General features: G+C 39.8%; 5 protein-coding genes, 1 long non-coding RNA gene and 1 other non-coding gene across 17 annotated transcripts; 6 read left to right on the top strand and 1 right to left on the bottom strand.

The window, feature by feature from the left end:
- The first annotated feature begins 6445 nt into the window (after positions 1-6445).
- On the top strand, positions 6446-32310 carry unc79 (UNC-79 domain-containing protein). Its single transcript, XM_086971071.1, has 39 exons — positions 6446-6467; positions 7754-7874; positions 8275-8435; positions 8733-8907; positions 9220-9610; positions 9948-10115; positions 10403-10611; positions 10730-10881; positions 11199-11545; positions 11861-12073; positions 12515-13075; positions 13257-13553; positions 13905-14209; positions 14371-14528; positions 15057-15226; positions 15649-15862; positions 16165-16347; positions 16911-17057; positions 17272-17360; positions 17700-18107; positions 18602-18743; positions 18946-19721; positions 20329-21173; positions 21729-22119; positions 22454-22718; positions 23134-23211; positions 23493-23670; positions 25106-25345; positions 25674-25786; positions 25931-26218; positions 26675-26745; positions 26971-27105; positions 27530-27724; positions 27997-28186; positions 28437-28512; positions 28991-29076; positions 29276-29439; positions 29701-29916; positions 30171-32310. The coding sequence occupies exons 1-39, from the start codon at positions 6446-6448 to the stop codon at positions 30393-30395; spliced, it is 9165 nt and encodes a 3054-aa protein (XP_086827197.1). The 3' UTR covers positions 30396-32310.
- A 10086-nt stretch (positions 32311-42396) lies between these two features.
- On the top strand, positions 42397-76888 carry LOC111266805 (uncharacterized). 5 transcript variants are annotated; one of them, XM_022844593.2, is made up of 12 exons: positions 42397-42682; positions 52442-52561; positions 53033-53072; positions 62619-62897; positions 63477-63551; positions 64837-65050; positions 65358-65636; positions 67552-67624; positions 67887-68110; positions 71605-71797; positions 72388-72611; positions 73666-76888. In XM_022844593.2, exons 2-12 carry the CDS (start codon positions 52501-52503, stop codon positions 73807-73809), a joined length of 1806 nt encoding a protein of 601 aa, XP_022700328.1. In that variant the 5' UTR covers positions 42397-42682; positions 52442-52500; the 3' UTR covers positions 73810-76888. The 5 variants fall into 5 exon arrangements, with proteins under 5 accessions (XP_022700328.1, XP_022700332.1, XP_086827195.1 ...); XM_086971069.1 differs by lacking the exons at positions 42397-42682; positions 52442-52561 and adding exons at positions 43203-44007; positions 44148-44679; XM_022844597.2 differs by lacking the exon at positions 52442-52561.
- Positions 76889-78956: 2068 nt separating this feature from the next.
- IntS8 (integrator complex subunit 8) lies at positions 78957-85446 on the bottom strand. Of its 2 annotated transcripts, none has more exons than XM_022844589.2 (9): positions 85076-85446; positions 84629-84737; positions 83956-84136; positions 83100-83396; positions 82415-82658; positions 81535-82114; positions 80859-81079; positions 80370-80583; positions 78957-79777 (listed from the first exon to the last, which is right to left on the bottom strand). In XM_022844589.2, the coding sequence occupies exons 1-9, from the start codon at positions 85188-85190 to the stop codon at positions 79576-79578; spliced, it is 2163 nt and encodes a 720-aa protein (XP_022700324.1). In that variant the 5' UTR covers positions 85191-85446; the 3' UTR covers positions 78957-79575. The 2 variants fall into 2 exon arrangements, with proteins under 2 accessions (XP_022700324.1, XP_022700323.1); XM_022844588.2 differs by having other exon boundaries at positions 82352-82658; positions 85076-85445.
- An 8048-nt stretch (positions 85447-93494) lies between these two features.
- LOC111266812 (uncharacterized) lies at positions 93495-98574 on the top strand. The gene is made up of 3 exons (XM_022844611.2): positions 93495-93623; positions 96519-96614; positions 97040-98574. The coding sequence occupies exons 2-3, from the start codon at positions 96519-96521 to the stop codon at positions 97217-97219; spliced, it is 276 nt and encodes a 91-aa protein (XP_022700346.1). The 5' UTR covers positions 93495-93623; the 3' UTR covers positions 97220-98574.
- Positions 98575-104743: 6169 nt separating this feature from the next.
- Positions 104744-106993, top strand: LOC111266808 (uncharacterized). Of its 6 annotated transcripts, none has more exons than XM_022844601.2 (5): positions 104809-104825; positions 105632-105771; positions 105914-106166; positions 106305-106516; positions 106642-106993. In XM_022844601.2, exons 3-5 carry the CDS (start codon positions 105953-105955, stop codon positions 106852-106854), a joined length of 639 nt encoding a protein of 212 aa, XP_022700336.1. In that variant the 5' UTR covers positions 104809-104825; positions 105632-105771; positions 105914-105952; the 3' UTR covers positions 106855-106993. The 6 variants fall into 6 exon arrangements, with proteins under 6 accessions (XP_022700337.1, XP_022700336.1, XP_022700341.1 ...); XM_022844606.2 differs by lacking the exon at positions 104809-104825 and adding an exon at positions 105429-105493 and having other exon boundaries at positions 106308-106516; XM_022844604.2 differs by lacking the exon at positions 104809-104825 and adding an exon at positions 105430-105493 and having other exon boundaries at positions 105929-106166.
- Positions 106994-110586: 3593 nt separating this feature from the next.
- On the top strand, positions 110587-110751 carry LOC147752631 (U1 spliceosomal RNA). Its single transcript, XR_015313563.1, has one exon. It is a non-coding gene; the product is annotated as a U1 spliceosomal RNA (small nuclear RNA).
- Positions 110752-115567: 4816 nt separating this feature from the next.
- Positions 115568-117648, top strand: LOC147752630 (uncharacterized). The gene is made up of 2 exons (XR_015313562.1): positions 115568-115692; positions 116956-117648. It is a non-coding gene; the product is annotated as an uncharacterized LOC147752630 (long non-coding RNA).
- Positions 117649-121764: the final 4116 nt, after the last annotated feature.

Raw genomic sequence — 121764 nt, 5'->3', positions numbered from 1 at the left:
TTTGGAGTTACATAAGCTATTTCAACGTGATACGTGGGTAAGCCCGTTAAACAATTGGAGTACAAATGTAACGTGTGAACACTAGCAAAAGTGTCCTTATTGGATTTTACATTAGCATTTTGCCTGTTACATAATTGATGCTTGATAAATTACTGCGACAGGGTTAAATTTCTATGAAAATAATAAAAGGGCTCGTGATAACTTCTTTTTATTGTCAGCGTTTTCGTGATCACACATGTGAATATGATGTTGTGCATACGAAAATATTAATTCTTCTGTAATTTCGATAATTTACATTTTTCCGGCACAAAATTTTGGTTGACAGAGGCATATTGATGCTGTTTCAATAAGTAAGCAACATCGAGGAATTGCTTTGATCGTTTCAAATGCTAGAAATAGCGAAACATGTTTTTTTGCCACTACGTTACTGAAGCGTTTCAACAAACAAGATTTAACAAGAAATCCTGTTGCCTTCAACACCTTTTTAATATAGTGCTGCTCCGAATTCTTTCGAAATTTGACTTGTCGTTAGTCGGTAAAATTAATTCAGAAGTGGAACTTCCTATTGTTTTGAAGAACGAAAAGCGAAATTGCATGCTAGCCAAGTAGTCTTTTACTGAGATACATAGTAGGCGCCGAATGTTCCTGACGCAACGTTATGGTATTCGATTAATATAGATATTTCGATAACCTTAAGATCTACTTCCTAGTTACAACTTAATTTGAAAATAAGTTGAGCCTCTAGCCCGCAAATGGAAATCTCTCACATGATGTACACATCTATATATACTCGCCGGCTATCGTTTACTCCTTTCTACCTGAGGGGGCATCATTCGAAGCAGGCTTCAGTAACTTGAGTCAAACTGTAGTGTCTCTGAAAAGGTACAGTGCTGCATGCGTCTTAACAAACAATAACGCGTTTTTAAAACGCTTGTATTGTTGTAAATTTTTAGACATTACTTAGTATTTTTTTGTAATGCATGGAATTTTCACGAGAGTTGACTGTGATAAATATGAATTCTACATACTCAAATTCTATATGTAACCTATACGTAAGCTGTTTTGTAGATGTGTTACGCAGTTATACTTTATATACGTTACTGTAAATAGGTTAAAAAGGCAACGAAACTATGAACGTTAACTCAGTAACTCGACGTAAATGATCTCGATGGCTTTCCTTATCTATTACCGCCCAGAGAACAAAATTGCTTGTTTTATCAAACGGCATTTCCTCTTCAAATACTCCTATTGCAAGAGCTTCTGAGTTTTGGTCTAGCCAGGAAACTCCGATTTAACCCTAACTTGACACTTTATTATTTCTCTATAGACTTGGTTCGTACCGGCCCCTCTCCTGGGTCACGCCAGACGACATCGAATGATGAAAAATATCGCTTAGAAAAACACAATATGGCAAATGGCTGTTCAACACCCGGATCTTACACCGAAGTGACTAATGACATTGGGGCTGTATTAGAGATCACTCTTGGTAGCCACAAATCGGTGCAACAAAGAACTCTGTCAACGGCAAATTTTTGGCGCCCGTAATGGACACTCTTTCATGAGTCCAAATTATACAAGAGCAAATCTAGTCTATATACAAATAATCGCATCTCCTCGAACAAGCGATCGAAGGCGAGCATCTCGCGTAGCTAATTCAACTCTAGGTAACTATTATTATATAGAGAAACAAGAACCACATCTATATGGAGAGTTTGTATCCTGTGTGGCCGTTTTACTGCTGAAACTATCGTTTTCTAGCGAAGAACCCTCTTATGAGATATGTGTCTCCGTTAACAATAATACTACGCAGACAAGGGAATGGAGGCAACGCTTTCCCGTATGCAAGGAGCCGTGTGCCACGACCTGATTTTCGATATGGGCCCCATTTAATTTGATGTGTTTCAGCTTAGTCGGCAGACACGTTACCACTGTGCAACTATGAAAACAACACACGACGCAAACACGATTTGTCGGCCCACAATTTTACTATGGTCTTGTGAAGTTTTTCTGTTACCGTGAAAAGCAGACGCAAGTAGCTTTACTAATTAGAAGTTGAATGCTATTTGTTTCCTTCCTCTGAGTATTCGCAGAATCAAAATTATAACACTTTATTTTTGAAGAACTTGAAAACTGTTGTTGTTGTTGAAAAACTACTGTTTTTTTTTTACATAATTTTAGTGTATAAAAATGGCTATAAAACTACCATAATTGGTACTCACTCCACCCATGAGAAACTTCTATTTTTCAAAGAAACACTTCGTTTGATAGCGATTTTCATTATTGCGGTATGTCGTTACAGTCGCAACTCAAAAGGAAATAGTACTTCTTTTGAGAATTAATTATAATAAAAATATAAATATAGCCGCAATCAAAGGGAATTGCAGGCTTTTAATTTTAATCAAAATGTCGTAATTCTTATAATTTTACAAAACGAATAGTTTTAAAATATGTGCAAAAAATAAGCAAGCAATAAATACTGAAATGTGTTTCAGATACGGTCAAAATATTTTAGAATTTCCATTTAATAATAATGCGTTTACTTTAATAATGTCAATCGCTCGTTCTTAACTATAGTTTTAAGTTAGCCTTTTTTTGAATATACGTTTTGTTCGACGACTGGTCAGTGTTTATAATTTTCCACCAGAAGCGTTGTATTTTGCTAAAGAGGGACACGCCACCTAATATATCGCAACGTAATAAGCGAGGAATAAATCAACGGCACGCTGGAACTGCCACGGCACAGACATCTAGATCTGCTGGTTGTCTTTCTCCAGTGGCCGCCTCGCTCAGAATTACCGTTCGAGATTCGTGGTCGATCTACCTTCAACGGATACGTTTGCTCTCGACTTGATGTTCCTTAAATATATATACGACGATAATGGCACCACAAAACTAATCTTCTATCACAGTCTAAGTCTTGATAAACGTCCAGAGAAAATTCAGGAGGGTCCAGGGAGAATTACGTCATGAAAAATGTAAGAGTTGATGTGTTGAGTGCTTTTCCTGTGATTTCCTATGATTGTTTGTTTATGATGTTTAAGTACGACTAGGTCACCTTTTGAAAATAAATGCTACGTCCTAAAAGTTGTGAACTCAGAGTACATAATATTGTTTGGGAGCCAGGTGTTCTCTCTTGTTGGTATCTCAATGCTGGATGATCCACGTGTGCAGCTGTATATTGCAATGGCTGAAAGTCCCAACTGCCATTCCTGTACATGAAACATGAAATAGATCAAGCATGCGGATTGCAATTCAAACCAGTGACAACAACGATACCCTTTCATCCTGCGTCGTGCTGGCAATAACACGCGCTCCTGTTCTCTGTTGCCAAAACAAAAATTATAAATAATCTGTTACAAATGTTGTTTTTCAATTAGAAGCTTAAAGCACCATGACGTCAATAGCTTAAAGAGAGATTCGATATACTCGCATGAAACTCAAAGCTCCTTTGTATATATACATACATATAACGCCGTCACTATTTGAATAAAGTGTCGCTTGACTTGCACCGCTCTTTATAATCATTTTCTACGAAATTCATTATTGGAAAAAGACAAGGGTTGCGACTAAGTTTCCCATCATGCACGTAGCCGCAGTCCAGCTTGTCTGTTAGTTTATGATAGCTCCAGCCATCAACAGATTACTGCATATAATTGGAATTTCGTCTCGACTTCAGAGACATATTTTATACCGAATGAAATCGTGATGATCAAGCAAATCCACCATCCTTCTTTTCCCACATCCGCCTTCTGGCTTTGTTTCCCTTAATGTTCTCAGATATTTCCGCACTTCTCGGGCTTGTTATCCCTGGGTGCCGTTCTCGCACGCCTAATGCGTCACATCCTCCCGTTGCCGTATTTTTACGGACGAACCAATACCCTTTCCCAGATTGGCTTCCGTTTCGCTCCTCTGCCTCTCTTGTAGACTCGTGCTGGGCCACTGCAGTTGGGGCCTGGTGCACTCAGCCGAGATCTTAGGCGGCTTGCGCCTATTTCGGCCTAAACCATTCGAGAGTCTCACGACTGTCCTAGGCTTTTCCCTCTCTGGCGCAGGCCTTCTCGGGCCTTCGAGTTTCGTCTGCACCATCCCGACCCTTTCCCTCGATGTGAACGTTTTTCTCGACCTCCTCCTGTGTTTGTTCGTTATTCCCCATCGTCGGGACTCAACAAGAAAATGGCTCCCTTCGGATCTCTTGACCCGACGCTGATCACGCCAGTTCTACTATTATCATGATGTTACAAGTCAACGTGTTGAAGCCGCCGAAAATCTGATAGTCCGTTAGTCGAGCCTGTCTCAGAAGTAGCACACTAGGAGAACTCGAAGAGAAGCAAGTTTGGTATAGATAGTTATTGTACCAACGCGTTCATTTATGAATGTTAATCGGTAACTAGAGTCAAGCAACCTTAGTGTTGCCACCACTCGCAGTGTATCTAGGACTTCGATAGAAAGTGCCCACAGAATCCGACCTTAGGACCAAGCTTAGAAGGTCGTTTGAGCGCATCACTCGTTTTATTGCGGTCACAGCATAACACGCACCAATCGAACCCTTGACGACTTATTGCCAAGTTATTCTTTTCACTAAACCCACGTGACGACTTTCCTCGTATTCGCTGTAAAATATGGAACGATCAAGAATGCCGGAAGGAACATGATAAGGATACAAAGCGAGGATACCTGTAACAGCTTTATGCAGGAGGTCAAAATAGCACCAGCAGAAGAAATCCAAAGTGAAAAATCATTGCTCAAGTAACGTCAATCAACACCATGGGGTAGGGATCCGAGGGCCAAAGAGTGATATCAAACGCGATGGATAAGTGATTCCGAAACGGCCCGTAGATTCTAGCATTAGGACCTTAGCACACATTAGAACGAAAGCGAGACAAAAGTAATGAAACTAGCAAGCAAAGGCAGGTGAATACGCAGCGTTTGCCTGTTTTTTCTTGCTTGTCAACCACAGCTAGACCTGAAGCAACGGAAGAGAAAAAAAAAACTTGACTTACAAACAACTGGATGACCTCAACGATAACAGCCTGCATAGTATAGTACGATAACCGCATTTCGTAACATATTGTAACGCTGAACAAGAAACTTCACACAGTTATACCAGTATGATGAAAACTATGCTATAAATGCGTATGCCCACTATGCTATATTGTGCCTACTTAACGGATCTTCGAATGGTAGAATCAAATCCCAATTCTCGTTCTATCACTAATACGAGCACCAGAACTCACAAATAATAATTAAGTTCACAAACTTGCTAGTTGTCCATGTTCATCTACTCGCGTTGATTCTTGATACAGGCTTTGTTCAAACGTGTAGGAGAAGGAAGGTTAGTCGGAAGTAAACGCGCGGGAGGTCGCTCGCGCCAACGATTCCTGTCGTGTTCCTGTCGTACCGTGTGTGTTTGTATAGAGTCGACGAGAGGATTAACCTTACGCAAATAGGCACGAATAACGTACTTGCCAAGCTCTTGCCTGCAGAGACGAGATCCTACCAGTACATTTACGAAGAGTACCATGCAGTGAGGTTCATCGCACAGATAAGCTGATTTACTGTAGAGACGGACAAAAAAAGGGAACGAAGGTTCGCGAACCCGGCGGTGTGTCCCTCCAACCCTGCCGGAAATTATAATTAATTTTAGAGTGGCTTCTTTTACTCTTACCATTTCTACGGCCTGTTATGCAGATATAACATGAAAACATCGTAGTTTAAGCTTCAACGTCGCATTGTATTCGATCACCTCGTCTAGAGCGTTGTTGCTTGTTAATTGTAGGTCTATTCCCACTATCTGTCTTTAACACTCTCGCTTTCGACCAGTAGGAGCCTAAGTCGGGAAACAACGGGAAACGCAAACGGAAGCGACTTCTTACGAGATGTCATCGAGCGACCAAAAAGCCGAAAAGAAACCGGTGATACAAAAATCAGTTAAGATAAACAATAGTCCTTTTTTCATCAGAGTGAAGGCCCCTATTCAGTCTAAAAATCAGTAACAGAAAGCATACATTCTTCAGTAATCTAACGTACTTACAGCTTTGTGGAGGATAGAGAATCGACTTGTTTTGAAAAACAGCGTATGAAGCATTGCCTCTAATCGGGCAGTCCGAAAAGATCTCAACCACACATGACATTTAATACGGCTCGAGCAGAAGTAACCCTGCAATCTATCATCCTCAACGAGTGATTAACAAAAAAATCTATATATGTTAATCCATTGTACGGGACATCGAACAAATAACGACGACGAGGAAAAAGAAGAAACGACTGACCCATTAAACGAAAGATCTTACCGAAGTCAGGTGTATGTAGCAGCGTCAAGCTAAGATTGTGAGCGTTTCGTGGATATAAAACCGAGTCATTCGGAGAAACCTCTACAAAGACCAACGCGTATTGTATGATACTTCGACGGCAATAATACCATTAGCAACACTGTGTAGTAATAAAAATGGGAACCCGTGCGGCGGCTTGTGAGTATCATATATAGTAATAATACTAATAGTAATAGTGTCCAACGGAAAGTATTTATCTAGTCCTAGATCTGGCTCAAAAGTAATAGCACAGATAAAGGAAAAACCGTCTTAAACCGGTATATGTGGGGTTTGTACAATATCTCTACTATACGCCAGCCAATGACCGGCATATTATTTTGATTCAATAGTAGAGCACGAACAATTTTAAAAGATTAATGATTATCCTTTAGTGGTTACTTGCGTTATATTTGACGTCAGGAAAAGCTTGCGTGTACGCTTGAAACAAAGGCCAGAGTCTCGCTTCCTTTGCCAGTCACCTACTGGAAACTATAACGGAGAAGCCGAATGCGATCTTATAACGACTAACGGCACAACAAGCAGCTTTAGAAACGAGAATAAACAACGGCCAAAAATGGCACGGAACTTAGCTACTCGTGGGGGTTATTCTATTGAAATTTACCTATTCATATTTTGGTCGGAAAATGCATAATAGCAGGCCCATAAATATGCGTCATGCATAGAGATAAACAGGACTGACAAAGATCCTAGGGGACGTCCCTGTATTTAGATATTTCCATGTCTTGTTAGGTTATTTTTTTCACGGCTAGATACGATGCGATGACACCCTGTGCAGCATCTACTTATAATTGATTCTGGGAAATGCCGATACCAAACGAGGTCATTATGTGGACGGTTCAAGCATTGCACGTTAAGGGCGGATAAAGTATGTGGAGAAAGACATAAATGAATACAGAACATTATCTAACTGGTTATTATAGTGGAAAAAATGTGGACAACACAGCAAACACTGTGTTTTTGGGTATTGCTGAGTGCAGACACTGTTATTCTAAACATTCATGGAAACCGATGAAAGCAATCACAAACATGATAAAGGCATTTACTTGTGTATACGCTACCTAATTTACGTATAGGTCTATTCAAATACTTTATTGTTAGTTGCAAATAGATGTCATGTTTATGTCAGATGAACAAAGAAGATAGCTTAGATCCATTTTTTTGTACGGGACCAAGTCGTACATATATAATCAAGGTCTTGTCATTGAACCTAACAAGTCGTGCCGTACCAATATGCCTAATAATGTATATAATAGACACGTATTTACGACAACACATTGTCGAAGTGCCTTGGTAAGAAATTAGTCGAAGATCTTGCTAAGACGAAAAGAACCATTGAATTACTAAACACGACAATCAGGCTTCGTCGTCAGTTAACAGGCATAGAACTTTTCCCGTCTTTTTTCCTGTTACACTTTGACATACAGTTACAGCGAAGGTCAAAAACTTAACGGAGTTCCATTCGCGTATCATGTACGGGCCGCCACCCTTACCATCCGGAGTTGACGTCTCCAACACACTCAAATACTTTTCGCTCACACTTCTTAGGTTAGTATACGGTCGAACAGTATCGAAGGCGACATACATCGTGTTAATTCATTTAAGAGCGTTACCTCTGGAACTGGTTTGGCATTGCATGAGAACGCATCCTTGCATTTAGTAATGATTAGGATGAAAATGGTCATCATGGAATTTCTCTCTAAAGTATACTATTTAATTATATCTGTAAATTTTTTAGAGGTATTTGTCTGGATCTCGTTTCTCTCGCTCACATCCAGGTGTTTGCCGCTATACCATGAGACTTGAGCTAGCATTCTTGTTTAGCTACATGGAACCCACTGAAGACACATCCCGCTCTTGCTGGTCCTAAGTCCATACTTGTTTCGATAAACTACTTCGGCACAATTACATTTATATTACCTACCGATCTACTGTCTTTTGCCTGCAGCGTGCTCAAGGATGTACCTACGATTCCCCTGGAGATGCTGCGTTCAACCGAGAAGGATCACGCACGTATCAGCCTCTTCCCCAGCCTCGACTATAAGGCCCTGTATCAGGTGCTCGTTCACCTACTCGACTGTGTGCCTATGACTACATGTGGAGCACACTGTGAGTCGTCAAATCGATAAGCGTTATATAGGATATCTGCCATTAATAACAAACAGGCAAATACCGATCGATTTGGCACAATTATCTTGGAACGACAGTTATTATACGTTTTGAAAAAAAGACATATAGAGTTCCCATTAATTCTACCTTCTTTATTTAACGACGCATGTTGTGTAGTATATGTCGATCGCGAAACTTCTACCAGCGACTCCCGGCTTTTTCAACCACGGGCACATTAACTATTATCATGAATTTTACGATGTTCACTCTGGTACCTTTGTCTTTTTCCTGTTGCAGTATTGGGACAGACGATCCTCAATACGATGGCATGCCTAGTACCATTTCTCGAGCACGAATATATGGATACATTGGGCTATATCGTTGCGTCTGCTTTGGCCCACTTTCCGACCAGTCTTCACAAAGATATTGTCGATCTGCTCTGCAATCACCTGCTGCCTGTTACGATCAGTAAGCGATTATCTATCGACCACTCATATGAAATACATTTTGCAGACGTGAATCGTACCCTGCCTTCTTAGTACATAATGCGTATTTCTTCTGAAGTGATTACGCAACTATTGTAATTTATCTCCTGTAATTTTAGCTAAATATACTGACTACAATCTTATAAACGAACTAGAACAAGTATAGGAAATTCGTCTCACATACAATAACAGGGAATGCGAGCCGACGTCCTAAATTTGCTCTGCTATATTTTTCCCTATCTTACTTAATTTTTCTGCTCGATTTTCGTTCTTTTTCTAGCAAATAACTCAGTGGGTAGTGGGAGCGAGCCGGAGGTGCCCGACTATGCCAATTTGTCGGTGGCCAGCATCATCATGTTGGTATTTCAGTACACCGATCAGATGGCTCATCAGGCCCAGCTGCTCGAATGTCTTCTTTCGTTGAAACGGGACATAGTCAAGGACCTGCTGTGCGTGATCGCGCACGGTACAGCTAAGGCGCGCCATCCAGCCGTCGAAATGCTCTTCCACTACTGGCCAACGCTGAATCCTACGCTAAGGGACAAGAAATTCGCTCCGCCACCCGGCCTAGCAGGTGGAACGGCGAGCGGCTCAGGCGGAGCCGCGGGGAGCGGAATCCAATGGAAGGCACAACAGTGTCAGATGGAAAATTGCATAGGGGCGGCCACCGGGAATAATCAAGCTATAAAGGTACGGCAATGAAAGAGATGACGACGATGATGACCCTTTAGTTAAAGGTTAAAAGGCAACACATATAATAATAAACCTGATTATTGAAAAATGTTTACTATTTCCAACATTTGTGAGGAACTCGATGGGTAAGAACGAAATAATAACGGTAGATGCTAAATATCGGGTAGTTAACTGATGATAGCATAGTCTTTTGAAATATGCACTATAATCTAGTTTGGACCATGATGACAGTTTCTTACAAGGAGTTTTTACAAACTCCAAATGCATTTACATGCATTTGTGCAGATTCATACTTCTTCTTACATCGAATGTCCTTTTTACATTTTGTTTGCAGATCTGTCTTGATCATTCGGTATCAATTTCGTCCGGTGAGCGACCTCCTCCACTGCATGTATGCCAAGCGTGCTCCGACCAGATCCGTGGAGAGCACGCCAATGCCAACTCGTTTCTCCAGCCGTGCTTGCTTCCGCTTAACGAGATCTCGCTTCAATGCGAAAACAAGGTCAGCCAGAAACAGAACTTCATAAACACACGTCTAGAGGATAACAGCTACTTGCTTTTTTGTTTCAAATCAAAGTCCACTTTAAAAACAGCTTCATTCATCAGTGAAATTACAATTAAGAGAAACGAGTTGTCTATTCAGATTATCGCTTCTGAACAACTGTTTTATAAAAAATTCAAGTCGGTTGCTGCCTACAAGGCTTGTGATTATCGGCGATAAAATACAAATTGTTAATCCGCACAAAGAAATCTGGTAATCATTGTAACCCTTTTTATCGCGCGCTACAGAACTGCGTTTCCAAAGACAAGACAGCGACAAGTACGTGCTTCTCAACGGAGTGCGCCTCGCAAAATGGCAACCGGCCACAACGTCTCTGTGGGCCATGCACCCACATTCGACATCCGGTCGGCCATGGCCATATCGTGCATCGTAACTTGCCCAGTCCCTGGGCCATGGATACCGAAACACAAATGTTCTTCGTTGAGGCTGTTGTCAGGTTTGTCAAGTGTTCCAATCAAAGGTGAAACATACTTATTGCATAGTACTATTTGCCACTCGTCATTACATATATACATTCTGCTGATCGATTTGGCGTTTTCATCTCTTTTCATCAGTTTGTTGAAAGAAGCACAGCCAAGCACTGAAAAAGGCTCAAAGGATTCGACAACGGTCGACAGACGAGCGGGTGTTACTCTACAGAGTAACGAAGGTGAAGAAAGTTCTGAGCGTTTAGCCCAGGAGGAAAGACAGCTGCTTAGTAGATATGGTACGTATATATATATATATATACGTGAGACAGCTTTTTAAGAATGCTTTCCTTAAAAAATTTCTCTCAAATACATGACCGTGTTTTCAAATATTAGCCGTTAGTATTGCATTACCTGATGCACTCTAGTGACGTACCATATCATATACAACGTACCATATTAATAGTGTTTTGGGAAGCCAATATTCCATACAACAATTTTCACAAATCGAATAAAATTGATGTCGTTACCATATAAGACCTTGGATAATCAGGTTCTGAATATCACTAACATTTCTATAAACCTACAATCTGTTCTGTACCGTTTTTCTGAATAGGCATCTGGTTACTCGTCGGCCTGTGTACCCCAGACGAGAAAACACCTCCCGACACGCTAGGGCGTTTATTGGGAATGCTCTTCCAGTGGTTCCATTACACAGCTTGTTTGCCTGACGATCAGACAGGCAACTCACTCGAACGTCTAAAAACCGAGTACATCAATGGCTGGTTGATGGACATTGTGCGCACACATTTCGATGTATTTGTCTCATGTTTGCTACCGCATCCTGCTGAATATGCGCAAGTTGGTGGCCATTGGGATGTGTGGCCCTCGCAGACGGAGCACATTAAAGAAGGCTTCCGTACACTCCTATGCCTTGTGCCTTATGATATCATTAACAGACAGGTAGACGCACGTATATAAATAAAGGCAGAGAAAGCCATAATGGAATAGGTTTGGTCGCTTGGTCGGCTTAAGTGCTAGGTGATTTGATAAAAATGCAGATTTTAGGACTGGCGGAAATCTATTATAAATGATGTAGTTAGAATAGAAATAATTTTACTTCTAATGAACAAAGCGTTACTGTTTTAAACAAAGTATAATTCAGTGTGTGTAATCTTCCAAAAAAATCTAATTTAAAAGTTTCTTTCGCTCTAATATGATTTATATACAGCTTTAGTTGTCCTAAAAGCTGATTACTCGATTTGGGATGGATAACAGGTGTGGGAATTTATCATGCCGTACTGGATGGAGGCATTTCGTTTCGAAATTCCCGAAGCGGAGCTCGCAGAGCTGAAAATCTTGCTCAGTAAAGTTCTCGATCCGGATCTCAGCCCGCTCGGTTTTGAGATCAAACAAATGTACAGCTTTCTTACGCAGCGTTTTGATTGTACCTCTGCCCGGGTGCAAGAGCAAGCCTTATTCTGGCTGCAGGTTCGTCTTTTATTATTTCTAATTCAATACATTAAAATGGTTCCGTGTTAGATTTCGATGACAAAGTAAATACTTCTTCAACTGTGTGGTAAGCTATAACGAGAATAATCTGGTTAAAGGTTTTCAATTTGTTACTACCCCCAGCTTGCTTCAGATAGCTGACCCTAAAGTACGAAACAAAGCGTGTCTACGCTTGGTTTTGAACCTAGGCCACCTCACGTCTTCTTTATTTTGGTAGACAAACGCGTCACAATTGCAACGACACAAAAGCAGATATCTGTTTTCACCACAGTCTGACAATCTTCCTACAATACAAAAAGCCCTACCATTATTTTATATTATACTTTGGGCAGCTGTGTGTTGAAATCAGTACATTTCACATATGAATGGCATTCATTACTCACAGATCATATACATTTTCTTATTGTGCTTCAATTTTAGATTATCACCCAGCTAGAAGTGCCTGTCCCCTTAAGCCTCCTATTCTCGATGTTCAAACAAGGGGTGGAATCATCAAAGAAGAACCACGAGGAAGTCGTGTCAGGTTCCCACGCGGACGCTGCAAACCAACGGACACCAAAGTTCCATCCGGTACGCCAGGACACAACGGGAACGATGCTATCCTCCCTGGGCCTCGACGGTTTACCGTCGTCCTGTTTCCCACAGGAACTCGCCCAGGAAGAAAAGCCCGATGGCGAAGTTGAGATCAGTTGTCATATTCTTATGTTAGATATACTCATTAAGCAACTTGAGCTGCAGGAGATCAACAACCATAAAGGGTTAAACACGAAAGAGAGTAAAGAAATGCAGAAGCTCATCCGAGAAATGCTCACTTGTGAATGGGTCCGCGCGCACAACTGTACTCCGCACACTACCGAAGAAACAGGCTCTCAGGTGTTGGACCTTGGCTGTGTCAACTGCGAGCTAAACTCTATTTGGTTCCAACTTGCGTTGTCCATCTGCGAGTTCATTTGCCCCGTTATGGAGGTCGCGATGGCCGATGTAAGTCAAACGACTAATAGACCGCATACGACAAAATACCCGTTCACTGATATTCAGTATCTTTTTTCGCGTCTTCCGTTACATTTTAGTAAACTCTTGTTAGATGATAATGTCACACATATTAAGTCTATCGATATCTTGAACGAATAGATATCTCTACAATATTGTACAATCATTTCAGATACCTGGGGATCACACCTCAATACCTCGAACCCCTAAAGAGCACCACGCGTCATCGGGTTTTGGTTCGGAAAGGCACCGATCGATGACGAAAAAGGAAAAAGATAGTGATTTTGTGGCGATCAATATTGAAGACCAACAGATCACCAGTGGCCTTTCAGTAGCCGGTGCCAAAGTGCACACTGCCCAAGTAACAGATGTCTCTGGCGAAACCGTTGCGGCCTTGCCACAGGAACAAGTAATGCAGGCTATCGCAACAGCTGTCACTCTTACAGAAGACGACGTTCCCGAAGCCAAGGTATAAGGATCTAGCCTTTATTGCGATTTCATGCCAATAAGATACCCTTTCTTCGTGAAGTTGGCCGTTGTGAAAAACCTCGGCTTTACTAAGCATGAGTGCCATACACGAAATGCGTGTGTTTTGTAGTGTAATTTATGGACATCCGTGTTAAATGCATATTTTATAATACTCACTTTGTAATATGGCTGAGTTCTATACGGGGTTTGTTCTGCCAACGACCTGTACGTCGCTACAACACACGTGTGACTAAGCAAACAAACAATATTTCATAATTCATCATGATCGTTTGATAAAATAGCGCCACATCCATGAACAAATTTGTTTTCTTTCGACTGGTCCATGTATTAGGTTACCGTGGCTGCGGCCATGTTGTTAGACGAAAACGACAAACAGGTTCCCGTGCAGGAGGACAGCGAAGGCTTCTGGGTGACCAGTCAAGGAAAGTTTAAGATCAATCTCGAAGAACTGCCACCTCATCTTTCGCTTGTGTACCACCTTCTTCTAGAGATGACACGCCAGTCAAACACCGATGTGCTCTATCATTTACTGCACTGCCTGAAATTGTTATGCCTGCATGCCGAAGTACTCAATAAGGCTGCCCACGACCATCGGGGTTTCCTATTATGGTGTCAAGAAAATCTCTTAGTTGTCAAGTAAGTGTCCAGTAACGTCACATGGTACCCAGTCGCGGCTTTCCTCGGGCCATACTCTAGACGGGAAGATGCGACGAGATGGGCATTTTGAGTCGTATACTTAGTAGCAATCCGTGTTCTAGTAGATACTAAACTTTCTTACCGTTATATCGGTGTTACAGTTTATGGAAGCTGCTACAGGCGGAATGCTCACAGATCGCACGCTTATGCGTTCCTCTGCTATTACATTGTGTCACCCTGCCATCGGGGATAGATCAGTTTTGGCGCTGTGTTGAAAAGGACTTTCATTCGGAATCCTGGTTAGATAGGTTCTCTGCTGGTAAGTAACCCCACTTGTAGCCACTCTAATCATCATAGCTTACATCGTACCACTTTTTCCATTTGCCACTAACTCACTAACTCTTTTTGTTCACTTATCCAGATCGATTTTTTCTATAATTAAATGTACCTTTCCAAGTGCATAAAGTTCGACGGCAATATAGTGATTAAGTATGTAAACTTGTAAAAAAAAATACATTGAGATTTGTCAGTGACAATTCCACGACGTAAATGACTTTTCCACGACCTCCGTTCGTTCTAATTTCTTATCTGTATTTGTATGTACCTCATGTTTCTATTCGAAGTTTTTTAGCCATTACTGGCAAGTGCTGGCAGAGATACTTTCCAGAGAACAATAGTTGAAGGGAATAATACAAGAAAGCTATGTAACTTAACTTGTTAGGCACAGAAATAATAATAATCCTTTATTTTCGCTTTGCCATAAGCCGTCAAATAATAATTGTAGCTATAGATACCATTGTATAAAGAAACAGAGAATTATTATCGTACCCGTTCTGCGTCATTTCAGTGGAAAAAGTGACAATGATCGGACATTTCATGGAGCCGGCTACGGTGCGCAACAGTCCTCTATTGCAATCCTCGCTGGCAAATGCTTTTTGCTATCTGTGTCATTGCATGGATGATATCAATTCGGCCGTCGCCCAACGGGCGCTGCTTTGCCTGGACACAATAAAAACGGTAGAACTTACGAAAATATACCTATCTATCTATCTATCTATGTATGAATAATAGAAATTCGAAAACGCATATACAGGCCATGTTGGTAGATCTTAGAAACAATTCCTTATTCGTGGGGGTACTACACTCACTCCCGTACGAGTAATGATATCCCCCAAATCTCGTGGACAATTCAGAACTTAAGAAAAGTAAGCTCGAAGGAAACGTTAACCACCCTCGTAGCTCTTTTGTTTTTTCTATACATGACTACAGTATTGATGAGACGCGGCTATCCGTCTCGAAGCAAACTCAACATATGACTGTTACCATCTGTAACATAAGATATAAGTTCCCCCTGGATTGACTCTCCAACGAACCGACGGATAAATATGTTTGGTTTTGTATCGATATTCGTTATAAATAGGTTGTACCTGTCGTTTTAGGTGTCGTTAAAGTTATTTATCTGGTGCTTAGAAGCCCAGTTCGATACTGTGGTCGTAGACCGACCGATGATCCTGCAGACAATTTTCCAGTTGTCAAGCCATTTTTCGGAGCGACGATTCCTCTCTTGGGATTTCTTTTTGAACCGTTTTGACGCATTATTCATGGAAGCCCAGATACTAATGGAACGAAATGGAGAGATCGCATACACCCGAGGTAAGTATTGGCTGACTAATAAGCATACACGAAATCGTATATGCTTGAAGGCGTAGTTGAGGTGGCAGCTCAGCCCGACTTTTTTTTACTGAACGATAACAATAGAATAATGGTTGGCCGAACTAACTTTAACGGTACTGCTTAGCTGCAGACGATAACGTACATGAATTTCGCTCGCACTGATATCTAAATGATATGACCCTTTTTTCCATTAATTCTATTGTTCCTCCACATGCTGCGCAACCATCCCTATTTCGTGACAATCCCGCGGGTCTGCTATCTTCTTGGTCCTCTTATCCCAGATTTGAAGAACAGCAACAAGAACAGCGAAGTGTTTCAACGGAAGCTAACCCGAGCCCAGGAAGCTCTGTCGTTGAGTAGAACCAATAGAAGCTTAACGTCCAGCCTAGCGACCAAGTATCCCTATAAGCGGACTATGTCGGCGCCCGGTCTCCTGCGGGCATCGGATCCAAAGGGACAACATGGTAAAATAATATCACAATGTCCCTATTTCGCGGATGCACACGTAGATACAGAAACAACAATAAGCAAAGGAAGTACAACGCCAACGATCAATGCTTGCACCGCTTTTCTTTTACATTATATTTAAGAATTAAATCGAGACCATGCAGTGCACGGGCGCGTTTTTCACTAACACAAATCTTCCGTATGTTTAGCTCGCGGTTTTGATCTCTCAAATGCTGCACGACTTAGTTTCAATAAGTGAACCAGCGTTGCCAACCGTCTCAACTCAGGCGGTGTTCCGTACTACAAATATTTATTTTAATTAATTTATGGATCCCCTATAGTTGGAATATGCTTGTAACAAGTATTGTGTCGCACATGATTACCAACGAAGGGTTCACTCAGATTTCAAATAACAAACTGCTCATTTTAAAGGCAGGTACCGTTATAAGGTAGACTTCACTATCTTAGATATAGTATTTACAACACATACATAGCCCCCTGGGTCTTTTCCTATACTGTTTGCTCATCATTTTGCTTACATTATCGCTCTTAATAATGCTTCGTGGTTCTCGACCTTCAGATAAAGAGAAGATTCATAGCAGACAATGCTCGGCGCCAGTTTTGAAAAGAAAGAGCTCGCGCCTGTCAACAGGCCCAGCTGCGGGAATGGCGCTTGTAATGGCAGCTACCATCCCTACTCAACACTTTCCAAACAGCTTCTTCCAAGGTATGATATTACGCTATCGCAGCAAAGTAGGCTCCGACCGACATCGCGTATTGAGATGCCGCGAACTCAGCCAATGCAATGGAAGTTAAGGACAGCGCGCAACTTTCTCTGGGGGTCATCGTATTTAGCATCCACAAATGTTAACAAATTTGGCTTAATTTCACGGATAGAATATAAATCTATTCTTATGTTTTCGTGTCTTCGGTGGGTGCAGGAGATCCCGGTCAGAAGGAGGCGGCTGAGGAGAAACATTTGCTTCAGGTGATGCAACGCACCCTGGAAAGCGATGATCTCAATGATCAGGTCGGTAGACGACAATATCCCCCTAGTGCTCATTAAAAATACCGTTTTTAAACTTTAATTCTCGACTAAGAGCAATAGAGTCTCACGCTGTATAAGTTGATTTGGACAGTAAAACAGATCTTGTGTAAATAACGTTGCCATACTTATGACATCATGAATAGCGAGAGAAGACCGCATGTTTAGAAAGGCTCTGTTAATTATAGGCTCCCTAACATTATTGAGTACGTATCGAGTGTTGAATTAGGTTCGATTCCTTCTACTGCATGCTGCTGATGCGTATGCGGTTTCATCCAGCAGATGCTTTCCTGCATCATATTATTTGCACTGGCTTCTTTTCAGGATACCCTTCATATGCTGGTATTTGTATTCCTAGAGTTTCTGTCCCGCCCAGACCCCTCACACCCAACGGAGGAGAAAAGTATGGCGCGCTCACATTCGATAGTTCTGGCCCACCTGAACATCCTCATGGGTTACAGCTTTCAGGAGCGTCATTTTATCATAGGACCACAAAGGCTCAGGGTTTCCCCCGTATTTAATGCATTCCTTTCACAGCTGGCCAAAGTGCTAGACCTGAATCATAAGATGGCCGGCGTTCTTATGCCAACCGTAATGCCCGTTTTACTCTATTGTCCAGCGCCGCAGAGGTCGTCTTTTAACACGGGCGCACATCCGCGTCATTCTCTCTGGCCGCTAGATTTTACTCAGAGACGCGCTTGGCTCACAACTGTACTCGTTATACTATACAAGGTAAGCGAGGGAACCGGTAGAAATTAGAAGACAGGGATGTAAATATAAGGCGCATAATCTGTTTGCTCTAGTTTATAGTTAAATGATAAGGATTCAAGTTACTCGCCAAATAATATCTCAGTAGATAATCTCAATTACGGGCCTCTGTCTTTAAATGAGATAAGCACCAAAAACGCTAGCCTTATTTTTGTCTAATTCCTTTTTTCAAAAGATTAAATTATGTGTGTGGTCTCGTGAATTTTGTTATTTTAGTTGAAAGTATTTGCCGCTTATAAAAAAAAAACTTCCTAAAACATGCGAATAGATCAACAGTTTTATGACGCTCTGTATGTCACTTGCTTTATATATTGAATTTCGGCTTGCGTGGTGTACGGAACGTCAGTTTCTTTTTCTTTTTTTTTTTTTAATAAACGGGCAGCGTAACGTAACTAAAATAGCAATTTTCACGTAGATCTACCTAAATGTATATGCGAATTGGCTTTTCACTATTTCAGTTCGACTACACAACGCAACCGTTGTCTCGTCAAGTGAAACATGTGATACACATTATTCTTAATACACTTCAGGCTCACAACCATCTCTGTAAAAACATTACAGACCCGTCTGTGTTCGAACCTGTCTCTTCGAGATCTAAAGGTATGTACATTCATGCAAAAACCACTTTGCCCACGCCATGATAAGCTCCAACGGTAAAGTACGATGGGAACCACTTAGTAACGAAAGAATCGTTCATGTTCCCATACACTGCTTACCTAGTTCTGCCTTAGATGCTGTAACTAGATTTACTGGGTTTATTACTTGCTTTTCTCTCTCTCTTGTGTTCCATACGGCTCGGCAGACATAATGACGAATGAACTCAACGCAGCGCCGTCAGGGGGCGATTTAAGCGGCGTTTTACAGAGCGAAGACGCTAACGGAGGACCAACAACCCAAAACGGGCAGGATCGCGAATCTGCGGGAACGCCCTCCGATCGACCTGATCGTATATTAACGATATTCGGTTCAGCCGGAATAGTCGGTGGTGCTAGCCTTACAGCAGGATCATCTGACAGCCAAGCATCAACAACCGCCGCCTACGCCCATAAGCCACTCGCTAGACTAGACGCTCACGACCCTTCCAAACCTCACCCGCTACGCCTGGCCGGATCCCCCCTACTGATCACTAAAAGCGAACGGGATATAGACGAGCAGGTCGAGTTGGTCGAACAGGAACTCGAGGCTATACCTGAGTCACCGAACGGGCAGTCCAATGAGGGGTCAAATGAGGTAACGGACCTTGAGCTGCCGTTACCCGCTTCAGATCTGCTTGAACAGGCGGTCCTACGGGTTGTTAAGGACGCACCGCCTGGTAGTCTACAACTAACAATTACTGAGCCGGCCTCGCACGTCCATGAGAATGCCAACGTAAACGTCGCCAATGTCAAAGAGCTTCGGCTAAAGGAAACGGAAGATACGTCACTACAGTCCACAAGCACTGTGGGAATTAGTTGCCTTAGTATTACGGTCGATAGCACACGCCGATTAACAGCGACCGTTGAATCGAGGGATCAGCGAGGTGAGAGGGAGGGCCGAGATACGATAGCAGAAAAAAGTTTCTCGGAACCAATGGAAAAGGTATGTATACATCCTTTTCATACATTTCAATTGCGCTTGAGGAATGACTCGCGAGTTACGAATCTACCCAATGTGTCGTTGTTAACTAGAAATGAATTTAACTAGCTCCATTAGCACGGTCTAAAAAGTCGAAGTCCCCCGAGCCCATTTGACATGTTTACCCGTATAATGTATGTATGACATTATTGTCTGGGTAATGGAGGCGTTTGTTGATCGTTTATATTTGGTTATTGTTTGATTGATGGTTTTATAAAGCATTAAACGCTATAAAAAGGATCTTCTTTTTTATAAGGCTGTTGACGAGAGTGTGGAGTCTAGATTTCTTATTTGTTTTTCACCGAGATCAAAGAGCTGCCAAAAACCTCAGAGATATGGGAAATCTGTTGAGAACTAACATTAGAAGATAATTCGCTATATTTAAAAATATAAAATGATCTCTGCTATTGATATCTCTTCGCTGTGTGTAAACTCTGCTAGAGATTTTTGTAATCGCTTAAAATAGTGATAACAGTAAACAAAAACGGGCATCACTTTGCATACAACCTACTGATATATTAGGTAGCTAGTCCTCACTCTCACGTTTGCTTCTGCCCTGTGCTTCAAACAGGTATTAGATGAACGAGATACAGCAAACCTTCTAAGCGGTCTAAGTTCCGCTGCAGTCACTATAGCCAGTCACCTGGCTGGTTCCGGCGTCGTCGCGGGTAAGAAACCTGTAACGGGAACCAGCCTAGAAATCGGCAGTAGCGACGAGAAATCTCTGCAGCAGATGCAAACCGATACGCAACAGCACAGCGTATCGCGGCTATCGCCGCCACAAGCGCGACAACAAATGCAAGAAGCCTTGCCGAAAACTTCTACTAATAGTAGTACTAGCTTCGTTACTTCACAGCCACTTGAAGCCCCGAAAGAACAGAGGGAGTTGAGGGACCGGGAGCCGTTTTGTGCCAAACGTTCGTTGGATGCTTTCCAAGCAGGCCATGGGACCGCTCTAGCCGAGAGCCTAAGTTTAGCTCATGGGCCAGCAGGGACAGCTACAGCAGCCGCGGCCATCGCAGTTGTAGCAAGGGTTAGTTCTGTCGCTGGCGCAGGCCCTGGTTATGGACCGGGTGCTGCTGGCGCTACGATCGCCGGAACATCAGCGATCAGCTATCGGGAAAAGGAGGTTGTATATAGGACACGGTCAGAGCAGGCCCCTGCCCCGCCGGGCAAGCCGATGCCGTCTTTGCCATGCGTAGAGCGACTTCTGCCAATAGGCGGCCCTCAACCTAGCGTAGGCAGTAAGGATAGATTCGATAGGTTTGATAGGGACACAAATAGTAGACAGGACCGAAGATTTCCCTTCGACCCTAGCATGCGGCTAACACAGATGCTCGCGTCAAGGGGGGCTGGCTCCAGTATAGAAATTCCTTCGCTAGAACGACTTCTGCCCGTCGGTCCTATGCCTACGAGGTGAGTTTACCGGCGTATTTAGTTGCAAGTGTGAAAGAGACAACTGATTACTGCTCGCAGAGTGGGGCAAAGAAGGAAGCGCTGACTGTTTGTTCCCTAATTTAATCACACTTGCCGAGTAATACATTTTTTCAGCTAGAAGTCTACTGACCCAAGCCACCGCACCGTATTAGTTGTGTAGCATATGATAGAGTTACACAATACGAAGAACATGATCAATAATTACTTTACTTTATAGATTCTTACACAATACCCACATTCATACATACCCGTAGGATGCAACGACAAGCCGATATTGCGGAATAACTGTACTGATGATGAACGGATATTTGAGTCTAGGAAGAGCAGCGGAAAAAAGATCTAATATTTTCTTAATTCTATTTATACTCTTTACGCGAGAAGACTTCTCTATGTGGGTTGTCCTTTGTTATAACTAGAAATTATTAGCAACGATATCCGTTGTATTGCTAGCGCAGTTACCGGATCTGCATTGCTAAACCTATATATGTGTACATATATACAATGAATTATTTTGTAACATCTCGTCCGGGACAGACGAGAGGGAGACTTCTCCCACGGCCGTAGCGTCCCGGGCTCGCCGGCTCGGCAGAGGCTGGGCAGCCAGGCAGCCCCGACCGGCTCGACAATAAGCCTAGGACCATCAGGATCAGCGACAGCAGCCTCTTCATCCCTCAGGAGAGATGTGGGAGAACATACGATGTTATCCGCTGTTCATGCGGCAAGCAACACACAGTCAAATAATGTGACCGCTACAACTATTGCCACAACTACAAATTCTACTGTAATGATAGATATAGCCCACTCGCTTAGCACCGTCATTTCTACAAGTTCTACCGTAACCACAACTACGTCAGCTACTCCATCCGTAAGTACGGCCGCTGACGGCTACGCAATCAAAACTATAGCTATCAACTTCGACGTAAAGGTGAGAGCGACATTTAGAATGCAATACAAACATTTAGAATTTCTTTCTCGAAAAGGGTTTGACTTAGCGAATCGAACTTATTGACTTGAAGATCCTTTGCTGGCTCTTGGCCTATTTTAGTTATACGGAATTGGGTGATCGGGCGCACGCTGGAGAAAAGGGGAAGGATATCCGAATCGATAAAAATGATGGAAGAAATTGAGGGTTTCATTGATCTGTGCCATATTATTCAGCAATACTGATCTCCTTTGGAACTTTATAAGGCAATCACACCACGATCACCACCTGCTCTATTTATCTCTAGGTGCCAACGCCTGACTGATCTCCTTTGCAGGACACGTCATTCACTCGAGAGCCAGTAAGCTCGACTAGCAAGGCACAAATCGAAGACGACAAAATGATTATCGAACCACTCGAACGAAAAATGGATATAGGCGAATGTAAAGACGAAGCCGATTCTAACAAGAAGCAGGACAATCGTAAGGATGAGAAAAAGAAAGACAAGGATAAATTCGAAAAAGATGAAGAGATCTGCCAAAAATTCGAGAAGGAGAGCAGGAAAGAATATAAACGTGACGTTGATAAAAAGGACAAGAAAGGTATAATCTGATCGAGGCCCATTAATCGATGAGACTAGTCGAGAAACTCGTTAATTACTGAACGAACCAATAGAGGATGAAAACGATAGTCCCTTGTAGACAGATCGACCTAGCATTTATTTACGATATGTGTTGTATATCAGATCGTGACTAGTTAATTTTAGTTTCGATTTGAATTGCCTTTCATAAGGAGTATGAAAATAATTTGAAGTTTTATAAATTTTATTAATAATCATAGTTGATTCGGGTTGTATGTGTCACTGTTTGCGGCTATCGGCCCATTTCGTGTAACGCAAGTCGAACATCCTTTCATATATGCCAGTATATATTCGTATATGACTGACAAACTAACTAGAGCAAGACGCATATTTTAGACGCGTATAATAACATTCCCATCCCAAAATCTACGTTCTAGAAAAATCCGTTACGTTATCACAGGACGAACAGAGGTGCGCAGTTTTGGCAATTCCTGAAGAAGACGATTATAGTAAAGGTCAGTGAAAATTTATTCTATGGCTGCAAACAGCATTGAGCTTGGTGAATAATCACACACTATTGATATTTAGGTTTCTATAATTGCTTTACGTTCTTACCGTACGTCTCTTTTCTTCTTCTAGGCGAAATTCTAGGTTTACAGCATCTAGGGCCATTCGCAGATGCGATTCCACTTGATCTATGAACGCCTTTACCTAAGTGTTTTCTGCACAATTTCAGATAAATGTATCATATACTTTATGGGAAAACTAACTCCACGGTTTCACCTAAATAACACAGGGGCTCATATCGAAGAAAGCAGATCGAAACTACACTACAAACAACGAAAGCAGCGCAGGGCAGCTGAGGATGCTCAACGAAAATACGATGCGAAATCGGCGGCACAGCTGAGACGCTCGCGCAAGATTAACGAGGTCAACTTTCAATCGCAGCTAAATGCTTCAGGAACCTCGAAAAGGTACGTTTCCTTCGTGAAGAACATACGATCTTCAACTGTATTTGAATATTATTTCTAGGTCGGCTATAAATCATTTACCCATTTTTTTCTTACTCTTCCCCAATGAACTTGCCCCATAATGCATGAAACAGAGTACCTTTTACTTATATATATGTATATGTGCGTTATATATTAATAGATATTAGCATTGGAAGTGATTTTTTTAAATGTTCCATGTTTCTAAGTCGCCAATTTCTGGTACAACCTAATCTGTATGTTTCGGCACTCACTCGTGGAGTGTTTCAACTAAGGGTGCATATAGATGATGGCACACTCTACAGACATCAGTAGGTCGTACGACAGTGTGAAACGACGAGTTCCGCTTCCCAATTTACAAAAATGCGGAACCTATGGTAAAATGTAGAGTAATGCAAAGTGACTGAGATATAACATATCTCTTTACCTAGGTCAAAAGTAATGCTCATTATTTAAATCGCTTAATAATGAAGTACTTATTAGAAAAAGTGTTTTCTGGTATCAGATGGTACAGACACGATTGTCACTTTTTCATTTTTGAAACGATTATACATACCTAACCTACAACACCCTAGCACGCTTGTATAGCCAATATTTTGTAAACCAGGTCTAGGTTTTTACTCAGCTCAGAAGCAGTCAGACCAATTGGACAAGGACTCGATTGAATGTTATATAACCACGATCCGTGCGTTGAAATCGATCGTTTTCTATCTGCAATGAAAAAAGTCATAAGAGCACAGCCCTATCTCAAGATAAAAAGAATAAATTCTTTACGCTAATTTCCTGGTCTATGTAGTGCTATGGAAAGCCATGATAACCTCAGCCTACTTAAATCCTATTGCGCCACGACAAATATACCTACGCACTAAACTCCAATATAGTGTCAAAATTACGTATCCATTTCCCTTTGTCTACCTAGAAAATTTAGGCCGTCATACACTGGCGCGCCATTGATGCTTGTGTGAATATATACATCGATATACCTCACTGCCAAGGATTATTAAAATAATCAAGTAATAAGTAACTTAAACAGATTGTTTGTCTCTTCATTTCTTCTCTATATACGTGATTCGTACGTGCCTAATACACCACTTCATATACCCACATCTTCCTCTATCGTAGTCGATCATTTTCTACCGCGAATCACGAGGTTATGTTATCCTGTACCTCATGCACTTGACCTTTGTCGACACATTGCACTACTTTTGTGCGGTTGTTTAACATCTATGAATACACACAATATGCTCGGCGTCCCTGTTATGTGAGCTTATTGTTATTCGATTTTACCGGTTTTCATCAAACCAAACGCTTGACTTCATCCGCTTTGTGTTCGTGGCATAATTTGGTGGCGTGTGTGTGTGCGGGCACCGGGGGTGGGGAATCTGGGGCAACTGTGTCGTTGTGGATCATATACGTATAGATCTAGCTCGGTGTCCTCGTCCAGCGCGCCGCGTCCGCCAGACGATTTGGTGATGGATCGCTGTCCCGATTGTGGAGCTCTTATCGAGCATTATGCCCACGATGAGATTGGGCTATGCATTGTCGCCCTGGCGACGTACGTCCATCGCGAGCCATCTCTTGCTGCCCCTATTCTGCCCAACATCTTGAGGGCGGTCGCGAAGATCGCACAGCAGTTTTTCTACCCCTGGCAGTCCGAACGGTTAGTTGAAAAGAAGAAACTCACAATATGTCCTGCACTTCATATTTCTAGCGTCAGTCCTAGATATAAGGAAACCTGGTTATGTTACTATATGCAGTAGAGCGAACCTACACTCTAACTTCGAAACTTTGAAAAGTCACAGGACAACTGGGTAGTCTTTTGTTTTATTTCGATCCAAGTAGCAGGAGAAACAGCATAACGATGAGAAGCAAATTTTTTTAAATTAAAACTATCCTACTGTGAAATTACCTGTATCCGTATAAGATCTATATGACAAAGATCCCAAAGAATAAGGCGGTAACAAAAGTAATACTTTTGCTTTTCGTAGCAATACCCACCTGCCAGGTGGCTGTAACAGCGTTGCTGGTCAGTTCATACGCTGCATACTACATCGCCTTTCAGCTAATGGAATCTTCATCCAGATATTTCAAGGACATTTTGGTAAGAAAATGAATGTTTCTCAATGTTTTCGTTGTTTAAAGCGCCGTGATATGAACTACGTTGCCTAAACAATTAGCGCCGTCCTTTCATGTTTACGATACCGTCAGATATATTCCCCTGTCTTTGCTATAACTTATTGTGTAGATCGAGAGTTCTTCAAAGTGATGGCTTCAGCACTCGCGGACTTCAATGAACTCAACCAATTGCAACCACTAACGATCCTCTTCGAAGATTTAAACGAACGCAAGCAGCTCTGCCGTGACCAGACGCTGCATACCCTATCGAATGTAGCCACCTATTTGGAAGCGTTACTGCTACCTTCGGCCGATGGCACTCTCTTGCAACAGTGGTCCGGATTTCTTGTACAACTTGACACGCTACTTAGGCGAGTCATTCTCATCCTCGCAACCAGCCAGCCACAGGCTGCATCAGGTTCGTCTCCGTAATGATAACACTAAAACGCATCCACTTGATGAAGGTGATCGTTTCTTTATTTTGTCACGCGGCGGGGCTTAAACCGCTGGCGTTCTTCAACCAGAAATATAGCCCTCCTGACCAACGTGGAAAAATAAACAACAGCGATGAAGCGCACGTGACCACCAGCCAAGATCGTACAACACCTCAGGACTGGCATGATTTCCCCATTAGACGTATGAAATGATGGCTCCATTTGTTAATCACTTTTTACGCGCATTTCAAACACATCTACATGTATTAGCGGTATGCTGCAACAGATAATATTGAGAGATCTGATTGTAGAGGAAGTAACACGGTTAGTTCTATGTTGTCGTGAGCAAGATGATGTATAACTTTTTGGCAAGACCACAAGAAGGTCAGCTGGTGGGTAGACTTTGAATGTAAATGTTAACAACGATGTGGATATTTTAGGCGGTAACACGTCTGGATCTTCAATGACATCCCTGAGTTGTCTGCTACGAATCATGACTTCGGTATTTAAGGTGAACTTCAATGAACATTGTGAAGCACATAACCTTTTCGACCTTTCTTTAGGTAAATTAAGATCTAAATTAGGTAAATTCCATACAAACGGACTGAGGCGGCCACCGTACAAGAACATCACGTCAATTGAAATTGATTCCAGTTGGTTAGTGAGCGTATTCATATGGTTGAATGTTATTTTGGCGATTCGAGCCACTGTTTAACGTATACATTTATTTTGACAGGTTCCCGTAATTAACGCGTGTAAAACCATTTTGGAGCCGTTTTCAAAGATACTCGGCCATGCGATCGAACATTCTTTGGTCAGCTACCAACAAGTGCTCGAGCTCTGCCATCTTTGCTACAAGAACATGTCTAGGGTAAGAATGATTATTCAAACGAAGCAAAATAATACCATTCCTTTAAGGTTCAAATGCATCCTTTTACAGATATCGTGCAGATTCCATAAATCACATACAACCATTGAATAGGACCCGTTTATGCTAGCGTCTGCCTGTTATTTATGTTAGTTGAAAACAAATTAGGTCCTGAGTTCTCCAGTATCTGCTTCACTATTGGAACAGCTCTACGATATCGTGATACGACTTTAGTTCCACTTATGCGTTTAGTTATAATTAACCTAATCTAAATTAAATAGACATGAGAATGTTCGTGTTGGCTTTTGCCTGTTCATTTAGCTAACCCAGAGCTCTAAACCGATAAGTTGAATGTACAGTTTTGCTATTTTATGGTGAAATTCGTTCACTTTAATATTAAGACCTGAATTGACTTTTGAATATACAGGAACGGGACAAATGTGTACTAAGTCGCACCGTCGTATTCGAGTTGGTGCAAGCGCTGAAATTTAAAACGTCCATTCCCGACGAAAACCTGCTCATGCTGGTGCAATTTGTACTGCAGGACGCGGGGGGGACCTTGTGCCCCAACGTCATACTTGAAGACGTTCCACTGGCACCACACGAATTGCAATCAATCCAGGTATGTGAGCTAAACTCGGCATGGCGGCTTGATATGCATCGTGTTTTTCGCATAGAATGGTTAGTTACTAATTTTAACTTAAGTTTCGGAGTAAAGGCGGGTTAATAACTAAAGAGCTCCTCTAGACACTGAGATTGTAGTGCAAGTATTTCTCGTACTTGCTGACTAGGACTTGCAACAGGAGGAGAGCATAAAGGAAGAGCCCCTCTAGCCTCTGCCGAATGGTTTCAGAATAGAATAACGGCTTAACATTCAACATGATTGTCTTACAGTATAATACCAATGCAGCGGAGTGCCTTCGGCAAAACCTGGCCGACGCAATTGAGTTTTTGGCTGACGTCCATACGCTCAGCCGTATTCGAAGCAACTTTCATGGCATAGCTTCGCGACTCAACGAGGAAACTTTGGGAGGCCAACTTAAAGCCGGTGTTGCCCAGTACCTCGCGTTGGAAATCACTAAAGGTAAGGTTGCTCGAATCTCCATTTGGGCTCGTACAACTTTATCAAAGGCCTTTTACAATTGCATTCAAAATATGTTTTTTTTTAGAGTGAACACTTGCTAGTAGCTGACCAGGGCATTTATCGTGGGCTTTGTTAGAGATACAAAATATGTATATTTAAGGAGCTTTTAATGTCAATTAAAACTATGTGTACCAGTGAAGTCGACGAGAGTTAAGGACGAATCAGTTACGTTGCTTTGCCCTTAATGCAGGTAACGGTAGGGAAAACAGAGCAATCAGCAAGTATCTCCCCTGGCTCTACAATCCCCCTTCATCGACGCAGCAGGGGTGAGTCAAATAGAATAGACAAATAATAATGCTTGCTCATATGACATCATGGCGTTGCAGACTACTACTATCAATTTATATTTCTGGAAAAAAAAATAATTAGCAGTAGGCTTTGCAACGCATTTGACTCGTTGATTGTTACCTTGTCACAGTAGCTTCGTTGCCTCGGTGTGGCCTGCTCATTAATTGATTTCAATATTTCAGATTCTGTTCCGGCGAAGCTCAGTGCAATTGCCGTCGTTGTAGTGATTCGGTTGTTTAGATTTTCGGTGGGAATTTTCTACCGATTCTTTATCTATTTGTAATTAGTACGTTCTGATATACAATTGGTTCGCTCTCATATTCAAACTCATCAGACTTCAACTTCAAAATTGATAGGCCTAAATCAACTTCGTCCTTGTCCATTTAACTCTAGCTCGGTTAGCGATCAGTCCCTAAAATAAACTAACATATACAATTGTATACTATTTGATTTTAGCCCAAAAGAGTTTACCGAATGTGTTGCTCATATCCGTCTCCTTTCCTGGATTCTCGTCGGAGCTCTCACCCACTCTGCGCTACTGGGTAACATAATAAAAACAATTAGGCATTTTTCTAATAGTACTCGAACACGTTTTTTTCTCTGCCTTGTCCACAGACAGCAAATCTTATGAAAACTATTTTTTCCTATTTGCTAATGTAAAAAAAAAGTTAAGCTTTGTTTGAACAAAGTACAAAACGGGTCCGGTCCACTCATTGGGTTTAATGGTAACCTGTCATATAGGTGGCCAGCACAGTCATTCCGCAATCACGTGCCAACCCATTCCGCTCGAAGCGAACGGACACATCGCCGAACATATTCAGGTGATTTTGGCCGGGTTTGCCGAACAATCTAAAGTCTCCGTCCTCCATATGTCATCACTGTTCCACGCCTTTATTCTTTGTCAGGTCAGTTGTATTTCTTAAAGCAAATAATAAACGTTTCTGTTTTTCCTAAATAGGATCATTCTAATGAAGACTCGTAACGTATACACTAATATACTCAAATTTAATGCAGTAGGCAATGTACATGTGTTCCACTAGACGGCGTAATGATCGCCTTTGCTTAGGTTGGTTGGCCTTTCTTTGCCTTTTTTCACTCGGTCAACTTTGCACTTTGTGGCTATGTCTGCTGCATGGACTTAAATAATTTATGCTTGATGGTTTTAGTTGTGGACTATGTACTGCGAGCACATGGTCTTTCTAAATCCACCGGGATCGGAGCAGAACCAAATGTGCATCCTAACGCTGACGGACTTCTGGGTGAAGGTTACCCCGGGAGTTCTTCAGCTTGTGTGCCACTCCAAGTTAGCAGACATGGTCAGCTTGCATTTCCTCAGCCTCATGGAAGCCCTTATGGAATGCAATTCCACAGTACTGGCAAGGGTAAGTGGCTGTTTCTTTAGAGGTAACTAGATAAAGACACATCTTGCCGTTGCGGCGCCGTGAATCATCTGAATACATTACCGTGCACGCTGGAAAGGCTTTTCGTCCATTGCGACATTATTTGCACCCTAATTTCGATCTTCTCTCCAATGAAATGATTATGCAACAAAACCTTATGAATCATCGTACAGTCGGAACATTGTATGGTGTTATATACTGTCAATAGGGTCTTCTTTCTTTTGCTCATATTGCAGCTTCTTCCAATGTGGACCCCGGCGCTGTATTCATATCAGGGCCAGATTCCGAATCAACTCAAGGTCCGGCTGCAGGCCTGTCTCGACTGGGTTCCACCTTTACAAACTCGTGAAGAAGCCACATTTGTATCCACGACCTTCCTGAAGTGGCTACAACGCCTCCAATTTAAGATGGGCCAGATCGAGTTGCAGTCTTCTACCGCCACACAATTCTACTCACTGTAATAAACAATTGCAGGACGTCATAATAGCATCGGATGCAATGGTACCATAGCAGATAACATTGAACAAATAACGAACTCGAAAAGCAACGGCAGAAGTCGCAGGCAGCAACAAAAACTTATTAACTAGGTCTAAATAATGTTGGCCTCTATCATGGGGACCGTATCTGATGAAAATGCACTGTCTCTGAGCATGTGTGCAAATGTTTGTATGTATAATGTTTCAAAAAAAAGTAGATGGAGGACCTTGCGGTCGACGCGTAACAAACGTTCCCATTAGATATGATACCAAGTGCGTTAGGCCATGCAAAACGTCGAACGTGCTCTGCACGCATCTACCGACCGCAAAGAAACCTATCTACTATGAGGCTTGTCGCCAAAACCAATGCATGGACACGATACAACAAAAATTAATACGGTATTTAGAACTTTAATGTAATAATCGTGTGAAAGTGGTTGGTACACCGCTCAGAGTGATAAGATCGTTTATACCCTTTCAGCACGACGATTTCAGGCGATATATAAGTCTGAGATACAATAGTCTAGTAAAACAAAAGAAGGACAAACGGTACCTTATAAGCGATTCTGCGAACTACACAATTATACGACAAATATATACCTAATATAAAGAAAATATACCTGATTGTTATTGCCTTGATTAGTGTGAGCGGTAGATGCACGCTTGTCCTAGAAGGGCCTTCAATTGTCGCGATCTATCTATAATTATTAAGCGATTACCCATGAGGCTGTTGCAGCGTCTACGCGATCCGTATCATCACTTGGAGTGTACAAAATTTTTTAACAGGCATCTTCACCGTAATAAAGATAATTCTGATAAGGCAAACAAGAATTTAATAAGCAGACATTTATACACGATCCCTTTCAAGTGTGACTGTGGACGGCACTTAAAGGGTATTCAAGCTGAGAAAATCAGCATTCTGGCTTGCCTCTTTGCTAGATATGATAATACTACAGCTTTAGTTCTTTTTTTTTTTTTTTTTGCTTCAACTAGGTTAGTGATGAAATATTTAAATTGAGTAAATATATTCGAGGCTTATCTTCAAAACAGTTAGGACGCATTGTTCTATATGCATTTATATTCATAGTACCTTGCCAGTCTTACCACGATTACGTAGATATACAAAATTCATTTAATACCCACGATCGTGCTATTTTTGTCATCCTGCTTTTCGTACAAAGCTTTCGTGACATTCAAAAATAGTTCAATCTTAATAAATATGTCCTTTTATAGAAATTTGAAAAAAAATTTGTAAAAATACGTTTATATACGTCGAACGGTTTTGTTCTTTGTTCTGTCAACTAACAGTTGTTTAATCTGATTCGTTTATACGCTATTCTTATAATGTTTGTCTATTATAATTCTTTTCACTTCTTCAATAGTATGGTGTGGTTTCGCCTACTAATTCGTTATCGTTTGTTTATCGCGCCATTATCTATCTATGTCTATAGTCAATGCCTTATCGCGTCTGTCAGCTCCGGTGTAGTATTTGTGCCTATACTATGGTGCGATAACTTTACTAAGAACATCAATATATATATATATATTTTTTTTTTTTAACTTTACTTCACTTGTATAGTTCCTATACAACACGATACGATGTCTCTCCGCGTGTTTTGCTTTTATAGGACATGCTATTCTATTGCTTCCTCTATTCCATAGGACTAACGTCATATGAAATTATGCAGAAAGCTAGTCACGTCTATTGTTGCCTGTTATTTGTTAAATAACAGTAATAACAGGCGAATCTCCATCCATGATATAATAGAAAGCGAATAGTTTCTGTAATGATCATTCAACTATCATTATAAAGTTGTCGTATATGCTAGAGTTTGTTGTTATGAAGCGTTTCAATAAATGCCGTGACGCGCACGTCGCAATAGTGACTGTTCGTCATATAGTCGAAGGCGTTGTCTGTACGAAAGAGTTTACGTCCTAAATACGCTACGGCTCTTACGGAAGTAACTTACTGAACTTTCGATATAACATGTGTATGCCCAATGGCCTTTTCCCTGACAACAAAAAAAAATTAGTGGCTGTCGATAAAGACTTCGTACGACTACTGTGCTGTTCTTAAGGGCAAATTTTGTGTGTTTTATCTATTGTTTCTAACAAGTTTATCGAGTGAATTGTGTGGATTCAATTATTAAGCCCTTTTCGTGTAAAGGTCGCGTGACGACTGTGGAATTGATACTGTTTCGAAATAAGGTATTATCCTCAATCCTTTCTACTATAATTTCTAGATACTATAGAATTTTTTTGAAGGTTTTGAGAAGGATGTACCGTCTGTTTGTATGCCAAGCTATCTTTCACATCTTAGCACCTGGCTTAACTTCAGGTTTCTCTATAGTTTTTCCTTATTCTTTTGCAGAACAACGTGTCCAATTTTGTCAAATGCGAATTCGTTTGTAGGAGCACACCGACCTCTATTTTCGGTTGACAGCGATCTCAGCAGGCCTTATTAACCTACAAGCGTCGTCTTTAACCGGCCGACTTAATTTGTCCTTTATCTAACTGATGGGGTGGGTGATAGCATTACATGCTGGATAGATGTTCGATAAAGGTTTATTCGACGAAGATTCCTGGGCAAGTCGGCGATAGACTTTTCTGGACCTTTATATTGTAGCGGTTCATTAGCCCCGGCTGATGCCTGGTCTTCATCTAGTTCAAGTGTCATGGACAAATGAGGGTAGGACTCATTTATAGCGACATAGTTTTCAGGGTACTTAATATTATCGTATTTCAAAAAAAATGTGTGTATAACGCGCGTTAGCAGCGGGTGGGTTCCACGGCGTGCGAAAAATTACCCCACATACCACACTTAATGCGATTTGAAACTCTATGTAAATCAAAACGACTGTTTTATTTACGTTTATCGACAATTTTAATTCTGCAGATTATCTGCTCATTAAAATGGCCCATATTCACAATGATTTTGGTTAATTTTTTTTCTTTCTTACTAGCAAGTGTTGGCCACATGCTCAACATGGGACCTTCACTAAAACCCGACATAAGAGACACATCTTCGACAGATGTAATTCTCAGTTGATCAGGATCATTTTCGATCGCGTTCATTACTGTAACCGAGTTGGTCAATACAACATTCTTCGCGCGCAAACCACTTTGATCAAATGCTGCTCGCCCCTTCCGCTGTCTATCAATCTTTGACTCGGAGCAACGATAGTGGGTATCGTTTGCTCGCATGATGTTCCCGAGATGAAGTTTCGACGTGAAATCATCGTATTTCATAGCCACATTTTCTTAGAAGGACTTGTAACCTGTTTATGACCAAGTATTACGTCAGTACCACCGGAATCAATAGTAGGAATATAGCAGGAAAAAAGGGTATAGGTCCAAATACAATTAATGTGGCATCTAATCTTTATCACACATGTGTACATAAAAGCAAGTGCGATTTGACGGAAAAAACGTTACGCTGATGACCGTCATTTTTTTGGTAATAGTATTACTGGTTTGGTCGCCTTGCACCGATTCCACCGTAATGTTCGCTGCGGACATTCAATTATTGAATTGACCCCTTATGATTCCTATATAGAAACTATTTTGAACACCGCTGCAGGCGGAGTAACTTCAACCCCCTAGTACAGCGTGTTACTAGTATTAATACTGTGTAACTATAGACGTAATTATTTGTTCATGTATTTGAGAAGAGAAGAAAAAATATAACCGCACTGCAAACTTGTATCGTAGAATGTAATGTAGATAGTAAAGCTGAGGAGCGCTTATTATCACATCATACTTCGACAATGACACAGCAACGACATCAATGAAAAAAAAATGCACGTTGAGAACTTTTAGGTAAGCAAATTCAAGCACAGTCTGTAAATTCAGGGAAATTTTGCGGTTGTCAAACGTAGATGTCCCTCCGTTGTGTACGTAAGTAAGTTTCCTCTCCAGATATCGTCCAAATATGTTAATTTCGCAGTTAAAATCAAAAATGCTTTAGGTTCGAACTGTTAACATTTATAAAAATGTGTCAGCCTTCGAAATCATAAATAATGACATTTTATACAATAATATTTCATAAACTGAAAACCTTATATATACATATATAAAAGATACAATAATTTAGCATGGGATAGATAACTAGAAGACGTTAGATAACAAGTAGAGTCACATCACAAGTAGAGCGACACCAACAAAGGAATATATATATCTATGGAATGACTAACAGATTATAAATACACTTTTTTTTTAACTAGTTCAAATTCAACAGTAAATCATTGCTAAAGGACTGATTCTGTCTAAGATGTCAGCAGACCTTTACAAAAACGCTTTACTTGTTCGAATTTTTCGAAGTTGTGCGTTCCTTCACAGCCAACGCATTCAAACTAAGACACAAAAATCGGCCACAACTCGAACAAACAAAACGTATATGCCAGAGAGAGAGCAGTTGTCCGAGTTAATTTTCACCTTTTTACCGTTAAATTGGCTATACATCGAGTGTCCCTGTAAACTAATCGGTCGAATTAAGCGGGGAGTACTTCACTTCGTGTTTTACCGGAAAGCTATTTTGGAAGACTGAAGTTTCTGATTAGATTAACCTAATTCCAAATTGGTCCTAAAAGCACTTTTCCTTCTCAGAATTTAAGTTGGCCGCTTATTCAGCTTGTGTAACTATCACGACGCATCGTAATATTTGGAAAATTATGAAGAATCTTCATTTAAAAGGCTGCCAGCATCTCTCATTATTGTTGAGACTACTTACTGTGTTCATATGCTCAGCTGTCAGGAAAGTCCCTTAATTCGACTGCTGTTTGTCGTGATTAGCCGAAAACTTTCATCTTTAAAAGTTGCTATACCAACTTTTCGTTGATTGCTTTCAAACAATCCAGATTTTATCGGCTACTGTAAAATACAATTCGTTCAATTCATGCAAGCTGGCTAATACCGGAGACACTACTAATAGTACCAACGAATACCAGCAATAGTACCCAATGAATTGAGAAGGATATGATTAAAACGTATCGTTCGATACGTTCTACTGGAACATTCTCTGATCTGAATATTTCATGGTCGACTGATGGCGCGAAAAGGTTTTATCTGCGCGGCACAGCAAGCCGTATGTAAACCCCATGAAATGTCTGTGGTGATTATGATTTTGTTTCTGGAAATAGGTTTCGCTGAGCTGGGTGTTCTCGTACCACAATAAAAATACTCGTTAATATTACGAGTTACATGTTGCAAAATATAAATGAATTTCTAATCGCATTGGCAAATCCGTGAGTATCAAAATTTGTTTTAGTTAGCGAACTTGTGTGTACCGTGCGAGGAGATTTTTTAAGGGAATTTTATTTAAGAGAATAAGATTTAAGGGAAGCTGCTTTAGCAAGTACCCGATAATTACCGTTTTGCTACGGCTCAAACTTTTGCCAAGTTGAATTTGTTTTTTGGTGGTCACTTCTCCGTGTTGGTAAGGGAAAGATGAGTCCAATCTCAAAATGTACAATTTGTAGAGCGTTCAAAATCAACAGACAGTTGAATGTTAAGTTTACATGATATAATATGCTGAAGTAAAGGTTTTTTTTTTGAAATGCTACCATTGTTGCGTTTACACAAAGGTTTTGCGCAAAAAGGCTAATAGGATTTATACTAATCCTCCAAGATATTTTAAAATATACATGTATTGTTGTTATTACTATACGATTTAGAAGATAGTTAACTTTGATCGATCGTATTAGGACAGATTTTTTCACTTGTACAAAATTAAGCGGGTCGTCAAACAATCGGCTCGCTTGTTGCAGTCGCCTTATTTTTAATGTCGGTATCAAGCATGCGTTAGCACTGTCCCTAACCAAGCGGTTTAATTCACGAACTCGAGTTTTTTACTCACGAATTCTACGAAGATAGAAAATATTCTATCAAAAAGATGTCACATTAGCGCCTTTCCTAACCGAAGCTTACTCCCGCATTTCGCTGGACGTGTTGGCCGTCGAGTTGCCTTAAATGCATTAGAAATCCTTACCTAGGAGCGGAATGTTTGTTAGTGACGACCTTTCGAACGAATTAAATAAATAATAGGAGTTTCTGCTACATTGAAACGATATTTTTGGCCACAATTTTATTACAAAAGTGACTGTCCATATCAGCCAATGCGCCCTTCAATGATTTCCCATGTAAATGCTGTAGCCAGTTTTGTTGTTTCTATTCAGTCGATCTTTGATTGTTCTGTTTTACCACACTAGAGGCCATCAGGGCGAACAGGTTCTGCGAAGAACTCACTAGACCTTTAGGAATGATTATGCCTTATTTTTATAGCGCTAAAACCGAGGCCATACAGCCTGCCAAACCATTTCTATATTAAGTAGAAAACGACAGCCATATGGGCTAAACAGGTATGCATCTGTTTTACGTATTTTTCCCAAATTTATAATGAAATATCAACTTGGAGTAAAGTACTGATTTTTCAAATAGTCAAGCTTTGTTGCTCGTTTGCAAAAAAAAGAATCATCCATATTGTACGAAACTCTGCACCTGTAATAGGTAAAAGTCATTTAGCTTTCCCAATTTTAAACAACTCTGTAAACAATAACTCTATAATAAACAAACTCTATAATAGAAAATGCGATACGCTTGATAGCTAAATAACTTTTTTACTTGATTATTCAGATTATTTTCACCAGGTGGTGCTCGTTTGCAGACGAACTCGGAAATTTATTTTCGTGAGCAAGATCGCAACAGGAGTCGGTATTTAGTATAATAATTCGTCTACACGCTTTTCACTACGAAACACACGTTGAATGGATCGGGGTAGAAAAATCGCGCTAAATCTTCGTTTGACTGTTTACGTGAAAGTGAAGTATAATATTCAACCCCTTGTGGCAAGCGTGCATTATCTTACTAGTACCGCGAAGGTCAACACTTAATTCTGAGCCACTAGCAATTAGCATATCCACTGATTTTCCGTGGAATGACGCTTGTATACGCGTTGCTACACAACATTAATATTTCCTACTATTATATTGCACCAATAGATTTATCTGCAACTTCCTCCAGCATAACTACGAAGAACTTCGGTATCTCACCAGCCAACGAAAATAGCTTTACTAGAACAACGTCGTTGGTTTAAATTCAATTAACTGATGTCAACTGACAGCACTTTCTATTGAAAAAAATGTCCAAATACGAAATTTCTATCTAATGCATAGTAAAGCTCAACGACTATCTATGAACGTGTGGGCCTATTGTGCTGTAACATCGTTTACCTTCGTGAAAAGAAACCCAAACCTAGTCAGTTTATTGCGGAAAACCTGCATATTATCGAACGCGATTATAACCAGCGGATGTTTCAGGTTTAATAGATCTCACGTCTTTTTATGTGTCATCCCTTGGCCATAGGTTATTTAGTCAGTACCTAAAACGTCGATCAGGATACGTTTTATTGCACGAAATCAATATAAATACAAGTCTATCTCTGGCTGGGTAGCGCACGCATCGTTCTCCAAACTAGAATCGAACCGTTTTGACTTCCCATAATTTGCGTTCACCGCTACACTTGCAACTATATTTATGAAAAAGATATTGCGTTCGTATATAGATATATATATATATATATATATACATTAAGATGTTACAAACGAATCCAGCAAACTTTTTAACCATGCACCGCTAGCAAACGATATTCAATCTACTAAAGGAGGAATGGGTTCATCTTTCATGCACGAAAATCAACGCTCAATGGTTAAGTCTTTATTCCTTGAAGACCACAGTACTGCGGAATTCATTGAAGCTTGGTGAGGACAAGGCAAGGAGCCTTTAAGTAAAAACATATTACATTAATGCAAGCGTTTCAAGAGAAGTGTTGAAGGCCAGCTAAGAGATGACCAGGTGTCTGGGCAGGGCTTTTCATAAAAGCAGAGATTGGAGTCTAAGGGCTGTGTCGGAAAAAATAGATGTTCTACACATGTAACGTATTACAGCATTATAACCCAACGAAATTCAGAATATGCGGAAACTAAGTAAAAGTGCTTTTCTCGTGAGTTTACTTCAAAGCAGCTGCGAATGCGTCGGGGCATATCCTCCGTGCAACTTATGGCAGTTTTAACCCAAATAAACCCAATTTGGAGCATATAGTCACCATAGAGGTAGCGAAGTTCAATTTCTACTGCCAGTCGGAAAGGGACCAGACCAAAAAATAACAACGCCTTGTAAAGAAATTGAAGTAAGATCATAGCAGTTAACTTGCAATGGCAGTTAGAGGCATCCGCTGCTATGAGTTATTTACCGAAAACAAAACAATGAATACAGCCCGTTATCTGCAGTTTGCAAGAAATTTATGGATTGTTGACATGGAAATCGAAAGCACGCAGTTTGGTGGTTTGATGACAACGTCAAACCCCCACCACAATGCCCCAGCTACTTCCTGGATTGAGCAGAGGAATATCCAAATTTGGCTTCCACCCGCGTATTCTCCCGCTAACCCCCGTGCTATTGTGGGGTCCTAAAATTCATGCCTTAAAACAGGCAACTGGCCGACAAGCATATCCAAACTGTCAATTTACTTCGGAAAGCCAAAAGTAAACTACATATTAGAACTCGAACGGTAGGTGTATGACCGTTTAGAAGCCGCCAAAGCGCTTCGACAAGCATGTAAAAAGGGAAGCACTTTTATTACAGATTAAAAAATAATTTTAGCTCAACTAATTTAAACGTTATTCAATTTTAGATTCGCTTTTAAGGGCCTAATACATATCAATGAGCGCAAGGCAAAGTTTTCGGATAAATCTAGTATTCTTTACAAACATTAATTTGAATGGAGCTTTTTTATTCAGGACATTTAAAAACAACTGGCAATGCAGAGGAAGATTTTTAGGAGTAAATCTTTAGGGCAAGGTGTGAAGATTAATGTATACAAGAGTGGACTTTGGGTAAATTCACTTCATACTCATCACACATTACCGCGTGCTAAACCTGATTTCGAAACAGTTGCAGACCACTGGGTCACAGAATCACCTTGAATTTAGGAAAATGAAAAGGAAGGGACAACCTGACAAAGAGGATATTGTCTTTCTCAAAATATTTTTCTACGACTTACAACTAATCGGCAGCAATTAATAATACACAATACTTCGATAGCCTAAAGGACCTAGTCTTTGATCTGGATTTGGCAGCTTTTTCCCTGTAGACTTGCCTTCGTAATACTTGCGACTGCCCTTTTGTACCCATTTCATACTCGCATACCCAGATTTGGTGGTCCATAAGTGCGTTGTCGAATATATCCAGCTCACCTTTTATCGTACCAAGGTACTCCTGATACGATTCTTGACGAATCTGCATACGAATTTCCTTCAATAAAGCGACCCATCTCTCCTTCGCATATTTTAAAATGGTCGGATACGACTTATATGAACTTAACCCTTCTGCGCTATATCTGAGGGCGATTGGGTAACCCTCCACTAAATATTTTTTTCTTCCACAATTTTTTTCATACACATGACGAAAAGTTGCACCGAACAAGTTTGTTGCGAAGTCCTTGAAACCACTTGTGCGCTTCGCAGTGGTCCAACCTAAACCCTAAAGGCCTCTTGTAGAATAAGCACCATTTTAAAGTACCTAATATTGTTTTACCAGCAAAAATGACATGCGTTCTTTTGTATTTGCTCTCTCTTTTTCAAAGACTTCTAAAAGAAACGTCAAGCCTCTTTGAGAACGTTCATCAAGCTTAGACGCTGTGAAACGTAGTTGTGAGTAGCAAGAGAGAGAAACCTCAAGCCTGGTCACAGGGGCTTAACGCTGGGTCTTCTATCGACACTTTTTAATCCAGTAATATTTCTCATAGTCATATGCATTGGTATGGCGGAAAGTCGTTTGCTTTATTCGCTTTATTAGTCGTTTGCAACATTACAACAAGTAAAAGAGCCAGTCCTTGCAGTCATCTAAATGATGCTGTGTAATCCTACTGTAGTTGTCCTATATTTATTTGATAACAAAACTTTTGGAGAATGGTTTCGCAAATTTGGTGACCTCTTCAATAATTTCTAGGGACTTTGTCAACTAACAGACCAAGAAGTTAGGCTAGAAAGCTAGATCTATATGACCTTTTTAACAACAGCTATGTGTATATTGGATGCTTTTCGATGGAAAAGAATCAAAACAAGACTGCAATAATTTACTGTATATATAAAACAATTTACAGTCTCCAAAGGCCGCAGACAGATATCTATTGAAAAACACATGTGCGACCCCGACGACTTACAAGTAATAAATAATTCACGATAAGCCAATATACAAAAGTACGTTACGCGTCTGTTTGCTACACTAATCCAATTACAGTTGTAGAAAATCTCGTACATTTAGCCCCTCCCAAAGAAAGATGACTCACGCAGCGTCTTCGCGCAAAAGTATGAGAACAACTTTGTGTTTTCAGTTATCGATTAGTCGATCATGCTGATTCCTGATAAACTTGTGCTGTAACAGTAGGCTAATATACTCAGTAAAGAACACGTTGCTGTTGCCTTTCCCGACGATTTAGGGTCTTCCTAGACCTTAAGCACATCGGGGACTTCACGGTGAAGACCGTAAACTGTTTGTTTACTGTTGTAGCTGTTCTTTCAATGCAGATCGCCTCGTTGTCATTCACTTAACATTGCTTCCTCTTCGGATAATGGTTCGACCTGGCTCAGAATGCGAGATATCGCTAGGAGACGTACCGCGATCAGCAGATTCGATTCGACAGAAATGACAAGATTTGAACGAGAAAGGCTGACGTCGATTACCAAAGTGATTACAACGACGAGTGCGTCGAAAATTTCGAATTTATTCCAGAACATACCGAAACAACCGAAAGCGTAGACCTTGGCAAAAACTTCAACGCCGAACAAACTGAGTATCCATAGCGAGACACCATGGAGAACGTTTACGAAACTATTACGTTCGGCAACCTCTCCATTACTTTTCGCCCTGTGAATAAGCACCAATATTATGAACAGCTCCGTAGTAACGATAAATACATCGACAAGTATTAAAACCATGACGACTTCGTTAAATCTGCGTGAGTGTAGTATATTTCTTAATTTCTTCCGAAACGATTCGTAAGTCACGGTTTCGTGGAATCGAAGGTCGCGTCCGGCCTTCGTCCATGTCGACGTTGTCTCAGCATCTGCAACCGATAATAATGAAGATTCGACGTCACCTGCTTGTGATGACATTGATCTCTCCTTGAAAACAAGCCTTCTGTCGCGCGTTCACCTAAAAGACCTAAAAGGATAGCAGCATCAACCTGCTGTATACCGCCTTCTCTACGATCTGCGCTTCAATCGTCATACGCTTAGCTCGCTATTGTAGTCTGTCTGTTCGTAAACTCCTCCAAATGTAATTATTACCTCAAACGGTTAACGCGATTAGCACAGAAAAGCTTTACGAAAAGCTTTTCTACAATGCTTATTAGTTCATCTCATATTGACGGCAGTGAAATGACTGTCGGTCTAGCCAGTCCCGTTTACATCGGCCAGTATCAAAAAGCTGCGTTTTTTACAGGCTTGCCTAGATAACGAAACCGGCGGTAATTATAATTATATTTACAACAAAATACAGTCCCTTGTAAACCAGGTACGTTGACAGTAGTCGACCAGTTCGTGGCAGATTGTTTTTGTCTAATTTCTAATTTCGAAACCCTCCAAGAATATGTCAAGTGTCCCGTCTCGTCTGTATAGCAACTAGCAGTCGTAGCTGTGGAATGGCGTTGAAACAATTGTAAACCAGACTTGTAGTCCCTCGTAAGGGCGCTACAGATCCGGTTTTGTAGTGACCCTTCAAGTACGGTGAACATAGAGGTTCTGACTTCTCGCAATTAGCTTTGCCTGACGCTTCTTAGAACATATATAGATACTATTTACGTATGCGCAAAGTATTAGTAGAAGAATCTCGAACGTCCATGAGCCCCGAAATTAACCTCGTTTTTATAGCAAAACAGAAACATAATTGACCCATTTCGTTAAACTCATATACATCTTCCAGTAGTGGGCCGTTGCCTAGAATTGGCTATCCGTTTTCTGTCTAGGATCTTTCGTCATTGTCTAAGCGATGCTTTCCTTTGAATTGATAAAAAAACTGATGTGTCAAATTCGTTTGATTAAGTCATACTTCGCAGACTTGGATCGCAGTAGGATGCCAAAGTATTATTCATTATTTAGGACGCAAGCAACGTACATAAGCCTATCCACGATAGGCTTAAATCTGTTGTATTGATCGTGAAATATCTATTTACATAATATAACAGTGTGTAATTTAAAGCGGCTCCTCAGATAATACAGGTAAGTAATGAAATTTATACAGCAAACACCGTTTTATTTAGTGTAAAACAATATCAATTGTATTAAGCACCATCTTAATTCCCTTAGTTCTTAAGGAGTGAATCTTGTACTCATTATCCAAAGTTTGTACTCCTAAAGTGAAAAAAACTATAATCATGTTAAGTGCCATGCCAACTGACCAAAATGGTGCAACATAAAACAATTGAAGTCAACTGAGGTAGGTCTGAAACGCATTAGAGTCGCCTGATATAACTTCGCGGCCGAATCAACGACTACGACCCTTAGCGTGTCTCGTAGTTGTTCCCTAAATTGATCGTCTACTTTATGCTAAATTAATGTATTAACGTAATGAGCAGACGACGTTTCTATCTCCGTTCCGTGATGACAGCGACCTAATCCATTGTAACGAGAATAAATAAATATAATAATATAAATAAACAAACCATCGGAGCTAGACTCAGATCATGATATCATTAACTAAGAGTAAGTTTATATAGTGTTTCTTCCTTTTGGTCTCCCTTTATTTTGCGATTTACTATGAGCCTATGTCCAATATAATGCATCTCTCAATCTAATCAGCTGCTAACGATGACTGTGTGCGATAGTATCAACTAGTATTCAGCTTATTTTTTCGTGAGTTTACTATTAATTTTTTTTTGCTTCCTTGTAAAAAGTGCGTACGCATTGTTCCGCTTCTAAGTTGATAGCAGTCGGACAAGAACACGATAAAGACATGACAAATCAACACAATCAGTAGAAACACCCGAATTCACTCTATGCAATTACATGGTAGCATTTAGTTTTCACTCACGAATTACGGCAGCATTTTGCGGTTCTTCTTTGTTAGTGATAAACATACGTGTCTATCGACGTCGCCCGAATCGTCATTACCGTCGTACTGCGAGTTACCGTGAGCACAAACAGATGGCGCCACAATCATCGTCACAGTTCCCTTTCCTTCTAGAAGTTCACCACTCTTAATGCCTTGATACGAATGACGGTGGTGATGCTGATGATGTCGCTTACCAGCCGGAGAACCGCGATGAGGCGGACGCCGGGGCGCCAAAAGAATAAGTGGAAAACTCTACCAAAACACTTGCCTTCAGACCGTAGCAGCGACATGCAGTCGCGGTGGACCAACTAAACAGAAACAGTGTTGCATAAAACGCAACAGCAATAACGCCGAAACAAACGCCGCACTAAAACGATCTGTCTAGAGTATTGGGCTTCTACAGAAAATAGCCTGGATAATGCTGAAATTGACCCCTTCAGAATTTTAGCGGATGCCTCCCTACAAAATGTGCACGGATGGAGATGGCACCGAAGTAACTTTCTTTTTCTTTCGAAACTTTTCATACTCATACCCCCCCCGATATGTAAGTTTAGCGATGTGAGATACGGCCTATTAATTTTTCAATGGGTATTGGTTCAATGATACAGCTAGCTGTTGTGTTGTCGATGTCAGCCTGACCAGAGTGGAGTCACTATATCGACAAACGAGATGCCAGATGAAGGTCGACTAAAGTGAAGTCAGACGACATCTGGCTGGTAGAGACGGTACTCCGGCATCCGGTCTCGAGACAAGTCGCATTGATGAAAACTGTAGACGGAAAGACGTTTTACGTTGTGATCGATAACGGCAGGTGAAACGGTCTAGCTCAAACGCGTCTCTGGCGTGTAAGTTAGTCTTGAAGAGAAAAGAACCTTGTGTAGACATGTAAAGATACAGAGTTAGGGCGACGATTGGCAGACGAAGCAAACTTTGCATGTTGATATTATCGTTATTAGTGTACAGTGAGTCTTCTGCAGTGGATCCCTTCCGTCGAGTGGTTCTCGAATTGTGTGTTTATGGATGAATGTCGAGGTGATATATCTATAGATTATACAAAGTTCCATCACTCGTTGAACCTCCTCCGGTTTTGTGTGACGAGGTCCTTGACTCGACTTATAATGTGATCGAAAAAGCCTGCCCTCAACAAGTTAACTGCAAATGTTGGGTACGGATCTTTGTCTGCCATTAAAAGCATGTATGATTAAAAGCGCCTATAGGCTTATAGTTTCTTCAAAATTTTATTATCAATCACCTTATATGCCGAATTTTCTTGGGGAGCTTGATTACCTCTTAGCTTGTTCGAGTTCATCTCCGTTATGCAATTGCCGCATCCATCCTGTCCACTGAGCAACCTTAATGCAATTTTCCAAACGTAACTCTTAGTTCATCAATTTGATCGAGACATTCATTCTAATATACTATGATTATAGTATGATCGTATTTACGGTGTTCATACTGCTATGACGACGCTGACCGAAGTTCAAAAATATAGCTATTTAACAACAGTAAAATCAGCACGATGTCTCGTTACGCGGTGTGATGAGAAAGTGAGACAAGATGTTGCCTTTTCTGAAAGGGGCATTAAATGGGAAACGCTGTACAAATGTCATCACGTATAGGTGAACTAGCATGAACACTTCCGAATAACTGTACAGTGCATTACCTCGCCTTGTTTTACATATACTACATTATGTTTTTTGATGTGTTAGTAAGACTTTATAATTGATATAAGCATTTTATTTGTCTACTCGTATCATTTTCGAATATACTATACGATAGAGATAAGATGTCCGACAACAAAGACACGAAATCCCTGTATTAAATAGCTATGCCCTAGTTTCACAGTATTCGTTCATGCACAAGAGAAATTTTTATAGTTAGGCATTATAATTCGTTTAGCCTAGATGAGGATGTCAATTTAGCAGAAACGGTTTCAACTCTAGCAGCCGTCAACGGTTTGCTTGTTACTCATAGCGAATAGTCGAACACCTAATTTTCGAGATTGATTCGGGAGTAGTTATCAAGTTCCATTGTTAATAACGCATTATTGTTTGCTTCTGACGTCGTGTCGCCACTATTTCTGGCAAAGTGGCCTGCATCCGAAGCTACAAACATTGTTTCGTGCGAAAATTTTCGCACTTCTGTTTTTCGCTCATGTATCACCTCGATGCCCCCAGATCATGGTATTAGTTGACTATTTGAAAATTTCGGAGCTGGTTCTAGTGCTGTACTTATTGAAGAAATAAAAATACGGATCTATTATTTTTCCAGATATGAAAGCTAGCTCGGAATGATCCTTGGGCTATAGAATTTCCGCACAGCGTAACATTTCCATAGCATCTTCTTTCATGACAGACTGCGGACATGTCAGCCATTCGTTTATCATACACCGCTTGGTTCTGTTCATATCCCTTAGAGGAGTCAGTCTCTGCTTCTGAACTACGCTAAATCAGTGTCAGTTATTAAGCGTTACGCGAATCCATAGCCAAAATGATCTCGCCTATTTTCAATAAGAATACAGAATTCTGACGCTGAAACGTTAGTTGTAGCTTTTCAATCGAATGTTACTTTGATAGGCGTCGCCGTTCGTCAGAGTATCGTAACTCGCGTCTAGTCCACGAACGCCACGCTCTCAAGACGATACATCCTGTCAAAGTATAGCGTCGTATGACAAAGCTTACGCTCGTAATTCAAAATGAATTACTGCTCGAAGCGACAAACTCATAGGAAAATAGTGCGTACCGTGCAAAAACTATAGGCAATGAACAGTCTGTAGAAGTTTTACGTTTGTACGAAAATAGCGTCCGATCGAACATGTATCTGAAAGCAAAGTAGAGACGAGGTGAGTCGATCGGATCCGCTGAGAAAGCAAATAACGTCTATGGACATACTAGATATATCCGCTGACGCAACATATTGCTAGTACATGCATTTATAGTTAAACTAAATAACTGATGGTGTATCAGCTCTACTTGGACAGCATCGAACAGACCAGAACAGTAACCGATGTTGAATATCCAATGTCTTTTTTTATTGTTGTGATCTCATAAATTGGCCATTGGTCAAGATCTTACAAGGTGATGACTGGTATTTAAACAAAGGCTTAAAACTGCCCAGGTTATCTATGTTTATAAAATTGCTGATCAGCTGAAACATCAATGATTTATAGGGTGTGGTTTGAGTTATTGTCCCTCTTAACATATAGTTCTTCAATGTAGTGGCACTTTTCTTCAATGAAAAGTTTGCTTTTTTTTTCTTTCTTTTATCTCCAAGTGCTCTTTCAAATGTTAATCGACAGAGAAAATATTTTTGTACAATCATGCTAAATTTCTAAATAAACAGCATCGCGTCACTCTTGACACACAAATTATTCTAAATTATCAGCATAATTGCGCATAGCTTTAGGAGTCCTGGTATTTTTTAATGGAGCTCGCAGATTTTTAGTTTGCGAGATCGTGAACCCCAGAACATACGCTGAGGAAGCTGTAGTGCTCTACGGCCGCGCGTGGCTCTGTCTCATATAATCATTACTAACAGTATTGTCAAGGCACCTGGTGACTAAATGGTGTTTGAATGATCTTTTACGTTGTCTTACTTCACGGTATCTAAGTCAGGATATACAGAATAAGAGGTCTCGCAAGCGATGGATGTTTGCCAATATACCAGGTATTCTTTTTGCCGCTCCAAGTAAAAAGTGAAAGCTCTGGACATAAAAAACAAAACTGTCTTTCAGAGTTCGTATTGCTTTTGCAATACGACGTTTTTTATTACGATGCGTTTACCAGAATAAGTCGTATGGGTCGACCATTTTTTTCATTCCGCTTTGCTGGTTACCTCTGGCATAAAGCGTCTCTTCTAATTGCTCGGTGCGCGTTTCGCCGCAGAGAAAGTTCGTAGCTGAAGTCGACAAATAACAATCTTCTACGTACACTACAATATAGTTTTTCCTTCGCAGGCCATAAGAACAATGTATGCGTTTGCTGTCATCCCAATAATAACGACAACGGCCGGTTCCGTTTGCTTTGTTTCTCTGCTTTTTTCAATTATGTTTCTGCTGCGAGTGATGAACGTCTACAGAGTTGTATAGAGCCTTGGTTTGCAAACGAATTACCTCAGGCTGACAAACAATGTAGGGGATCAATACATCACGAATGGCCCACCCTGAGTACCTTTACCACAAAGTACTTAAAGTTTATCTTGACTCTCTCTGTAGACGCTCACTTGGAATCTAGTTGACGAGCAGCCAACATTCGAAGAAAAGCTATTTTACGACTGATTGCTTCCTATATCATTCTCGTCAAGCTGAAACGTTATTGTTTTAAAAGAACGTTCTGATCGCTAGGAAAGCTTAAGGAAGGCAGCGTTGTGTCCACTTGGAGGCGCCTCGAAGTAGCGAAATCAACATATCGAAGAACGCTCATAGCCCTAAACTATGCGGTTGCTTAATATTTCGACCTCGTTGTAACACTCCCTGGAACGAGCTGACATTTCCTGGACACTCACTGAGCGCTGGTCCCATCTCCTCGGTATTCCCTTTGAAATCAGTCGTCTGTATAGGCACATCTGTATAGTTATCTAACTGAACTCAAAAATTAGACATTAAAGCACATTTAAATAAAGAAATTACGATCGAATTGTTGTGATTATGTTCAGCGCAATGGTTTTCGATACTATCCCGTATAAATCTATTCTTGTTTTTTCGGTCATGAAGCATATATATATATGTATATATATATACACGTATATATATATATATATATGCTACGCTATTTTCTCGATGCGTTATTGCAAATTGTCTTCTACTATCATTCATAGAAAACTGTTCTCTTCAGAAATTATGACATCCATTACATTTTGCTATCTGTCCTCTTATGTCGTAACATGACAACGTAACTTAGAAACTTTACGCTGAAGAATTGGCTAAATATTCAAATTGAAATATTTACGATCCGGTAGCGCCCGTAGTTAATTAAAGCGATCAAAGAAAGGTTTAATAAAATTCCCTCTTTTTTTTTTTTTTTTACAGTAAATGCCAATATCTTCGTATCCCTACGTCTTTTTTGGACCTCGACCCTCGCAACATACTATTAATTACTAGCATAGTTTTTTTAAATTGCCGATTCGGTAAACTTATTTGCATTTAGGTGGTTTGGTCTGTATGCGAAAAAAGCCAATGGCCTTTTTTTCTGATAAACCTCGAGCGCGTTTGTTGACGGTATTACAAAACATATACTAATAATGAGAATTATATCTACGAAGCTGATACATGAGAAAGATCTCGATATAAACTCATATATTTCCCGATATTCTCATATAATAAGATTCAGATATTAACTCATATCATTATTAAAAAACTTATTTAGTACCGCGAGTAGTAGTCAAGAAAGCGACAAGAATGCCTGCTCGTCAGTCGTTGCTATCTACTTTTTTTCTAGATAGATTATTTAATTTCGATTCTATTTCAAACAACTAGGCTATAATGATTTTACCCTAAACTCACGATAACTTTACGATGTTCAACATAAGGTTCTGAAAATAACTTTCTACGTTTTACGCCAATGGAAATTGTTAGGTTAAATTAAAACGACGGTGGCGCAAAGTGGTCTCCGCTCGCAACTACTTGCAAGTGTACTGCTGTAACAATTTTAGGCTTCTTATAACACAGTTATTCAATTATCAGTGTTTTTTTGGCCTTCTGCACCTTTTCTTGTAAAGGTCTAATAAATAGCCTTACAATTTATAGAACGTTTTTAGATACACAGCACCGGATTTACAGAACAGTATGTAAAGTGAATAGAATAGCGTCGGGAAACGGGCCGTAAGAATAACGCTCTTTCGAAAAGAAAAAAAACCTGACCAATTTAACCGAAATAGTATTAAGGCTACATGGAGGAATACCCCATACTTAACGTTATATACAAAGAAGAGATTGGTAAACGTATCGGTTGGATGACAATAGCTGACCCTATTTGTTTCACTATTGATTGAACAATGTGGTCTGGCTACAAAATGAATAGTTGTACAAAATATGTCGTCGCCTCATAAGAACGGAAGAATCATCTATCAGTAAAGATGTATTATCTAAAAGTGTTTGATATTCATATGGCCTAAATCGTTCATTCTTAGGCCGAGGGTCTAGCAAGAGTGCGCTCCTTCGTTGACTTCTCGTAAGCTTGTGAGATGTATACGTTACTCCATTCTGCCTCGTCAGTTTTGTCCGAGTTTTTGCATTTACGTGCACTGACCTAAAACTCGGGCAAGTCCTAAACGTGTTCGATCCTTCGTTCATTTGACTTTTTCTCATAAATCATATTTCAGTTATAATACGATTCGATCTGAACAAAAGCATGAAGGTTTCTCTAGCTATTTATGGTCCGGTTATACCATGTTAAATTTGTTCATATTGTATTAATTGTGATCTGAGAATTTCTAAAATATACTATAATTATCCTTATTAAAAGTAAGCATTCTAAAGCTTATCAGCTTTTTCATAGTACAAACATTATAGCGGTTAGGCTTCATCATCCCTTCCGGGCATTTTCGCCATAATCGACCAGTTAAAACCTAACAAAGCTGCGAATAGTGGCACCGTCATTAGATGCCACAAGTTTTTCCAAGTATGCATTTACGTTAGGATGATGTCCTTCTGGTTCATTTGCATCGACCCACTGATGTGACCGTCCGCAATGATTGTAAAGGATTGATCAGTTTAATACGGCAACGAATTAACTTTACAGCAAACGTCTCTAATTTTGTTCCCCGCTGAAATCATATGGCTGCCAACTTTAGGCATTTACGAACTATGTGACACTTAACGCCTGTCGACTGACGGCTATCTCCGCCGCTCTACTTCCTAGATTGAGCTCATATTGGTAAAGCGCTTGAATTTTGTTCATTGTCATGACTGGCTACGATCTGCCTGTCGAAAACGCGAACGACGAGATCCGGCTTGACGGTCTCAGGTTTAGAAGAAGACGAAAGCCTCTAGAGAAAAGGCGCGTGATTCAAAAAAGTGTAATTTGGAGAATATAGGATTAAAGTTCGTCACGTTTCACACGAAACGATTTAATACATGAAGACAGGTATTGGATCAACGTGTCTCGCCCGCAACAACACAGATAGCAGCAGCGGATGTCTCTGCTCCATGTAATAGCCTTTTATTTCTATTACGATTTTGATTATGGCTGCGTCTACGTTTGTCGCAAGTTGTTTGCAAAATGCACTCGCTAGAAACTTTCGCGAACCTGCACTCGCTCAAGCAAACTGCACAAGGAAAAATTTTCAGGTTCGGGTTCTGGGTGTACAATGGGTTAAAGATCCCGAAAATCTAAAGGCTTCCACCTGTGATAAATAATCTCGACTATCGAGGGCAAGGTCTGTTATGTGCAAACACTCTGCGAGTATCAAAAATGGCTTTTCGTGCCATTATTAACATTTGTTTTCACCTTTACGGTCTCGTTCCTATTATGGCTATTACATGTATAAACGTTTTTCTCGGATTCCGACGAGTCGAATATAGACCCTTGAATCTATACAAGTTTAGTTTCGGTGGGGTTTGTCCGACGGAGAAGTATCTTAAGGTATTTTAGCTCATATTCAGTTCTCAGAAACGTTCTGGCTCCCGAATGTAGAGTTCCAATTATTCTGTACAGATGCGTTAACTATCCTAAATACTCATAACATTTTATCTACGCCTTTACCATCTTGAAGAATCGTTTAATCATGTCTATGAGAGTGCAGTAAATCTTTGTTTAGTTTCGGCTATTCAAACGATGTGAGCGTGTAATCTTCACTATATAAGCTCCAAAACTATATCGAGGTTTGCTAGAAGCAATGACCGAAGTAAACGATCCCCGTTTCAGCAGATCGGAAATATGTGTGTGAAATTATATCGCTGCTGTTTTCTGAACTTGAAGTTGCACCATAATTACTACCAACTTAATGTACCCTCACGTTATTTGAACTAATTAATTTCTATTCGTTTGCTGGTATTGAAGGAAGAGTTTTCCCGTTCGACCCTCCACGTCTGATTTGATTTTAGATACACACTATGAAAAGTGACAGGAGCCGCTTAGTGGATCATTACTATTATTTGGATAGTCTCCAATTTCTATACCTAAACTAAGAATTAGACATTCAACCGGCTAGAAGCAAATCATTTTCATAAAATAACATCGAAAAATCAAATTGGCCGTTTCAAATTGTGTGACCATTTCACTTACGCCTCAGATGGTTGCTGCTATTGTAAGTTTATCATGAGCACTCAATAATTCCCTATCAACTGAGAAAAAGACATTCGATGTTTCCAAAGCATTACGAACAAAGTACCCACAGTCCAAGAAAATCATGTCTGCAGCGACTTTGTTTGTATTATTGTTCTTCAAAGACCATTCCACAGATCTTTCGATAGAATAGTTGTATAAGAATTATTCAACGTCGTCCTATTACCCTTTTAAAGCCTCTTTAGTAGACAACTGCGTGTTTAGCTAAAGAAGAATTGCTCTTTTAACTTGAATCGACTGAATGTTCACGGACTCAAATACTTAACAGGAACAGGTCGGGTCGTCAGAGTACACAATGAAGACGAAGCAAAAATTTAAAGGTTTAGTGGGATTACACAGAACTAGATCATCGCCCCGGTTGTCCACCGTCGTCCAAGCCTGAATCTACTTAAAACTCAACAATATTTCCGTGCGCGCACTTCTGAAACACAACAATCTCTAAACGTCCGTCTAATGGGGGACAGCTTTGACTGAAAAATATTTTGGATATACTTTGTTCATCTCTGATGTTTTTGGCAAAAATCATGCCAAGAAAAACGCTAAAACACAACTATGATGGTTCCGACTTTCCATTCTTCTGTCCGCCATTATCCGGTACGAAACGCTGGTAAATTTTTTTTCCATTTTCTTCGTTTTATCTAACAGGTGCATTGGCTAGGACAAGCAGCCTATTTGGTTAGAGTCCAAAAAATGCCACAGAAGATATGAAGAAGTCAAGACGTATCAAGGAACGCTTGACGCTCGACAGAACGAAGGAGGCTTCATGTAAAAAACTATTCTCCTCTAGATTTTATATGCGCATAATTCGTTTAGTCACCGCATTGGTAATTTTGGATACAGTTTTTAGTAGTAGTAGTTCAGAAAGAACTGATTTAGAATTACAAATCGATGGGTTCAATCCCTTCACTATCGTAATTGAGACAATAACTCTTTCGCTGACATTTTGTTACAAACATAAAAATCAAAAAAATTCAAGTGGGATGTTTGTGAAATCGGTGGTGTTATGTGGACAAACACGAAGTTCATTATTGCGATTAATTAGGGCTAAATATATTTGCATCGTTTTTTTTCTTCTCATAAATGTAAGTGCAGCTCCGCGTAACCCTTTTTGAAAAATATCTACTTAGGTCACGATGGCAGCCTGTACAGGCTCAGTGCATTGACATGATCGACTTTCTTTTCATATATTCATACAAAATTATAGTATTGACGTTTTTACCATCTTTGTAATTTCAGGTGGCCGAACCAAGATGACTTCGCCGATGGACCCACGATGGTGAGTTTTATTTGAATCTGTTTACCGGGGGATCTGCCTCTAAAATGGCTGTATAGAGCAGAGAATTTTCACAAGCAAAGAAATCGACCCTCCGCTCGTAGGCTGCGCAGACAGACGGTCGCCTAGTAGAGATAGTACGAGCGTCTGTCGCGAAAATTCGAGTTATACTGGATTTTTTCGTCGGACGGACGTGCCCTTTCCTTAAATTCATGATTCATTCAATGAATCGCTGGGCAGTTCAAAGCTAGTGCTGCGATCATCTACAGCGAAAGTAGAAACAATTCCCTCCGATTGTGAAGTGATTTTTTTGTCATTAGTGAAAATGTTTATGATAGTGTTTACCCAGAAATCATCCTGGACACCTTACTACCTGTATTTAGAGGTCTGCGTTTTAAATATATATGTAACTTCAATTTTAACTATAGTTTTGTTACAAACGGACCTCTTATTAGCTTAGTTCAGGCGAAAAGTTTTTATCTTCAAAGGTCATTGTTATTAGACAAGTCCATTAAGAACTTGTGTCTTTAATCGATCGCATTCAAACGTTGAATCCATGTTGTTAGAAAACAAAATTGGTTCAAAGGCCTGAATTTGCGATTTCGAGTATATGTCATACTTCAGCCGAAAAAAATAACCGTTAGGGAGAAGCTGACACTTTTTACGCCACAATCACACCAAAACGTCAACAGTAACCGTCATTATCGAATAAAGCTTACCTATTTTTTTATGAAATTGCATGTAATACCATTTCATTCTGGGACAAAGGGTGCCTATTTCGTGTCTTGGACACGTCTGTCCTCGTCGGCGCGCTTGTAACATAATAATTGCTGATTAAATTTGAAGACATATGAAATAGCCTAGGCCTAAAGGAAAATGGGGAGGACACACGTTTTGCTTTGTGACAAGAGAGAACAATTTAACTTAAAAGTCTGAGACATTCATTTCTATTCGTTTGCAGATTTCTCTGTGATAATGATGAGTATCTATTCCCTTTAAAGGTGTTACTACAGCCCTAAATGCTCGCTGAATCTTCGATTATTGCGATTCGATTTTCATCATATTCTTCGGTTGTCATCCTTCTTCTTCTCTATCCTATCTTCAAAATCAACGTCTATCATCACCTACATTGTCATAACGTTCTCGCAATGTTACCGTTCATGCCTTGCGTCGACAGCTACGATAGTTTCACGCTAAGCATAGAACCGCGGTGTCTGGCGCGAGGGAGCATTCGGGTCATCCGTTATGTGTGCACACAGTCTGTACCAAGAAGTACTAACAAAGAATCAGCAAGGAACTTTATTTCGAATTTGAATTTGCTGCCCCTGACAACTGGATTCGGTGTGCGCTGAGCGGGTGAATGGTTGAAGTTGGCTGTGATGATCTGCTCGTCCAGCATTAAAATCAACTGATAAACAGACGACGATTAACATCAAGTTCTAACTTGATGCCTACTGTGCCTAGCGTCGTTAGAGATAAACAATCGTCTCCGGGAGCAAATTTCGCTATGGCACTTAGAGGTATATACAATCAGACGCGAACCGGCCGTGCAGCTCGTAAGGGCAGAATCACATCGAACGAAATAGATGTTTCCCTGTGTACACACACTGTGGTTATTGTGACAATTTTTTTTTGAGCTAGATATATGAGTGTACGATTTCTATCACGTGTTCCGAATCAGCGCCGCTTTGTACATTTGTCAGAATATATGAATTCGCCGTAGAAGTTGGATGATGGATGGATGGTCCTTCCCGCGAGGTTTGCAATTAGCCCGTACGAAAATAACAAAATCCGTTCTGATCTTTTTCGTAATGAAAAAGCAGCAAAAAACAGCATTAAACAGGAGCCGTTAAAATACGCAGAATTTCGAACAAAATGGCTTTAGAGACCTTATGCTTTACTATCTATAGACATACGTACCGTGTGATTCAATTCTGTTCAAAATAACATCTGTTATTGGGCAGAATCAAATCTGTAATCTTAGACGTCCGCAGCGTAACGTGCAGTTGACCAAGCGAGCGCTCATTATACCTATATTATATACGTATAAATACCTATATATACGCATAGAGAGGTCTGCATACGCCCGTGATATGAAACAATTTTACTGTCGTCAATTGTCAGCTTTTTGCCTATCTACCGAAATGGTGTGAATTTGAATGAAAACGATGTGATGCAGCCTTTTAATCAAGCACAATATTAGGGCGCTTGAATAGTTGCGATAACATTGTACATGTGTACTAATCGCCGTAAGGGTGTGCTTGACTCCGATGCCACGCTGACTGTGTGTGCACACACAACAATAATACATATAGTTAAATAGTTTGAGACGTACGCGTTTGTTACTAGGGAAAGCAATAAACGCGTGTTTACTCAAAAGGGAAAAAGAGACAGTACAAAAAAGACAGAACTAAACAATTTTTCATCCGCCCCACGTTTAGTCGTAGCTTGCTTGATGCTAGAGTTGTTTTTGCCAGTTCTGTAAGCCACCCCGCGGCAAGCCTAAAATTTGTTTGGTGAGGCAAAACATCAATAGACATTTACACAACAAACAGAAGCAAGTAACAGCAAAAATTAAATTAAAAAAAAAAAAATACCTCGGCTATCTCTAGCTAGCTTAGGTACTGGGTCGATGTGCTTCAGCTTATCCATTCGTACAATGTATATATTGTATCTTGAAACTAGCATTAAAGGAAGTTAACTATAATTCTGTTATATCACATCACATTCATAGCTAAAATGACAATGATAAAGAACTTCACAATAAGATAAACAAATCAATTAGGATGAAAAGAATCGAAGCTTCAGAGGGTAGAGCCATATTGCTGCGCGTCATAATTTTCGTGTTTACACTACAACACGTACAACGAAAAAAAGCTGTACATAAATGGTGTGCATGTTTGATCTCTGTGATTATCTTATGTATGGGATCACATAGAGAAAGAATATAATTTTGTCTTTTTTTTTTTTTTTTTTATTGATGCTAACGAGACCCCGTCGCTGAGTGGTGCGTGTTTTGAGAGCGGAAATACCGCGCCCATCTGAAGTAACGAACGCTGCAGACATACTAAGTCGTAATGATCCTTTTACAGTGATCGAACGATTTGACGTTACTCTTCGACGGATTAATCAGATATTTGTCATCAAATACGTTGCGTATCGTTGAACTCAGACTTGGCCGCATTATTATTAAATTACTTTTACTTAAGACCATTTGTTCCGGTAAACAATACCGCCACTATATTTTTAATATCATACAAATTTCTACATAGACATACATATATTTTTCTCGTCGTCTAAAGAGGTTCTCCCCTCGTATCGAGTAGCCCTACGGAACTGTTTAGCCGGCAGCACGGCTGGCTTCTCTCCATTTTGTCAATTAAAGCTAAACTCAAATTCGTCCGCGGACATAATTAACGGAAGCCATTTGAAAAAGTACTTTGCACGATCTCGATGGAAATACGTAGTGGCGTACGCGCCACTGCAGCAAATCCTATGAATGGCGAAACGGTTAATAGGTAGCGTTGAACATAGAATGTGTACGGTCGTTTCTGAAAGCTAAGACAATCTATCTAGCCAGGATCGCCGTTGATTGTGGGAAAGCGACAAGGGAAAAAGCTATCGCGATAGAAATCATACTGTTTTTACATAGTGATGTATGTTTCGGATGTGGGGAGGGCTAGCAGGTACCGTCCGACACTAACAGCAATGGCTAATTTGGTAAGCCTTAGTACCACGTCTTTATTTGGCCTCGTACGCAATCAATTACCTAATTTCGTTCGGCACATCTAGCTGGTAAATAGTTTTTTCGGCTATAATCACAAGTAGCAGAGTAAACAACAGGGACGTTCGTTCAGTTCATTTGACAACGAGCGTGGAATATGCCCGCACGCGGGCACGAACATGATCCTATGTGACCGACGCGGTATGAAGGCAATGTTTTCATCTGATCGCCCACCCGTTTCAAACCTAAAAATTACATTTGGCAGTATGAATTTGCAATTCAGTCGATCTATTGGGTGTTGCCATTTCTGCCATCACATGTCGTCTTCCGTTTTGTGTTCAGTCTGCTTGAAGAACGATGAATCAGTTATCTGGTCGATCACTACTATAGTGGTACGAAACTGTTAAAGCGAGTAATCCCTCATACGGTCCCCTGCGAGGAGTAAGCTGCAAGTCCTGTAAGTAGGCCATGTTTTAGTTGGTTGACATCGGCCATCAAACGCTTCATAAGTCTTTCTACCTAAGCTGTATACACCGTTCCCTTACAGAGGACTCTCCATGTTCTCAGTGATCACATGAGTCGTCGTTGTACGTGCCTCCACAGTATTTCTCAATATCGTAAGAAACGTCAACTAACACAAAGGCAACGTGTGGAAGCAAACTATGGCTGTTCATAAACCTATTCAAACAATATATAATAAGTAATCCTTTTTTCTATTGATACAATCAACTAAATTAACAAAGAACTATATGAGTAACTGATCACTTCAACGCCACGAAAACAACTGAGACAAAGTTTCCGATGTATTAGACCAAGCAGCTAAACTAGCTTTTAACATGTTTTTATCCCTATAGATTCATAGTCATCCTGCTAGCCATTTACCATGCCACCAAAAGAGAAATTGATATTGTAAGAAATACGCCAAAATGGGTCATTTCCAACGGGATTGACAATATCTCCTGTTTAGGTTTGATTTTCTCGAAAAAAAAAATCTCTTCGAATATTAGAGCGTCCTGGTAGAGACCGATAGATCACATTTTACATCCCCATGACGCTGGCGTGTAGAATGTAGCCAGCAATCTAATAAGAAAATGAGAGGTATGCATTGAGGCTGGATTTTCGACTGTCTGTTCGTTTTATGTATGGCATTTTAGAAATCCCAATTGAAGCCCAGTAGAACTCGAAGAGACGGCAAGCTTCATTCGATTACTGTCGCTAAAACAGGCGTAATTATACGTTTTCGCAACATCGACCAACTATCTCTATGTGAATAATAGTTAATCTCTGTGAAGTGAATGCGTCCGCTTGTATTTGCGTGCAGGACCTAACGAAGGTCCACGCTAAAAAAGTTGTCTAAATAATAATCAGGCCCGCCATCGAGGAAAGGAGACAGCTCTGAATCGCATCATCGCTACAAGCGGACCCGCTCGGAAAGACGAGACGAAGATGGATTGGAAGCAGTGCGAACATAAAAAGTGAAATCAGAGACACGATGTCGACGAAAAAATTGAAACCGCAGACCATTGGAGCTGGCCTGCTCCGTAAATACATCAGAGGTAGCGTCAAGAATTATTTTTCAATGATTCATGTATGTCGTGCGCCTGTGAGGAGCCACCAACGTAATGGGTAGTCGGCAGTAGTCGTTCCGCCGTTTGGAAAATACCTTCATATCTTGTCGTTCTCACGAAGCGACCTTCTGGCGTCAGCGTAGGATCTATGAGGATGGCCGCAGTACTACTGAATACAATGAAATGTCGACCGATCTCATTGTTCGATTCGTTCCTTCGCTCGAGCACGTAGCATGCTATCAAGTAACGGATCTATTAAGCAAAGCTACAACTAAATGAACCTAAGTTGAGTGCTGATTTTAAATATGACATTCATAGAGGAACATGCTTTATTTCGGCCTTGTCGCGAGACAGTTTAGCCTATGAACGGTAGCCTTAATAAGTCTGCGGTTAACGGAGCCCCCTGAAATCTTTCCGTCATGTTGTGCACTATACGGACGCGAATTGCTTAATCAATAGAACAGCAAAGACTCGAATGGCTATAATAATTAACAACATAGTAGTTAAGTCAGGTGGTTTGCCTATAAGCAGTGGGCCCTTTCAAGGCCCGGCTGCATACGTTTGCCGACATGACACGACACTTACGATAGATGGCGAACGACCCTATGAACCTTGAGTAACCGCCTCACCATAATATTATTCTACCATTTACGTCTATTTTTCGTAAAATATAGAAATCTGCATTAACTCACGGTATCGTACATCAATCAGCTTGCTACACTTTGTACTTAATCTATCGGTTTTCCTCAGATTTCATTCAGTTGCAACCAGAAAACATCACAGAATCCTTTAATGGAAGCCGTCAAAAAGCTTCGACAATTACGCGAAGACGCTGAAACAATCAACCGCTGCTATCCAGTACTACTAGTTTTTTAAACTTCTAAATTTCAACAGGAAAATTATTATTATTATTATTCTGCCGAAACTCTTCACAAGCCATCGTTATTCATACCCGTCGTATATTGATCATCGTCATCAACGTAATACTTGTTCTTTATAAGACTTTGTACTGGGTTTACTATTTTAGCTCGTAGCCAACAACTTCTGCGCCTGCTAAACATAAGATCGCGTCTGCTTCTTATTTACAACATTGGTCGCTGTAATGGTACTGTCTCTTTTGTCATGTACAATTGAAACCGACTCTTCGTCACGTGGCTGTCCACCTATTACACGTGATGATGACGGTCGCTCTTCCCATCGTGGTCTCGTGTTTTGTCTGGCTTTCGATAGAGATTTCATTACACAGTCATTTTCCTTCATATCTCAAAATTTCGAGACACGCGAGCGATGACGTAGTCCTTCATCGACTTCTCTCTATCCTATTACCGTCTTTGGATCGCGCCTTTAGGAAGGGCGATGTCCGAAGATCCAGCTAGGTAGAGCAAGGTCGTCGGAACGTATCAGTTCGAAAAAAATCACGATACCGGCAAGTATAATCGTACGCCTGTCTTCCATGACCTTCGTACGAAGATGTCCAACTGGTGATCGTCGTTCTATACAAATTGGCTTTAACCTGCCGGAATTAATCTTATGTCATTTAAGGAGGAGCCGTAAAGTGATTCGGGACAGCGTTGGGTCGGTGGCCGTAACTTGACAGCCATCAACATTCAATGAAGATCAATTAGGTCAAAAACAAATCGTGTCTAAAGTGACCAACAAAAGTAAAATTTAACAATGATAATTATCTCTTGAATAGAAAACGGAGAACAGCATGTAGTTAAAAATGCACGTGGCATGTAGAAAGTTTCTAAACTGAGCGTAGGCGTGTGATGGTATACCAGATTGAAGATAGTTCATTTTACCGCGGTGTTGCTTCAAGGGTATAATCAGTTAAGCCATATGAATGGGCAGGCAATACCCGTTATGGCAGGGCCAGTTGTGGCGTCGCTTGAATACGATTACAAGGAAAGTACCAGTTCACAGGACACATGCCCATTGGATCATGGCCCAGAGCTCTAACCCAACTCGACCAGATCAAGAGAATCATTTAAAACAGAATATAGGTTGAATAAGTAGTATTTATGTATTGGCCATGCCCAACAGCTCGTCAAGAGAAAACAAGACAACAATATATTATCATCGTAATTGAGCTGTTTGGGCAAATTCTATGCCGTCGATTGAAATGTGTTTTTTCGCTTGTGTTTTTTGGAAAAACGTGTTTACAGAAGCGAGTTAGCAAGGCAGCTAGAACTTGTGTGTGAATAAAAAGGAAAAATGTCAATATAAAATTATTCATCCTATAATAGAAGTCGTATTTATTTGTTGCTATTATGTAGCCCAGTAACTACTCTATCAACCCACTAAGTTATATTCTAGAAAAAGTTGATCCTGTATTAGTAAAGCTAGAGGCAATATACGTTTGAGATTAAGTATATTGAATAGAGTCCGATAAGAGAATGTTCAAATTATTTGCAAGCCCGTCTATTATAAACATTTTAACTACGTACAAATAGCTCCGGGCAAATTTTTTATCAATGTTTAAAGAAGCTCGGGTTCTTACCAAGCATTATTTATCTTGTCTAATTATTATAAAATTCATGTCTAAGGTTGCTTGTCGAACGAGCAAGCTGCCGATGATTGAGCGGACGACGCAGTTAGTCCATGGATTGCACCCCCTACTACAGGACACTGGTTTAACAGGTTTTATAAATAAGACTTTTGGACTAAGTAAATTTGACAAGAAGATTAGTTTGTAAAAAAGCTAATGGAAAACCTTTGGTCTATATTACATTTGGAACGCAGATTTCAAAGATAATTTTTGTAACTGATGCGAAAGGCGTTACCTCAAAGATAAGAAGAAAGAATAAAGAGTGCAATTTGTTCTAAGCGCCTATTTCATTTCTAAGCACCGGTCTATAAACAATCTATCTCGCATTGATTACAGTCGTAAGCACCGGCGCATCTATCCTTGTTATCGATGGCTCCTTTGAAAGCATCGATGTTACGCGACGTTTGAAGCCTGAAAGGAATCGAAACGCACGGTTCTGCTTTTCTTAATCTAGGCCGTAATCAAAGCGTGGCAATCATGTAGTGTTGTCTCTTACAGATCGTTTTAGGCTGTCGGGCTTATCTCATTTAATAGCTGCTTTAAGGAACTCCATATTAAATTGATAGGGCCGCATTGTGCATGCTCTGTTTTGCTCAAAGGTTCCCGTGGTTACAGCAGTTACGTTCTTCCGTCTGAGGTGTAGCCACCTCCCCTGTGCGGCCTTCAACCTTCCAAACGCTTTTCGTAACTTGATTGCGTTAGCAACAAACCACGGTTCGCTGAGAACTGCTTGCAGTTTTCACCGATCATCACTGAATTTACCCAATGCTCTCGCCTTCAAAAAACAAAAAATTGGTTTACTAAACGTTGATTTTCAGCAGTAAACGCTGAAAATCTACTTAATTTAAGATTATTCATATAATTCAACCAGCTTCGTACAAACTAATATAATGTACTCACCAAGTAAGGCATTTCTTGGCGTGTAGTTGTAAGTGAAGTAGATCCATCTGGAAGGAAATAACATTACATATATATATATATATATATGAGTATGCAGAAGTACCTCGGCGCCCAAGTATGGTTACCAACTTTATCAGGCATTATCAAAGACCTACACAGGTACAAGATTTGACAGCGGGCCAAAAAAAAAAAGGGATTTTCAAATGGAAATTTCAAAGTTTTTTATTGTTTTTTACCATCTTTAAATGGGCAATCATTAATGTTTGCTGTACGTTCAGATCAAAGGTTTATCTTCATCGAAATGTTTATACCAAAAGTCTAGGTATATATGACTGACGTGTCGCCATTTAAGGGTTGGTATAAGCGGTGATGCACAGAAATTCCACACGAAATTTGTTCCGAATTATGGCACACACACAATTGTAAAAGTGGGTCAAATAATAACCAAATCAGACTAGTAACTACAGTTAAGCGTCAAGGTGTGATTAAAACCTACCCTACATAATGATTTTTTTTTAAATAAGCTTCATTTTTGTTTTTCTACTCGGTGCAATTGAAAATCCATCTATTCTTCTCAGCTCACTTCATATATCTAGTAATATTATAATGTGCATATACGTGGTCATGCTTGAAGCAAATTTATCTAATTTTTATCGTGAACTAAGAATGTTCGGGGCAATCAATTCGCAGCTTCTTCGTATAATTTTTTATTTAGCTAAGTTACGTGTGGAATGGGCCTACGCGTTGTAACCGTGATAAAAGCAATAGCAAAAACAATGTGTCGTAAGTTACTTTTTATTTTGTTGCAGTATCGAGCAGGACGCTCAGGCAGGCCATGTCGAAATATGGACAACGATCGCCAACTCGTACATCCAGCCTGTCCTATCGGCGTTCGGTATCGTCGGTAACGTGTTCATGCTCCTCACCATCCATTACGGGCATTTGAGTGACTCACCTTACGTATACCTTAAGTGCATCGCCCTCGGTGATCTGATCCTCCTAATCGTCATCTGTGGCCTGTCCTTTGCCCGGTGCGCCACATGTCAATTCAGCCTTGAAACAGCCTACTACCTTAAGCTATATGACAGGTCGGTTGGCATGAACTGACTTAATAGCGAAAGCAAGCGTACCTTAATACAAAAATACAACCATTATATGCAGGCAGACCCACGTTCACACAGATGGTGCGGCGAACGCTAAGAGCAAGCTTCCGTTCAATTATTAACAGGATAAAAGGAATTATCTCGAAAAGTTTAGCTAGAAAGTAAGGGGTTAGCAAGTCCGAGCCATCAAATATGCGAATTAAACCGCCTAAGAATAGTTGGACCTTATCTATATTCTACATGATTAATTTAATATTTACAGCTTACAAACATAAAAAACATTATCAATACGATGATAGTGCTGAGTCGTATCTTATCTGTAGTAACAAAGACTTGCACTATTATCCGTTTACCATAAGTCATTTTAGGCGAATTTTAGCGCCATTTCATCGTCATAGTATCTCTGAGTGTCTGAGGCGAACCATTATCGGATGAGCGACGCTGAGCGGTATGCCTAATATCGAAGAAAATTGACAGGGATGTTTCATTCGATTTAGTCAATCAGCAAATTCGTACTTTTATTATAAGAGAGTGTAACACTGATGGCCGATCTCGTATCTGTAGGTATGTCTACCTGGTATTGAGCAACCTGATGATCGGATGGCTCGTGCTCCTCACCCTTGTTATGACAATCGAAAGGTAAATCGATTAACTTCTAAGTACTATAACTTAGTAACGTATAACTAACCTTTCTTAGCTTAAGGTCTATCTGTTTATGTTTCAACTGCGATAGGATAGCCGTTGCATCAAACTGAGCCTGCTCCACCGCGACGGGCCTTTTTTCGTTCGTGGCAGGGAAACTGCTCGGCAAACTTCGACAATACGCAAACTTCGACAATATACGAACACGTTGAAAAGACGTGACACGGCCACAAATTGTTTTCACTATACAACATGTTAAATAAATAGTACCTTTTTCTCGCTTTTGTTTTTTCCATAAATTTGTATTGCCTCACATGACATAACGAAATATTGTAAATGTAGAACATTAGTATAAGCAGGCTATCTACAAGCTGATATAGCTTACAAATAGTTCCATGATAACCTAGTGAATAACCTTCTAGTCTAGGTTGGAAGACAAGCATAGACGTAAAATTTGTTCCCTGTTGGGAAGCTGTTAGCCATCTCTCTGATGGAACGCCCGTACGTAAAACTCAAAACACAGACGTCCCCTTATCCACATTATAGTGCTCCAGCGTTGACTGTCTTTATTTTCGTTGTTATGGAGCCATCAGTTTCATCCGCATTCTACGATAAATGGGTTCTGTTCTCACCGAATTGAGATTGAGTTTGATTTTACGGGATTCTACTTTACCGTCGCCGTGGTTAGAGGATTAGACGTACTAGCTATCTTTACAATTTAGGAGTTGCATCGCGTCGCTGGACGTTGTAACTTTTACCCGTTAGTGTTATTAGTACTACGTTCAACAATAACATCGTTCAGAGTTGCAGCAGAAATGGAATCCGATTGGATCAGCTGAGTGTTTCGAACTATTACATTGTTTTCGAAATCGATATCTGGACCTGTAACATATAACAGATATGGAATGATAATGAATATTTCGTTTTAGTTCTTAATAAGAACCAGATATATGAAGCACATTAGGCGTAAAGCAATAATAGTACGTTAGGAAATTTATCAGACCGCATCAATTTGTATATCTAAAGCGGGCGGTCCTATAATTCGGAGGGTACTCCAGGCTACGCTATCTGGCTGATCATTGATTGTTTTCAATTACTGTTCAATAAAATATCTGGAATGATCATTGTGAATCTAACAACAAGTTCGTGATTCATTTTCTGATTGACCTTAAACTAACTTACCATCAGACAGAATTATTCCACGAGTAGTCGTTCAGGCTCAAGCGGTACGCTCGAACTGGATTTGTAGATCGATTTGTTTTAGTTGATCATTTTCACACAGGTTCGTCTACGTTCGATGGCCTATAAAAACCCAGAGTTGGTGTACGCGGGAACGTGCCAAAAGGGCTTGCGTAATCTTGTTCCTAATTGCGTGCAGCTCACAGCCGCTCCGGATGTTTGAACATAAGGTTTCAATCAGCGAACAGAAGATGCCACCAATAGGCACCTCATTAAGACATACACCAGATTTCAACTGTTCGTTTCCGGACGGAAAGGTAAGATTATCAGGCCAATGAGAGCAACATGTTGAGCGAAGATAGTAACAAATTACTAAATTTAAGTATCATACAAGTATAAGTATCATAAATAGCTTTTTTTTCTATCCAGACAAATCATTTAGTACATGTCGCATGGGTGACGATAAGACTTATTTTTTTCCCAGTTGACACTGTAAACGTGCTTCAGCTCTGTAAAACTGCAGCACTGCGGCCATTCAAACAACGATCTTTTAAGCACTTCGTTTATATGTTCATGTGTTTTTAATCTCGATCAATATGCTGTTTTGCGTTTGCTTTTTTGCAGAGCAATCTTCGCTGTTATAATGACGATTTCCCTTTGGCGACCCAACAAGACTCGACGGACCCTTGCCCTTGGCAGCCAAGAGGCATTGACAAACTTGATGGGAGCGGTTTTGCCAAAGTGCCGCAATCAGCAGATGGTCTTCATTCTGTTCACTGTTTACACACGTTCTGTCGTTTGCCCCTTATACCTCGCAACGCACCTTGGACGCCCGATTCAGATGTTGAAAGAATGAAAGTGATCAAATATGAAGACAATAACAATATAACAGCCGTAGCATTAGTAAGTTTATTTTTACTGTCTAGTATAGTTTGTTTGTAGTTCAAACGTAAGACGAATCGTGTGAGGGTGTAGTCTTAGGTCTATTGCCTTCACCCACTGAGCCTAGTATACGCAGTGCATAGGTTAATGAGAAGGTGGAGCATCAGAGTATAGAACAGCGGCTGCGGTTCGCCTACAGTATGATCTCATCGAATAATACTTTATCACAACTTGGCGTAGTCTTTCTAGTGCTGTCTGTAGAGCTGCTACTTCTATTGAAAGGTAGTTCATTGCCTCTGCTGCGACAGTTTTTTTTTTTGAGACGATTTATTATAATCACTCGCGATCAGCCATGAAAACCTTATTACCTCGCAAACACATCGCTTCATCGTGATAGGCGCTGGTTCGACCTGTCTACGCCGTAACAGTTTTCATTCAAATTAATTTTTCAACACTTTTTGTTTCTGCTAGATGCACCATTTGTTATGAGAGATAAAGCATTGCCGGGCTGTGGCTTCTAAATAGACCACGCACTGATTGTTGCCGAAGCCAAAATATGCCGACGACGACGACCAGATTTAAGCAAATTAGAACTAAGTAACAGATATGCCTGATTGATTCAGCGGAGCCGCGAAGAAACGGAACCACGCGATAGGCCATAAGCCTAACTGTTATTTAGCAGAAAAGAGAATTGTTTCAAGTCACAGCCCTCACCATTGCATACAAGGTAAATACCTGTGCATATATAGCATTCTATTTCATTTCTACATCAGTGTCATAGTAGTGCAGTGGCAACGTGTTGTCCTACTGAACTTACAAACTTACTAGATGGTCTAAGTTTAGAGCCGAGCAATGCTTAGAGGCAGGAACACCAGTCGTAGAGGTCGATCATTCATTGGGTCTCTGCTGTACAGATGGGCCAAGTCATTCAGGCTAGTAGTAGTAGGCGTAGCAACTAATACATCATATGGAAGAGATTAGTCGAACGCTTTAATATTATATCGATAACAAAAACGTCAGGCAAGGCTCATGCGTAGAATATCGTTCACATGCTTGCTTAGAGATATGTGATGCAAGGTGGATATGTCTGTGTGTGTAGCCGTCCTGTTTGAAGACCTATGGCTACCCAGGTTTCATGTAGAACTCTTAGTCTGTGAGTGAAATAACTCCTAGCGTTGCACTATATGCAGACTAGTGTAAACCTACATGTCTGGTATATCCTTGATACGTTTCGGTGTTCGTTGTTCTTTTCCACACCGGAACAACGAAGGTCTTGCTTAATGGAACGATTACTGTTCGGCTCCGTAATCAATGCAAACGGTACGCTACAATGATGAGGCTACCATCCATGATACATTAAATCTAAACCACATGCTGTATGGGAACGAACGCTTGTTGCAGGACGTTACGACATACGAACTTTATCGGGCACGTAATATCATGATGAAAAGGTATCTTTATTGATTTTATTTACACGAGATATGCATGCGTGACAGAGCTCGTCAGACCAGAGACTCCCGAGCTGCTTCCGGATGCTGTACCATAATGCACTGAATCATCGCCACGTGTGTATACTATTGTCCCATTGAACCCAGGCACGCAGGTCGCATCGATATAGCTTGTTTCTCATTTGCGCAACCTGTTAACACTTAAACCAAAATAATAAATAATATTGCTTTAAAAGGCGAAGGCATTTCAGTTTGAAGGTTATGCAATGAATAAAGGAAAAAAACTCACAAAATCGTCTGGGCGCGCCCAGCACATCGGACACATGATTAATCGAAATCGGGTCAATATGTGTCACTTATGAACATGAATTTATTTGTTTTTTTTCCGCTACTCCGAAAACGAAGTGAGGTGCGCTCGAATTTGTTTATGCGTTGATTCCAATGGACATACGCATATCGTTTTGTGAACTCGTCTGAATCTATTACAGGGCGTGGGCGATGAGTTTCCAGGGACCCAGTCGGGTGATCTGGTGGGTACAGCATATGTGCTTAATGACACATGTAAGTGGATTTCCAGTTCTTTCTTTTTCTGATTGATTTATCAGTTAATGAGTTTTCGTTCTAGTTTGCCAACGAACACCAATAAAATGTATGAGAGTCCCGGATACAGGCTTGCATTGACATTCATTAAATTAAATAAGCTGCTGTCTCCTTGCTTGACAGCTTTGTGTGATTATGAAGAACCTTTAAAATGAGGTAATTATATTAAATATGTTCATAGTATACGTTTGAATGTAAATGCAAGCCGTTGCCTTTTTCACAGGCTGGTTCCTGATTTCGCCGGCATGGAACAATCGTACCCCTGACTCGCTGTACGAGGCTTTCCTGGCACCAATTCTGACTTCCGTTAAATGCGTCCAATCTCAGACTGGACTTGATCTCACATGGAAAGGAAAATGGCGTCGTGCGTGGCTTCTAATGTGGGACCGTTTCAACATTGTCTGTACCGGCATCCTTATCACATTCAATGTCATGATTGTCTTTCTCGTAAGTAATACGTAACGAACTTAACTGAATTATACACCGAGTCAAAGGTGCTACCTTGCTCGCATCTTCTACGAAGACAGTTGTTTATTGATAGTATATAATATTATATGTTCGTAACACATTGCTCCGTGTTTGAAAAATAACAGTTTCTTTACGTTTACGGCAACAAATTTCCCTTGCTTCTCACATTTTCGGTATGACTAGTAGATAACAAAATACTCCTGAGCCTGTTCCTAGGATGTAGCAGACAAAAGCGCAGGAATTCGGGTACACTTAATAACTACTTAAACTACGATATATAAATAATTACAAAAAACACTGTGAATCCAATGAAAATTCAATTAGAAAAAAAAAACGTTTAAATGCTTGATTACAAAATGTTCAGTTTAAGAGTGTCAGACGAAACAAGATTTGTCATTTTTGCCAAATGCAATACCAAGTATGGCACCCGTATGTTTATAATTTCTGATAATGACGACGATAGTACTCTACAGTTTTGGATCATGGGCCAACCACGAACGACCCATTTTCGCGACATGGCTTTGTCAGTAGCGGGCTTCCTCACCATTGTGATTCGCGTAGCTTACCCTTTGTGGGAGACTTCCCACTAAATGGCAGGCGCCAACCGTAGGCTACGAGGTAAGCTGACATTAACATTATCAGTTGTGAGCTAACTCTTGTCTGAGGCCTACAAGGAAAGATGATCATTTGACAAATTAGAGATCATTCGCGGTTTAACATGGAAACGCTGATAGTGAATCGATTGTATGGAATAGATGTTGGATTTACGGCGTTGTTCTATTTGAGGAGCGGTTACCTAGGCGTCTTCCTGGGAATCCAATACAATTCTCTATTTGGCAGAAAACTTAGCCTGGTTTTTCTCATTGTGTTTTTTTTTTTGTTTGAATCTCTATGTCGAAGTTTTTCTATGATAATAAACATAATTAGGATCAATATGGTTGTTAGTTTTGCAACAACATCGTGTCCCGTATGGTAATTAACGTGGGATATTAATATTCCATGATAAGAACTCAATGGTTCACAATTTTGGTAGGCGTATTTAATAGCAATAATTATTATTGTTTTACTATTAATTGAATTTTAGAAGATTCTGTTGATATTACAGCAGTAAAGACTGTCTAGCTTCAACGACGATGAACGGAACAAGCGAATTCTAATAACACCACGTACAGATTATAATTCGTCTGCAAAAACGTACAATCGTAATAGTGGTAACACACTATAAAGTATCTGAGGGCGGTGTTTATGTTAACTAAACAAATAGCGAGAGAGAGAGAGAGTGGGAGGGAGGAGCAAATACGGAAACGACAAATTGTAACCGCTAAATGTTCGTATGGAAGGAGGCCGACCGGTCTCATACATTACGAACAATTAACAGCAGTTTGGGAGTAAGGAGAAGTAAATATCTACGACGTAGAAATGCCACCATAGAGAAGTATGCACTGCGAGTTGAATATCATACATTTGGCTGGCTATGAATGATAGCTAGAGGACAGTGTGTCGTGCAAACTGGCCCGACCCAGCGACTTGCCCCGATGAGAATGTCTGCAATATTAAAGGTGGTGTTGTTTCAATATTCGGCGAAGGCTTTGTGTTGCATCGGCAGGACCACTGGTATACGTCGGATCCCCATAGTTTGGCCGGCCACCTTTTCGGAAAAGGAAGACCTGTGTCTGTTTAGGTATGGGACGCTTGATTTACTTAAGCCAAATTAGTAGATAGGGTAGGATTCCTGCTAGCGCACCAGACTCACGGGCGACTCTGTTATCGTGCAGGTTTCTGTCTAGGCTGTGCTTATGAATACGTAATCGACAGCAGAACGCATATACATATATTTTGCTGGTGACGGCAGTAATAATACTCAAGTGTATTTAGAAAAATTACCTGCTGTTAACGATAATGAACGGGTTCCATCTAACTAAATTTAGTAATTACGCCCAAGACCGTCGGAAATGCTCGGAACCTTAGCTAACTGATTCATCCCGTTGAAACATAACAAAAGTAAACGCAGTTTGTTCATTTCTGTGATAACAAACTCGTGTCGCCCAATAAACGTGAAGAAACGACTTCACGCATTCTCATTAGTGAGATTTACCCATACAATGGCAGTGCAAAGCCGTTGATTAAGTGAACTATGTCGTTGACCGGATGAGTAACCTCAAGGCGTCGACTGATCAGTTGAGTGCCAGACAGGCTAGGATTCAGCTACTATTCAATACGTCTTACGGTGGTGCGTTTTGTGATTGAAGGCCGGAGTATTCTGTCTAAAGGGCTCTAAACTATCGTTTGAATTGAGCCCACGTTATGACATGTACTAAGATAGGGGAAAGGAATATACAGATATCAGAAAGAGTACATAGCTGTCCGTGTCCGAAGATCGAAATGCTTAGATCATATAGCTTAAAACAAAGCTATATGAATAAAGAGTAATTTATATCTGTATATATTAAACAATTTAACTAACTTCTGTATCGGGACGTGAACTAAGTTTCCAGCGATAAATTTCACTGAATTAACACAACATCGTCGCGAAACTGATAGTTAAACATCCTAACCTCCGTCTAAGGGTCTTGGAGGCGTCTATTTCACGACGAAGAACATGACGACGAAGCAATTTTCGTTGGGTTGAACACAACTGTACCATAGTTTTTTTTAACTCAATCAGAAAACAGATCTCAGTTGTGCTCATATTGATTTAGATCTCCTCGATTCTTTCACTTTCTATTTTCAAATATTTTTCAAGCTGTGAGAAGAAAATAAGTCTGCTGAGGCTATGTTTGGCAATATAGGGGGCCCTTTTCTGGATACCTGAAGAGTACTCTATAGAGAAAATTGATAAAGCTCCGCGCTCCCTGCCGTCAAATAGCCTTCTGCAAGCTTATTAAAGGTGATTCGATTATTATCTAGCAGAGGTTTTTTCTTTCTACGGTCTGTTCCTACCTGCTATGACAGGTTCGCCAGAGCGGGTACCAGTCATAATCTGGTCTCTAAAAGCGTTCTACAACACTGTGGTATGAACAACGCACTTTGGTTTCGTTTTCCAGAGAAATCAAAAGCAGTGGTTCATTTGATAATGTCTTTTAAAATGCGAAATACGCGTTTACGATTTCGCTTGTGACTAACAGACAGGTAGATTTCAGCGGTATAGTTAGCTTACAAAACAGTAGTGTCACTGAATTTAGGCTCAATCATATGAAATAGGTACTGGATGCCGTATCTGACGGCAACACCGGCTGGTATTCACTGACCTTAAGCAAAGCAAACGTACGAAGCGTTCTCATTGGATTCCTAAGTGTACCTTCACAGCATCCTGCTTCCACTTTATTTATGTTTGATTTGCGTCGTACGTATTCTCCTTTAGATATATTTCCCTGTATTTCTACATTCGTTCAGTTATTCAAAATCAATTGTAAATAGATGTTCATTAAAAACCTTCAAATTGTAACATCAGTACTATTTTCATCGCACTTTAGGTTCATCGAGCCAATCAGGAAGCTCACGAACGTGTCCTCTCAGCGAACAAGCAAGCCGCAGTTTCCAAGAGGCGCAAAGAAGAAAACCGTCTTACGATGTCGCTAATGGCATTGTGCTGCGTGAAGATTATTTCGGAAGTGACATACATCAGCAGCGATGAGGAGTTTGCCTGGATTTTCTACACGGAGTATGGTAACAAAGCCCTTGGAATATCATGATTGACAAATTATTGCACACCACCTACGTCAGGTGTATTCAAGGTGTACGTCAAGGCGACACCTTTACAAAAACTGCAACTTTGGCTGCAATAGCATCACTGCTAGTGGTCATCATTGTGCATATAAAGCTTAAGAACTTTTGAGTAAATAGTATTTTCGAGGAGTTCATCCACCTGTAATCATCAAAGTGCCATTGGTTTTGCGACCGGACTCCACAAGCTGAATGAATAATTCAACTTGCTCGCGCTTTTACATAACCCTTTTACTAGAATTAAATAGTTAATGCGTGTAAAGTGGCAGAAAATTGTGTCTTCATTTCGAGACTTCATTCATCTTGGGCAGCGGTGCAAGGCATTGGCTCATAGGCAATATTTGCCGATTTACAGCAACGCTTTGTGAGTACCCGTTAGACTGACTAATCCTCGTTTATAGCACAAGAAGTGTGACCTTGCCTCAAAATGTCATTATCACCGGCCACATTATAACGTAACTCCACTCCAATATGAGACGCGGGCACATACAGCGGAGTTCATTCACGGCAATACCTTTGTTTTTCTTATGCAGATCCGCCTGGAGTCCAACTCAAGTTCCATCAGATCCTTTCGAACGTCGTAGTAATATTCGAATACTCATCGTATTTCTACCTTTTGGCGTTTATTAACCGAAAGTTTAAGCGGGAGTTTCTTAAGCAGGTCGTCTACGGGAAATTCCTACGGCAGCGGTACTTCGGCTCGATCTTCAATACCATGTCGCTTTCTTCGCACGGGGGCTCTATTGCTAGTACCAAGGTGAGATGCTGCATATAAACTGAGCATGAATTCGATATCTACCTGTTACACTAAGCCGTCTATCAACTTAGGAGAAACTTCGAATTTGGCATTAAGTCGTGCACCTTTGTTCTACTCCGTGTACGCTGAACAATAAAAAGAAGAAAGGCATGATTAAGTCGAGACTGTGGAATCTATGGCAGCAACGTGAAGGATGTGTTAATAAGTAAATATGACAGAAGGTTGTTTTTTCTAAACGGATCGCCGTCGACGGGAATAACTTACCGTCAAACCTCCGCGCGACATCCAACTAGTTTACATTTGGAAATGGATTTGTTATCAAGAAAGCCTCAATGCATTTTATACTACCTGCACATCTTATGATTGCTCTCCCACACGCATAGTACAGGGGACAAGATGCTGATATCCTGTATATACTAACTGTTTAGCTTGCTAAGGTACCGGGTCTGTTGCCACACAACCTGTTAGTCCTAACGGTTCTCTTTGTATGGTATGTTAGAGTGCGTTTGCTCTGTACCTGTATGATGGAGATGCTTAGCATTAGAACTGCACAGCTGAGTGGAAAAATGCGGAGACAAAAACTAAACGAAGCCCTTGGATACAACGCACGTTTTGAAGCGGCTATTATGATATTTACGTATTACAGTAGTTCGATATGTGATCTGTTCGTCGTTAACGAATAGCAACAATTCTACGGTAGCGGCTGCTCAGACCTAGCTTATGGCACTAGCAACTGATCCTAAGAGAGAAAAAATACGTATACCTATATCTAACATCTGACATATTTACATTTCTAATACAATTACTTGTTAAAATCGCAATTCGTATTTTATTGTACGTAGGTGATACGGTAGCTACTATTATCCGCACAGAAACGTGGCCCATAAACCACCCACTCAGCGTTACTTCATTACCATTTCGCTTTCACATTACTTATATCTGGAGGCCCGTAGCGACTATGAAACTATGTACTGACATTTCATATTCTGGTAACTGCCTGTATTGAAAAAATCTCTTTGTTTACTAATCTCAAGTATGCTCTTCGATTCATCAGGACTGCAATGACGCATCGATGAGCAAAGACGGATCACTACGTAACTTTGCGGCGCTTGCTCCGACCAGCCCGAATAAGCGCAATAGGAAGCAGAATCTAGACCTTGAAAGAGCCATCCAGGAGTTTGGAGACAAGGCACTTTAAACAGGTAACAACACTTGCACTTGCACTGATTAGTCCTGAATAGAGAACGGTAAAGCTAAAATGTCCTACGTCCAATGATCACGATTCCTCGAAGGTGATAAGCGGCTTTCTCAGGAAGAAAACCTTCGGTGGACGCATGGGATATTAACATCAAAGCTACAGTCCCGTCAATAGACTCAAGCTTAGAATCTCGTTCGGATCCACTTTCTTAGCGCGTACATGAAAGCCTGAAAAGTGTCCTGAATCACAGTCGAAAATAATAAAGGACGAGTAGCTACACTAACATACACAGTGCGTACATGTAAGGTGCGTACAACGAAGAAGATTTGCCACAGAGTTTAGAAGAAAGGAGGTCTTGAGAACTATAACATATACTAACGGAATCAAATATTAGTTCCTAGTTAAGTGAGAACAAATGGGAGAAACCCGTTACAGAGTAGCATTTGCGCCTGTAAGTTGTGAGAAACAAGCTTTTCATATCATGCTCCGCCCTGTAACCAATACATTTTTCGTCTATTTTGAGCCTTTAAGCCTTTGGAAATGCAGTCAAAAATCGAACATCATTTATATGTAAAATCATGGAATCAGATCATCATTAAAGAAAACACGAGGCCAATAAGCACTAAGTCATGAGCCAGTAAACATCAAAAGCGAACTGTAAACTAATCTATCACGGGGCTAAAAATGATCTGCATCAGTGGGCTTTTATCGGACAACCGGTCCCTCCCATGTGAAAAATCACTTCGTTGAGGGTAACGTTTGAGTTGTGCGTCGGAACAATATAACATTAAAATTATCAGATAGCATAAACATCTTGCTGCTAACTATTGTCGCTCCTGATCTACGTCAAATTAAAGGTCGCCAATTGTAGCTCTCTGTAATTAGATGTTCACGAAAGGAACAGAGCAAAACTATTGTGAATAATACGGGCCGCTGATCACGGTCAGCCAGAGAACAGTGTTGTTCGCCGCGTCCAAAAGCTGCCTTTGAACATTGGCTAACAGCAAAATGGCTAACGATCCTTTTGCAATATGTTGTTGAATTTGTTCATACCGTATTGTCTTTTAATGGCGTATAGTGTCAGCGTTAACCGCTAATTGGCTCTATCCGACAGCGGGGATCGTGCTTTTTATATTTAGTGTTTGATAGCCCAACGCAGATGTATCAGTGAGTACTGCCAGCACCACGTAGCACAAAATAAGAAACTCGTAAAATTAAATCGAATAGCTAATGCTGAAATTTAAGTTAAGGCTTGCTCCTCTGCTTAAAGTTGTGTTCATGTATTCTATACGGGGGAGCAGTCTGGACCTTGAAAAGGCGATCATCTATCTAGATGTACAATTTGGTATGTATACTGTAATATTGCCAAGCTATTGTGCATTGTTCTCTATAATATTGCTAACAGACAAACGCGTATCAATTTATCTGTACTTGTATGTGGGACAGGCATCTTATCCATTATATATGGAAAACTCACGATTGTCCCCGATCATAGTCGTACAATAACAGAACTACGTTCTACTCCTCGCACTTTGTTGTTGCGATGTAAACATGACCTATACTATTAACAACTATGTGATCTGTTGCTGGACAGGTCGAATTTTCTACGAATGCTAGCATAAATTGTTTCGATCGACACCAACACAATTTGGGACGGAGATCTTCAATTTTGTAATAGCAAAAACATATCAAAAAAGAAAGACCTTCCACCTGCAGTGGCCTATACACGTAGGCAAAAAAAACCGATCGTGTATACCGCTTTCTATCCGTCGTCGTCGACGTAAAATTCTTAATAGCGATTTCCTGCACAGCTAAGCTTTGTGCAGCTCTGAAAAGGCGCAGTGATGAACACAAATGGAAAGCGGCTGCCAGAACTGCGGTGTACTAGGGAATCGCCTATTAGCGTTTAGTAATTTCCTTACTCCATACATGTAGAGGAAAGTAGTTCTGTCATAACGGGAAATAGACGAAAAGATACTCAAAAGATGCTGATGAATTGACCTGCGCCCATAAATTTTGACGTTCTTACTAATTGTTGCGCGTCTTCTTTCGCAGAAGCTAGAAACTATACAACATACTGTATGTTTTCCGTAAGGCCTTAGTGAAGACTAATTTAAAAAGTGTGAAATAAGGCAGCAAAGTCCCTCTGGGAAATCTCATGCATTGCAACTGTATTAAAGCTCTAGTCGAAAGCGTATGTTATGACACAATATCACACACAGGTACTAATCATAATGATTCTTATGAATATAACACGTGCTTATGCTAATACACAATAATGTGTAAACTGAATAAAATGCGTAAAAAAGCTTCAAAAACTCTTTTGGCTGGCGTTTGGACAGAGAAAAGGGCCTCAATATTGACACTGTTCCCATTACCTTCTGTGTATTTTCACTCCCGCGCAACATTGTTCTCGCAACGAGTTCAAGCAAATTGTACAGTAGATCAATGTAAGCGTGCTAGCTAGCATTTAACTAGGAGAACTTCCACCGTTTTTTTTTGTTCTGCTTTCATATTTGAAGATTTAAGTTTAACTAATATAGCCCGGGTTGTTCTAATGACGGGAACTTCGCTAGCAAACGAGATGTAGTTTGCACGTCAGGATACGTATTGTTAAAACGTTTAAAATTTACGTATAAATTCCTGCAGCACGACAAGGTTTCCTTATATTGTCTCTTTGGGTCAGATAGCTTTCCTAAGACACAGTTGCATATTCCAAACGTAGACGTCTTTTTCGTTCTTCGCAAAGCTGGCACATTTTTAATCTAACTATTTATCGAACCTAATTAAAACTTTCATTATAATACTAAGTAATTTTTATTAAAATAATGTGTGCCTCTGTGTTCGAAAAGTACAAAAGTAAGTTATGTGTAGGCCCCTTCCCCACCGATATATTGATTGAACTCATATTAAGAACAACGTTTTCATTCATTGTTTAGCTTTTATCCTCTGCTATGCCACCTCCCCCACAGTGCGGTCGAGCAAATTCACATTTAGAATAGTATTACCATTATTATTATCATTTAAAAAATGATGTGTGATTCTGATCGATAAAGAACTGTATTATTACAGTTACAAATTATCTGTTTTTTTTTTTTTACTGGATATACAAACATTGGATTAGATACGTTCACAGGCATGTTCCCGTAATCAATCATATTAATCTAGTGGAATGCTTTTAGTTAACCAATAACGCGGTGGTAACAGCCATGTCTTGCTAGACCTAGTCGATATTCAATGATTATTTATATTTAATAGAGGTAAATTGTGATAATTTAAAATTTGAGCATCCAATTAAATTCAAATTATGGAAAATAATAGCATTTACTGGAGATATACCTCTTGTTACGCGCCAGAAAACTATTTGTGTACTTCGCTGTGATTCTACCTCCTTTATTCACTAAGATGACTTAATGAGAGAGACAGGTAGAAGCAGATAGATCGATAACAGCGTTTGTTCACTGAATGATATAACTTCTCAACATAACATAAGTAATAATCGTAAGTAAGTAATTTTATGCTTCCTGGAGCGTACAGAAGAAGTCTGCACCAAAACCAGGAACCTGCTGATACATACACACGTTAATAAAGAAAATACTAGTAGGAAATAATAGATTTCATTGCCGTCCAGTATTTCTTAAAACAATAGTTGGCCTTCTGGATAACTCTCTTTTTGAATTCATTAACAAGATTTGGGCACCTCGTTGTTTTTTGGTAAAAAAAGAAGACAGAAATCTCAGTTGCAGCACAGAGCATGTACACCTTCAAATCGACCAGATCATGTGCATCGATATGCGGAGGTTTTCGAACGAAATTCAGAAATTTCAATAGAGCCACCAGTTTATAAAAATTCAATCGCCAGTAACCAAATAATTAGCTGATAGTCAAGAGAAAATTATTCTCATGTTCACGTCGTCAGATCTGTCAGTAACGTTCAATGCGGCAAAAAGATATTTGTTTAGAAACGGTGAGTTCGTGATCTTATAACAATTCTATCTGCACAACCGTATGACACTTAAATGAGGCCATATAAACACTGTAAGGATTTTTGTGTCTACTAGATAGCCGTATTGGGAGGCCTTGGAAAATGGGTGGGCATACATATTAACTGACATCGCAAAGCCTGCCCTGTAGAGCAAAACAAATCCGTGAGCTAACATGCACGTAAGCTGTGTTACATCGACAACTTTCAAGAATCAGATGTTTCGTTCGCATAAAGAATTTTTGACGGCTTGGGCAGCTAAGGGTCTGGTCGAAAGAAATTAAGAATTGCTCCATCAGGTTCCAATAACGATGTAAGTACTATACAATTGACATTAATTTAAAAAAAAAAAGTGATCTCTAGATAAATTAGTCTAAAAGCCGAACAATAGTAAAGGTACTATTTCGATCATGTATTACTGCAGAGCATTTCTAGAGTACCCATATATATACTCAGTCGAAAACCTAATTATATATAGGCTTACATGCTACCATTTTAATTAATTAGTATCTTCATCTACACAGAAAGAATTATGTGGCGCAAGTTTAGTATAGCTAATTTCCTAGAGTATTTGGATTTAGTAGACCTTTCATTTTCCTCTATCTCTGGACCTGGTTCGTTTGTCTGTCCAAAAAGTTCGTTTGTCTGTTCGTTTGTCTGGCAAAAGGTAAAAACAGTCCATACAACGTGAAGAATGACCATCTCAACTAAAGTAGTCTGCTAAGACGGTTTTCCTAAAGTTCGATTGAAGCAATGTATTTTTTCCTGTAAACGGACGAGCTTAGCTTGGCTTCTGTTCTCTTAGCTAGGCTAATGAAGTTACATGTCAGACTAAAGGCGGCGGGTAAATCGTTCGGTGGCAGAATATTCAATCCAATACGTAGACGACATTTAGAAAGGGTCACAGCTACTGGACGTTGGCTGTCTGAAGCGATTTTAAAGCCTGAACAGTAATTCTAGAGGTTTGTAGTAGACGAAGGTGGAAAAACGAGACACAACTTTACTAGTTAAAATTTCATCTCTCTGTGAAATGGAAATGGTTTGTAATAAAGATTTGAAAGCTTAGATGTAAGAGTAAAAGATACACTCTTCCAAAACATCATTCCATATACCCAACAGTAAATGCAATAATAATAATGTTTCGTTAAAAAAAAACATGTAAGCATAAGTGACAATGACTACACATATCAAAAACATTTATCTTATAATCAGTCATATTATCAGGCATAATTATCCATGATTATATCTAGGCGTATATACATAGAGCTCAACCATCCATGGTAAATGTCACCGCATCTTAAATAAGCATTTTCCCACTAAATGCCCATATTCGTGCATCGTACAAAACTCAACACGAATAGACTTACTTTATCCTTTGATCAATCCACAATCTGTAAAAGAGTTTCTCAAACCTCCTACAAAGGGTTAAGCTAGGCGCAATTTCAGCGGAAAAATCTAGCAGCCATTTTGTCATAGTCAACGCCTTCTGCGCGTTCTCGCCGTCATGATTACCCTCTTTGGCATCGTATCATTGGCTTTGTTCCGCTTCTGCCTCCGGTGCTTTTTTTTTTTGTATTGTTATGACTTTTTATTAGGATTTATGAGGACGTTACTGCTATCATTTTTATTTTATATTTACACTTTTGAAGCTCCATTTTTGTTTTCGCCCTTCCAAAGCAAACAGGAAATCGCAGCAGTGACAGATTTTCTCTAAATAAATTCAAGTTAGATTTTAAATAAACCTAGTTTTACTAGAGATTGGCAGTTATTTGCGATTAAGATTGTTATAGGAAATACTGTTTCGCAAGAGTCCTTAAGAAAGCGGCCTTTCTCTTCTGAGCGGCATCGTCGAGACAGGCCTTGGAGTTGTTCGAGTTCAGTTCTAACCGTGACATATGTGCTAACACAGTTTTTTTAGCTTCAACCTCGCCACGACGCGTGTGAAGATTTGCTAAAAACTCGAGCATATTCGTGTCCCACATGTACCTGAAATGAAAACGGACCAGCCGAGCGTAACGTATCTGACACTAAGTGATAGATTCTAGTCAACGTGACTAGCAATAGTCATAGCAATTTTGTTAACGACAATGCTATTAAAACACGATTCCGGTAGGTCGCTAACAAAGGTTAGATTCTTCACGGAAGATGTGGGCCAGGCAATGACAAAATTACTACTTTTGACAGACATCGAGTATTATTGATTCGGTTGTTATCACTGTGGTAACCACGAGTTTTTCTTTCTATGTCAGAATTAATTCGGCAGTAAAACAGAACAGTTATGATGATAACAGAAGTTACGCATTTTATGAGTCTAGATTATTATGAAAGGTAAGCGATATCAGGGACTTGCACTCAAAAATTTCTATTCTTCTTGCAGACTGCTCTTTCCACGTCAACGTAATCATTTAAAATACACCTTGATTTCGTAATAGCCCTGCCAACCGCTATCTTTCGAGTCATGTTGGAACAAAGAGTCCGTGTTTCCTGTGCAAAGTTGTACAAATGCATGTTTTCTAAAAGTATTGATTTTAACACTTCTTATTTATAATGCTAATAGAACGAAGAAGGTTTTACCCACTTGTACAAGGAGTCACAGGAGTCGTTGCAGTTTCTTTCGTTGAGGCTTTTAAAGGCGGCCGCATAGTCTGGCGCAGCCACCGGCCATTGCAGCAGAATCGCTGCTTGCGTATGACAGGACAATTTAGCACAGCATTGCGCCATTCGACGAAACAGTGTATCATCGACAATTGTTGGCCCAGTCGAACCGGTCGTCTCCGTGAAGAAATTCGTCACTGGATGGAACACGATAGCCAACATAAACAGCGGGTTTATAAACGAATCAATAGGATTAAGAGCACAACTCAAAGGACATAAAAATGCTAGCATGCTGAGCGTCTTTAACAGAAAATTATGGATGCTGTACACGGGGCCAACTACAAATTTGCAATCGGGCCAGCAGAACAATATTATCTCGGCCGCATGAGAACAACCAAGCAACAATTAAACATATCTCTAATCACACAAGTTGAAGTCGAATTACACATTTGTCAACTACAGAAGAAGTTACCTGATACAAGGGCTTCAATATAATGTTTAAGAGCCACAGAATAGTATTTTTGGTCGAAGCATACGTCCGCGTGTGTCTTCAGCCAAAAGGGAGATCTCGCATCCATCAGGGCAGTTTGCAAGAGGTGCGTGCATGTATCGAGACAGTAATGAGAAGCATCCTGAAGGGACACTGGCCAGAACGCTGGATATTCATGGGACACGCTAGAATTGGAATCGTCTCTGTAAATGCAACGTTAACTTTAGTAACCTTTATTTTAACACCCGTATACGCGATTAACTTTGTGATAAATCAACGTGTGATACTTTGATACACACATACGTTCCATAAACGAATAATAACTTAACCTCGGCAACGTTAAGAAAAGTATATGGTTACCTTCACGATTACGACTCTAATACCAGATGCAAAGCAATGCAGCTTCCGAGTACCAAATATGAAACAGCCCAATAATCAGAGTTACTAGCAGTCAGTTTTCGGCTAGATTTTTAGAAAGTTTCCTGCATCACGCTTTTACAGGCTAGTGAATACAAATAGTGAACTGACAAAAGGGTCACAATTGCGCCAGCCACTTTAGTAAAAGCAAGCTGCGCGACAGATGTTTACTCGAAACGGGGATTAGCAATCCTACAGGTATCCCTTAAGACGCATGCGTTTATCTAACAGCAAATCGTACCGGAGTATATTGTAGAGATGTGCGAGCAGCGATATAAGGATGCCCTTAGCTAGCTTATTCTTCAGTTTGCGAAGGATGAAAAGTAGTGCTTGGCAACCATCCGCGTCGGTTCGATTTCGCTTCACCTGTAAGAATGACACAATAACTTTCCATAGGTTCTGACCGCATCCTGCTTGGCGTGAGGAACAACACTGAGCCAATGGCCGAATCACGGCCATTACTGATCCCCGGACGTCGAGCCCCGCAACAGTACCGTACTGAGCCATGTTGAGCAGTTCGACAAGAGCTGTGTTAAGCATGCCGTTTGGCATGTCTGGAGCCCTTTGTGCAGCGAGGATCGCTTCGGCTGAACGCACCACGTCAACGCTGGCACAAATCGAGTTATACGCCAGCTCCCACTGCAGCCTGTCAGCTTTCGGCAGTTTGTCAATCAGATGCTTGAACAGGGTAGAGCTCTCAGTGAACTTCTCGAGGCGACGCAGCTCAATGGCCTTCGCCAAAATGACGTGTACTTGCGGATTTTTAGCCAGCAGCTGAAGATGATGTGGAAGCATTTGCCACTCTGAATTAAGTTTTTGGCCTGTTTAGATAAAAAAAAAAATAAAAACAGTTTAATTAGAGGTTGTTCAACCTACATGATATTAAATATTAGATACAATTATGAGATATAAGACGTTTGAGAGCAGAAGAAATGTATGTTTTTTAAACTGCTATTCACCACTACTGAAACAAGAATTTTGTAAAAGCCAATTTGTGGCTCTGTAAGCGTGGAAGGTATATATATGAGGCTATAAATCAGAAAAGTTAAACCATGTACCATTAGGCACTTTATAGGCAAGTGTGAGAATCTCGTTAGGGTCCTGACTCATGAGGAGCTTACTCTCCGCGGTGAGCTTTTCGACAGGCATTTCTAGACCAGATTTCTCTGATTTTCTGCCTTCAAGAGCATCTTCTATCCTTTGTAATATAGGGGACTCGTCTGCATCGTCCATTTCTTCATCTGTTGAGTCCTCGAGTGTCTCGAAATTCGCCGCAAATCCTTCAGCTCGAGCGAACTCAGGATGTGTACGGGGCAAAAGGGATTTCGCGTTAAATAAAAGTGGCTTAGCTTCAGCGTAGTTCTCCTGAAACAAATTTCACGCGAAAAGTTTCTATTCTAAGAAAACATTCTAAACTAATAAATTTGCCATTCTTCACCTTGCAAATCGCATATTATATTCTGTATATGTTTTCCTTTAACCGAACGACATGTGTTTGTTCAAACTTAACCGATTTAATTGTTGTTGATCGGTTTCTTTTGCATCCGTTCAGCTCAAATACAACAACGCTTTAGATTCATTGTATTAATGCGTGACACCACAAGCATTTATAATACGTTTTACAAGCTACCTACCCTATTTTGCCAACGCCTATACCATCATTTGGACATACGCTAAAATACCAGCAATTATTTAATGCACAGACTAGATCGATCTCGGGCAAATATGTTCGCTTCAAAAGTTTGTAGCGTTTATATATCAACAATTCGTCAGCACATGAAGCTTGCTTTGTTGGCACAAGCTTACCTTAAAAAAAAGGTAGCTTCCAAGGTCGAGACAAATCTGCGCCTTCAGAATTATCATATCGGTAGGAACTCCCCGATCTCCACTGAAATGAGGTGGACGCATGCTGAAGCATTCCTGGGTCGCTGTAGCGACAGGTGGTGTCAATTCATCACTTTCTAGAAACTCGCGTAACCAATGACAGCAGCCGTCTGCCTCCTCTAGCAAACATCGTTCGAGACGTTCGAGGACATCCGGTGCTACATAAGTTGGATCCGTTTGGCCAGGTAGCGGGACAACCACGCCACGGGGACCTCGCACCTGTAAGCGCATGCAATAATCATCAAGATTGTAACGCTCTGTAGTCAATACGGTTTGCAAGTAGAGATCACTTCTAAGTTTTTTCTTAAAAGCAATCATTGAAAATTCGAATCCTCATTCAATTCATTTATATCTTAAGTCGGATAAAACACTGTTCACCTATCAAGCACTTATTTTCCTTACTACATATTTAGTATTAATGGTGCATATAAAAGTAAAATAATAATTCACGTTTATTGACCAGTTCGAAAGTACAAGACCGCATCGATTGGTGAATGAACCAGATTAAATATAGTTTCATCATACGTCGAAGCCTATCGGCAACTACTGTTATTAGTAACAAATATTAAACCCTTTCCTCTTCTACTAATATTTAACATTCTTATCATAGCTTGTCCTCATGTAAAAGTCCACATATAGATATATACACATATAAAAGATAAATGTTATCGATTTTGGGTAATAGTTTATAATGATAGTGACCGATCAAACCATTCGAACTATATCGATATTTAAATCGGTGATGTTTTAGGTAATATTAAGTTGCGTATAAACTTACAGGCACTTGAGACTTGAAAACGTATCTGAGAACCCATCGGCAGTAGAGCGCTCGAGCGAATATCTCGTAGGGAGAACCACGCTGTTGCGGATGTCCTGTTGCAGTTACTGCACAAAACTCAGCCAGCAATAGTTGCTGCATATGCACCGGCAACTCGTGTGCAAGCTTTCCAAGATCCCAGCTAGATTAAGTGGAAAAAATTAAAGCTGATAAATTCCGAGCCATTATATTCCCGCCTGACTCTATTTTACTAATCTCCTAATATTTTATCTCAATTACCGAACAATTAGAGCTGCTGATAAAAGCATAGGTGCATCGACGTCTATTTGCCTAGTGATAGTTTCTCAGATCGGTTACGCAATACTAATGTTTTGTGGTCTAAAAATATCGAATACTGTTTATAGACACTAGACGGCTTCTAGATACGTTGTCCGTTGATTCGTTTAATTTCTTCTTAGTTTCCACAAGAGGCGTAATCCATAGGAGTGACGTAAAGCAGATATTTTAATATACGATTTTTAAGTCATTTCAGGACAATACAATAGGGGCCATCTTCATTAAAGCACAAGAAGCAACCTTAAACAGTTCTCGTTTTTATTGTTCTCCAAGAACGTCGGTTCGTAAGGCAATTTTCGAGGACTTATTTACAACACACGACGCTAGTGTAACATACTTGTTGAGCGCTACGATTTTTAAGGCGAGAATCTTCCTCCTAAGATTTTTTTCCGCTGCATCATTATTATTGCTTAGAAGTACCAGGCAAAGCTCCCACGCTCCAGGATCTGTCAAATAAAGTAAAACCGAATGTGATAAGCAATTATTCATTTAGTTGACATAATTGCGTAGGATTGTGAATAGATAGCAGGCGTACCGATACTATCTGTACGCGGAAGGTTCGCTACCCGACCAACGGTGGTGCTCTTTCAACTTCTTCTTATTAGCTATAAACCATTAAATTAAACGTAGTTTAAGAGCAGTTGCGAGCTATTACGTGTGAGCTGATGAAAGGTGTCCACCGTACTTGTAGCTTAGTATCGTAAACGTACAATCATCACCGCTGATTTTCCAGGTTGGAATTTTTCGATTCTCAGTGCCTGAATGGAAGAACAGTAACACATACCGGGTTGAGATTGTGCCAAATGGTCCGCCAGAAGGTTGTCGTCTAATAAGAATTCGAACCATTGTCTCTTTTCTGATGCCAGAGGTAACATGTCGTTTGTTGCACTCGCTGACATCAGCTCAAACTATGCGAAAGCACTATCGATGTGAGATGATCCGCACTCGAAAATCTTGTTGTTAAGCAAATGTCTATATAATGAACTGTATAAATATTTATGTTTGACAATTTATAGGAACTTTGAGTTTACACAGTTTATCTAAGAAACACTTGTTCCTCACTTCACACTGGATGGTATTGAAATGGTTAAACATGTTCCCAGAAGATCGTTCAGGAGCACTGGTCTGCTTGTTTCTCTCAATCAGCTGACTAGCAACTCTCACTGATGCCGTCTGCATCAAAAAATCCCCGCGCAATTTACCTTGACGAAACCGGATGTTTATTATATATATATTAGTGGTCATACGCATCAGGTGCATTTTTCTGTATCCTGCAACTAAAAGTTATAACGTTATCGCCACTACCAGAAATAACTAAGACCGGTATGCTAAGGCTGAAGGCAAAATGACGGCACCTGTATTATTCCCAATTGGAAAGTTCTTCCTGTTGACTGTGTTTTACTAAACCTTCGCTATAAGCGAATATAGTCGTGTATTTTATCTTCGATACTTTGTCCTCTAAACTATGTAGGGGCTGAAAGTCATCCCTGGTTAAAATTATTACTGCTTAATATTTTAGTCCCTATTTATATATTGGACCAAACTTCTGACAATAGATCGATTCTTGTTTATCGATGAAATCATGTAGTATTTTATGCAGCATTACAGACTTCTAGAGAACTAGGTAGGTCTAATAGTTAAATACAGTTAATTTGGTCAGCCCAGTCCTTCAGCATATAGAATGCAGGTGACAATAGTAGCTTCTTTAGCCCTACAACCAATTCAATCATTGTGGCGATGGCGGTTTGAACGATTAAGCCTCTAGCTGAAAGATTTCAGGAAATGTTACCTTAAGAGCCCCAACCTAAAACGTATACGACATGCATTTTTCCTGACAATAGCAGCGAGGATATAAAAGAAAACTTCCGCAAATGATGTTCGCATGCAACAGATAACACACTCGCACAACCTTCTGTGCTAGGTGCTGTTACTCCTATCCCCTGATCAGTACGGGTAAACCTTGTACATGCACCTTATTCAACTATAAACTACAATGACAGTTAGTTGTGAAGGAAGAGACTCCCATTACAAAAAACTACATGTCCATCCTCTCCAGTTTAGGAAAGTAGTCTTTCTGGAGTGCAATGAAAAGGCCTCCTCCTGGAGTTTCCAATTTCCTAATCAAGTAGAGCCTTGTACCAGGTAAATATGATTACAGTACATAAATCTGAAACTTCAGCTCGGCAAGAATAAGTTTGACCAATTTTAAACAGATCTATTTTTTTTTCAACAATTTTAAATAGTTACTCTTAGTGAATAGATCAAGGATATGTAATATATGCAGATAATAAGAAATACTGAAAGATTATCCAAAATTCATTGTTTCATGCTAATGATTCATAAAGCTGCAACCGGCTCGGAATCGAAACGGGAAAGAAGTTTCTACTGTCGTCCAAAAGGAGTCAATCGGAAGCCCTTGCCTTAGATGTAGCCTCTTTTTTGAATTCTAAGCAATTTTTCACCCAAGCCTAGTTTATTCATCGATAGCAGCATCTAAAATACACGTACTACGAGTAACGATAGTTCGCTTTGCCTATACACACATATATATGTCTATTTCATCACAGCGCATAAAGTACGATTAAAGAATAACATATTTGTTGATGGCACTCGGATAAACGTGACACTTTTTAGCAACAAAACGAAACATTTTATGGTCTAAATGAATCAGTTAACCACAAATATAGCTCTAGATGCAAAGAGCAAACATCTAGTTGGTAACAGAATATATTGTAATGAACATAGTAAGAATCTTAAAGTAGATATATTTGGAACTATATCATGAGAAATTCGGCCCAACATTATGTGCATCTCTGGCCTTTTGACCTGACCATTTTACCGTATCTGGCCATTTTATAGTACTTCACTTAAAACGAATTTATTGTTATTTATCAAACCCAAATAGTATATTTTACAACAAACCTACGCTGTGCTTTAAAAGGATTTCCGGTATTATGGTCATGCTTAAATTAAGTGTTCGATCTGTTGGGTCTATTGGGTCTGTTGGGTAATAAACCTAATGCATCACTACTAACTCAAATAAACATTGTACAGAGTAAGAGGTTTCGACAAAGGAAAAATATGCTCATTGGAAAACGTTTACTTGCTTTGATTTTATCAAAGTACACCCCTTATTTCCAACATTTATTTTCGCATCTATTCTTACTAATGATGGTCGAAATTATCCTTATTGTACAATGAGCCGATGAAACAAAAATCCTTGTTTGTCCTTTTTGCATTAAATATGCAGTGTTCTATCCACGACCCACGAGTTAAACTTTAATACTATGTTAACTTATCAGCATTCAAGTCTATCAACTCTATTAATAGCTATCACTATGATGCTGTTTTCATGAGAAGCTCTAACTATTTAGCCCTTAACAAGTTGACTAAGTTATCGTAAGCTTTTCTCAGTTGGTTAACTCCTTGTTCTCGTTTTGCTTTTGTAAACCAGTCAAGATACATTGTACAAGAACAAAATAAGATGGCCGAGGGCTAGGTTTTTCAATAGGTTTTCAAATTAGGGTGTCTGCAATGTCTAACAACAGTGCCGAACATAAGACTAGAAACGGTTAGGTTATAACGTCAAAATCTCAAGTTTAGATTGGAGCTCAACTTGCGTAACGATTTTATACTACGATCGCTTTATAGACTGGGTTTAAGATCAACTGAGCAGATATTGCAGTGTAGAGGTACTGCAAAGGAGATTTTTTATTTGTTTCAGCAGGATGAAAATGCAAAAAAAGATGATTGGCCAAGTATAATTTGTAGTACACACACCTGTGCTCGGCTATAAAAGATAGATGCAGAAGATAATCAAACGGCACCAGCGTATGTTCTTCCTGTCTATAGGCAAACACTTCTTCCATGGCTGGGTACAATGCATACATTGTAGCAACTTGCGTCTTCGCTATTATGATCTTATCGTAGCGTTAATGAAGTTTCGTATCGAATAGAAATATTATAATATCGGATATGTTGTCCTAGAATTCACAAATGGGGTGAAGACATCCTAATCAGTCGAAAGATGAGTCTTTTTCAAACAATACATTATGATGTTATTTCCATAAAATTCAAATTGAGTGTCTTCACTTAGAACTAGTTATCTAAATATATCTTTAAACGGCCTTTGGATGCTGTCACAAAAATGCTCCTTGTGATGTGCTGAATTAGACTTGCCCTATGTATAGGAAAGGCAGAAAGAAGAGATTCTCTTCGTTTAATATCTAACGAAGTATTTAATAATTATTTTAATATTTTATAGTAAACCGTGTTAGAGTAATTATCTTCTGTCGATTAACTACAGTCCACAACTAGCAACATTTAATTGACTTAAATATTTTTGCGTCTTCATTTATTAGTGCAGCTACATCACACTCTGACAGTTCGAGATCTATTCACTTAGGTCAATAGCTTAAATATTTCGAATTTTTTGTGCGGTGGTTAAATTGCTAGGAATTGCTTCACGCGGCTGATCCCGAACGTCGACAGCTTAAGGTCCTAAGATTGGCCAAGAAGGACTTGTCATACATAAACCACCTCCTTATAGCTGTCGTGCCCTGGCACCTATTGAGGACGCCACTGAGCGAACGTAGGTAACACAAGACTCCCCTCATACCAGAAACAAGGCAGGCCAAAATCTGTCCTAGATGATGAAGGGAAGCGAAAGGAGCTCGCTTAGCCGAGGGAGGTGGCTCAGGTCTTCCGACGAGTATGACCCGTCTAGGGAGGGGTTGGCTCGCTGGACTGTGTTTGCTGAACGAGTAATGCGAAGTGTATCGCACTGTGAAGACATCAGATGTGAGGGGTTAACAATTACTACGGCAACGCTTTCATCCTGACCGGCTCTTTCAGGTCAGAAGAATCAGGCGTAGAGGTGGAAACTAAACAATGTACACTCTATCGTTAGGCTGTAGTAAGATGTCGGAAAACGCGTGTGTGAACAACGACGTAAAAATTATTTGCTGAATAAGTGCATCAGATATTAATTAACGTTGCAGAGAAAAATGTTAAGATATTTTTCGTATGTAAAGATAAAAAGAATTTAAAGCTCATCTGTCTACAGCATTTATTTGTACTGTAATAAGTATTTGTACATTTATTTGTATTGTAGAAAGTATCTACGGTAGATTTAGTAAAAGAAATTGGTCTACAAAAAAATGTATGCTCGGTCCAAGTAAATCTCTGTATTTATATATCTATAAATTACTTCACATAGTCTAAGTTAAGACAAGCAAGCTATGAAAAATACAGACGGGCGCTTGATCAAGTTAAATTAGCCTACTTACTTAATAGTAGTAGCGCCCTCGATAGAACAGTATTTCTAAGGTTTATTTTTACATGCAAAAAGGTGTATGCATAAGCCTAAGATAAGAAAGTCTGTATTACTATATAAACATATTCTGACTACAATCTATCTATCCGTATCTAAATATTATAATGATAAGGGTACTGTGCAATGAAAGCTTTATTTTTCAAGAGTTCCCTGAGTAAGAGTTTCGTAAGTTAGAACGCATTTGATAAATGGAAGAGATGTTTTATCGTTGTTCCTTTTAATATTACCTTTATTCATTGAAATGGCATACCACTAAATTGTTCTGGTAAAACTCGTTTGGGTGTACCTCTCTGAACCCCCATCCCCTTACGCTTTACTCATTTCATAGCTTTGTCTTGGTTCGTACTCTCACCGTGTAAATTACATTAAGCACCATTTCAAAACCGGCTGCCTTTACGAAATGTAAGTTGACAGTTGATCCTCATAGATTTTTATGTACGTAATTTGGTAGTTACACTATAGAAATCAAGTGGACTCGTGTATATAGAAAGGATATCAACACTGGTGGCAAAATAACAACGTCTGCCAAGGTGAAAGCCTTTCTCCGCATTGCAATCCTAGCCGAATTGCTCCACCCAAAACAGCAGATCATGATGAAGAACCAAATTATGTTATCTAGGGTCGATGCGGGACTTCTAACGGGCAAAAGAAGTATTGCGCATCCACTGTCACAAAATGATATTATATTATAACAACGAATTGTATCATTTTGAGAATTACAAGCGTCAACGATCAGTCGATTTTAAATTGTTGTATTCGAAAAACCGGGTAGTTTCGTGTAACGAACGAAACACGAACTCGACTATGCTTATCAAATTACCAAAAGCAAAAAGCCTTGAGAAGAAATAGCCATTTCATGAGATTAGTATTACGCAAGAGCGTTTTATATTTTAATTGTCATTTTTATTTTAGGTAAACTAGATCCACCGACAACCCTTGAATAAAATAAGGTGTGCTTCTTGTTAAACGTTTTTTGGGCACAAACAGCTAACCTGTCGCATAAAATATATATATGGAAAGATACGTTAATAGGTAGGAAAATACGATAAATGGAGAACTTGTCTTTAACGCTCAAAAAGCTTTAAATAAAATAATTAATATAAAAGGTTTTTTTTTTTATATCACGCATAGAACACTTAATAAAATATAATCTTAAGGAACCGATAAGAAATATATCTATTCAGAATATCGCTTGCTAGCAGCTGATAGTGGTATTCATGGGCAGTAGCTTTTTTAATTTGTTGAATTGCATCATATCTGGTTTTCACTTAACCGAACTGCTATATCTTCTGCAGTCTTCCTACAAGCTATCCAGAACGATGTATGGGATTTCGCATGAAATTTTCTCTCGAAGTTCAAGAGTTGAAGATTTCTACCCTCTAAAAACTGCTGCCAATCGAGATCGAGCAGGCGGCGGTTATTATCATCAAAAATCATTTTGCCTTCACTAACACTCCGACTTCATCTGGCCAGTCCGTTTCGGTCTACGGAACCACTGCATTCGGTGACATTGTCACTAAAAAAAAAAACTTTACATTAGAATTAACAGAAGAATTAGAAGTGCAACAGCATTGTTGAAATCATGATTAAATTATCATAACATGGTAGCCGACGGACCGCGTAAGGCAACTGCCTAGCTGATTGTCTTAGCTGGACTATTTGTTATTACTAAGCACGTGAGCCTTAATAGTCGTACAGACACTTCATTTTGTCCCAGCAGGAGCAGTCCGTTTGAAACAATGTCTAACAGCGATGCCAGACATAAAACTTGAAATATTTGTCAGTCACTAGCTCGCAAAATATATCCATCCGCTCAGTAGATGCTTTTATAAACGAAACAGAAAAACGCCACTTTACAAATGTCCTATTTATGTATTATTATACAACATTAAAACGGTTTAGATTCAGACTTTGTCTTCGCTAGGCTAACGACAAAACATCTTAGAGCAACACATTTTGAAACGTTTTTTAAAACGCTTTCCATTTTTTAGTTGTTTATAACCAAGCCGCGTCTTGCGGCGCCTTAGTTCTTTTTCATTTTAGTGCTACGAAAATACATCATGTATACCTACAGGATATAGAGCATCGTACATTATTATTATTCTTTTCTATCACAGTCTGCAGTATTAAAAATAAAAAATTTACTTTCAGCATTATTTATTTTGGTCGATTAATTAACTAATAGGTAGCCAATTGACACGTTTAGAGCCGCAAACGATGTATTACTGTCTATTTTAATTGTGGAGACCAAAACCACCACTTGATGTCTGCTAATCTGGCTAGCTCCCTGAAAGGTTCTAGTGTTTAAGGGGAAGTTAATATCCTGAACTGTGCAAAGATTAATTTTTCCATATATATATGTATGGAGGTAGACTTCATCGGTGCTTGTAATTGATACGGCTGCCGGGTTGACAGTAATGTCAGCCAACAGAATACATTTTACCAAAAACTGATTGTGTTCAAGTAAGCGTGAGACAGATACACTCAGAACCAAGCAATAGGCTCCGTCCGAACGTGCAAACAGGATTGCATAAGCAATCACGGAGTAAAGTGCGCACCGAATGTTCACTATGATTCTACATGTCCAATAGCAGTTAGGACGTTAAGAATAAACTGATAGGCCAGTCTTCGATTCTAGATTTCTGCCGGACCTGTGCGTTCATACTTAATATAATGAGAAATATAGAGAAAATGTTAATAGTAAACGGATTGCCAGATATAGGGCAGATTGCAACTTCGAAGTAGGTCAACTCGCAGCTAACAAGGCAGCATTGAATGGTTGCTGGTGGTTAGCTGATGTCGTGTCCGCTGCTTAGCGCGATTTCGTTGCTTTATGCTGTAAGTGATTGGACAAATTTTTACCTTCCTTTAATATAAGAATAAGAAAATCTATGCGCGTATGCCCCATTTGATCGTAGTGCATCGGTCCTACGCCATGTCTCTTTGACAATCTGTCGTTTACTGCTATGTCGATAATACGAACCGCTAGCAAAGACTATTCCTATCTCAAAACTATTATGATTCAGCTGGCGTTGTCGGTTCAGTTTTGGCCTGTTCTAATCTTGAACTAAAGCTTTATAAGCTTCCCTTTCGCCCGCTTCGTTTATTCGAGTATCTCAAGATTCGTCATGTAGCTGAACGAGGTGCTTTCTGGCTATGCCGGCCTTCTGTACGTCTTCTCCATACTCTGTTTTTGTTTTCTTTCCAAGCCCACCAACTAAAGCAGCTAAAGCATAACGAACTCTGACTGGACTTTGTTACTGAACATTGAATACTATTTATATATTTGTGTCAGAACAGTTCGCGCCGTTTGAGGGCAAGCTTTCAGCTGCTGCTGCGGTATAGGACCTCCGCTGCCGTTGCCTGCCAATGTTGTTAGCTTCTTCGTAGTCCTCACTCCCTCGCTGGATGTTGGCGGGCTTTCTTCTTAATATATACAGCAAACTAGTCCACCTCCTCCCCCTTCCCCCGTTCGCACCCCTCTCGCCAACGGTCTCCCTTCCATTTCTCCCTTCAAACAATATAATTTTCCTTCTACCAAACATTGTTTCTTGCCGAGCCTACCCACTCTGGCTGAGTGCCCGCCATCGGCTGTAAGCCTTGCTTTCTCTCAATGATCGACGCTCAGTGAACACCCTCACCCACAATGACGTCACGTGTTGACACCGTTTGTCGACGTCAGTGCAATTTCGATGATCCTGAGGTGCCAGTGAGTGTCCAATAAATTCTTTTGGAAATGGTCATTAGTTCTGAAAGGTTTTGAGGAAAAAAAAAGTCACATTCAACGGTAGATTATAGCAAAAGTTGAGCATTAAACACGGGGGTGACGTCACTACCGGTTTGGCGGCAGGTCCTCCGATTGGTTAAGGTTGTCCGCTAGGGGGAGCACAAGCAGCGACGCTGATTCTCTCTCTAGGCGCAGCTAAGAGTGGTGTTCGTAGCCCGGCCGGTACTTGCTTGCCGATAGCATCCTCGAGCAACACAACAGTGGAAAAAGGTGCGTACAATGATTTTATGATTCCCTTATAATTGTGATTGTGAAAAATAGCTTGTGTGAAAATTGTGCCTCACGAACGCTAGTGCCAAGTGTTTTTGAACGAATTTACTAGAAAGTTGCGAAATCGACACGAATATCGAACATCTCATGGCTGCTTTTAGGTTCTATGGTGTTCCGATATTGTCCGACGATTTAGACTGGGCTAGGCCTAAGAGAATTTTTTGGGTGTCAACCGTCGTCGGGCGTTTTATCATTTGCACTGGGATCGATAGCTAATTTTTGGGGCTATCCAGCAGGGTTAGTTTCACTTTACAAAAAAAATCGTGTGCTCCGTGAAAAATATTGCGCAGTAGTGACACGGAACCTAAATAGCCAGAAAAAAAATGGTGGTCAACCATCTCGACATTATAGGTGAGCTTGGGCGGACGCCGCAAGATTGCTAGTTGAAATGGCTTAACAGGGAGACTAAGATTGTGTCTAGACGAGCGGCGTATTTTTGGCATTTTTTTCTAGTAAAAAAATGCAATATTTTTTGGCCACATGATCGGGGCGCGCGGATTTTCTGTTTTTTTTTTTTTAATTTAAACATTTGATTATTTTGTGATGATCGACCTAAAGGTCATTTAAGGGCGTCGCTTGTAGGTAAGATACGATTACATTAAATCGAGTCAGGACATAAATATGCATAGGAAAATTTCTTGCTGTTCACGAATCTGCCGCTATCGGTTAATGCGCGCTCCGAATTTTTCAGCGACGGCTACTCAGCCAGTCGACGGTTGCAAATGATACCTTGTGCCAACGAAGCAACTGTACTCCGTTGGATACCCATTTAGCGATATTCACAAATGAATTTGATTCGTCGACGAAGACTTGTTGATTGTAATTAGAATTTTTATTTAAATCAAGCAAGAATTACTATATTTTCTAGTAATTCGTTTTATTGATGAGAAATGCCTTTTCTAAGATTGTATAACAGAGTAGCCAATGCAGACACTAAATGAGTTGACTACGGTATTCAGTGCATTTTCTAAATATGGCTTAGCCCGGAGGGGCAAGTTAGAGGTATGCCGGAACTAAACACAGTAGACCCGAATGTTCAAGACAGGTATTTTGTATATATTACGCAGAGAAATAGCTATAGAATTAAAACGAAAATAACTGTAAATATTAATGTACAGCTGCAAATATTGATGTACATTTAATTTCAATTCTGATAAGAGCATGATCTTGCAAATATATTTTGAATACTCATACGGGGCGGAACGAGACAAATATCGTAACTAGTTACTGTGTGGACATAGCTAAACGTACAATAGCTACTCACCAAGGTAATGTAATATTATACTCGTTCCGCATCACTCAGGCGTTCTGACCTCAAAAAGCTGATTTTCCCATGCCTGCCTTGTTGTCTTGTGAATAAATAATGGAGAACTTAAAAAAAGCTTCCGCCTTATGCTCAATGTGCAAAAATTATAGTTGATTGGTTGCCACCATGTAGCGGTTCACGATGCCGTAGCGAATTACATTTGTAGAAGTATTCGACGAGAACAAGTAATTGTATAATCAAATATTAAGAAAATTTCACATGCAATTTGCATCGGAAGACGTGCCGTCTGATGGCTGCTAGAGGCGGATACTGAAAAGATATTAAGAAACCAGTTCCGTGCATGACCAACTTCCTTCCGACAGTTCCGACCAAGACCGCAGTGGAGCGCAGAAGCTGAACAGAATATCGAGGCTATTCGAGAGACGTCAGGCAAAAACCAGCCACCTCGATTCGGCGTCGTGTACAAGAATTGTCGCTTTCTAGTGGAATCGTATGGCGAACTTTGCGTGTGTGTACGAGTAAATTTTTAATATCACCCGGTTTTCGTGAACGAGTATTCAGCGATGTCAACGCAAGCATTCAAAAAATGTCGTTAATCTCTGCCGAAGACGGACCACATATTTAGAGTCCAATTTGTTCGCTTTTTTTTTGAAACTTGAACAAATACCCAGAAAAGACCGCTATACTTTTTTTTATTTCTACAGGCGAGTTGACGGTTACTAGCTGTCGATTTGCTATTAAGTGAAGACATTTTTTTCTTCTTTAAAAAGTTTGCATGTAAAAGATACATGATACCTTAAATTTATTCCTAAATCTAACACGTATTAGAACTGAAAACCATGTGGTCTATTGGGTGCGTAAGAAATTCCCGGCTGACTTCGTTCCTTTGCTTCTATATCTGTAGCTTCATTGTATCTGTAATCTACGACGCATTTTCAAAGAAGACTACATCTAGAACTATTCAATTAGAATGGTCAATAAGTTCTTGGCGTCATTGTTCAGTGTTTGCTTTACTCTACAATTGATAACCATTTGCCTACAGCAATCAAAAGCGCTGTTGTTCCTTTAGAAATTATTTGGGTCTTATATTTAGGCTTGTGAAATCGGGATGTTACAAGTAAAGTTTTCTTTGACAGTTGCTCTAATTCGCGTGTTCGTAGAGTCAGAACTACAAAAGCAAGCTAGGATGTTTGTGCCGTGCATGGTTCGAACCCCACGCAAAGTCTGTTCTAATTTGGTATGTAAAGCTCAAAGATAGCATCTCGGACTTGTAAGATATTCCAGCTATGGTCGACTTCGCGGGGTTGATAAGAGTCGTTTGAGGTACTTTTAAACGGACATGAGAAGTGAAAAGTCCGTTAATTAGCCGAAAAACTGGACGGTGGTCGGTGAGCGACTATTGTCACTCAATACAAATAATTAAAAAATGAGAAGTTCGTATTTGGAACGCTACGAAACTGTATTAAACTTGATGGCAGAACTTTGATTTTGGAAATAAGCACCACTTTTTTTAGATATACAAACGCTGACTTGTCTGCTTATATTTTTGTGCTCCTTGTGTTTTACAGATGTCGGACTCTGAAGTTCAGGAGAAGAAGGCGCGAGGCAGGCCTAGAAAGTCTGAAGCCGACAAAACTACATCACCCGCTGCAAAAAAACCTAAGGTGAGATGAAAACCAGCCAACGCAATATGTAAATAATAGAATATTTTCAGACGTTGCGAAATTCAACAATGGCATCTTGAAATCGGAAGACATGCCCCCCTCCCGTTGTTGGACATTTGAGCTCGGCGATGTCCCACTGAAAGTACTTTTGGAGAAAGACGGGTAGACAAACAATTCGTGAAGTGGCAAAAATGAACTGCAGTCATATATCTCTCGCTAAATGTCTTCGCTTAATTATTCAAAAAGCATAAAAGCTAAAAGTACATTTTGAAAGCGTATGAATGGTAAACTTGATAAGCAAATTCATTAGCATACTTCTTACCAATACAGGCACGTCAAATCTCTTAGTTTCTGACAAAAGACTATAAAAGGAAACAAACTAATATGTTGTTGTACATCTTTTCATTCGTTTTTTTATACTGCAGGTTGATGATGGCCCCAAGCGGGGACGCGGCCGCCCAAAGGGTTCCGTGAATAAGAAGAAAAAGGGATCTATCAAAAAGGGAGCCGCTGGTGGCAAAAAGCGCGGACGCAAACCCAAGGCCGCGAAACCCCCACCCCAAGCTGAGGAGGAAGAAGAGGCTGCCGAGGACGGCGACGAGTAGGTCGTCGGCAACAACTACTACATGATAACACCTACTACCAACTAACAAGCAAGAAACACCATCATCAACCCGCTCGCTGTCATGGAGCAGCAACGACAAAAACAATCAACAATAACAACATCGAGGAACTTTTCGAGGAAGTAGTTCTGGCGTTGCCATATCGTGGGCAGGCTCTGGAAAAGCGACAGACGGCGAAATAGTCCAACGATCGTTGTTGCTGTATTCACTAGTATGTTTTCAATTAGTAGAGCAACGGTTATAGGGTCTGATGGTGCAACAGCCTCAGCTACTAACTATCATACCTTGATCATCTTCAGCCAGATCAGTCGTGCGAGCCCAGTATGAATGTATGTATGTACATGATCATCATCGTGAAATTGTTCCGGCCTGGCATGGCTGGGTCCCGAGATCGTTGTGCGTTCCATCTACCTATACATTTATTGTTTTCCCATGTCTGTTATGGCCTGCACACGTGGTTCAAGTGCGCTTCCTGCGGTATCGATGCTGAAAACTATCGCTGGTTGAAACTCGAAGAACAGGCGGTACCGATGCGAAAGAACTCATGTCGTTGACGACCATTACGATATGGAAGATGGCGATGCCAGATTACATCCACGGTATTCATTAATACTTAGTATATATTCATACATATTCACGAACATCTATACAACAAAGTAATTGAACGAACAAGTCATTGTGTAAATGTCAACATCAACAGTAGCCGCTTTCCAGCGACGGGTTGGGGGCGCACGCTCCACAGCGTCAGTGGTGCAGCCTCGCTTAATTCACCTAGCAAGAAGAAAAAGAAAAACAAAGTAACTATAAGAGCGCTTACCACAAGGCGCAAGTGAGGCGGTGCCACCTTTGTATAAAAAAGAAAGCAACCTTAATAATGAATATTAGTAATAATATGAAAAGAAACGTCATATATATTAAAATATTGCATCGCGTGGCATTACTACCTACGAAGTTCACTAGTATTATTGAATGAATACTAGTATATATATATATATATATATATATATATATACATAGATATATATATATATATACATAGATATATATATATATATATACATAGATATATATATATATATATCTAAAACAAATGTGAAAGTAAGCTAAAGCTCAACAAATTGATAAACATAACTATACATTCGATAATAAACGGTAATAATACTAAGCCATTAGCGTGCAAGCACCCATGTGACACACCTTCATTTTGTCTCATACCTGGGGTCGCATTGTATCATGAAGCATATTGGTACGTACGAGAGCGAGAAAGAGCGTGAGCGAAACATGAGTGAGTAACAATAACTTCATTAAATAAATTTCATCCAACCAAAACAAACGAATGGTGATACTGTCTTCTTTTTGTATCCTGGTATACGCTGGCGACCGTTTTATTATGATAGAGAATATTCACCAGGAAAAAGGGTATAGGAAAATACCCGTCATTGTGCTACAAACATACTGCTGCGTACTTCGATGCCTTTATTCGCTTACGGTGAAGAACGTTTGTGGTCAGGAGCAATGTCAGTCCTATTGTTGGGATGAAAAATGGTCGAACTGAAAAAGATTGTCAAAAATGAAACCCATATACCTATTATTCAATAGCTTTCAGTCTTGTTAATAGCCTTTCTGCTTAAACCAGCAGTTCTTATTTCATGGCAAATAAACGATGTTTATTGTACTTAATCACCTTGGAATTCGTGGTATAATAACTGTCTGTACACACCAGTGCAGGCCAGGATAAGGCACGATGGAGTACTGCAGCGACTCGTGTACATCTAACGGTTAGCAAAAGGTCGTTGAAATACTCACGGAGCCACTTGAAGCGCCGGTTGTATATTTCATGGGCCAGGAAAGGAGGCTAAACAGGCCAGTCTGTGCAACAGCACGCATCTGGCCAGCGGAGTAAACCAAGCGTTCTCTTCGGCGCTTCAGCTATTGTTATTATTGGTAATGGTTGCGCTGGCGGTCGCCTAGCGAAACCCTCTACTGCGTACATTATGCTTTGCTGAATAATCATCACTCCGTCGCTGTTTTCGGCTGCGATCTGTCCTTACACAGCCGTAACGGTCTTAATCACTACTTTGCAGGTGCACTCAGCACGTAACCAAAGGCCGCAGTTAAAGAAGGCTTTCGTTGGACTTGAATAAGTTAGGAGTTGGTGTTCTAGTTGACCCCCACAACGAAGCATAATAGCTTGGATATTGCTGGTAGGTGAAACTGGACGTTAAAACGTTTCATCTGCCGCTATACCTATTGCCGCGACATCATCTGCGGTAGCTTAGTGGTCGTCGGTGACCATTTATAATAGATAAAACGCAAATAAGTATTGGAGAGAGTTTATATTAGCAAAGTACACCCCAGAAGGGGAGAAGATGCGTATTGCAAGAGGATAGTGAACCGGCCGAAATATGTTGACCACCTGAACTATCTAGGAATATGAATAACTGTAGCAGATAACTGAAGATGAGAGGGTGGGTCCAGCAGTAGCAGTAGTAGATAATATCTGTGAGGTAAAGTACAGTATAAAAAAGAAGGTTGAAGATTGCATTTAGCAAAAAATGGGTCTTCGTAAACAGTGCACAAAAGCTACTCACAAAATATATAAGTGAATATAATTATAATCACTTGATAACCAACCTGACTGAATAAGTAAATGTTGTTCGAGCACGATAAGTTATGAAGAATTGGTGTTTGTAGAGTGAGCTTATTTTCCATGACTAGATGGGTTGTTGAATTCATAATTCAATTTAGAGAGGTGTTTCAAGAAGCACTGTAGAACATCTTGTAAACTATAAGTCTGCTTTGAACCAAGATAATAACGTTTTATAACGTTACATAAGGATAAGATGAATACAATATATATATCTACATATTTAGCCGTTTACAACAATGGTTCATCAGAATTATGATATAAATAACGAAACACATATATTAAGCTGTTAGATTTCTAAAATAAAAATTCTATGCCGGCGACAGAGTTCTATTGACCTGCCGCGGTATTAGGGCGTCTTACATATTTATCGTTACATTGAAAAACCGTTGAAGATACCTTGGTGCCGTTGTCTTATCACTTCTGACAATATAGTTTATTAATCCAATTAAGTTTTGGTTTACAGAAATATCTATGATGGTCAAACATGCTTCGAGTTTTAAATAAGACCACCATTGGCTTCGATTCGAACAGGTATAACAAAATTAAATAAAGTATTATCTGCATAAATTGGAGAAGATGCCGCTGGAACTCGTGGGTTTCTTTGGAGTTGTAGCGAAGGCCTTGTGATAATAAAAACTGTCTGTCGAAACCTACCCGAGTAGTCGGAAAGTTTGTACCGATAATTGCCATGTTTTGTGTTGTCAATGCAACATTTTTTATAAGCCATGTCGCCCGCAGAGCTCTATGCAAATAATAGGAAACGCATGTTAGTAATGTTTTTTTCTATTTCTTAACACATGTAAGAAGCTGACAGGGTCTTCTGTAGTGTTCGAGCACCAGCCAGAACGAAGGCAATTCAACTATCTTCCAAAACCAAATTACCGGGTATGTTTAGTATACTTCTTACATTTTTATCCCGAATAGATGTCCGAATCTTGACTCGTTCCCTGGAATACTTCAGTTTAGAAAATAGCTGTGTGGGCTCGATCAACGGCCTTGAAAACTGAACTCATTAAAGGACGCCTGAGGCACTTTAATCTCACGGGCCTCTAACGAAAACATACGGCTGCAAGTATGGCTTTTACAAACAAATGATAGATTACATTATTCATTTATAAAGACTATGTATGTGGGTTCAGAATTTTCTATAAATGACTAAATGAAGATTTTTTTCTTTATTTTTTTATTTACCCTACAGCACTAAAGACATTTCCTGCACTTGATAGCTCGCGTATTTCGTTATGATCAACTAAGTTGGCAAAAGAGGACATTTAGTGCAGCTCAATCGTACTACTTTTCATTCACATTTATTATGGAATATCGAACATTTATTTTCTCTCTGGGTGAAACTGACTCTCCGCATTCCATTGCCAGCTGATGTGTAGTACTGTCTTCCACTATTGGTTTAATATGCAATACCCTTCTAAAGCGATTTCCTATATTTTTGTGAACTATAGCGTAAGCAGGCAGACGAGTTTCCCATCCAGTGATCGTCCATACGGATTATGCTAGTCTCAGTGAAAGTACAACAGTGTATTCGCTTAGGATATTCACGCATAATCTAGGTTGGACCCTTAACGCTCAACCTACTTTGCAAAATGAGTGATTTCATTATAAACCTACGCGATTAGTGGCGCCATCCATTGTAAGGGAAACAACTTGACAATCACCAACGGAAACTTGAAAAGAGTCAGCCCTAAGATACTCTAGTTTAAAATACTGATTCGAAACTGAGAAAATTGTAGCTTTCTGCGAAAAAACAGCGTCTTGTTAGTAGTTGTCTAGCTGCAGTGAATATTCATTTTATGCTCTCGATAAGAAATAGATTGAGCCTCTGTGAGATAAGACGAAGATGTTTCGTAAACAGCGTGATTCTTCTCGTGACTATAGCTGATTAGCCGTACTCGTACATATCTTCCTCACAGCTCACGACGTATATATTCGGACCTAAAACTGTATAGGGAATATAGGAAATTGGCAACTTATCACATCAAAGAATAAATCTATGCTTTATGCGAAATAAAAACCTACTTCAGCCATATTTCTCCTAGGGAAGCAGATCACAATATTACGGACAACTGTATATATCTCTCTAGGAAATATTTTCTTAGTGTTCATATTTCGTTAAAAAAATAATAGTGCACTTCATAGCTTCCATAGGGCTTATCAACCGATATATGAGGACCCTGCAGGCCGCTGAGAAGAACTGTAGTATCATAAAGCAGAGAAATGAGCTACTAAACTACGTTTAATTATGAAAGGATCCTTTTTGTCTGCTAGCAAGACAGTCAGATTGTAAGCGTTTATTCTGTCCCTAGAAATAAGAGGTTATTAGTGTCGCTTCGATTCAGGTATAGGGTTGTCGGGTTTAATTTGAGCAGGTCTTATTATAAAATGCCTTACGAAAAACGCCAAACGCTAAGCCATAGAAGATAGTTTATAATATAGCTAAATTACTATTCACCCATATTGGCCATCCTTGAAGTCACTCTAGGGACGTACCTGTATATAAAGTACGCAACCCCCTCTGGAAAAGTTTTCTATGGTGCTTTTGTAGTTTGAAGAGGGTCCTCTGGTGTAATATGACCATCGCATTTTAATGGTCCTACATGATCGCAATATGAATTGTCGCAATGTATTTTATAAGCTATAAAATATACTTGGGGATATAGAAAAAGTAGGCGACATTTAAGCGAACAAATTTACAAATAAGCAACGGATATATTTACTTTTTCTTCATTTATCCGATAAATTTACTAAATACGTAAAAAATTCCTAGAATTATGTACCATATAATAGTTCGGGTTCGATAGGTATTCTGGGCTTTTCATCATAATATTCGCGGTCTAAAATGATATTGTAGCGGTTGCCGGAGGCATTGGGAGCGGAAGCACACGATAAGTTTGCCTTGATTCGTAGGGCTATAATAAGAATTCCCTATTCTCACAATTCGCAACATTGAAGTTGGGGCACTTCGGTAAAATTCGTTAGAAACAACTCTATAACCTATAGATTTCATAGTTCGCTACCTTTTGAATTGGGAATCGCCCATGATGGTCGAATGTGATTAGGAGAAGGCGGCGCAGTTGTACATTGGATTTGTCGTTTTGCGATCACAGAACGTCCGCTGAGTAATGTCAAGGTGTATGAATGAATCTACCCTAATGATAGTATCTTTTAGGGGTCGGGCTAAAATGACTGAATATAACGTTGATATCTGAGGATACATTCGCATATTTACATATTCATACATATAATTATTTCGCAATATGCCTTACCTTCTGTACTGACCATGGGTAAAAGCTAGAATTCAAGTCAGTATGGTTTAGATCATATAGCTACTCGTATGGTTGGAGAGAAAATAGGGCATTAGAAAGGGTTTGAACAACAAGTTTGTCTTTCCGTTTGTGCACCGCTTTCGATTTATTTTGACGTTTCGTGCGCTTGCAGGCTCCATGTATACTCTCAAAATATCATCAAAAATATGCATATACTTGCCATAGAACATACATCTGAGCATACGTCATTCCCTTGTTGTGCCGGTTAAATTTACCGTGTTTGCAACCTCTTTTTCGCATACAAACCCATCACTGATATTTTATAACAGATGAATAATCATACGGACCACCTTGAGTATTGTCCAATGCCTTCACGAACTGGGGACACAAAAAAAGTCGTTGCATTATTATAACCAATATTTTCAACACACATTTAGATTTCCATTTCATCTATACGAGCTAAATAGGTTAAATCCGAACATCTATTAACATCTATTAAAGTTAGAGAAAATCAGCGATTGATTGCTTCTTCGCAGAAATTTTTGGTCCACTGAGCGTACAATTACTACGAAGATCTATAGTGGTAACATCGACTCAAAGGTATTTTACTATATATATGTGCTAATGCAGCTCCGCAGAGGTTTTTTTTTATTAAGTTTAGCTACAGAAAAGGTTGGATACTTGTCCAACCATCGAGAAGGATCTGTACATTTGGTTTTTGGTCAGAACTAAATTATAAAAGTTCCTTTATAGGAGCACAATGTAGTCTGATATGAGGTGAGATGAAAGCATTCGTTCAGGGGGCAACTACCAAATATTTGAATAGTCTATGCTAGGGTCTGTGTCATTGAGCTGTGTCGTTAAGGATTATTGAGATAATTGTCAATGGTATCTCGTATTATTATGTGACAAATTTTTGCGTATGATTAAATGTCTTTTATTTGCCTGTCAGATGTCGCAGTTAGCATAACGGAACAGAGTTCAAAGCGGTTTTCAAACAATGTTTGAAACATCATACTTTGAAATCATTGCAACACTTAAAAACACATTGGATAAATCTTTAGAGTATGCGTCCATGAAATAACTTCCAAATTTTTTCGAATAGTATTCAAAGACATGAAAATACCAGAGAGTAAAATTACTTAAAAGTTTTATTACGTAATTATTTTTTAATGTTCTAACAGAGAAAGTATGACTCAAAGATTATAACTCTTTAAAATGTTGCCATACTTCATGAAGTGTTCGGTTTGCTTGTGAAATACGTCATGAATGATATTAAGAAAGCCTTATCTTGCGCGACGTCTTGTACATGCTGTTTAGCAGTACAGAAAAGAACAACAACTTCACAAAAAGATAATTGTAGTTTATTTGGGTAATTTGTAGAAAGCACATTTCGTATCACCGTATCCAAGATAGCCACTTTCGAGGCACACGTAATTACCCATCCGAACAATTCCAGCTGTCTTGAATTTGGTGCCGGTATCCTCCTCGCAGTGTTTCGTCGATTCCATGACGACATATTTAGCGGGTCCTTTGAGATCTGTACAGATACGAATGCAACATAATGTTAAATATAATTCGAAATATGGTACACGAAGGCAGACTTAATGGACGATAGGTTAGCACTGGCGGGTTTTTGTTAATCAATTCGAAACATTCTGTGAGTAGTGGCTAAAACTATATCTGGTTGTAGTCGATGTTGATTCTGTGTATTCTAATATGTAATGAAGGAAAAATGATGCTGATTAATTTGAACTAATGTTAGTTCTAAGCTGTGTGCAATCATACAGGAATTATGGGTGAACGACGTGTTTGATAATGTAGGAGAGGCTATTAGCGTGACTCTGACTTGTCGCGCAGTTGTAGTACGCTTTGTTTCTAACTAAAATACAATACACTGGGCTTTTGCATAATAAATGTGTAATTGACAATCTAGTAATGAAAGCTATTTGCTTTTTTCGGTGCACGACATTCTGCCTCATTAAGTACAACTACCAAATGACCCGGGGTGCAGAAAAAAGAAACGGCACGCTAGACATTTGGTTTGGGTTTCATAGTAATCAAATGAGACAATATTCTCTTCTGGAATCGGATAGTGGAATGGCTCGACTAAATCGGTCAGAGGCTAGGCCTGTGTTCAACAACTTCAAACCATAACCGACCACGCTCTATTTCATATGCAATTATTCCATAAAACCAATTCGTCGATCTCAAATTTAAACCTTTAATGTACACCGATGCAGACAAATTATATCAAAGTGTCTATAAATATGAACGGTAACTGATAAAACTATGTTGTTATTCACGGACGCTGACGACTTGAATCTGGTATCGCTATTTGGTGTCTGGCGAGTCGCAATTGAATTGTTGAAATTTATTATTGTTATTGCAAGTCTTGAATTTTCGCATATCTCAAAGCTGTCTGGCAGGTATTTATTAACCGGTCATTTTATTTGGGCCTGCTAGTTACAGTTCTCGTGGTCTATTCGTGCGTGCCATTGTTGATATTGTTTTAAAACATCTTTCGTATGCTGAGTATGTCTGTTTGGTGAATCTCCAAGTCCAACTACAGGTGGACCACACCTAAAACTAGACACGTTTGCAAGGTATGCGATTTCCCTTTAAAAGTGACTTGAAAGAACTTTTATCGAGATCTGCAGATCGCAGTACGTGGCATTGATGGAATATCGGTTTAGGGCTAACAACGAATTGTTGTGCAACAACAAACTAACGTATTGATCGTGATAGTTGTGTGAATCGTAGGTAACCGAGTACATCGAGAGCATTATGGACGCGGATGGAGGCGATCAAGTCGCCGATGAATTGAAGAGTTTGGATTTAAAGGATACAGCGAGCGTTGAAGAGGAAGTTGTCGAAGACGAAGAAAGTCAAAATTTGCGGAGCGAGAGAGTTCCTTCAGTGTCGATGAGGACCATGCACTTTACCAATGGCGATTGGTATCCCGAGGAAAAGCCGAAAATTGCACCACCTTCAGATCCTGGTAAGCGTTTTTATGGTAGAAAGGCTCGCTATGTTAGCCACAAGCCCATTGAAGCTAAACTTGTGGAAAAGTTCGAAGTTTAAGAATCTGTACTGTGATTTTGTCAGAATTCCATTGTGACATTGTTTGCCACTTTAGTAGTTGAGAGAGCGGTCCCATCCGAAGGATCTGGAGAAAATGTTTCCGAAGCTCGAAAAACTCTGGACGAAGCTGAGCTAAGTTCTGAGGAAGACGATACTGATGCAATGGAGCGATACGCCAATGAAAAGACTGGGGAGGTACCCGAGTCGTTCTTCGAGATTCTCTGCAGGGAATGCACTAAAATCCCGTACACCCCAGAGGAACAACAGGTAGGTTCGCTTTGCCACCTGGTCACTCGTCTTTCCGTCGTGTGATTTACCAAATAATTTTAAGGTTACACCATAATTGGCGAATGTTCGCGATATAGTTTGCTTACTTCTCCACGTGCTTTCAGGAGCGCCGGAATTCAGGTCACCTCGAGCGTAACAAGATGCTTCTTGAAGGCATTAAAACAAATCATCGCGAATGGATGTATCAAATTGAAGAAAGGATAGCTCTCGAAATGATGAACGAACGTCGAAAAGCTCGCAAAAAAGCCCTCAAAGAACAACGAAAGCTTGCAGAGGCGGTGGCCGGGTCTGGGCTTGATGCCCAGGCTACCGCGTAGAGTTGATAGCGTCGCGCCAGATGTCACAGAAGATAATGTACGGAAGTGACGTCGATAATATAGATATTTTCTGAAAAATATGCTTTTCTAAAAAGGGTCAATAATAATAATAAAAGCTTGTATTAGACGTTGAGAAATACTTTGGGGTATTTTCAATACGGCTTTTGAGAAGCAAGTCCCCGCAAATAATCTGTAATAAGCAGAAATCTCGGTTCGCACAGTTGCATCCATATTTCTAGACAGCACATGGGAAATAAAGTGTAAGCCTTCATTACTCTAATTCGAGTAAATATTAAAGAAAAAGCCTTCATTACTCTATTTCGAGTAAACACGAGTCGTTACTCTAATTCGAGTAAATATTAAAGAAAAAGCCTTCATTACTCCATTGTGTTTGAGCATTTTTTTTTGCTGGAAAACCTACTAAGGATAACTAAGGATCGTTCAAGAGTTACACCGCGGACAACGCTGTTTAAGGCAACATTACTAATCATGTGCACCGCGGGCAAAACTATGGAACACGACTGCAATCTGAGAATGTGATTAATCCATTAGTAATCTATCAATCGAAGACAGAAATCAATGTGTTTAGCTACCCAAAGTTATCGATAATCTAGTTCCAGTCGTCGCTACATTCATCGTGCGACCATGCGAGATGCTAAATTTGTAAGGTGAATTTGCCTTAGAGTTGTTTAAATTATATCCGGTCACAGCAGTCTCTAATAGAGGCTGAATTACTTGTTTGATAAATCATCTTTAAGGTAAGAAATTTCGGTCTGTTTTGGAAAGTAACTTTGCTAACGAACTCAAAGTTGGAGATTCACAAAACACCTTTGACGATGACAGAGAAGTCAACATTTTGTAATCATGCATTATGCAATTTCATAAACCTAGCTTGCTTTAAGTGATATTGTAATATTATCAAGGACATGAACATTCCAATACTAAAGGTTTGCGTATTGTTTCAAGACCAGACAAATTTGGGTTCTGTCGAGGTCCAAAGCTTGTATTCGGAAGCTTATCACGTCAGCAACCTAAGCATTTTTACTTCAGCCGCAAGGAACGTTTACCTGAAGAAGTTGATGTTTGCAGTGTAACACGCGTGTGCTGAATTGAACACGCATCTAATGAATTGTAGGAAAAACTGCGCCTTTTCTTCAAAGTTAATTTTCTTCAAAATTAATTTCGAACAATTGAAAGTCTACTTTCGCGGATAGAACCGCAAGATATCTGTATCAAAATTTCGAAATTTTAAATGGTCATTAGAGATGATGCCAGTAGAGGAATCATCCAGAAGATTTGTAGTGAGCAGCAATTTACATAAGTCAACTATCTATAGTTAAAAGCAAAATTCTAAGAAAACACCAGATTGTTTACCTAAAATTCTCTGGGAACCAAAATCTATTTCTTTCGCGATATGTGAGCAATGTAAGTCAGCGCAAGTGCAATTAGGACATATTTTTGCAGTCAAAAACAGATCTTCGTCCGAGAGCCTTCAGAAGCCGAGATGGTTCGAGGTTTTACTTGTTTTTATGTTATTGTAATAGCCCCACTTATAGTATACCTAAGTACATCTTTCTTAAGTTAATAAAGTTGGGTTGTTATTGGTCCCTCGCTATGTTTAGGTACAGTCTATTTGAAACTTCAATGCAGCTAGCCTCTTATTGAGACGAATTAAAAGTTGCTTGCGCAAGCCCAGCCTACGATATCTATTTGTGTAACTTACCTAGGGAGCGCCTCGGCGGAGCTCACAAAAATATAATCTAACGTTACGAGGTTCGCGGTTTGACTTTACCTTTTATACTCTGATTAAAGTGAAAAAGCTATTATAATTGGCAAAATTGGTACATTATTTTTTTATACAAAAACAGTACATTATTTTTTTTGCAATACATTATTACAAGGATATTTTTATAGCCCTTACACATGACCTACGGTTCATTGCTTAATCATGCATATATTAAAATAAGCAAATCCTAGCCTTGTCCCTTGAGTTCATGTCGAGATCAAGGAAATTTTTCAATAATTGCCATCAATAGCTTTCTTCTTGTGCATTCTAATATTACATCTATTACATAATATTACGAAAGCAGCCGCATTAGAAAGAGCGTGAAATATCTATTATTTACATCAGAAAAGTGTAACTTTTTTTGGAAGCCAGCCATGTCGGGGGTTCAATATAGATCAGGTGAAATTTTTATTTTCTGACTTTAGTATCAAAGGCGTTTTTCTTACATAAAGGAAATCTTCTAGCTATCTATTTCTAATTACACAATAGCTAGTCATATTCTATGTATTTAAGCTGCTGGCTTTATTTAATTAAAATGTAAAGTAAAGAATTTTAGTTAATGCCTAGTAAGCGAATACCGCGTGATACTGGGATCAAACACATGTTCCCTGTGCTGGGACGCTCGAAAACCGTACCTATGAAACCATATAATACGACCAACAACAACTACTTTCTAGTAAAACCATGATTTAATCAACAGTAGGTAAACAAACTGAAAATGGTTCTTTTAGCGAAAAGGTCGAAGCACACTTGATGAAGTTACCCAAGAAAATCGGCTAGTTGCGTTTACTTGCAAGTTTCGTAGTAGCCTGGCTACTTCGAAAATATCTAAAACAAATTGCCTCCTTCCATATTGCATTCTATAGGCAGTGTCAACATAAATGCAGCATTTTTATTCGGCGTATTAGTTCGGTGCGAGTTTTAGGTATTATACCATTCACTATACTCTGTAATGCTTCCTGTTCATCGAATGTTATGGCGATCGACATTTCGCAAGAGCTGCATCAGGCTGCCCCTTTTAAATCCCGCCGAAATTGTACCACGACCAGGATCCCGCTAAGATTCGAACGAGTTAACCAAGACGCGTTAATCTATTGATCAGTCAATCGCCCGAGCTTATTGAATGTGTAGATTACTATTAGTTCTAAGTTAAAACTTACATACATGCGTCATAGTGTCCTGTATCTACAATTGCTAATAATTGCTGTATTGGTAGAACACCTATTGGACTTGACCTGACGCTCGCGTATCATATGATTGCCGAGAACATTAATATAATATTATATGGGATCACATAAAAGCTATGTTATTATATTAATATGTAAAACGTTTAAATGTTTCATACATCAATTCATGTATTTCAGTTCAGCAGCGTTTCAATATTAGTTTGAGTGTCTTCTTTGTAGCATGTGCGACAATCTAACTGCACGATGTATATCAAGGCACACAGTCACTCATGACATAAACAATTTTAGCTTATTATTAAAATTATCATCTTACTGGTATATAACTAGTATTTATTTACCAACTTATTGAAATCGGTTGATGAAGTGATGAAGGCCTACAATAAATCTGCATGTATCGATTAAACATCAGCTTGAAACCCATTCGCTTATGGCTTTGTTTTGCTGTGAGTACCTCTCTAGCCGCTCCATTGTTACCAGAACGGCTGCGTGGGGTGAGCGGAAAAAAAGCCACTGTTGCTGCCTAGCCAGCCGCTTCGGGCTGCTAGCTCTGATTTTGGCATTTTTACAAGGCACTTTTTCTCATTTTTAGCTGGAGCGAATTACAGAACGTCCCTCTGTACCGCTCTTAATAGACTGGCTTGAATTGATTCATCGAGGGGCATTCTATCTAGCTTGTAATTAAGCAGATAATGTGATCTCAAGCCGTGCAAGACGGCATTGTTGAATTCGAATAAAGAGAGTCAACGACCGGGCGAAATCATACTTACCTGGTGCCGGGCCCTCCGTGATCAGGAAGGCGGAGACCCCAGGAGGAGGCCTTTCCATTGCACTTCGGAAGGGCTGAGACCTGCCACTCTCCCAAACTGGGAAAGATGGGGCATGTAATTTTTGGTAGCGGGAAGTCTGCGTTCGCGCAACTTCCCTCCTAATAAACGATCAAAAAGTATTTTGCCTACGAGAGCGTGGGTGAGTGAACACATTCTACGAGCGTGGAAATTACACTTGAACCTGGTAATTTAGAACAACGGGCTCTTCTCCTATTTTGTTTTAAAAGCAGTTATAATGAAAGGCAAGGTGCCCGTGTGACCGTTGTGAAACTGTTGCTAGAAGTTTAAAAGAAGAACAAAACGTTGAATGGTTGTGTCTTTTATTATTCTGGAAGGATGTAAGCAATGAAAAGACAAACGTGTGTGTAGACAGTTGCAGGGATTGTCGTTCGCTTGTCTAATGATTGCGATACTGTAAACAAACGTTTCGAAGGGGTTATGTCATCGTAAAAAGAATAGAAACAGCACAGATGATTTTACGTGCGTTGACACGGTTCAAGCTATTTAGTTTAGTACCGTAAGTAAGATACGAGGTAATCTGGGCTTCACAGTGCTTGGCGTAGTCTACGGGCTCTTCTGCTTGACGCTATCGTTCTATGCCTGCTGACAGATAATACGTACAAGCGAATTGACAGGCAAACAATGTGGGCAGTAAGACTATAGTTAAGCAGCATTTAGTAAGTTCAGTTACCGACAAGAAAGGTTTGATCACACAGTTTGCCATGTGCTCACGATTGTTGAGTCGCTTTCCTGGGCATAAATTTATCTGAAGGTGTTTTTCATTTGTCTAGCTCAGCTGTCAGAGACACTTGAATGGATCGTCGTTGTCGTGATGCGATCGTCACTGCAACGAAAGTCGACAGGGTTCTTTATTGTGGGAATTCGAACGGAACCTAATCTTGGTACACCATACATTTAAAGTTGGATCAATGCGGAATGTTTATAACATAGTCTCATACTTACAGTAGTTACGAGAAACAACAAGCTGACACAAATTATCAAACATTCAGCCGATGCTAACTTTGTTTATAGTAGAGGAAATAACAGATATTACAAATCGGCTCTGTTTCGATTTATTTGTTAGAGTGTTGTTGACTTGCTAAGTATTTATTTGAGTGTCAGTGTCCATAATTGTTTGTTAGAAGGGGAATCATTAATTCTATTTAAGAGAATTCGATAATAGTTGCTATAATAAATTTTGTTGTGTTTACTTTTCTACCCAGGTTATCCTACTTCTCGTTTTTTTTTTTTTTTTTTACCTTATATATATATATATATATATATATATATTGCTTTTGTGTTATTTTTTTAGTGTATGTAGTGCGTCAAACTGTGCTATACGAGGCCGACAAACGCTTATAAGTAGTATCGTCGAAAACACGGCTGAAACCGTTGCGTTTGTTGGTACAGTTGCGTTCGAGATATTAATTAGATTGTTAGTGTCGTGCGTTTCGACTTCTTTGGGCTTGTCGTGAAAAGTTCGAAAAGACGCATTCAGTAAAACGAAATGTCAACGCGCGCTGGATAACCTCTAATAAGTTTGTAACGATGGCTCTCGAAGGCGTTCAAGTCGTCATGTCATACTACTATGTTTGTACAGTCGGATTTATTGAAAAAAGAAAAAAAAAAGTATTACTATTTAGTTGTTCCCTTCACGTATATATGACGGTATTAAGTTGCGGTATTTCTAGGATGTCGAATTAATAATATGTTGCAATATACCGGTGGTTCATTTGGTTATTTTATAACTATATATACATATATATATATATATATATATGTATTTGAAATTCACATCTTGTAATGGTCTTCTCTTCTACAGCTATTATATTGACGGTGACTAAATAGTAATTCTTTAGTATTGTGGAACGAACTAGCTAGCCTTCAACGAGACCGTTTATGCAACTTCACGTTTAATAATAGCTTTATATATTTATTATTTTAAAGGGTGCGTCATAATTTAAATAGCATCAGGTCTATCCCAAACAGGTGTTCCCAATACGATAAGCTACGTATTGAAATTAAATGGTCACGACGTCTAGCCAGAAGTTATATATGCAGATATCGTATGTGTTGTCGAAATTGAAAGCAAATAGACAAAATCTGCTTTATTTGGGTTTATATCATAGCGTTGACTCTATACACAAGCCGGGACAGGATCGGTTTTGAGTTGAAACGGAAAAACGTTTTTTGATTTCAGTAATCGAATTCTTGTCCCTCGAAGGTGCGGAAATTCATCAAAGGTTGGTTAAGACCTTAAGTTAGAAGGCCTTGAACGGAAGCATAGTACGTAAAGGGTACAAGCGTCTCGCCAACCTTACTGTAGCGAAGTTCTCGGCGAGTCTACTTTTTTCGAAGAAAAGCGTTCGTATAACTTTGTCTTCAAACTATATCATATCCCCTTTACACCCTAGAAATCAAATCTGGCCCGGGCCTTTTCTTGCACGGTTTGAGTGTTATACGAACTTGCTCGATCGTAAACCCGTCTGCCACCCATGCGTCGACCCATGCGTCGACCCATGCGTCATGGCCTACTGTTGCCTGACAGAACGATTCGCTGCTACCTCTAGTGTCAGCGGCTGAGGGAATTATAGCGAGTCAATGAGAAAAATCGAGCGAAATTGGTATATAGAGAAGGCGTTGATTTCCATAATGAAAATATCAAGTCACATACATCCTTAGCTAACCGACAAAAATTGGCTGGGAAATAGAACTGTCGTATAGTGTGGGTCTTGCACTATAAGACGGTCATCTGTTTCGGTCTTTGCAGAACTTACTTAACGGTATTAATTTGGTTTTAATGAAGAGATAAAAAAAAAAATCACTTGTCATATAATACTTCATTTAGAGACAAATCACAAACGTTCTACAGCAATGAAACTTTAATGCTGCCTCAGTAGTAACAGAAAGTTATCGATTGAAATAGTGCATAATTAGCTTGGTAATATTGCTTCAAAATATAACGAACATCTGCTCCAATTTTGGCCTAGAAACGGTCAGTACTTTTTTTGACAACCCGATGAGATACACTTCTAAGAATAATTGATTGTTTCATCTATGGATTAAAGTTTTTTTTTTTTCGCTCTTTACGGGTCATTATTCGGAAAGGATGTTAGTTTTACCGTAAACATCTCGTCAAATTGGTCATATATATCCAAGGGGAACAGCTACAGATAGTCCTTACTATAACTAGCACATCAACGCGTGTCTATAGCTTTTCCTTTTAATTTTTACGACTGAGCAGAAAAACATTCGGATTCATCGGTCAGAGACATGTTTATAACGTGTGAATCGAATGAGGGGATAACAAGAAAATTTTGTTCAGATGATACATTAGTGGAAAGCCTTGTTAAGACTCACTCTCGCTGAGCACTTCGGGGCATTTATTATTGACGACTCTGTTGGCGATTGGAAGATAATCGAAGCTAAAATATATTATTTAATTATGCTAGCATATATATACACATGTATATATATGCACACACACACACACACACACACACATATATATATTAACTTCTTGTTCACGTAAATTGTGTAGTATTTATGTGTGGTTAACGGGATTTAAATAGCGATTTTTGCTTGCTGCCAGTTATCATCACTCTGACTGCATTAGTCACCATCAAAAAACGTAAACGCGTTTGTGCAATTTAGTTTTTTTTTTATTAGAGGATTTTTTTTTGGCAAATTGTGATTAGGGCATTACAATCAAAGGTACGACAGTGTAAAGTATTCACAAACTCCCCGATCGGACGTATCTAGTGAATTTGCTAATTAAAAGAAGCATTAAGCTATATTTGAAAATCGTCATTTAAACTAGTCTGAAAGTGGTCGCCGAGTACGTGTGAAATGTACGTTGAAGGTGAGGTTCGATTGTAGAAATTGGTTGTTTTATAGGATCTATTCTGCAGTATGTATTCGCTTAGCTTTATTGTCGAATTATTATAGCTTGCGCGATCACCGACTATATAATATAACAACACATGGGTTATAGAATGTAACATGTTATATTTACTGCCTTCATAATATCGAGCCGTCGCGGTTGACCGCGGGCTTACCACTGGCAGTCTGAGTATTTTTCGAAGATATGCGGAAACAGATGCCAGTTTTTCGATGTGTCAGAAAAAAAAAACGTTTCATTTTTTTTTTTTATGTATTTTCTCTATTATAGTCAATTTTTCGTTTCGATTGGCAGTGGTAGTATTGCCATTGTAAAAAAATTCTGGCATAACATATCAGCGGTGATAGCAGGCACGTGCAGGTAAATCAAAATTGCAGGTACGAAACGGTAGACTTTTAAACGGTAAACAGATATAGTATGCGACGGTGTATAACCTTGTAATACACATTAAGTTTAATTTCAAGCTATTTGAATGTTGGGGTCGTAATTCATTTTGAAAACAACTACATCTAAGGTCAGCATACTTCGTTATCGCCAAGAGAATATATTATCGTCGGTAGGTGCAAAAACTTCCCACAGTCATTAGAACTGATCTTGTCTTTTCCGTCGCCCGTTCACCCCCCTAGCAACAATGAGGGCCGTTAGTTACGGTCATCTCAGTTCTCCCCCACACTATGGACTATACTTCGCCTGTCTCAACAGCAGCGCTCAGATTATCCTTGTTGAACTAACCATTAGCTTTTTGTCAGCTGATCGTATTTGTGGCCCGCTTCTGGTTGATCAGTTCCGCTGATATCGACTGGAACCACAAAATGGCAGAAAGATAAAGCTGATTCTGTCGCTGTTCCAGCTCCAGCGTCTACGATTTTTTTTTTCAATCTTCATTTGGACGGTGCACGCGAATGGGTAGCGAAAAAGTAGCATTTTTTCTCTAATGGTTTATGTCGATATATTGTCTGTTGTTCGTAACAAAGGTGCGAATTTCGAACCAAACGCTAGTGTGGTAGTACAGGGCGGGGCTATCGTATCGGTGGATAACTCTCGCCAGGCGGGAGTTACTTTAAAAGACATTTCACCGGACGCCAGAGCTCAGGAACAGGCGAAAGCTAGAAAAAAAAAAAAACTATGTTTGCTAAGGTAAGCATGTTGATAAGCGTAGGGCTACAATAGAAAAGATTATTTGCTCGGGATAGACGCCAGTAGCGTATCCTCGTTGACACGCACTGCCTTGATCTCAGCTTGAAGTGTTCTTTGGAAATAGATGAGGTTGATTGCTGAACAAAAGGTGCCTGTGTACTATAACAAATGTGTGTGGAACGTTTCTAATTGAATTCGGAACGTCGTTGCGTTAACGTGAATACTAATTCGGTGTCTTCTTGATTCCATGAATTGTGGGTCGTGGATTATCATATTTTGTATAGGTTGATCTGATGTGGACAGCAATTTTAAGAACTGACCTGGGTCTATATTAGTTTAGAAGATAATACAAACTCGAACGATATTCTTGCTTTACGACAAAGTAGGAATATATCGTCTTGACTGAAGATTGAGAAACACCAGAAACATACTCTATATACTAAGCATTAATATATAGGATATCATAAGGATTACTTAGCCGTTGAAAGGCTTCGAATAACAAATATTGTTCTGTTCGGTACGATTGAGTTGTTACAATTTCCGCACGATCCCAGAACAGGTATTTTACTCAGCAGGAAATGTTATCTTTGTTGTATTTTAAACTTTTAACCCAGTATTGTGCATCGTATAGACATTACGATGAATTAGTGATGATGATGATATATTGGTGTTCTTCTGTTGGTTGCTAGGACTACTAATCTACAAAGTCAGATAGGTATAACAATTTGGCCTAACTTCCTTTAGGATGTATCGCATGAATGGGTGTGTGTGTGTGTGAAGTGGCAGTGCCGAATTGAACGCAAATAGTAGCTGTAACAAATAAAAAAAAAAATTAACTATTCTAGTTTTTTTTTTTTATGCTTTTTAGGTTTTTTTCTGATGGGCAAACTCTGGTTTGCGTGACTGACACAGGGTGCTTTATTCCCATTTGTTTGTTGGGTAATTGATTTCGATCGAACAGGTCTGATCTGTAGACGAAGTTGCATAAAAACAAGCCGTCGATTCCGAGCACATAAATTCCAGCCCTATATAGAGATAGCCCTAAATAGCCTTGTAATTTTGCTAGTAGGTATCATTTGTTGATTTTATTATAGTACAGTATGTAGAGCAGACCATCAGGCTTTTTTTTTTTTATATATAAAAGAGTCCAAAATACCTTCACTTAAGCTTACTAACCTTAGCATCATACAGCTGTGTGAAGACTGTTGCCCTACCAATTATTGTTAACTTATCCCGAATTATTCGGCTTACTTTTTTTGGCAGCTATTTGTCGTTCTTGCCCTCGTGGCTGTTGCCCTTGCTGGACATGGTCACATCTTCAAAAAGGATTCCGGCGTACAATATCAGTTCGACAACCAGAAGACCGCTCACGGCTACGCCTATCCTTCACACATAGTTGTTCCATCTGGGTCCTACAAGTTCCTTGGGGGTCACCACGGCGGTTATGGAGGATACGGCCTTGGCTACGGAGGATATTACTAGTGTTTCTACGATCCGAGCCATTTGGTTACGATTCTAGTTTCATTGAGGTGTCGACAATGTATTACCATATGCTGTTACTATTAACGTACTACTTGTTATACAAAAAAACGCGTATCCTGTATGAGCTTCGTCTGAAGATGAAATTGCTGAAAATTTTTGTTAGTATCTGCTAAAATCAATGGAATCTCCAATATGCCACCACACTCTTTGAGGTACATTCGAATTATAAGCAACTGACTAGGAGAAATGATACGTTTGGCCTGGCAGTTAATATTTTATCCTATTATACTGTGCTAAATGTGTTCGTCTCGGTTCCAGGCTTTGATAATTCAATGCAAGAATTAAGGACAAATTGTCCTTATCGTTCAGTCCCCGATAATCAAACACAAATAACAACATAGTAATAACAACAAATACATTACGGTGTTTGTGCGTGTAAGTGTATAAATAAAACATTCCACTAGTTTGCTTGTCTTCGTATGTTATTCTTCGCCAGCTCGAAACATTTGCGTATAAATAGAAAGAGGCAGCTCAGCCCGAGTCAACATACAGTCAATCCACGCAATTAGTGATACGGCTAGTACGGTAGAATATTGTTAGCAAAACACTCTCGTCATGCCCGAGAGCCCGAGGGGTCCTGTGTAGCGCTTAACTTTAGTGCTAGATGTCCAGGAGTGTCCAAGAGAGTATTATTAGACGTATACGAAAGATGCTCCGTAATACCGCTCGAAGCTATCCGATGATGAGGGCATGTAGATAGATGAGGTGTTGAACAGATTGGCATCGACTCAAAGAATCAGCCGAGCGATCAAAAGATAACCAATAGCGAGCGACCTGACGCTTCCAGCTCGTTCATGTCACTTGGCAATTGCATTTGATTATGTTTCTTTGTTCATATGTGCTCGAGCGCTTGAGCAGCTACGGTGCTCTCTGAGCCATAGTTTGTCCTTTTTCCTTGCTTGGAAAGGACGAAGTAGGTTTTTCTTTTTTAACAATAAGCGATTAGTGATGATGGGTCGGTTATTGATGATAGCTTCGACAATCTGTTTATGTACGCTTAGTATGGAAATGTGCCTGCTATTAGTTCAATACATGGTATCAACTATCTCCTTTTAGGTGCCATAGATACTATCTAAACTAAATTAATTGAAAAAAAAAGCTGCTTTAATATATAAGGGCGTTTTATCATTATTTGGTTGTTGGTGTGAGGTTGACTAATTTCCACAACGCTTTTGCAAACAGCCAGCTTTTGAAGCATTGTGACGTCCGTGTATTTTTTTTTTATGTTACTTGAAAAAATATGTCACATACGTTGGAAATCGGACCGCATCGTGTCGTTGAACGCCGTGTCGATTTTGTCCGTGCATTATTTTTACACTAAAACTTAAAATTTACAGAGATTTCTTATTGATCTTCTACGAGCACTGCCGATTGCTTTCTTTTTTAATGGTCGTCCGGCGTCTTCGTCGGTTGCTCGCTGGCGTCGCTAAAACCATTATGCTGCTAACAGTCTGAAGGGTCGAGGCGGCGGTGGCAGCATCAGGCCTGGCCAATCATTACAGATTGCTGCAGCTGCGCTCCTCACCAATTACGGCGTCATTCATCGAAGTCAGTAAACGACTAAACGAATCATTCAGCTCGTAAGTAACAAAATACGGTGGACATAAAGGACACGGAGAACAAGCAAGATACAGGGCTTTCAGCTCATTTAACTAGCCATTGGCTGCTGTATAGAGATACCTTTGCGTCGGGAAGAATCGTTATGCCCAATATCAACCTGCCACACCTTTTTGTTCGAACTCCTTCTCTGTTACCATCTTCTGTTTCGTGGAATAATCGCATCGAACGTTTACACACAAATAACTTTTTGTTGGATGTACCACGTTGAAATAAAAGAAAAACAATACTAACCAATGTTTTTTTTGTAGATATTTTTTGGCTTCTTGTTCATTTTTAAGTCGTCGAGTAATGGCGTGGCCGGAGGATGCAGATAGCGTAATCGGCTCGTAATCGTTGCGATGCACACCGTTCGTAGGTTTGAATCTCGCGGGACACAATGGAGACGACGCCTCCCGTTTATCATCTAACGGTGAATAGATCTCACGAGAAAAAATAGCGGAAAAAAAGACTCACAATGACACCATGACCGATGCCTGGCCCTGTTCCATGTAACCCACTGGCGAAGTCAACCCCGTACAACATTAGATAATTTATATTTAGGTCATAAATATTTTATTATTCTTATGTTCTATTCTATTCTTATGTTAAGTTTTCTGAGTTTCTACAACATCGAATGTAAATGCAATTTTGTAACTTGCGGCTATCTGGAAGATGCGTCCAATAGAAAGCACACGTATCTGTAGCTTTAACTTGATTAGGGCAAACCTATTGAATTTGTAACATGAAAAATGTGATTAAATTATAAAATAGGGTATATAACGACTTTTTTATTTGATTCAATAATCTTGTGCTCTGTCTTTCTGTAAACAATACTTTTTGATAATACAAGTGTTTTTTAGTTTTTTTTCCACCCCAATAATTTATACTCGTATTACAATAGACGACTAATTGAATTTCATTTATAGCTGAAAAAATCAGTAAACATTGAAGAGATATACCTCTTCATTATTTTTCTCAAAGGATAGATCAGCTCGGGGAATATTTTACCTAATCTGGTTTTGTACTTTACATAGTCGATCTTCTAAATTCGAGAGTGACACGTCATAAGGGGAAGCACCTCTCTAACGCTAGACGACCATTATGACCAGGAATTATATAGATATATAGTAATTTTGCCTCTTACTCTGTACCCACTTGCATGACCATCCTATTTGTTGTTTATTGCCTACTTTTCATTAAACGAATAATTATTACATATAAAGTATTATTCAGTGGTCGTTCTAGATAGGTTGTAGTACCACTACGATGTGCAGCCGGTCCGGGGATTTAGGTCCGTCTTGTGTCTAATAAGCCTGTAAAAAAAGCTCGATATAATGAACTACTCAAATACTTTAATACACGTATCGACACATATATTTGCCTTCGTACTACCATGAAACAGTGTGAAGATAAAAAGTTTTTATCCCAATAGTCGATAGAAACAGCGTCGTTGATGCAGACAACGCTGTCTCATGTCAAATGTTATCGGCTTTGTTTGTGCCCGGGTGTTTTTACCACGTGTTTGCCTGTAGATAAATAATAAACATAGACAATCTATTTAGACGAGGTACAAGCTGGCCATATTACATGCGTTTCATAAATTTTATATCTCAGGCCTTTCGGTGACTTTCTTTTTTTATGTAAAACATCGACTTTATAGCTGTCTCATTCGACGGAAACGTATAAACCAAATTAACGCCTGTGCAACAATAGCATTGTGTATTATGGTTTGTAGGGGCATCATCTTTCCCGGTCATTGCATATATGCCGTGAAGCACGCGCATCTACGTCAGGGGTATGTACATAATCTAGATGATCTGTATTAAAGAAAAGAAGAGATTCAGTTCTTGGCAGCACAAAAATGGATACTACTAAACGAACCGATGCCCTAGATAATTGTTACTATAATTAATGTAAAAATAATCGGATACACATAATAGAATAACTTCTGAATAAGAAAGGACATGAATCGATAATTTTAGTACTACCGTCGTCATTGTGTGGCTTACTAGAAGCTTAAAAGCACATTGGTGTAGTACTATAAAGTAGCTTTTAAACTCAAGATCCAGTCGTTTACATAACGAATTGTTACCAAAAAAACTTCACGTTGTTGTACAGCGTAGGAGATATTATTGTAGTAAAACAATAATTACAAATAAGGCCTGCGCTCTTCATGACTCCATGTCTTGCCGGACATAAAGTACTTTGACTGCAATCTGAGCAGGCATAGGTAGGTCCCGTCTGTCTGGATTGAGCCTGTTATTATTATTATTATGCAAAGTCTGTACGAACCTTCAGTCAGCGTGCAATGAAACTCGTTCACTGGCATAACACCATCATGATTACCGCGGCTGTTGTCGCCAGGGTTGTTATTAGAACGTACGATAGCAGTACAGGCTTCGTTTTGATCCGACCAATCATTTCAAATTGCAACTAAAATAAACATCGGCGAAAAAGTAGCAGAACGCTAAAACGGTAACGTTATCATACCACCTACAGCACAATGATAAATGGTGTTCAGAAGCTGAACAGGCTTTGGGGCATCTGTCTCTTCGTTGACGGCATTCGACGGAGGCGAAGTTACCTCTACTGAACTTCGTGTCAACAAAGACGACAGCAAATGGCGTGGCCGTATGGTTAATCTCGCTATTGACGTTTGCCCAATCGGAGAATAGCTAAATCGACGACAAAAATTCCACTCAAAAGGTGTCTATTGGGTTACATGTGTTAAACGGTCCGATAGGAATACCAAGAGCCGTTGGTGGGTGAAGATTAGTACTGCGCAATACTCCCGCTTGCCGAAGAACGCACATTGATGAGTGCGTCCTTATTATCGCACCCGGGTATGAGCTATCCGATAAACGATTTCACAACTCAAATAAATAGCGTCAACTGTTAAAAGGTAGGGCCAGAGGCACGCCTTCGTTGGAA

This window comes from Varroa jacobsoni, unplaced genomic scaffold, assembly GCF_002532875.2.
Source record: "Varroa jacobsoni isolate VJ856 unplaced genomic scaffold, vjacob_1.0 scaffold_1118, whole genome shotgun sequence".
NCBI lineage: Eukaryota > Metazoa > Arthropoda > Arachnida > Mesostigmata > Varroidae > Varroa > Varroa jacobsoni.
This window is presented reverse-complemented; position numbering and strand designations above follow the sequence as displayed.

Excerpts from the sequence above, each read along its gene's own strand:
- unc79 (XM_086971071.1), top strand. The coding sequence starts at position 6,446 with ATGGGAACCCGTGCGGCGGCTT. Across the intron at positions 9,611-9,947 it reads GGAATAATCAAGCTATAAAG|ATCTGTCTTGATCATTCGGT; the intron begins GTACGGCAATGA and ends TTTTGTTTGCAG. Across the intron at positions 15,227-15,648 it reads GCCTGGACACAATAAAAACG|GTGTCGTTAAAGTTATTTAT; the intron begins GTAGAACTTACG and ends CTGTCGTTTTAG.
- LOC111266808 (XM_022844602.2), top strand. The coding sequence starts at position 105,953 with ATGGACGCGGATGGAGGCGATCAAGTCGCCGATGAATTGAAGAGTTTG. Across the intron at positions 106,167-106,304 it reads TGCACCACCTTCAGATCCTG|TAGTTGAGAGAGCGGTCCCA; the intron begins GTAAGCGTTTTT and ends TTGCCACTTTAG. Across the intron at positions 106,517-106,641 it reads ACACCCCAGAGGAACAACAG|GAGCGCCGGAATTCAGGTCA; the intron begins GTAGGTTCGCTT and ends ACGTGCTTTCAG.
- LOC111266812 (XM_022844611.2), top strand. The coding sequence starts at position 96,519 with ATGTCGGACTCTGAAGTTCAGGAGAAGAAGGCGCGAGGCAGGCCTAGA. Across the intron at positions 96,615-97,039 it reads CCGCTGCAAAAAAACCTAAG|GTTGATGATGGCCCCAAGCG; the intron begins GTGAGATGAAAA and ends TTTATACTGCAG.
- IntS8 (XM_022844588.2), bottom strand. The coding sequence starts at position 85,190 with ATGTCAGCGAGTGCAACAAACGACATGTTACCTCTGGCATCAGAAAAG. Across the intron at positions 82,659-83,099 it reads GAAGCTACCTTTTTTTTAAG|GAGAACTACGCTGAAGCTAA; the intron begins GTAAGCTTGTGC and ends AATTTGTTTCAG. Across the intron at positions 82,115-82,351 it reads TGCCTATAAAGTGCCTAATG|GCCAAAAACTTAATTCAGAG; the intron begins GTACATGGTTTA and ends TTATCTAAACAG.
- LOC111266805 (XM_022844593.2), top strand. The coding sequence starts at position 52,501 with ATGAAGAAGTCAAGACGTATCAAGGAACGCTTGACGCTCGACAGAACG. Across the intron at positions 53,073-62,618 it reads TCGCCGATGGACCCACGATG|TATCGAGCAGGACGCTCAGG; the intron begins GTGAGTTTTATT and ends ATTTTGTTGCAG. Across the intron at positions 65,637-67,551 it reads ATATAACAGCCGTAGCATTA|GGCGTGGGCGATGAGTTTCC; the intron begins GTAAGTTTATTT and ends AATCTATTACAG.